The sequence below is a fragment of the Bos mutus genome, chromosome 16, assembly GCF_027580195.1.
Source record: "Bos mutus isolate GX-2022 chromosome 16, NWIPB_WYAK_1.1, whole genome shotgun sequence".
Taxonomy (NCBI): domain Eukaryota; kingdom Metazoa; phylum Chordata; class Mammalia; order Artiodactyla; family Bovidae; genus Bos; species Bos mutus.
The window spans coordinates 11,320,488-11,464,666 of NC_091632.1; positions in this window are offsets into that span (position 1 = coordinate 11,320,488).

The following is a 144,179-nucleotide window of genomic DNA, read 5'->3' on the forward strand; positions in this document are numbered from 1 at the left end:
GTTACGCTTTAGCTGACTGAACGCAGAACTAGATTCTTAGCTATAAATTGTTGGGTTTTAATACATTCAAGATTAAATGTACTATGACTATTTCCAAGAAAATCTCTTATTACTCTAAAGATTATACTACTAGTGACCAAATCTTTCCATAAATTCTCCTCTAATTCTCTGCTAATCTGCCCAGAAATTCTGAAGAGAAACCCCTTTGGCCCTCAGAGCCTGCAGACCCATTAGTGCTTGATGTATCCTATGGCACTCCCGCCCTGTATCACGCCCCCATGTTCCCGCTTGGTATAACCACTGTAAATGCCCCCCTCTCCCCACCCCCAGTAAATATTTTATCTTTCACAAGCAGCTGGAAGGAGAGAGGTGCTCTAGCAGCAGGCTCGGTCAATCCTGTTTAAATATTGATCACAAACATCGTTAAAATAAAAGTCTATCGACTCAGCTGGTGACTTTGCAGCTTCAACACTTTGCAGAAGGCAATTTTCCATGTGCGGTGACTCCAAGCAACTTGCTTGAGTTATGATGTTAATAAGCGAGGCACCTCCTTTGGGGGAGCTCTGGTATCCCGAGGCAGCTGCAGAGAGGAACCAGTCCTTTGCTTTGCGGTGATTCCAAAGTCCTTCCTCTAGCACTGTTAGCCCTATGGGCCTGCGTTCCCAATTCTAGCATCTCACCTTTGGAGGCCAAGCCGAGCTGGCATGCTTCCAGGAGTTGGGAGTGTGTGCCTTTGATGGCCTTGAAAATGTTTAAGGGTAAAGTGGTGGGAAGGGGGATGGTACAGCTTCTGGCAAAGGGGTTAAGTTCATTCCTCTGTAGCAGTTTTCGAAGTTTAGCATCTGTCAGAATCAGGAGGGACTGAAGTGTCCCCTCCCCACCCTCAGGGCTTCTGATTCAGTCAGTCTGGGACCTGGTTCAGGAATTTGCAATTCTATCAAGTTTCCAGGTGACCAGAGCTACTGGCTCAGGGGCCCCACTTTGAGAACATTCCCATTACCTATACCCGTACTTCCCTAGTAGCTCAGTTGGTAAAGAAGCTGCCTGCAGTGCAGGAGACCTGGGTTCAATTCCTGGGTCGGGAAGCACCCTGGGGAAGGAAATGGCAACCCACTCCAGTACTCTTGCCTGGAGAATCCCACGGACAGAGGAGCCTGGTGGGCTACAGTCCATGGCGTCCCAAAGAGTCAGACACGACTGAGCGGCTAAATTTCCTTCTTTCTATCCATACTAAGAGAGCAGCTGTTTTGAAATCAGTTTGTCCTCCGCGTGCCCTCAGGTGCTGCCTCCTCACATTGCAGCTTAGCCCTTATCTAGCCCAGCGGTTTTCAAACTCTTAATGAAACTCCTTAGAGATATTCACAAAGTCCCAGTGGAAGTCCACGGTTAAGGGTGATAGCTCACCCTGGCTAAAGTGAGAGCGGAAGGCCACGGGCTCCCCGGCAGAGCCTGTGGCTCCGAGGATTTGCTCCAAAAGCCCTTCTTTTACAAATGAGACAACAGACAGCCCAGATGAAGACATGACTCACCCGTGGAAAGCCAGGATTAGAGCCCAAATTTCCCCTTTTCCCAGAACAGCTACTATGTCTAAGTTAATGGATAATTGATCACTCCTAGTTGAAAGGTGATGGTGGATGAACATATCTTGAGGGAAAATTCATCCAACCATCACTCTTGTGAGTGAATCTGTGTCTCCCACACCTGGGTGGAAGAAAGGGCGTTCAGGACCTGAGTTACTGAAAGCTCTTCTGAGTAGTCTGAATGTAGTAATTCAGTCTGCTTCAAGAGTGTGTTCAGATGGCCTACGTCTCTGCCTCTCTATATAAACAGAGATAATGGCAAAAGGGGGTACCAGGATAGAAGAGAAAAGAAGCATTAGTAAGAAGGAGGTGTAGCCCAGGGAGTGTGTTGCTCAAGTATCGGAGAGCCGTAATTCATAGAAATTTGACAATGGGGAGATTCTAACAAAAAGAAAATTATGAGTTGGTCAGCTTTACAAAATTTCTGTGTGGACATGTAAGTCACTGCACTGATTGGCTGGGGGTGGCAATAAGGGATAAATACAGAACCAGAGCAATTCACCAGAAGCCAGCCAAGAGGTGAGATCCGTTCCTCTGTCTCCTTTTCTCTCTGGTCTGATCCCCCTTCCTGCTATCACTCAGAGCCATGGCAGACGCAGGGACTCTGAGTCAGCACATCCAGCATTGCCTCTGGGTTCCCCAAAGAAAAACTAAATAGAATCTCATACATGCGACTGTTTTCCCTCTAAAATGGAACATGAAGAAAATAGGAGGGTCCCCGTTAACTAACTTAGCATAAAACAGTTACAAAGATGCTATTTTCATTCCTCTGCTGCCAAATGGCACTAAGCTGGTGACTCAGGCAGCAGACAAAAGCAAGGGGAGCTCCAACTCCATTTTCTCTGGGAAGCAGACGTGGCTGTTTATGAAGCTCTCAACCCCATACGCAGAGAGGATTGGGGCTGTGCAAGCAGATTTCATTGTCTGGTTTGGATAGGCGTCTACAGAGAAAGACAATTATAAAGCAAGTACATGTCTTTCCCCCCCACATCCAGCAAAACCTATCCATTTTGTTCCCTTCCAACTCTCAGTTCTCCAGCCAACTCTCTCTCCACTGGTGATTTTTCAGGAGTCCTGCAGGGTGCGGATGAAGCACTCTGTGGCTCCTTCTACCCCAGCATTTATAGGACCAAGCACTTCATCCCACTTTACTCTGAAGATAAACAGGGAGTCCTGAGATCTCAGGCAGGCTGATTGGAATAACCAATCCCAAATGCTCTTTCAGAGTTCAGGAAGCCTTATTTGAAACAGCTGATGTTCTGAACTCAGCCAGCTTTGACTGGAAATTTCACTCCACTTGAATGCAAAGTTTATATGGTTGCTGTATTACCCACAGTGAGTGAATAAACAATAATTAAAAGATTGCACCTCTGTTAGGAAGACAGAAAATGGTGGAAAGGATCCTGAGAACAATTTAATCTGAACAGGGGGAGGTCTGAGTTGTGTTGTTTTTCAAATATGCCAAGTATATTCTTAGCTCAGGGCCTTTGCACTGATTTTCATGATGGAATTGCAATCCAAATATACCCGGAAATCCATATCTATCTATCTATCTATCTATATATACCCTTTCCTTCATTAAAATGTCTCTTCAAATGGCAATGCCTCCGAAATCCCCTCCCTAACCATCCTTTCTAAACGGCGCCTCTATAGTGTCAGCATTATTATCCTGTTTTATTTTCCTCGCAGCACCTCGAATTCTATCGTGTTTTAAATTCTTCCTGGACCGTCTCTCAGGGTACATAAGTTCCACGAAGATGAATGATGCTCAGCACCTTCTATACTGTATCCCGAGGCTCTTCTGCACACGGTGGGGCTCAGTGAGGGTTGGTTTGTTAAGTGATGCATTCTGGCCTGTCACTGCCAAGCCCAGTCATGTTGCCTCTGGGGGTGGAGAAATGTGCCTCTTTTGTAAACTGTAAACTGCCACGTAGGTGTATAACAGTTTTAACGTATCAGTCTTTCTTCTAAACCCTCTCTATGGAAAAGTATTTTCCTCTCACTTAATGTCTTCCACGGCAAATTAAATAATTGAGGGAAATCAAGAGTGGCTTTTAGCTGCCATTTTGAAAGAAAACAAAAATGCGTTCTGATTTTGTTACAAGAGTTGGCGTATTTGGTAGCCCGAACCTCAGCATAGAGGGCGAGAGAAGAGAGTCCTATTTGCCTGTCTTAGAATCACCAGTCGTGGAAACAGTCTAGTCCCACTGGGTCTAATTGCCATTGAGACCCAGTGTGTCCCGTCTTCCACTGTGCTCTGCTTCCATTCATGTGTTAACAAGGAATCCTATTTTCTCAGAATTTTCTAGGGAGCATTTATTTCACCTAAGCTTCTCAACCACCCCAAGAGTGAGACTGTCATAGTCCTTATTTACTGGAGGACAAAACAGATTCCAAAGGCTGAAGTGAGATCCCCGATGTCAGAGCACCTTGGAAACAAATCCGTTACTGGAAAGAAGTAGCCTTCAAACTCAGATATTCAGGCCTCAAGCCCAATATTCTTTCTTCCTAACCAGACTGTATCTTCAGGATATGTGATTTCCAGGGAAGGTAGAGTCAGCTTGGTGTTTCCCACCTGGGCCTTCATCTAATAAATTCCTACGCCTTTTTCTAGCTGCCCTTGAGGTGAGGAATCATGTACACATTTTGTCTGCTCATACCAGCCTCTGCAGCTGAGTTCCAACAGTCCAGAAGGGAAAACGCATCCAGAAATCAATCAGAGAGCATTAACAGACTGCGCTTGTTAATAATCTACCAACAAACAGTAAATCCTCCTTTTAGCCTAGACTCTCCATGCTGGAGCAGCAGGGTTGTCTCCTGGGGGGACAAGAGGAAGCAGAAAATAGTGTTCCTGAGAATAAAGCCAGGCACAGACTCAGAGAACCCAACAGCAATAAGGATGCTCCCCACCAAAAGTACCCTTCTAGCCTGGTGTGCTTCCTGCAGGAAGAGTAGTAATTAACCAGATGAGAAGCGGAGGCTCTATCCCAGCTCTACTGGGGACGAAGCTGCTGTGCTGCTAATAACCTGTCTCAGGGCTTGCGGCCACGGAGGAGGTCAGGTGCCCCAGGCCCTCTTTAGCTGAAAAGCACAGTTATCACAGGCAGCCGCTGCTTTCCTGGTGGGTGATATTCCTCTTAGGAAAAGGTTTATCTGGTGATACCCCAAACAGTCAGCGTGGGGCTATTATTCTGCTCCTGATCACCAGTATGAATCACACAGGTGGATCTGGGTGATGGCTCAAACCCTAGAACCCACTCCAGTATTCTTGCCTGGAGAATTCCATAGACAGAGGAGCCTGGTGGGCTAAGGTCCATGGGGTAGCAAAGAGTCGGACTCGATTGAGCATCTGAGCAACCGAAAGGGGGGAGGCTAATTTATGGAGGAGATCATGGTCTTCTGAATATATAGAATTAACTAAGTGGAAAGGAAGTGAGCACCAAGCCTTCTGAATGAGAATCAGGAAGCTAAGTCCTTCTGAAGACCTGTCGTGTGTCCAGGAGAATGGGCTACCATGGTGGGAAATGCCAGTAAGGATGTAAGGTGGTTCTTGCCCTCAGGAAGGTTGAAGACTTACTAGGTGGAGAGAGAAATGAAAACATGTACCACATGTGAACAAAACAGGATGGAGCTAAGTGCGAAGTAGGAATTAGTAATAAGTGTCAAGGTAACATTTGATAAGTAGGCATGCGGCACATTTAATAAGTGCGAGAAGGTTTCCATGAGTGACCAAGGAAGAAATGTTTGCCGGAGCAAGGTCCTGACCTGTGTAGCTGGAATCGTGGCTGAAGTCTGACTAGAAGCTGGGAGGTGGAGGACACTCAGAGCATGAAAAGACAAGCCAAGACAAACAGAAAGCAAGCCAACGATGACGTTAATAAACATGTCTATGGCTCTGCATCGTTTGCAGTCTATTTTTATATATTTAGCTCTCATAGGTAAACTTGAGACAGGCTGGTTTGATCAGATGAGAAGTCTAAGACTCAGAATATTTAGCAAAAACACCTACTATTACTCAGTCGTTAAGTATCAGAGCTGGAACAAAAACCCAGCTCCATGTGCTTTCCTTTCTAAGCCACAGGATTTTGAAATCTTTTTGACTCTAACTTATACCAAGAAATAAATTTTACATTATCAACTGGTACACTCATGATATAATATAATATATTATATTATATAGAATATAATAGGTGATATATATATAGAATATAATAGAATATATAGAATTGTATAGGTGAGCTCTATAATATAGCACTCTCCTTTGCTGAGTGGCATGTTTCCTAATCTATCCTATTCTAGCCTATTTCTTTACCAGATAGTTTTGGTTGTATCGTGGACCCAAAACTGAGTGGCTTAAAACACCAACAGTGTCATTTGCTCATAATTTTGTTGGGTGTTTTTTTCCTAGGCCAGTAGATCTCAACTGGGAGTGATTTTGCCTTTTGGGGGGCACATGGTTGTGTCAAGGTTTTTTTATTTTTATCACTGTGGTGGTGGATGCTGCTGGCATTTAGTGGGTGAAGGCCAGAAATGCTGCTAAACATCCTATACTGTGCAGAACATCCCCCAAACAAAGAATTATCTGGCCTCATATGTCAGTAATGCTGAGGTTGAAAAGCCCTCTTCTGCACTGGGCAAAGCTCAGCTGATCTCAGCCAGGCCTGCTCATGGATCTGTGGTCAGCTGGTGGGTTGGCTAGGTGAGGGGAGAGGCTGCTTGGTTCTGGGTGGGCTTTGCTCACACATCAGGTTTGCAGTCTGGGGAACAGGCAACTGAGGCATGTATTTTGGTTCTTGCACAGGCTGATCATCTCAGAGTTCCCAATGGCAGCAGGAGAGGGCAAGTTCCAAAGCTTAAACAATTTTAAAGTCACTGTTTACGTCATGCTTGCTACTGTTCCACTGGCCAATGAGTCACATCAGATCAGATCAGTCACTCAGTCGTGTCCGACTCTTTGCCACCCCATGAATTGCAGCATGCCAGGCCTCCATGTCCATCACCAACTCCCAGAGTTCACTGAGACTCACGTCCATTGAGTCAGTGATGCCATCCAGCCATCTCATCCTCAGTCGTCCCCTTCTCCTCCTGCCCCCAATCCCTCCCAGCATCAGAGCCTTTTCCAATGAGTCAACTCTTCGCATGAGGTGGCCAAAGTACTGGAGTTTCAGCTTTAGCATCATTCCTTCCAAAGGAATCCCAGGGCTGATCTCCTTCAGAATGGACTGGTTGGATCTCCTTGCAGTCCAAGGGACTCTCAAGAGTCTTCTCCAACACCACAGTTCAAAAGCATCAATTCTTCGGCGCTCAGCCTTCTTCACAGTCCAACTCTCACATCCATACATGACCACAGGAAAAACCATAGCCTTGACTAGATGAACCTTTGTTGGCAAAGTAATGTCTCTGCTTTTGAATGAGTCACATAGAGGCAGGAATACCATTATTTCATTAAAAGAAGATTCTGTTCACAGCCTATAAATGTATTTCATGATCTACAAATTGATCAGTACTTGTAGACTGAAAGATGCTACTTTGTATCAGACTCTGCAAGCTATTCAATAGGATTTATCTCTTTTTTTCCCCTTTTATTTCCGGAATATTGGACAATGTCATATGTGTAGTAGGGGCTCAGTATACATTTTATGAATGGACGTGAGACATTGGAGATGCCCATAAAGAAACTTGCCTGACTTAGGATGGATACTTGGTGAGAAAAGTTGGCTGGTTGAAGCTGAGCCGGAGCATGGCACTCTGAAACTGCCAAAGAAGGCAATATTTTTATTTATTTATGTTTTTTTTGACTGTACCACCCATCATGTGGGATCTTAGTTCCCTGACCAGGGATCAAACCTGTGGCCCCTGCAGTGGAAGTTCAGAGCCTTAAGCCTTGGACTGCCAGGGGAGTCCCAGGGAAACATTTTTAAATCGCCTATCTGGATGAAGACTGAAGTACCAGATTCCTAGTCAGGCCTACTTCTCTGGATTTGTAGGGTCTCTCATACCTACCTTTCTCCTCTCATTGCGTCATCCATCATTAACTAAGTTAAAACGTCTCGGCCTTCGGTACCTAATCAGAACATATGACAAAAAGAAGATTGTACCTAATAGTCCTTACAGAGAGTTGGTGGGTGGGTGGAACTTAAGGGAATTCAAGAACTTGTGAGCCTGTTAATTTTCTCAAAGGAAAGTTTTGCTTCTTTGGGAGAAAACAGGAAACCACGTGGGCATACAATCAGAGAATGCTTTTTGTTACAAGTCCAGAAAACCTAGTTTGAGGAATTAAGCAAGCTGTACTTTGTTTGCCATTGAGAATTCAAGAGATTCTTGGAAGGTGAGAGATGGGGCAATACGTCTGCTTCTATTCTAAGACCTGCTGTGTGTTGTTGGACGGGCCTCTGTCCCTCTCTGGGCCTTGGTTTCCTCTTCTGTAGAATGAAGTGATGAGACTGCATGAGCACAGAGATCCCTTCTAGCACGCAGGTTCTGATAGCCTGTGTGTCTCCGAGTTTCTTGTGGCTGGAGGAAATCCTGACCCCATCTCCCTGCCTTGCTCATTCTTTCAGATGCCATCCTGCCTTGCGAGGACAGTGAGCTCTTGATGTCAATCACGGGGTAACAGAATGAGAGTCTTCCTGTCTGTCCCCTGTGGGGAAATTGCAGGCAGACAATCAATCCAGCTCTTTACATCAGAGCCCCCTCCACACAGCATGTGATGGGGAAGGCCTCTCACTTCCCTTCTGGCTCCCACATGTCACCGAACCTGTTGCCACATGATTCAGTTCTCCATTGCCATTAAAGTTAACCATCCCCGGGAAAATGAATGCGCAGTTAACAAAGTGATAAGTTGATGCTTAAACTTTAAGTAGATTGCTTCCAGCTAATCTCAGTTAAGTGGCAGACAGAATCACAGGCACTCTAAACTCTGCATAAGCCCCAGCACCCAAGAAAATGAGTGGGCTCCCAAGGGGAAATCCTCGCTATGCTTCTCCTTCCAGAAGCTGAAATGGAGTGGGCATGCGATGGAGGCCAGGGAGAAGGAAAACGGGAAGAGATGTCCTGCTACCCTGAGGACCAAGTTAGTGGGTTAGCCTTAGGAGCACCGCTTAACTACTCTGAAAGTCCATTTCCCTATTCAGTAAAATGGGTGCAGTGATATCTCTGAGGATATAACTCTTGGTAAGAAGTAGAGGATATGTGAGTAAAGTGATTTATCCAGCCCTGGTACATCGGAGGCTCCTGATAACAAGAGGTGGGGGGTGAGCACTGGGAGCTCCCTGGGAAGTCAATATCGCCAGCCTTAGGAGGAGACCCTTCCCTTCCAACCTCCCTTCCCCCCAACTGCTTCTGAAGATCTCTTTGCATGGATATTAACACAAAAAGGAGGCAGAGACTTGCTTACACTTTGGGAGAAGAGGAGAGATGGCCGAATTTTGTACTTGTCCAAAGATACCTTTTAAATACAGGAATTCTCTTCTTTTTGTGCCCCCAAAGAAAGAAAAGCTCCTCCCTCCTATCCCCTTCAGATTCCCAGAATAGCACTTTTTTTCTCAGTCTCTGGTATGAGAGTACTAAGAGCCATAAAGGTCTGCAGTGGGCATGGCAACCCACTCCAGTATTATTCTTGCTGGAGAATTCCATGGACAGAAGAGCCTGGTGGGTTACAGTCCTTGGGGTGGCAGAGAGTTGGACACGACTGAAGTGACTTAGCATGCACTGGTATGAGAGTACTAAGAGCCAGAAAGGAGAGAGAAGGGAATATTAAGAAAGAGAAAAAGGAGAGAAAGAAAAAAAAAATAGCCTTCAGATGAATGAGGAATAAAGTCAACTCACAGCAACATAGTCAGTTGCTTTCCTTTGTCTCAGCTTCAGTTGTATGAATCTCGACATTTCTGGTGAATGAGGAACTCCTAAAATTAATTGAGCAGCTACTATATTCCAGGACCCGTGTCAGGCCACTGAGGACCCAGTGGAGGGAAGGATGGGTGTAGTGTCTGCCCTCAAAGAGCTCATAGGCTGGAGAGGAAGACATCATACAATAGTCACAAAGAAGCGATCCCAGACGCTTAGTCTAGGACATCAGGGAAGGCTTCCCAACGACAGGGACAGGTGGGGGATGAAAGAATAAGCAGGGATTTCTTAGGTAAACAGAGGGGGGAATGGGGACAAATTTTTAGGTAGGAGGCGGAGCATGGGGAAAGGCTTAGAGAGGGAAGTTGAGGATGAGTTTGGAACAGAGAGAAGCTGAAGATGACAGGAGTAGAGAGTCAGGGAGATGAAGGCGGTGAGCAGTGTGGGGAGGGCGGCCTGCCTGCCTGACTCCACTGGGCAGGATCTACATCACCATTTTGAGGATTTCCACAAAAGCACGGTAGAAAAACCCTGCTTTTTCTGTGTCCCATGAGTGGTATTAAGATATAGAACTTAATATAGCTTTTACATGGTGATTTAATATAGCTTTTATTTGGTAACAATACAGCTTTTATTTGGTAACAAGATAGTTTTAGATTTTTGTAAAGCGTTTTGGAAAGTCTTATCTTCATTGAAGGAGGGAGCTCTGGGTGAGAGAGGTGGTTGTATTAAGAGCACAGAGCTAGTCAGGGGTGAAACAGCTGTGTGGCTTCCTTCCATGCCCTTTTGTCTACAACTACCCAGAGGAGAAGGGATAAGTGTTAAGGTAGAGAACGTGACCTATATAGATGTTTGTAAAAGCTGCCAAGGCATCCCAGAATATGGCCCCAAACTCACTCACTGAATGTTTTAAATTTTTGAGGAAATGCAATGAAAGTCAGCGTGGTCAGACCCTAGGCAAGCTATCAGGTCCAGGTTGCTTATGCTCCAGCATTCGACAGTACTGCATTTCTTCTGATGGCATCACATTTTCTTTTTTTGGGGGGGCGTTTTTATTGCAGTGAAATGCACATAAAATATACTCTTTTAACCATTTTTAAGTGTACGGTTCAATAGAATTAAGTACAGCCATGTTTTTGTGCAAGTTCAGTTCGGTTCGGTTTGGTTCAGTTGCTCAGTTGTGTCCGACTTTTTGTGACCCCATGAACCGCAGCACGCCAGGCCTCCCTGTCCATCCCCAACTCCTAGAGTCCACCCAAACCCAAGTCCATTGAGTCGGTGATGCCATCCAACCATCTCCTCCTCTGTCGTCCCCTTCTCCTCCTGCCCTCAATCTTTCCCAGCATCAGGGTCTTTTCCAATGAGTCAGTTCTTCACATCAGGTGGCCAAAGTATTGGAGTTTCAGCTTTAGCATCAGTCCTTCCCATGAACACCCAGGGCTGATCTCCTTTAGGATGGACTGTTTGGATCTCCTTGCAGTCCAAGATTTTGTGCAAAATGCCCACTATCCATCTTGAGAACTTGTTCATCATCCCAAACTGAACTCTGTACCACTAAACATCAGTTCCCCGTTCTCCCCTCCCTTCAGCTCCTGGCAGCCACCACTCTACTGTCTGTCTCTGTGAATCTGAGGACTGCTGGTACATCATGGGGCTTCCCTTGTGGCTAGCTGGTAAGTGGAATCACGCAAGCTGTTCTTTTGTTCCTGGTTTATTTCACTTACAACAATGTCTTCAGGTTCATCCATTTGCAGTGTGCATTGGCATTTCTTTCTGGGGTCAATAATATTCTCTCTCTCTGTCTCTCTCTATATATATTATACACACACACACATATGTATATACACCACATTTTCTTGACTCATTTGTCAATGATACTTAGGCTGTTTCTACCTTTTGGCTGTTGTGAATAATGCTGCTTTGAACCATTGATATATATATTTCTGTTCAAATCCCTGCTTTCAATTCTTTCAAGCAGACACCCCAAAGCAGAATCACTGGATCACGTGGCAGTAATTCTGGGTTTCGTTTTTTTGAGCAACCACCACGTTGGTTTCCACAGCAGCTGCCCCACTTTACATTCCCATCAGCAAGGCGCCATCGTATCTTTGTGAAGTTGTGTTTATGGCAGCCGTTATGATAAAAGGTAAGTATTATGTTAAGATCGATGCAGATCAAGAGGCAAGAGTGGTGATATTTGATCTGATTCCAAGGTTTGAGAATTCTGCACAGGTCTCCTTTGCAAGTGACTGCAGTTATCTAAGAATAAAGTGCAAATAATTTTTTCTTTCAATTAATGTGCATTATTTTTCAAATGGCTACTATGTTTTTAGGACATTAAATATCATTAAGTATTTAACCTAACTTTAGTTAGGTATGTATTTAATCTAACTGCTTGATAAATGGAACAGTTAGCTATTTCCTCTGGCTTAGGGATGCTATGAAAGCAATTACTGAGACACTAAGAAGGCCATAAACTGAGTCTGGAAACCTCTGGCCTAGAGGGTGAGCATGAAGGAAAGAGACCTAGGAAAGCTGGTGCTTCCCCCTCTCTTTTCTCTGTGGTTTATAACAAGGTGCTCTTTCCAGAATCATCCAAAACACAAACAATTTCTTGTTTCTTTCCTGTTTCTTTCACTTTTCCCCAAATGATACAGAGTTGAGTGAAGCCAGCAAAGCACTGAGCTTCCTCAATTTTGCATCTAGTAATTTGGTTATATGAGTTAATAGTTATGATGAAATGTAGTTAATAATGCAGGCAAATGCATCTTAAAAAATATATAATCGTCAGACTCCTTCTGGGTTGGTAGCACTAGCTTCAAATCTCCTAATGGTTCTGAAATAACTTGATCAGACATTACATTTGTCTCCCCCAAATCAGGCTCAGATTAAGCTGATAAGAATATATTTCAGAAGTCACTTCCTTCTGACACTGTTCCATAGTTTCCCAGCAGAGATGTTGTTCATTTCACTTGGTCCCATGGCTTTTGCTTATACTTCTTTCAATTAAGACATTTTCCCAACTGGATTTTGTTTATTTGTCTATGTTTATTTATTTGTTTTTCCTCTAGAAAGTCAGTTCCTGAGGACAGCAACTTTAATTCATTTAACTCTGATCCCTTATTTCCAGCAAGTATTAGTCTAGTTATGTGAGGGGAAAATGGAGAAGGCAATGGCACCCCACTCCAGTACTCTTGCCTGGAAAATCCCATGGATGGAGGAGCCTGGTGGGCTGCAGTCGGTGGGGTCGCACAGAGTCGGACACGACTGAGCGACTTCACTTTCACTTTCACTTTCCTGCATTGGAGAAGGAAATGGCAACCCACTCCAGTGTTCCTGCCTGGAGAATCCCGGGGATTGGGGAGCCTGGTGGGCTGCCGCCTATGGGGTCACACAGAGTCGGACACGACTGAAGCCACTTAGCAGCAGCATGAGGGGAAAACAGTAAAATAATAGTACTTTAGACCTAGGAATTCCACTTGTGTGATTTAAGAGAATTTGTTTCACTTGTGTAATTGTACCACAAGGATACAGGAGTAAATATGTAAAACCTTTATGGACAAAGATGTTCTTAGTCGCATCATTTCCAATCCAAACAAATAGTACAGGACTTTAAGCATTCAACAACAGGAAAAAGTTTAATTACATTATCATATATCCATTTAATGATCAGGTGGCTATTAAAAATAACACTTACAAATAGTTTATAATAAGAAGAAAATGCTTATGATAGTACACAAGTTAAAGAAAAGTAGGATTCAATATTGTGCATATGGTCTAATCTCAGTTTTGAAAAATAACACGAAAACTTGGCATTTAAAAGAAAAAAAAAACTGGGAGAAAATAGATTAAGACTATTTAGCACTTACTGTCTCTGAATAATTAATAGCTTTCTACTTAGTACTCTTGTTACGTTTTGCAAGATTTGCCTGAGCATGAGCCTTAGTTTATGCTATGTCCCCTTCTGAGAATACCTTTCCTTTTCCTTTGTATGTTGGAACCGATTTGCTCAGACCAACTTAAATACTAGCTCTTCCACGATGCAGTTTTCCATCTACTTCTCTGGCTTCCTGTAGCTCTCATACAGTACAACTTTGAGCTAAAGACGATGTTATGTTTTAAGATTTCCCTGTAATATCTTATAGTCCATAGAAGTGGAAAGTAGTCTGAATCGGGAGGCAGACTGCCCACATTTGAATCTTATTCCTACGCTTATTCCCTGAGTGACCTTGTACAAGTTATTTATTCTTTCAATGTCTCATTTTCTTTATCTGTAGAATAGAGTTATATCTTATATCTAGATATAAACTTCTCTGAGGCATAGAGACCTTCTCTTTACAGCCAGTGATTTACTCTAAAGCTTTGCTGTATAGAAAGTGAAAACCTATTTTAGTTAATTGCATGCAGTTTACATAGGGAACCCCATGGTGTTAGTAGTAGGCATATTCATGGGCACATATTACTTTGCAATAAAATAGATCAGTAGTAAGTAGATCACTTGTACCAGGTATGGCCTTATATTTTAAAGGCTATTGATGGACATGAGTTTGAACAAGCTCTGGGAGCTGTTGATAGACAGGGAAGCCTGGCGTGCTACAGTCCATGGGGTCACAAAGAGTGGGACATGACTGAGTGACTGAACTGAACTGACCTTTTTATTTAGCTATTATATCTCATATAATTCCAGGAAGGTTCTCATTTGTTCGTTTCCTGGGAAAACTTTCTACTGAATTCACATTATGTGATATCACTGTTCTGGATTCTGGGGATAGAAGTGATGCAAAATCGTTCTTGCTTTCAAGGCAAGGAACTTAAAATTTAGTGTGTTCATGGTGATGGTTAAGTAGAGATAAGGTAACATACAGTTACATACATGTAGGAGCTCTAGTAGGAGCATGTAAAAGATACATTGGAGGCACACAGGCCAGAAGCTACAGCTCCTAAAGAGAAACAAGAAATAGCAAAAACTTTTGTAGAGGAAGAGATGCTTGCACTGAGTCTCAGAGAACAAAGAAGAATTATCTAGGTGAACTGGGTTTGAAAATGCTGTTCAAGGAAAAGAAATCAGCAAGTCCAAAGGCCTGAAGTTAATTTTTCTTCTGACCCTTGATTTTGTGGAGACACTGTTGTTTCTGGTTGAGCCAGCTGTTGAGATAGTTAACAGTAGTAATACTGACCCTGAAGAGGGAGGCTCAGAGATTTTGTATATTTGAGATAGAGTCTCATTGTGAACTTGGAGGTGATTCAAAAATATCTGGGACATAAATTATAAGTCTAAAATGAAGTGAAACTGAGCCAGCAGAGGTGTGAATGTGTGCAGCCTGAAGCTGGAGAGGTGAGCCTGAGTCCCGTGCTAAGAGACCTGATGCTATGGAGGTGAGCATGTGACTCACCTGGAGGTCCTGAGGCCGAGGAGGTGAGCCTGGGTACCATACTAAGCTGGAGAGGTGACCTTGTGTGCCACGCTAAAGGAGCCTAAGTCCATCCTCACAAAGAGAACAAGCCCGGAAGAATTCTTAATAGTGAGTGACATTATTTAATTTTTTAAAGAATAAACTTAATGGAAGGGAAACGTATTAGGAAGCAATATGGTGACCCAGGGAGTCCTGAATAAAGATAGATGCAGCCCAGAAACTGATGTGAGAAACAGTCAGATTCAACAGGACAGTAATGGAGTGAGTGTGGGTAGTTAAAAAGAGGGAAATGACTGAAACTGGTGATGACGATCACCAAGACAGAAAAGCGGAATGTGCGCTCTGTTTTAGAAGGAAAAATAAAAGCATGAGTTTGAATGTAGTCTTGAGCTTCTGTGAGATATCCAGACTGGACAGATATATGTCCTAAAAAGCTGGATATTTGCTATTTGGAGCTCAGTAAAGAGATTGAAGACTAACTTCAGAGAGCTAATGATAAAATAGGACATTAAAATAGAAGTGGAAAATAAAAATCATGCTGCTAATGAAAAAATGAGGCATTTAACATTGAAGTAGAAAATAAAAATCATGAACTCAAACAAAAGTAGAGGAAGCAAAAAATTAAATTGTTGATATTGAACATTTAATTTAGCTTGGAGCTTCCTAGAAGTCTGGACAAAACAGAAGCTGCTCTTCTGTCCATAGTATTTCTTCACTTTCCAGAGTTTACAAATAAAGTGTTTTCTCAATATAGTACATCAGAAAATGTGGGGAAATGGCAGAGTGTTAACGACACTCCCTAAAAGTAAAAGCCAGCAAATACAATTTAAAGACGGCATTTACGCTATTGGCACAGAAAACATTCCCATTAGAGGGAAAATATTTGACCCTGTTAGAACTCATAGAGAAATGTATCAACATGTTTAAATATTTGCAAGGATCGGTATCTTAGGAAAAAGCAATTTCTTAAAAATGTCTTGTCAAATAGCACTTTGACTAACCCTTTTAATTCTTAGAAAACGGATTGGTTAAAATTAATTGAAGTTTTATATAAAACTCAGTGATAAGCTACTCAGGCTCAGACTACCATGGTTTCCTCTTTCTTTTCAGACATGCATTCCGTGCCAGATACTGGCCACCACCGTTGCATTTTACGTCTCGACCCCACAGAGCAGTCCTGCTGGGCAAACACCTGGCCCTCTTCTCTGCCACGGCTCGGTCCGGTATTTCTTGACGAGATCTGACTGTCTCCACTATTGCTAATGCACACCATCCCATTTACCCTCCTCTGAATGAGTACAAGTATTTCCCAAAGAAGACAGCTCATTTTTGAGTTTCTTAGTTTTCCAAACATGGTTTACTTTGAGCTCAAGAGGGAAAATAAAAGCCTCAGGAATTTCAGCAGATCTTATTGTAATTTTATTAAACAGAGCCCAGCTTGAACATCATCTGTATTCTGAGTTCCAGCTCTTTGTCAGGCCCTTGTAAATGTTGACGCAGGGTTGGCAGGTTCTTTAGAGGAGGTGTGGGGTATTTGTTTCCTAAAGAAGCCATGTCAAAGTGCAACAAACTGGGTGTCTTAAACAACAGAAATGCATTGTCTCACAGCTCTGGAGGCCAGAAGTCCCAGATTACGGTGTCAGTGGGGTTGGTTGCTCCTGAAGTTTGCGAGGGAGTCCCGTGCCTCCTCCCTGGCTTCCGGTGGTTTGCTGGTGATCTTTGGCTTGTATTTCCATCACCCAGATCTCTGTCTTCATCTTTCCGTGGCACGTTACTGTTTGCTTATCTCCTGATGCCTGCTTCTGTGTTTAAATTTCCCCCTTTGCATAAGGATGACTGCCGTTTTGGATTAGGGCCCCTCCTCAGGACTCCATTTTAACTTGATTACCTCTGCCAAGCCCTGTATGTTGAAACATGGTCACATGTAGAGTACCAGCAGTTAGACACTCAACATTCCTTTTGGGGCACAATTCCACCCAGAACGTGTGGTCTGTACTTCCTAAGAAAGCGAGGGGTTCTCGAACTTTGAAAAGTGTTAGACACACTCAAGGAGCATCAAGTCCTCAGGCCCCTTTCTCTCTCTGCCAGGGCAGCCTGACCCCTCGCCTCTGCACAGTCCCGTCACTGATGCGACAGCCAAGGAGAGAGGGAACATTCCTGATATCTCTACAGGGAAACATTTCCCAAACTCGCTCTGCAACGTCAGTCATGCGAGACACTCAGTAGTAAAAGATCCCAGGCAGTTTAGTTCTGGAAAGACCTTCCCAAACCTCACAATTAAAACAGGAGCCCTTTAGCTTGATGGCTGTCTTTTGTTTGTTTTGCTTTGTGCATTGAGGATCTTACTACTCTCCCATGGAATTAATGTTCGATAGGGAACGTTATGGGAAAGGCTGGTTTAATGTTTGCTGTTTACAAAACGTATTCACAGTTATCTCATTTGGTTCTCAGAATGGGTTCTGGTGGACGCAGAGTGGTTATTATGGGTTTGTGGTGGAGAAACCACAGTTTACAGAGGTCCCTCATTGGCCAGGGTGAGGTGGCCAAAAGTAACGGTGATGGAACTTGCGTCTATGCCTCCTGATCACACGTCCAGTACTTTCCTCCTCCTTCGGCACGGAGTTTCTCAAGATTGGAAGGCTGGTACATAATCTCTCTCTCCCTTTTTCTTTGCTACCATAATTGCAATCAGGACAATTCCTTAACCTTTTCTGAGAAGCAACAGCATCCTTTCTGGGTGAGGATGAGAAGGACAAAGCGGAGGGTAGGGAGCAACTCCACACCCAGGATGCTCTGCCTTGGGCTGCCTGCCTCTTCCTCTCCCCAACTTTTCATGCTTATTTAGCAGTTGGTCTGCTCTTTTTCTCATTTACATCTGCCCTTTTGGGAGAAACTCTACCGGCTTTATAAATAACCTGGCTTCAAACTCACTACACATTCTCTCCATTCCAATATCATCTCTCCCTCCCTGTCCCCCATCTTCAAGCGTTCCTGAAATGCTTGTGGCATTCAGAACACAACTGTCATCTCTCGGATGCTATCTGTTGCCATAGACGCTTGTCTGCAGGGAGTCTGGGTTCCAGACTTGCGGGGATCACCAAAACTCTCAGACCCTGTTGGGGCTCATGAGTCCCTGTCCCATTGTCCTCTGACTCATGAACACGAAAACCCTCCATCATTCCATCACTTCACCCACTGCCCAGGGTGGGCTGTTGCTCAAAGGCAGGGCCAGGGACAGACGTTCCTTGTCTCAGGAGGAAAGCTGATTTAACTTAAAGAACATTTTGGGGTTGTTTCTTTACTTAAGGTGAAAAAGGGAAGTTTCTCAAGCCTTTGGGGAGTGGAAAAGGAGTTTACATAGCAGAAATTGTTGTAATAGATTCTGTTCTACTGGACTGTGGGATTGCTCTGTGAAGTTGGCCTTTACATTCTTTCCGAGGTAGAGCTCTGATCTGACTATGGTGTGCAAGGCGTGGCTGACCTTCTGACCTCCTTGGTGACAGCCTCCCAGCATCGTCTGTGGACTGATGGTGCACTGATTCGGACTCAGCTGTAGCCATCCCAGGGAAGGACGAGGAGCTGGCACTGAGCCTGACTTCAGGCGCGAGACACGCAGCTGTCAGTCGCTCCTGTGAGAAGTGAAGCTACAGCATTTAGTACCTTCAGGGGTCTGTGAATTCCAGCACGTGCGGAGCCATGCTGGTCTGAAGCGTGTCCCAGGAGGTAAGGTCTGGAGGGCAGTGGGAAGGCAGACTGGGAGCAAGACCAGAGGTCAGGGTTGTAGCTCCTGGTGGCCCATCTAATGGAAGCCCTCCAGGCACTGCCTGGGACCACTGGGACAAGGACGGGGTGTGGAGGGAAAGGAAAGGGATGGGGTGATCAGGGAAGGCAGACCCCACACTAAGGAGGCACTTTGCCCTACGGTGCACGTCCCTTCCTGTTTTCCCTGCTCTGCTCTGTGTTTGGCATTTGGTGCCGTCTTTTCATTCCAGGTCTCTCAGCCAGAATGATGTCACTGTTTACAGCTTGGGCTGGATATTTCTTTGCTGCAGGAATTATCCTGGGCCATGTGAGCTGTTCGGTGGTATCCTTGACCTTGGCCAACTAGATACCAGGAGCACCCCACAAATTGTAACCATGAAAAAAGTGTCTCCGGACATTGTTCAGTGTTACCTAGGGGTGAAAAATTACGTTTGCTCCCTTGACTGAGAACCACTGCTCTAGAGAAAAGAACTTCAAGGGTGTCGGGAAGCTAGGCCCTGAACAAATAGTGTGAACTATTTGCTAAGGGCTGAACTTCAGTCCTGCCTGGGAGATAGACCATCTGAGAGAAGCTGGGGTTCTTACAGCTTCGTTATATAAATACAAGCCACGCAGTAGGGATTTCTGGGACACTGGGACAGGCACAGCTTGCACAAGGGGCTCGGTCCCATGGAGCACGTTATGTGTGGAACACACAGCCTCAAGACCATCTCCAGACGAAACCTGCTGGCAGGATAGCGCGTCCGTGAACTTGGTCAGTCCTGGTGGAAACTGTTCACAAACTGAAGATGCAGGTAGGTCTCCAGCAACTGAAGCAGAATAGATGTGGGAAAAGTGACAGGGAAAACCGTGGTGGCAATGACGATGATGAAGACAAACATTTTTATGACTTACCACGTGTGACACTAGTCTAAAACTTCGCTCTATTTTTTTTTTTTTCCTATATGGATATAAATCTGGCTTGATTCCTGACTGCCTTAAGGTCACTGTGTAACTTTTAATGTATCTGAGATGCTTTTGCTGGACATCTTACGAAAAACAGCAAGCACTTCCTCATCACTCGCAATCCCTTTTGCCCTGTGTTATGTAATCCCAAGGGCTTCCCTGGTGGCTCAGAGGGTAAAGCATCTGCCTGCAATGCGGGAGACCTGGGTTCGATCCCTGGGTCAGGAAGATCCCCTGGAGAAGGAAATGGCAACCCACTCCAGTACTCTTGCCTGGAAAATCCCATGGACTGAGAAGCCTGGTAGGCTACAGTCAATGGGGTTGCAAAGAGTAAGACATGATGGTGCTACTGGAAGAACCCACCTGTGCAGGAGACAGAAGAGATGCCGGTTCGATCCCTGGGTGGGGAACATTCCTGGGAGAAGGAAATGGCAATCCACTCCAGTATTCTTGCCTGGAGAATCCCAGTGGCAGAGGAGCCAGGAGGGCTACAGTCCCTGGGGTTGCAAAGAGTCGGACGTGAGTTGGCGACTAGACTACAACGTTCTTCATACTTCCTTTTTGATCACCTATCTTCTTGCTCATGATAGTAAGCTCTATAAGAATGGAAACTTTTTTTCCCCACTTTTATACACTGCCAATTATTTAATTTAAGGGCTTGTTATGGGCTGAGTTGTGTCCCCTCAAAAAGCCTATTACCCTTAGAACCTCAGAATGTGACTGTATTTGAAGGTAGGACCTTTAAAGAGGTGATTCCATTAAAACAAGGTCATTGGGGAGGAGCCCTAATCCACTCTGACTGGTATCCTTGTAAGAAAAGGAAATTTAGATACAGAAAGAGACTCTCACCTCCTGCTGTGTGGCCTGGTTCCTAACATGGACCAGGACCAGTCCATAGCCTGAGGGTTGGGGACCCCTGCATGGTCCATGGCCCAGAAGTTAGGGACCCCTGCTTTAGAGCTCAGATCTTAAAGCTCAGGGTGTGCTCAGGCTGATCCAAGTCCTACCCGTTGGCTTGTATCTGTTACACTCGTTCCAGCATTGGGAATCTCACTGAACGTGGGGTGAAGGACCCAGCCCCACCTCCTTGTCTGTTTTGTCTTATATTCCTCACTTCCCTTTCCCAAATACAGTGGGGGGACATTAGACTGGATTCTTTCCTATGTCCTTTCCAGTCCTAATTTTCTACATGTCCATTCCCTTTCTAAAAAAACTCCCCTGTCTTCCTGCTGTAGGCCCCGATGGTACGTGCGACTGGCTTGGTTTTTTCTGCCTCAGTTTTGTGTTGGCCAAAGAACGCTTCTGGTTCTGGTAGCATTTCACCCTGATCTGGCCCATAAAACAAACAGATGGGCTCGTTCTCCTCTTGGGATGTAGCTGATGGGTTTGCCTCTGGAATTACTAGCCTTCCCCTTGCTGACTGCCTTCACTCTGAAAGGTCATTAACGACTTTGTCCTCAGTTCAGAAGACCTGTTTCCAATTTTCTTCCCAATCTCCCTGCCAGTCCACCCCTCGCTGACTCCATCTCTCAGTGTTGGTAATTCTACATAAGCACCATCCCCTTGGGGCCCTGATCCCCCCAATCCCACGGGTCCCTCCTCTGAATTTGACAAAGGAGATGCTAAGGGGTGGATACCCCAAGAGTGAGGCTGGGTTGAAGACTTTATCTGCTCCTTGCAGCTGCATCTTTTGTGAGTTGCATTCTCTGGCTCGTCAATACCATTTCCCATTAAATTAAATAGCTTATTGACTACTGTGCCACATGGCAATGGGGTTGATGGGATTCACAGAGACTCCTTGCTCCTCCCGCCCTCCCCCCAACAATCACAGGTCACTGCTCAGTAAATCAGCTGGTAATGGAGTTTGAACTCCCAGAATCAGCTCCGTGTACCCTTTTTATTTGTTTTTAATTTGTATCAATGGTAATTCTGTCTGTTTCAATTTACGTGAAGGTACAGGCTGCAGAGCTAAGGAAGTGCCCTTTTTTACCCCATTAACCGCAGACAGGGATGACCACCTTTTCTGGCTTCTCTACGGTGCCCTGTCCAGTGGCTGAGGAGCATCCCCTTTCAAGGAAGGGCCCCCTTTGTCAGGACACACCAAAGTGCCTCCTGATCTCCACCAGACCCAGGATGGAGCACTGGATTTGTTGTCCCAGGTCGTCTTTCCCGGTACCTCTTTCTTCAGACGAACTGTAAAATGAGCCCAGGATGGAAGTGTCTGGAGGGAGGAGCTTGCACCTCGTGACCTCCCGGACTGCGCGGCCGGCAACTCCTCTCTCCCACGCTGGTTCTTAAGCACGCTGCATATCCCTCCTGCCAGAATCGGTCTGCTGCCTTAGTCTCTCTCCGCCAGGGTATTCATCCGCAGGTGAACGCTATTTACAATTTATCAGTGTTCGACCTTGATTGTAAAGTAGAGATAGTTTCCTGCTGCTGCTGCTGCTGCTAAGTCGCTTCAGTCTGTCCTACTCTGTGCGACCCCATAGACGGCAGCCCACCAGGCTCCGCGGTCCCTGGGATTCTCCAGGCAACAACACTGGAGTCGGTTGCCAGTGCCTTCTCCATAGCTTCCTGCAGTGCTCTTTAACTTCCTCTCAGCGTCCTCTTTTCTCACCTCTGGCCTTGTGAAAAAAAAAGAAAATAAAATAGAAATGGAGATACAGAATGGAAATAAAAAGCATATAAGAATGGTTGGATGTAAATCCACTTGGGATTCCCCAAGATAGGCATGGCCAAGGTTGAGAACAGTCTGGGGCTACAGAAGTCATCCCTGAAGAGAAGCAGACAGGTCTATGTCCCATAAGATGAACCTCGTACTGATTCTAAGAAAGAAGGGCATGAGGGGGTCAGCAGTGAGATAAAGTTGCACAGAGGGTAAGAGCCCCTCTAAACTGTAATCCCACGTCCACCCCCTCTATGATTCAATATACTGTCAAAGAAGGGTTAAAAAAAAAAAAAAAAAAAAAGTGGAGAGGATAACACTGAGCTCCAAGCAAGAGACAAAACCTGAGAAGCTGCTCAGAATGCGGAGGGCCAGGTGGAATTCAATCTTGGGTGTGGAGGATTCCAGACATAATTCACTAAAGCTTTAAGGAGACTATGAACCCAGCGGGCATTGGCATCACTTTGCCAGCTTACAGAGAGTGTGTTTCTGCTCCCTCGAGAGCCCCTGTGGCCTCTGGTCTTACGAGGACCTCTGCTAAGCCCTGCAGGCTCACCACCGCTGTGTCCTCGTTGGGTTTCTTCATTTGCTCCTATCACGGGGTCTTCACTCTCTGTCTGTCTCACCTCCCAAGTCCTGGAAGCTGGTTAAAAACAACCCATGCTGTGCAGGGCCCAGAGGGTATATGAGAACTCTCTGTACCTTGCTGTCAATTTTCCTGTGAACTGCTCTAAAAAGAATAAAGTCTTCAGAAGAAAGTCTGTGTTGTCCCAGCTGAGGACAAACTGTCAATTTTGTTATTTAATTTTTTAAACTTTTTTATTTTGTGTTAGAGTATAGTTGATGAACAATGTTGTGATGATTTCAGATGGACAGCAAAGGGATTCAGCTGTACATATACATGTATCCATTCTCCCCCAAACGTTATATATTGCTATATTTAAAATGGATAACAAATAAGAACCTACTGTATAGCATAGGGACCTCTGTTCATTGTTATATGGCAACTGCTGAAGTTTAAAATTCAAACTCTCTCCTAACCTCTCAAATTTCTGGACTTCTTACTATCTTCTTGTGTAAGCGGCACCTCTTGTAAAATTCACTTGCCAGTTTGTATTTAAATGAAACCCCATTAATCCTGAAATTTAATTATTTAGTTAGATCGAGTTCTTTGACTCCCAAGTCACTGGTTCCTCCCATTTCTGGTCAGTTCCTCCCATAAAACTGGACTTGGGGGGGCCAGACTCCTACAACAGACCCATTTCATGGATCAAATACCAATCAGACTGATGATCTGATGATGGGCTTTAGAGATTAAGTTTGGGGGAGTTGGAGAAATGATTTTGGACAGAGGAAACTTCCCACTGAAATATCTCAGTTAATGAAAAGAAATATGTGGAGAGTGCTTACTAAATGCTAGGCTTTTCACAGGCATTATTTTGTGTACTCCTCCTATAATCCTATGAGGCTAGCTTGATGAAAATAACCCCTCTCCTCACCTGAAAATTGGGATAATAATAGTTTACCTTACTGGGTGCTTTTGAAGATCAAATAAAATACAGTATATGTGATAAGAGTTTGTCAACGTCATGCATTTTGCAAATGTTAGTTGATGCTGTTACTATGCCTCAAATCAAACCTCACGGGCAAGGTAATTTCAGGTGTAATTTCAGGTCTCTGTGTAGTTGCTGCCTCCCTCAGATCTAAAGTACTCAGCTCTGTAGCTGGAGTTGTGAATTTGATTACATCTCATTGCTTTGCTCTTAGGCACCCATTTTTTATTTTTTCTGCATTAAAGAAGAGTTGTAATAAGGCAGGAGTTCCTTTCTTAGCTCAGGGCCTGGCGTCTAAGTTAGCTTCAGAGGGAACTGTTTCACAATCCCTTAGCCAGCTGGCCGGATGACCTGCAGGTAGGGCTGATAAGGTTGGCCGTGCTGGAAGTGGCTCAGGTTTGTCCACTGGATGCTCTTGCATCTGACTCCTGGAAGCCTCTAGCTGCTTAATGGCTTAATTTAAGTGATAATATGAGCCGATCGTATGTCAGGTTGTTAAAATGGTGATAACATATTGCACTAAGAGAGCATTATCTATGGTAACTGCATTATAATGGCGAGGGAATGTCGACAGAACTACATATGATATTCCCATAAACACCAAATGAATTCAGAGCGACAAGGCTATTCATTCCAAGTGTGGCCAAGGCAGGAAGAGGTAACAATTCATTTTCCAGGACCTCATTTCCAAACATCGCAAAAGGAGACTCATGCAGGCAGGTGTTGACCCATCAAAGTCAAACAGACCCACATGCTTCTCTGATTCATAATCGCTCTGGACACCCACTTACCCATTCTCAAAGCAGCGTGCAAGGACACAGAACTTTCTCCAGAGCCATAAGTACCGTATGTCCAAGCTTCACTTCAGTCTCCTACGGAATTATGGAGGCAGGGCTGCACAGGAAAGCATCCAGGCAGTCTAGTCCCCACCTCCCTACTCCCTACACCCTCTGAGACCACCTCCAAAACAATAAAGTCAGAAAATCTCACTTTGTCACCTCCAGCCCCCAGGTTTCAATCCCCTTGGCAATTTGAGAAGAACTCCTCAATATTCAACCTTAATGCCTTCTGCTCTGAAGTGCCAGTCTTAAAGTATTGTCCCGCCCAGGGTATTTACATCTTAAAAGAAGAATCTAAAAGAGAAGAGGGCTTCTTTAGAAAATGTAGATGTAACCTTAAGATGGCAATCATAATAGTTACCTTCTGTGTAATGCTTAATACAAGCCAAAACAATGTATTTCCTTTATCTGGAAATCTCAGAATCTTCTCCAAGGCCGGGTTTACAATTCCTATTTTAGAGATGAAATAACTGTTAAGTCATAAGCAAGAAGGGATAGAACTAGCATTTAAATACAGTTCTGCAAAGCCTTTGTTTTGGATTGTCTTGCCCAGTAAATTGCCTGACACCTTTGAGTCTGTTTTCCTATTCACTAAGTTCTACCTCAAGTTCTAAAACTGTGTCCCTGCCTTAAAGGCTATTATGAAGGTGACTTAGACTATATATATGTATGCCCTTGTGAAACTACAAACCACAGAACATGTGTCTGTAAGCTCTCGTGGGAAGCCCTGGGTCTAGAGTTACAAAAGCTGAGTTCACGTGCCTTATTGAGTGGGGTTCTTCAGTCCACCACTATCTATCCTTGCGGGATTAAGCCCTGCCTTCTTCCTGTAAAACAGGGCACGGGTGGTGAACACAGGCGCTCTTCGTTGCCTGCCTACCAGTATCCTCCACGTGCTGGCCTAGAAGCTTCTGCTCTAGTAGCTGATAGTCTAAAGGGGCGAATAGATTGTGTAAACAAATAGCAAGAATAAAAGTTCCTAAGTGCTGTAATAGAGGTAAGTGTAAAGTGTTTTGGGAGCACCAATGAGGCAAAGCGCCTGGTCCTCAACAACCTCATTACGAGGAAACAGATGGATGGTGCTCTATCAAAACTAATAGAATGAAAGATATTGCTAAGGCAACGTGCGCCCAAGTGCTTGGGAAACTAAAGCGTGACGTACAAGAAGGAGAGTTTATGATTCGCCCCAAGGAAAGAATTGCTATCTGAGGGATTCCCATGCCGGTGGGGAAATATTTTTAGGGGACTATGTTCCTGGTGGTTCCTTCATGACACATTCGGGAGGTTTTCTGCCCCCTCGGCTCTGCTATAAGCCTGGTCTCTCAGCGCCAGCCTGAGTCTCCCTTTACTCTAATCTCTGTCTGTTTCAAAAGGTGAAGGATTGTGACCTGAAAGCTTGTAGGCCTGAGGCTTCCCCATCTCCGGGAGCACCGAGCCCCAGGGACCCCCCAGGGCCAGAAGAAATGGCCTTTATGCTTTCGGAAAGTGATGAGACTCTGAAGCCCCGATTCCCTGGCCCCCGGGGAGCCCTGAGGCTGGGGGGGGGGTTTCTGACAGCCCCTCTAACCCTGCAATTCTCTCAGCTCACCTGGCTGTGATTTGGGGTCAGGGCTGTTGTTTCACTGCTTAATAAGGGAGGTGCCAGCAACAGAGCAGTGCATTCCTGTTAAAATATTTTGTCGTCAAAATCCACATAGGGTACAACTGCATCTATGTGAAGTGTCCAGAGTAGCCAAATCCAGAAAGAAAGAAGGCACATTAGTCGTTGCCTAGCACTGGGCAGTGAGAAGGGTGGGGGCTGGGAAAGGATGGGGAGTGGCTGCTGGTGGGCACAGGGGTCCTTTCTGGGGCAATGAAAATGTCCTAGAGTTGATGGGGGCGATGGTTGCAAACTCCATAAATATGCTAAAAACATTGAACTGTATAATTTAAATTGGTGAAATGTATTTTATGTGAATTATATCTCAATAGAGCTGTTAAAATATAAAACATAGACATGCCAAATGTTCGTCTCAGAGGCACTATAAGAAGTCTTCTGGTGGAAAGAGAAAGCTGTCCCAGCAGCTGGGCTCTGACCCTCCAAGTTCCAGTTCCTCCTGGGGTTCTGTTGCTCTCTCCACCTGCCGTGATGCACAGCCCCAGCGAAGGCTGGTGTTCACCGGGGACAGAGGTCTGGCTGGGTCCCCTCTCCTCTGCAGAGTGCCTAATGTGCCTTAACTCAAGGCAGATCTTTTTTTCTAAGCAATAAACTCTGTTACATCCAAGTGAAAAATACTATTAGAGAGTATGGAGGGGCAAATGGGGAGTAATTTTTTAATGAGTAGAGTTTCCATTTTGCAGGATGAAAAGAGTTCTGGAGATGGAGGGTGGTGATGGTTGCATAACAGTGAATGTACTTAACACTTCTCAACTATACAATTAAAAAAATGGCTAAAATGATAAATTTTATGTTGTGTATATTTTAACACAATTGAAAAAAAGAAAACTATTGTCATATAATTGAGGAGGTCTCCAAAACATCATTAGAATGAGTAAGAGTAATGAGGGACTTCTGTGGTGGCTCAGTGGTAAAGAATCCACCTGCCAAACAGTTTCATCCCTGGGTGGGGGAGATCCCCTGGAGAAGGAAATGGGCACCCACTCCAGTACTCTTGCCTGGGAAATCCCATGGACAGAGGAGCCAGGTGGGCTACAGTCCATGGGGTCGCAAAAGAGTCAGAAACAACTTAGTGACCAAACAACAATAACAACAAAAGAGTATTGAAAAGGGGAATGCCCTATAGGAAATTAAGCAACTGATCAGAAATTAGTCAGCATGATAATGCTGCCTATGCAGGGAACCTTGGAACTGTATCCCTACGAATGAAAAGGGTATTTCTGCTTTTCCAATGTCCTTGATCCTGGAGAAGAGCTCTGTGTGACACTGTACTGTCTATTAGAGAGTTGAGAGAACCCTAACCCATGCTAGCTGCTTTCAAAAGACATTATTAGATATCAATCACAGAGCTATGGTTTTTCCGGTAGTCATGTATGGATGTGAGAGTTGGACTTAAAGAAAGCTGAGCACCGAAGAATTGATGCTTTTGAACTGTGGTGTTGGAGAAGACTCTTGAGAGTCCCTTGGACTGCAAGATCAAACCAGTCCATTCTAAAGGAAATCAGTCCTGAATATTCATTGGAAGGACTGATGCTGAAGCCGGAACTCCAAACCTTTGGCCACCTGATGCAAAGAACTGATTCACTGGAAAAGACCCTGATGCTGGGAAAGATTAAAGGCGTGAGGAGAAGGGGACGACAGAGGATAAAATGGTCAGATGGCATCACTGACTCAACAGACATGGGTTTGAGTAAACTCTGGGAGTTGGTGATGGACAGGGAGGACTGGCGTGCTGCAGTCCATGGGGTCGCAGAGTCGGACACGACTGAGCGACTGAACTGAAGTGAACTGAATCACAGAGCAGAAGGAATTTGACTTTGCAGTGCTATGCCTTACTCATCCCACTTTCATGACCTGACACATCGCTCTCACCTGGCCAAGGTACTTTTTATTTCTCAAATTAAAATTATGCTCACCCTGTGCCCTAAACTCCTCTAGTATTCCCAAGTTCATCCATCCAATTGCTCAAGCTAGAAACCTCAGAGGGGTCTTTGGCATCTCCATTGCCTCCCAATCAATCCTTAAAAGCTTCTTAATTCTAAGTCCAAATTACCTCCTGAGTATGTCTGCTCACTTCAAACCACACTTCCTCCACCCAAGTCTAAGCTGCTAGTCTCACTAGCCTACACTCCTACAGTAGCTTGTTAAGTGATCCCTCTCTTCAGTCCCGGTTTCCCTACCCCCATCCCCAATCTCACTCTTCAGGTAACAGCCAGAGTGATCCTTTTAAAGTTTAAATCAGATTAAGTTACTCCTGGGCCAAAGTTTCACAGGCTAGCCACCCCAACCAGAAGAACCCTCCCGTGGCCTGCGGTGCTCTGCAGGGTCCACCACCTGCTGACCTCTGTTCTTCACATCACCTTCTTCCCTGTTCACAGGGTTTGGTAGCCTTTCCCATCACTTTAAAGGCCCCAAGCTCTTTTCCTGGCTAAATCTTATTCCTCCTTCAGTTCTTGGTTTAAATATCACTTATGCGGAGAAGCCATTAATTAATTCATTTACTACTTATTCATTTGTTCGATAAACATAGTACTTAACAGAACTTGTCATTATGAATTGATTATTTACTCTTTAAAAATGTCTTTCTTTAATGCAGGAAGGTCTTTAGGAGTGGAGACTATTTAATTCACCAATGTATTACTTTCACAAACAATAGCTGTTCAATAAATATTTGCTGAATGAATGAATGAATCTTTAAATGGAGGTTGTATTTCTTTCTGATAGCATGTGGCATATGGAAGGTTTATTGCTTTTTTCTCTTCCTGACTTCTTCCACATCATAAAATAACAGCACATGAGGCTGAGGGCAATGGAAAATACGCTCGCCAGTTTCCTAATGGAAATCAGCATTGGTTAATAAATGATAATAATAATGACTAGCATTTGTGTGGTGTTTTACAATTTGCAAAACATTTTCCACATGCATTATCTTCTGCAATTTAATAAACACAATCTAGCCCTTGGCTGCTCTATAAAAACTGAATTAAAAAAGAAAAATCTTGATGACAAAAGATATGAGGCTGTTATAATATTTAAAGTTCACAATTAAACATGGGTGAGTTAGAAAAAGAGGGTTGCTCCTTTCAAATCCTGGGGGCACCCTGTGGGTTTTGCAAAAACAAAGGTACATCTTTCAAGTCCTTTGATACCTGTGTGCTGTCAGACCTCCGGGCTTCTCACCATTTGGTTTAGATCCCAAGACGTGGTGTGTATAACCTGATGGATTCTACCCCAGTTTCCCATCAGCAGGAAGAGTCCTCCCTAAAGTTCAAGGACAAGCAGCATCTCTGCAAATAGTATCTGGAGTCCAGGATCCACGGGCTGTTACTTGTAAGGTGAGGGAGCTTTCCCTGTATTGAAGTTCCATCCCTACAAAAGCAGCCACGCTTGGGGGTTTCTTAAGTTGAACTATCCCTCCTCTTTCTCTCCCTTCCTCCCTATTTTCTTCTAAAAGTCTTTTCTTTTTACCTGTATGTGTATAGTAATAGAAGGAGACTTTCAGAGCACAAGGACCCACAATACTCATTAGAAGCAGATTTAAGACGTTGACTAGAGTATCTGCACAAATGGTAATTCACAGGCTTAAGTGGAAGATACCCGGGAATACATATCCGCTTACAGTTTTGCAACTGTCTTACTCTACAGAGTAAAAGTCCAAAGGCCTTTAATCTGGGCAGTAAAATCCTGATCAGTTTACCTTCACCAAAGGGGCGTGGCATCTTCAAGGATTTTGCCTGGCACTTTCAATCTTTTTCTCCTCTTGGTATTGATTCTCTGGTGTCATGCTCAGCAAAAGGCCAGCCTGAGGGGTTAGATGCCCTGAGAGGCAGAGGACTGTGAAGTGACAGAAAGGATAGATCTATCACCTTGAACACAGTCAGTCATGGAGCTGGTCAGGGTCAGGCCTGTATAATGCTTGAATGGGAGACCAGCTTGGAACAGAATATCAGGTGCTACAGGCTGGGAGACCAGATGCTACAGGGAAGTGGCCACTGGAATGCCTCTGCCAGCTGGAGCCCTGAGTTTCAGCAAGTCATTCTCCCCTCCCCTCCAAACTGAGTGATTTTTGTCTGATGGTCTCTAGGGTCCTATTTGCTACAACATTCTGTTGTTGTTTAGTCACTAAGTCATGTCCAACTCTTTTGCAACCCCATGGACAGTAGCCAGCCAGGCTCCTCTGTTAATGGGATTTTTCAGGTAAGAATACTGGAGTGGGTTGCCATTTCCTTCATCTTCCTGAACCAAGGATCAAACCCATGTTTCCGGCATTAGCAGACGGATTCTTTACTAAGCCACCAGGAAGTCACAACATTCTAACATTATGGTTTTAAATTTCCTTTACAAGCTGAGCCACCAGGGAAGCCCTTACTCATTCTACAATCCCTAAAAAAAAAAAAAAAAAAAGGATGTCATCAAAGTTGTCAAAGACTGATGAGAGGAAAAAATAAAAAATGAAACGTGTCTACTGATTTTGGCACTTGGTGAATGGGAGGGCATTTCTTTTCCATGGGGATGGTCTTGATCCCTGTCTCCTGTACAATGTCACGAACCTCAGTTCATAGTTCATCAGGCACTCTATCTATCAGATCTAGGCCCTTAAATCTATTTCTCACTTCCACTGTATAATCATAAGGGATTTGATTTAGGTCATACCTGAATGGTCTGGTGGTTTTCCCTACTTTCTTCAATTTAAGTCTGAATTTGGTAATAAGGAGTTCATGATCTGAGCCACAGTCAGCTCCTGGTCTTGTTTTTGCTGACTGTATAGAGCTTCTCCATCTTTGGCTGCAAAGAATATAATCAATCTGATTTTGGTGTTGACCATCTGGTGATGTCCATGTGTAGAGTCTTCTCTTGTATTGTTGGAAGAGGGTGTTTGCTATGACCAGTGCATTTTCTTGGCAAAACTCTATTAGTCTTTGCCCTGCTTCATTCCGTATTCCAAGGCCAAATTTGCCTGTTACTCCAGGTGTTTCTTGACTTCCTACTTTTGCATTCCAGTCCCCTATAATGAAAAGGACATCTTTTTTGGGTGTTAGTTCTAAAAGTTCTTGTAGGTCTTCATAGAACTGTTCAACTTCAGCTTTTTCAGTGTTACTGGTTGGGGCATAGGCTTGGATTACTGTGATATTAAATGGTTTGCCTTGGAAATGAACAGAGATCATTCTGTCATGTTTGAGATTGCATCCAAGTACTGAATTTCGGACTCTTTGGTTGACCATAATGGCTACTCCATTTCTTCTGAGGGATGCAGATATGCAGATGACACCACCCTTATGGCAGAAAGTGAAGAGGAACTAAAAAGCCTCTTGATGAAAGTGAAAGAGGAGAGTGAAAAGTTGGCTTAAGCCTCAACATTCAGCAAACGAAGATCATGGTATCTGGTCCCATCACTTCATGGGAAATAGATGGGAAAACAGTGGAAACAGTGTCAGACTTTATTTTTTGGGCTCCAAAATCACTGCAGATGGTGACCGCAGCCATGAAATTAAAAGACGCTTACTCCTTGGAAGAAAAGTTATGACCAACCTAGATAGCATATTCAAAAGCAGAGACATTACTTTGCCAACAAAGGTCCGTCTGGTCAAGGCTATGGTTTTTCCTGTGGTCATGTATGGATGTGAGAGTTGGACTGTGAAGAAGGCTGAGTGCTGAAGAATTGATGCTTTTGAACTGTGGTGTCGGAGGAGACTCTTGAGAATCCCTTGGACTACAAGGAGATCCAACCAGTCCATTCTGAAGGAGACCAGCCCTGGGATTTCTTTGGAGGGAATGATGCTAAAGCTGAAACTCTAGTACTTTGGCCACCTCATACAAATAGTTGACTCATTGGATAAGACCCTGATGCTGGGAGGGATTGGGGGCAGGAGGAGAAGGGGACGACAGAAGATGGGATGGCTGGATGGCATCACCGACTCGATGGACGTGAGTCTGAGTGAACTCCGGGAGTTGGTGATGGACAGGGAGGCCTGGTGTGCTGCGATTCATTGGGTCACAAAGAGTCGGACACACTGAGAGACTGAACTGAACTGAAGTGAACTGAACTGAATGGGATGGCTGGGGTGGAAGAACATGCTGAATTGAAGAATGAAGAGACAGTAAGTGGAAATAGATTGCCAAGGAGAAAAAGGCACAGAGGATTAGCCAGAGCTAAGATGAGTCTGATGAAAGTAGGGGAAAGAAACAATACAAATATGAAACACCTCATTAGAAGATTTGTGAAAAAACAGTCAAAGTGATTCTATACTATTCAGCTTGTAGGAGACTTTCCAGTTTTTAGAAAAATATCCACCAATGTGGAGTGAAAATGGGATTCCTGAGTGCCTCACTTTTTGTTTTAGGAAGATGGTGAGAAGAAGATAATGCTCTGGAAATGGGAGCAAGATCAATTGTGCTCAACAGAAAGATGAGAGGCTCCTCTTATTCCATGAAGTCTTAGAATTCAAGAAATGGAAAGTTCCTGGACATTTGGACATCGCACATGTGGAGATACAGGGGAAAGAACGTGGCTTTAGAGTGTGGCAGACCTGAGTCCACCCAGTCTGATGGACAGTCTTCTGGGCATCCAGGCAGGCTTGTGACTTGACCTTTTTTCAATCTAGTATCTTAAAATCATGTGTTCAACACTTATTTAGGGAGAAAGGTGATGAAGGGGAAGGCAAATTGCTGGTGGCCATGGCCCAGCTCCATCCCCACAAGCAGCCAGGTGCAGACATGTACTCAAATTTATCTCCATAGAAAGCAGTTTAGCAAGTCCTTCAGAGTCTTACTTCCTATCTCAAAGGATTTTTAAAAGTCTTCTGTTCTAGTAGTCTCCCTGAGATTAAATATGTGTATATATAAATATATGTGTGCATTTATATGTCTGTACATGTGTGCATATATGTCTGTACACCTATAATTTTACCTGAAAGTGAAAAAAAAAAAAGTACAGTTGATTGTCTTCATTCACAGTAGTTATTTTCTATAAAGTTGCCATAAACTGTGAGTTAGTGAATACTGAACATTGCTCTTAGGGGCAATATAGGGTTAGGTTCCTATGAGCTTCTGGTCGTGACATTTTCATCAACTGATGAAGATGTAACCTTTATTATGTGCATTTCTATTGAAAGACACTGTATTTACTACATGTTATTAATTCAGTAACATTGAACTCACAGCCAACAGAACCATAACTCACACCTGAGAAAAGCTTATCTAATATACATATCCTCTCTATAGGCACATCACAGACTTTTTGTGCTTAGGGAGAGTAGACAGAACATCAGCCCTGTGCTTGGGGCAACTGTAAACAATGAATGCATCAACAAAAAGTAGAAACAAGTAAAAAAAAAAAAAGAAGCACTAAATAGACCATAAAAAGAACATCTGTTTATAACATCAGAGCTGAAAGGCAGAGGTCACGTCATTTGACCTCATCTGAAGATGTACATGTTAGGTGACTGAATTTTCTCTCTCTCTTTTTTTTTTTAAATCATTCTGTGCATGTTTTCAAATGACCTTGAAAACACCATGAGTATTGATTTGAGATTACAAATAAATTTAAGCTCATAGGTGAAGTCACAAATACAGAATCCATGAATACTCTGCAAGTATGTATCTATTAATATTGGGCAGGTTCTCTGATCTCTTTAAGCTTGACTGTAAAATAAGATTCATGATGCCTCCTTATTGCACTATGTGAGGATTAAATGAAATAATCACGTAAAGCATTTGCGGAATACCCAGCACACTTCCTGAGACACTGAGGAGGGAAGCCACCACTCCATCCTATTCACTCGTCTTTCCCTTCATTTGGCAGCCTCATTTTTCCACCAGACCATCCAGGATAAAGAGCTCTAACTTTTAATCTGGCTAGAACATTTTCCCCTTGTATTAAAATTGTCTTGGAAAACCATTAGGCTGATTTTTAATCATCACAGCTCATACGTCTCCTGTTGCAAATGCCAAGTACTCAGTGCGTGCTTCAGTTTCTCAGATCTTCTTTCTCACATTTTGTACTTGAAGGTAAATCCATGCCTAATAAAAGAGCCCTTTTGTATCCAAGCCAGATGCATCTGAGACTTGAATGCCTTTGCTCTCTCTCCTGTTTTTATTTTTTGTTTTGTTTCTCTTCTCTGCCTGATCAATACCTTCCCATCTGAAGAAGCAAAACAGTCTCTCTGTTCTCTTCCCCTTGCTGCTGATTCTGACTCAAGGGGATAGGGGCGGGCGTGGGGGAAAGACAGACAGAGTCTATATATAACCACAGAGATAATTCCTTCTCCTTGACACGTCCGGCAACTCCAGAGAGAATTTGACATTTGAAGGAACTGAGTAGCAAAAGTAATTCTTATTTATCTGGCTATTGGCACAGAAGGGATGGGGTGCAGCAAGGGAACTGCAGGGGTGAGAATGAGTCAGGGATTTCAAGGAGGGAATATATTGCAGGTAAAGGAGAAATGATTTACCAACAGCAGTGAAAGGACAGAGAGCAAGATGCCGGAACCAGCTTTCTGAAGTCCACGACCCTGCCTCTAGGAGGATTGTAGCGCTTTGGATTGTGACACGTGGTACAGATGGGGAAATGATGGTGGTCCCAGTTGCTTACATACTCTGCATTCTAGATCAGCACTTCTCAAACTCCGATGTGCACAGAAATCAGCTCTCTCTAAGTGTGTGTTCAGTCTCTCAGTGGTGTCTGCCTCTTTGGGACCTTATGGTCTGTAGCCCACCAAGCTCCTCTGTTCATGGGATTTTCTAGACAAGAATGCTAGAGTGGGTTGCCATTTCCTCTTCCAGGGGATCTTCCCAACCTGGAGATCCTACCTGTCTCTTGCGTCTCCTGCATGGGTAGGCAGATTACCACTTAGCCACACAATCAACTCTAGGTCTTGTTAAAATGCAGTTTATATTCAGTAGATCTGGGGTAGACCCCAAGATTTTGTATTTCTAGCAAGTTTCCAAATGAAGCTGTATCATACTCTGAGAAACAAGATTCTAGTAAAGTGCTTTTGGGAGAACCTAGGCAAAGAAGATGAAGGGAAGGTTGTTGGAGAACCACTTCTTCTCTCCCCCTGCCTATCTGTAGCCCTCTGTTTCCAAAACCTCATTTTGTATTTATCTTCTTACTCATCCTTCCTACTCTACAGTCCCTTGGAGAGCAGGGACTGAGTGTTGTTGATCCTTGCATATAGGGCTTTGCCCAGAGGAGGCATTTCATAAATATTAAAATTGTAGTTAAAAACATCCCTCTTCCTCCATGAAGTTTTGCCAGATCATTACACTTCTATAGTACTTATTATTTGTATCATTCATTTGGCAATTAATCTTAAAAAGCCTTACGACAGTTTTTGTATTGTTGTACAGGACTGTTATATATCTTTCGAATTGCTATGTATTTTTTAGCCCTTTTGCGTATTGACTCTGCAGCTAGACTGCAAATAAAGCTTTTGAGTTGAGGAACTGTATTTTCATTTATTCATCCATCATTTAGTCTGTACCTACCTTGTACAAGGTGATGACGTAGGATCTTGATACACGAGATAAATAAGTTGGGATCACTGAAGGGCAGTACAGTGAGAAAGGCTCAGCTCTCCATATCAGAGAGAACTAGACTTGGATCCTAGACCTGCCACTTTTCAGCTGTGTGACCACAGACAAAGACTTAGCACATCCAACCTTGGCCTGTCCAGCTGTAAAACGGGTTGAGGCATCAACTTAGTAGAACTGTGGTAAGTTTGGTTGAAATGATACATAGACTGTCCTGGTGATGAGCACCTGGTGAACATTCAGAAAAAAGTAATTCCTTATTCTTTGGAAAGGTATCACCGAATAGTTTAGAAAAAACAGTGAGTTACACAAATAGCCAAAGCACCAGAGAGACTATATTAGTGGAGTCATCCTTTGTAATTGCCCCAGTCTAGCAGGTAAGGGCTTAATAAATGCTTATTGTTGATTGGAGGCCTCAGTAGTACCTCTACCACAAAGCTGTTTAAGTGAGTTCAGTGGATTCAATCCACTTCATTTATTTTTATTTTTTTAACTTTTGAAGCATAGTTGACTCAATAAGTAAGTCAGCTAGTTTCAGGTATACAACATTTTTATAGATGACACACTGTACGAAGTTATTGTAGTAGTATTGATTATCTTCCCTGCGCTCCATATTACCCACTTATTAATGTCAATGCAACTTACTTGTACTGACTCTTCATATCTATATATATCTATATCTATATCTATCTATCTCTATATATATATATTATTAAAGGATGTATGACACGTGCCAGAACTGGAAGTAGAAATTAAAGCTTAGGAGAACAAAGTTGAGTTATTTCAAATCCTAAAAGATGATGCTGTGAAAGTGCTGCACTCAATATGCTAGCAAATTTGGAAAACTCAGCAGTGGCCACAGGACTGGAAAAGGTCAGTTTTCATTCCAATCCCAAAGAAAGGCAATGCCAAAGAATGCTCAAACTACTGCACAATGGCACTCATCTCACACGCTAGTAAAATAATGCTTAAAATTCTCCAAGCGAGGCTTCAGCAGTACGTGAACTGTGAACTTCCAGATGTTCAAGCTGGTTTTAGAAAAGGCAGAGGAACCAGAGATCAAATTGCCAACATCTGCTGGATCATGGAAAAAGCAAGAGAGTTCCAGAAAAAAAAACATCTATTTCTGCTTAATTGACTATGCTAAACCCTTGACTGTGTGGATCACAATAAATTGTGGAAAATTCTGAAAGAGATGGGAATACCAGATCACCTGACCTGCCTCTTGAGAAGCCTGTATGCAGGTCAGGAAGCAACAATTAGAACTGGACATGGAACAACAGACTGGTTCCAAATAGGAAAAGGAGTACGTCAAGGCTGTATATTTAACTTATATGCAGAGTACAGCATGAGAAATGCTGGGCTGGAAGAAACACAAGCTGGAACTAAGATTGCCAGGAGAAATAACAATAATCTCAGATACGCAGATGACACCACCCTTATGGCAGAAAGTGAAGAAGAACTAAAGAGCCTCTTGATGAAAATGAAAGAAGAGAGTGAAAAAGTTGGCTTAAAGCTCAACATTCAGAAAAGTAAGATCATGGCATCTGGTCCCATCACTGCATGGCAAATAGATGGGGAAATAGTGGAAACAGGGGCTGACTTTATTTTTGGAGGCTCCAAAATGACTGCAGATGGTGATTGCAGCCACGAAATTAAAAGATGCTTACTCCTTGGAAAGAAAGTTATGACTAACCTAGACAGCATATTAAAAAGCAGAGACGTTACTTTGCCGACAAAGGTCCATCTAGTCAAGGCTATGTTTTTTCCAGTGGTCATATATGGATGTGAGAGTTGGACTATAAAGAAAGCTGAGTGCTGAAGAATTGATGCTTTTGAACTGTGGTGTTGGAGAAGACTCTTGAGAGTCCCTTGGACTGCAAGGAGATCCAACCAGTCCATCCTAAAGGAGATCGGTCCTGGGTGTTCATTGGAAGGAATGATGCTGAAGCTGAAACTCCAATACTTTGGCCACCTGATGCAAAGAGCTGACTCATTGGAAAAGACCCTGATGCTGGGAAAGATTGAGGGCAGGAGGAGAAGGGGACGACAGAGAATGAGATGGTTGTATGGGGTCACCCACTCGATGGACATGAGTTTGGGTAAATTCCGGGAGTTGGTAATGGACAGGGAGGCCTCGCATGCTGCGGTTCACGGGGTCGCCAAGAGTCGGACATGACTAAGCGACTGAGCTGAACTGAACAAAGAACTATCCATTCTGCTGATGGCGGTATCAAGGAGGAGGCCGAGTGAGCGTCAGTGCAAAAAAGGGAGAGGACCTGTTAGGAAGCTCGGGCAGAAGATTTGACAGAAGACAGCCCACAGGTAGTCCTGTTGTCATGACAGCCAAAAAGATCCCCACACTGCCAGAGGGCCCGCCTCACAGGGGCCTCGTTTACTCAGACACCTTCACTATGAAGGATCATCTCTCATTTAGTCCAAGTGAGGATCCGGAAGCAGCATCCAGAGAATGGTGGCCCCACAGAGACAAGCCATGTGAATGTCCTGTATCTTGCCTGCCAGCCTGGAGATAGGGTTGGGTCCACAGCCTCCTCCACGTTGAAATAACTAAAAGGTAGAAGATGAGGACAAAAGAGCATTCAGTTCCTTCCAGCTTATGGGTCAGATGGTTTCCCTTCATTGTCTACCTGGACCAGAGCCAAATATTCCTTCCACCCTGGTCTTCATGTCTTTCTGGGAAAGCAATGAAAACCTGAATTGACTGTGGCCTCTGCTTGCATGCTTAGTCACTTCAGTCGTGTCTGACTCTTTGCCACCCATGGACTATAGCCCACCAGGCTCCTCTGTCCACGGGATTCTCCAGGCAAGAATACTGAGGTGGGTTGTCATGCCCTCCTCTAGGGGATCTTCCCGACCCAGGGATCAAACCCATGTCATTTGGAGTCTCCTGCATTGCAGGTGGATTCTTTACCCATTGAGCCACCTGGGAAGCCTGGTTATGGCCTCTAGTTTTGGCCAATCCAGGAATTTCTGGTAGTGGCTGCCACAAGGAGGTAATGACCCAGTGATGTTAAAAATGTGTCTGACCCCATTATGGTGCTCAATTGTTAGGCTCTAACTGAACTCCACTGCTTTAACACTGCCTTGGGAATCCATTAAAATAAACTTGGACCTGACATATGGTCAGATTCCTGCCACAATGCATAAGGATGTCACCCAGAAGTGACTCTTGACATTTCCTGGTGCCAGCTTATATGAGCTCCACACTTAATGGTGCTTCCTGTCTTGGAGAAGCTTTGCAGAATATTCTTCAATCCCGAAAGGTCATTCAGAGGGAGTTTGCTTGATCTAACCCGAATGAGAAACACTTTCTTGAGCTCTGCAGGTTTCTCCAAATACTCCTAGAAGCTAATAGATTTCACGCTCACTTCTGTCACCCAAGCAAACAAGCATATGCCACCAAACCATAAATCAGCAGTTAACAGATTTTCATTTATGTGCTTTGACCTTGGATATAGTTTTTAATTTGCTTTTAATTTGTATTGATTTCCACTTTGCTTCTTTAGCCTTCCAGCACCTTCAGGTTAGAGGATGCTGCCATGACATCATGATCCTAGGTGATCTAGATGGAGGAAGGATGCAACTGGATGGCAGAGTCCAGGAAGAGGAAAAAGTGTTTGTATTTAGACCTGGGGGAGAGGGACTGGCAGACTGAGGGCAGCCTGTGTCTCCTGAAAACTCAGCCTAGGAGATGTCTGGCCTGTAGTTCATATGCAGTTCTTCTTCTACAGAAGAAGAATGGGTGAGTGGTGAAACACACACATTAGAGCTGTGGAAGCCTTCTGATTAAAATGGGCAGCCAGGTGATCTGAACACGGCATCAGCTGAAAAAATTCATCTCCAGCACCAGGCCTATTAAAGACCAAGGGTGGAAATTAACCTCGCTTAGCACAGTGATTAAGCTGCTGTCAATTGAGCCCTTTTCCTTTAGTGCTAAAAACTTACTGGTTTTTCTTTTCTTTAATTGGATTAAAATGAAGGAAACTCAAGACCTCAGGGGGAAAGAAAGCTGAGCAGAAACCACACTCAAGGGGCACCAGACTCTGGCAACTGTGCTGCTCCTATTGTGAGAGTGCTTTTTGCCCTTTTGATGCCCGGACTCAGCAAGCTAGATATCTGACTTTCATTACTGGAAAGAAGCTGCTAGGATGGGACCTGAAATGGACTTACTTCAGATGCCATTGACCACTAGAGCTGGAAAGAAAAGTTAAGGGTGGCCTTCTCTTGATCTCTTAGGCCATTAGGAAGGAAGGATGGAAGGGAGGAAGTGAAGTCACTCAGTCGTGTCTGACTCTTTGTGACCCCATGGATTGTAGCCTACCAGGCTTCTCCATCCATGGGATTTTCCAGGCAAGAGTACTGGAGTGGGTTGCCATTTCCTTCTCCAGAGGACATTAGGAACCTCTGGCTAATGAAAGGCACCTGACTACATTTGTCTTCCCACCAAATTCAAGGCCTTGTGATATGTCTCTCTTATTTCTGCTAAAACATAAAACGTCTGTGTCTTTCATTAGCCGGAGGTGAGTAACAAGGATAACCAAACACTGAATGCTTTGGGTGATGGTCCTGAAGAGGACTGCCAGGGCTAATACAAGCCTGTATATATATGTCTGGATGAATCAGGAAAAGGTGACCTTCTGGAAGGACATAGATACTCATCCTTACTGCTCAGTGACCAAGTAGAACATGTGTGCAAAGAAAAGAGCGGTCCTTCATAAGAGAAGGTGAGGAATGAGGACTCAGACACGGCTCTGATGGCACACAGCTTAATCAGCAGAACGCAGGCTGACTTTCAGCCATCCCTCTCGGCTTCAGTTAGGCGCACAGGGGGAGGGTACAACCTGCAGAACCGTAAGTGGTGGCCCCGTGTAACGATCTGGCAAGCAAGGAAGAAGCACGGACACTTTAAGGTGAAAGTGAAAGTCGCTCAGTCGTGTACAACTCTTTGTGAGCCCATAGTCCATGGAATTCTCCAGGCTAAAACACTGGAGTGGGAAGCTTTTCCCTTCTCCAGAGGATCTTCCCAACCCAGGGATTGAACCCAGGTCTCCTGCATTGTGGGAGGATTCTTTACCAGCTGAGCCACAAGGGAAGCCCAAGAATACTGGAGTGGGCAGCCTATCCCTTCTCTAGCAGATCTTCCCGACCCAGGAACCGAACCAGGGTCTCCTGCATTGCAGGCGGATTCTTTACCAATTGAGCCATCAGGGAAGCCTCATACTTTGAGGTACTGGCTGTATAAGCAGAGGAGGAGAGACCCTTTACCTACTTTCTTTCTTTCTTAGTAGAGTCTATTGGACTCTGACTGGCTGGCTCTGGGCTCCACTAAACAAAGATGGGTTAATTATGAATGAAGGGCTCTTAGACTATCTAAAGTGAAGCTGAAGCCACAGACCCGGAAGGGGTGCTGAGGGAAAGACATATTGTCTGCTTTCCCAGATATATGCCATGATCAGCATGGATTCATCTCTCTCTGTGGTCTCCCACCTCATCCAGATTTTCCCACAGTCCCTGGTACTGTATATTCAGAGAGACAGTTACAAACTCCCTCCCACCTTTGCCACAGACGGCATCAGGGCACACTCTTACACACTGATTAGAGAGCACATCCAGGTCCGTGCGGCACACACTGCCTTCCTGCGAGGCTGTGCACCTCTTTTATGTCTCAGTTCCCAGCCACTGTGGACTCAGCAGGGCTTTGAGAGGAAGATGTGGGAAGAAAAATGATTTTGACCAATGACGTGAGCTGAGAGGAATTTCAGAGCCAGATAGTGATCGTGGCGCAAGAAAAAAGATGTTGGGGTGATCAGAAAGCGACTAGCCATCTACATCTCTGCTTGTCTAGATATAATACATACGTAGCTTTCTGCCCTCCTCTCTATCTCTCAAATGATAGTTCTGTTTCAGGAATAGAAACTGTTTTCTTCTTCCTAAGTATGGTTGCCTCCTGAATCCTGCCTCTCTTTAATACCCTAAAAAAGCATTACCATGTGAATAGGTTTCAGCCAGCACAATCAGGAGCCTTTTCTGGGGTTTGCCAGATGCTTACAAAAAACCCTATACTCAGGAGCCCCACTTAAAAATGTAACGCTGTTGTTCATCCTCTCCACCCCCATCCATCTGCATGCCTCCTTTCTTCTGTGAGAACACAAGTTTTATCATGGGATCCAGATTCTGTGAGTCCCTCCTGAATCTTTCTCAGTGCCTTTTTGAGCAGAGCCAGCCTATATCAGGGCTTCCCAGGTGGCTCAGTTGTAAAGAATCCACCTGCCAAAGCAGGAGACACCAGTTCAATCCCTGGCTCAGGAAGATCCCCTGGAGAAGGAAACAGCAGCTCACTCCAGCATTCTTGTCTGGAGAATCCCATGGACAGAGAAGCTTGTTGGGCTACAGTCCACAGGGTCTCAGAAGAGTCAGACACGACTGAGCAACTAAACAGCTGCAGCAGCACTCTGCATCATCAGCTGGAATGGGTTTGCTTTGCATTCTTCCATCCCTGTATATTTGAGGACATGGGCTTAGGGCTCTGTTCAACTCTGTCAATATCCCTTTAGCTAATGTGGGGTCTGGGAGACTACAGCCCGTGGGTCAAACCTGGCTGGCTGCCTGTTTCTTATGACCAGTGAGTTAAGAATGGTTTTACTTTTTAAAATGGTTGAATAGAAACCAAAAGAAAAGTACTATTTCATGACACACGAACGTGATATGAAATTCAAATCTGGCAGAGTGGAGTAGTTGCAAAAGAGTTGGTATGATCAACAAAATCCAGATTATTTATGCTCTGACCCATCACAAAAAAATGATTGTCCACCCTGGACTAGCTAACTGAGCTCTAGGTCATGGGTGCAGGCTTGTTTTCTAGGCTAGGTGAGCCCATGGAAGTCAATGAAGCATACATAGGCAAAAACCAGAAACCAGAAGACTAGAGCTGGGAATTTGGACTGAAATGAGCATGAGATTTCTACACATATGCTTTTAGAAAAGCATTGTTTATATGCACAGAATATGTGTGATTTTCCCCTACAAAAGATTCAGGGTGTTCTTTTCATTGGACTGTGATTGCATTAGATGTCTTTTTGTCCTTAGGTCAGGTTGTCAAAGGGGGCTTAGACATGCCAATGACAACCTGTCTGGATAGATGGCTCTGTTATTGATTAACTCATTCCTGATAACTGTGAAATATTCAAGAACTGCTGCTGCTGCTGCTGCTGCTGCTAAGTAGTTTCAGTCCTGTCCGACTCTGTGTGACCCCATAGATGGCAGCCCACCAGGCTTCCCCGTCCCTGGGATTCTCCAAGCAAGAACACTGGAGTGGGTTGCCATTTCCTTCTCCAATGCATGAAAGTAAAGAGTGAAAGTGAAGTCACTCAGTTGTGTCTGACTCTTAGTGACCCCATGGACTGCAACCTACCAGGCTCCTCTGTCCATGGGATTTTCCAGGCAAGAGTACTGGAGTGGAGTGCCATTGCCTTCTCTGATTCAAGAACTACTTGCTTTTAAAAGTGAAATGAAATCCACAAGGGAAGTAATTAGTAATTGCTATCTGATGCTGATGCCTCTAAGCTGAAAGAGGCAGCCTCTCTTATATCTGCTGCATCTCTATCTAACTTCAAACACCGTCTCTTCTCTGGCTGGACATGAGAGGAAATGAGCTCTGGATAGCTGGGTGTGTTCAGTGCCCATCTCCTGAGTGTCTTAATTCTGACCATATAACACTTTTGTTTCGAGAACTCAAAATAATCAGATGCCTAGTTCTTACTGAAGAGATTCTGGATAAATGAAAGTGGTTGAAAGGCACAAACTTCCAGTTATAAGATAAGTAAGTACTAGGGATGCGATGCACAACATGATAAATATAACTGACACTGCTGTACGTTACATACGAAATTAATTAAGTGTGTATCCTAAGAGGTCTCATCACAAGGAAAATATATGCATATTTTTTCTTGTATTTTATGTCTATATGAGACGATGTTTGTTCACTAAACTCAGTGATAATCAAGTCATGATATGTGTAAGTCAAATCACTGTATCCTGTATACCTTAGACTTATACAATAGCTGTACATCAATTATATCTCAATAAAACTGGAAGAAAATAAAGACAGTGCTGATTCTGTGGGCCCCCGTGGAGACAGGTCATTTGAATTTTAAAAGCTTCCCAAGTGATGCTGATAAACACCAAGGACAGAGCCATCTTCCTCAGTAATGTTTATACCTCAAAAAGCTTCAAAGGAAATTCTCCTGTCCCTCTCCTTCCTCTGGTATCCTTCAATTCTACTGGGTTGATTCTTTTGAGTGTGTATAGAGAGTTTACCGTAAGCCAGGCACTGTGCTAGGGCATGTGGGTACCAAGGTGAACAAGACCCTTTGCCCACCTCCAGAAGCCCAGGGCCAGAGTGGGAGTGAGTATGGGCAGAGCGCACCAGTGTACCTACCTCCACCCTGTGAGTGTTCTTGTGGGTCCTACTGACGACACAGTGGGATGCTGGATCAGGTGGCTGGACTGCTTCGGAAAACTCGCAGAAGAGGCCGTTTTAACCCCCGTTCACCCGATTGGGATCTTGACTCCCACGTAGCTGGGCCGCCAGCCTGCCCCTCTGCCAGGACCATCTGGTGTCTTCCGGCCAGGCTCATAGGGCACCTGCAATTCCAGGGGAGAGAGGAGCTGTGGGAGGCTCTCCCGTTCTTCTCTGAACTGGGAGAATCTTCCTTCCCTTGCTTGGCTCCACATCCCATGGGGCTAGGGGGAACAGTGGCGTTTACATTCAGCTAATGAGGCAGGGGGCTGGGAACAGGGCACCAGGGCAGTCTTCCACAGACGGTTTTATTGGCCCCACGGCACTCAGCGTGGAGATAATAAAATCTTTCTTCTTTTCTCTTCTCTTTTTGTCATCAGTAAATGAAGCAGATCCACTGCTGGGGTGACACCGAGTGGGACGAGATGTGCACTGACAAGGCGCCTGAATATATATTTTTCTGAACTATGATGAATTTACTTTTTGTCAACCGAGTCACTGTTCTGACCAGTGTCCCACGTTGACACTTTTATTATCTATAGCTCAATTTCATGGAGCAAATTTGGTTTTCTTTTCCAATCGTAAGATTCTTTTCAAAACAAATCAGCCTCACTCTCTGGTGTGCCTTGTTTTGTCCTTCTTCCTAGGAAGACATTTCTTGAGGATTAAATTCATGTAGCTCTGTGTAGAATAAAATCACTCATTTTTCTCCAAGAAGCCTCTCGTTTCACCCCACTTGTTTCCAAAGAAACGGACCTTCTTTTTTGTGATGAGAATAGTACAAAAAAAGAATATATTTATTGAGTGCTAACAAGTAGAGAATTGGAGAAGGGAATGGCAGTCCACTCCAGTATTCCTGCCTGGAGAATTCCATGGACAGAGGAGCCTGGCAGGCTACAGTCCGTGGGGTTGCAAAGAGTCGGACGGGACTGAGCAACTAACACACACAATGGTAGAGAATATCTTCCATTGGGCCCTGTATTTATAATTACTTTTATTCCTCATGGTAGCCTTATGAGGTAAATTTTCATATTATCCTCAGATTATAGAGAAAGAGATGCAAACACAAAGAGCTAGAGGATGCAATGTGCCTCAGATCATTAGTTTACAAGCTGCAGAGTCGGGATATGAACTCAAAGTCTTCGGGCTATAGACTCTGGGTTAAAAATCAGTGTGCAGCATCAATGTTTTGGACATGACTTCAGTTCTTACATTCCACTTAAGGTAAGATTCCTCAGTTTCCTGGACACTGAAGAGGGCAGAAGGGAAGCTGTTCCTATGGCCTGCTTATCTCTTCACTTTCCTCAGAGTTAGTGCTGAAGGAGATTGTGGTTGAACATGGGGATGAATGCATACCACACAGCTGAGGATCAAGGCTCTGATGCTCACTCCCCAAAGACCCATGGATCCCTCCCTTCTTCTCACTGCTTGGGTTTTTTTAGGGGAGGGGAAGGTATGTTACAGTTATAACCTCACTGCCTGCAGCCCATCTAGTTAAGATGAAGACATGAATTTGATAAACTTGTTAAGTGGTTCCATTGACTCTACATTCTTGGTGATGGCTTATCAAGAGAAAGAAGCTTTTATCAACACAACTCAACTTCATCAAATCTGTGTCTGTGATCAGTCCATTGTGAGCTTTCACCTGGAATTAAAAACTGTGAGTTATCAAGGCAAGGGCTCGAATGAAGATACAGGATAGCACCTCTGAGATTCCACTAAATATCCAAGAATATTTCATCAGTTTCTTCAGGGAGAACTTTCCCTTCCCTCACTTGCCCCTCTTAGCTTTGCTTACTCACATTCTATCAAGTAGTAGTCTGGAAATAGCTTTCCTGTCTCTGTTACATAAACTTATTACAGGTGATGCTAAGCTGCCTGGGACCAGTTACCCCATAATCTGCTGAAGAGTTTGGTCAATGGTTAATTATAGAACTGAGGAAAAGAAGAGGTTCAAACCTAACTACATTCTCTTCACGGCTTGGCAACAACCTTTAAGAGGCAGAAACTCAATACTTTCAAATGCTCATTTTATTCCAGTATCTGGCAGCACAGTGCTTCAGGAGTCCTTCCCCAGGTCCTGGAGGTGAATGCTGATTTAAGTCCATTCCATTTCCCATTGCCATTGGTCAGTCAAGGCTGGGCAAGTGATACTCTCCTGACCAATGGAGGGAAGTCTACTGAGGCTTCTGGAAAGGTTTGTCTCACTTGTAAGAAAAAAAGAAAAGAAAAAAATCAGATAGAGACATGCCTCTTTTCACCTTTGAACTTTGTGTGAGGTAGCGATGCTTAGAGCTTCTGGAACCATCTTTCATATACAAGAAAGGAGGCCATGAAAATTACAGAGAAGCTGATACAGAGCCCTGACATCGGTGAGCTGCTAAATATGCCTACCTGGATCCACTTACTCAAAAGGGGGGATAATGCATGATCTTATTATTAAACTTTTTTATGTGTTGTTACTTACAGCCTATAGAACCCACTTGATGGAGCAGGTGTGAGAAATCACTGCATATACTCTCCACTCCTAACTGCTTTTACTCTTACACTTCCTGCTCCCATAGATGCCTGCCTACTGACTCCATCTGTTAAAGTCCTACACACTCTATGAGATCCACTTCAAATGCCACCTTCCTTTACTCAAACCAGTATGACTTCCATCCCATATGACTTCTTGCCTATTTTAGAAGGCAGTGATAATGTTCTTCTTCACATCATGATTATTTCTGTGTTTATCTGATTTCTACTACCAGACTGAACATCCCTTATGGATGAATATTATGTCTTATACTTCTTTGTGACTTTGAAGTGCTTCCCTGGTGTCTGACCTTAGTGGGTACCCAGTAAATGCTTGATGAATTGAATGGAATGGACTGAGGGCCTGGGGAGACACGAGATATAATCAAAGGAGAAGCAACAAACTAGTGAAATATGAAGTTAAAGGGAGACCCAGCTCGATGGAGAAAGCCTAAGGCCTGGGAACCTCTCATATCAGGACATGGGGAATTGCCAACTCCGAAAATATATATTAGGGCTGATAGGTCCATGCTGGGTAAGAGTTGACAGTTAAAGATGAGGGTCTCAGAAGCTAAAAACTAGTAAGCACAGAGATAAATGTATACCTATAAACTCACAATTCATCTCAAATAATGTCTTTGCAACTTAGTAATGTAGGAAGGAGAGCCCAACTTGGAAATCAGGCATGGTCACTGTGACATGTACCTAACAGGTGAGATCGCTGAGTAATAGATGGATTGCTTATTGTCGAGTTGCTCTCAGCCAAGTCTTGGGAGCCATGATGCCACCGCACAACAGTTTCCTGGACCTCAGAGAGGCCCCTTCCTCGTTGATGCTTGAGTGGCTTTGGAAATCCAAGAATGTGTGGGAGTTGCAAAGAAAGTGGTAAAATATATTTGCAACTGAGCAAATTTCAGAGCTTCGTGTGACATTCAAGGCTGCAGGGGACGTGGGCTAGACATGCCACAAGGGGAAGTGTGGAAGACGCTGCTTCTAAGATTTGAGCTGAAAGTGAAAAGATAAAGAAGTGAGAAGATTGAGTTTTATTTGGGGTAGAGAAATGAGAAAGCAAAACTTCTTATTCTAGGGGTTGAAATGTAGGAGATTCCAGGGTGTTCTACTGAGAAACTTTCATCTAGTTGACTGGATTGGATCCTGTTTGTTTGTAAGACCAGTGAGTTCATTTACATTCTCCTTCTTCTGCCATTTTCCCCTCCAATTTTCTTCTTTATTTCTCCTCTTTCTCTTGTCTTCCTCCTGAGAAGCATGGCTCCTATACCTGTGCAGTAACTTCCAAATAATGAATTAGTGGCCCAGTCAATTCATGTCTGTATCCATTGATAAGAAAGTAGCAACTCAGTTTGTGTGTGAAGCCAGCTTGGAATTGTGGAAGTGGGCTAGAAGTGTCCATTACTAAGGGGAAAACTCAAATTTGACCTCTCACATTACTGATCACTTAGAATGGCCCTTTCCATGGTGTGTTTGGCTGTTTATGGCGTATTTTTATATCTGATGGACATTCAGATAAACAGGACCCTATGGAAGACCATAGAAAGTATGGCTAAGTGAAATGTGTCACATGGATATTAATGACTTTGCACTCTTTAAAAAGAATTGGGTGATAGCCCTCCCCATTAAAAAAAAAAAAAAAGACTACAGAACTTGAACTCAAGACAGTCAAGCTCTAGTCTAACTGCTCATATGTAGTCCAATACTGACCATGCTCCTTCTCCTTCCTCGACTTCATCTTCTCGACCTTTAGAGTGAAAGCATTGGACTGAATGATCCTAAAATCACCTTTAAACATTTCACTGTGTGTTTCTGCAGCTCCTGACTGGGCACTTCTAGGCTTGCAAAGTAAGATGGGTGCAGGCAACATTAAAGCCCTCCCAGCCACGCATGTTTCCTCCAGAGATCCTGGGTACGTGGTGATGCAGGAAGAGCCCACAGGTTCCAGATACTCTGATCACAGAGAAGGGCTCCGCTGCCCCTTGACTGGGTTGAGGTCAAAGTACAGGTTTTCATAAAAATGAAAGTTTCATCTGACAGGCACGTATCGAATGCTGAGTAGTTCTAATGGTGTGCTGGTTCCCTGTAGCCACTTGGAAAGACTATGAGTCAAATATGAGTCACATATCAAAACATTTCTTAAGATGCAAATCCTTAAGATGCACATTTTCATGCCATGTTGAGAAAATCAGCCCTTAACCCTCCAAACACTTCCTCCCATCTGTTACTTTCGCCTCAGTAACTGCCCAGAGGATGCCCGTTTCATGGTTCCACTCAAGCTCTTCTCCCTTTCCACAGCAAGCCCACCCCTCTCTTTTACTCAAATCTTCAGCCTACCAAGTTCCATGGAAATGAACCTAAAAGGACTGCTGCTCATTCAGCTCACTCCAGTTCTCATGAGACCTGCTGTCTGGTTTCATAATGTTCTCGATTTGTGAACCAGTCCTGTTTTATAACTATAGCTTGTTTACATTTCTTTAAACTTTTTTCTGAATGAACAAAAAATTAAATCCTATAGTGCTTTGCAAGTTTTCAAAAGTTTCACACACATGACTTCATATAATCCCATAATAAGACTTCTAAATATTTCCTACCCCATCTTGCCCTTTCCCCTCTCCCTCTCCCCACTGGTAACCAATAGTTTGTTCTCCGTATCTGTGAGTCTGCTTCTTTTTTTGTTTTTATTCACTAGTCATATTCTTAAATCCCACATATAAGTGGTCTCACACAGTATTTCTCTATCAGCCCAACATTTCGCTAGCTTAATGTGCTCCAAGTCCATCGTGTTGTTGCAAATGGCCAAATGCCCTTCGTTTCTGTGGCTGAGTAATATTCCATTGCGTGTGTATACACACACACACACACTGCAGCTTTATCCATCCGTCTGTTGGTGGATACTTAGGCTGCTTCCATACCCTGACAACTGTAAATATCAGCAATAGCTTTTTGTATTCATCTCCCTAAAACAAAGGAAACAAAATCGGAAATAAGCAAATGGCACCGTTTGAGTGTGATATGGAGCCCACATGCACATACGCACATACATAAGCATACACATCAGGCCATTCACATTATCCTTAAGTACCAATGCACAGCCACAACTCAAAACCTACAGTTGCCTTAAGCCTGAACCACGCCTACTAACCCACTTCCACAGAGTGTTCAGGAAGGGGTCCGCCTCTGCCTTCATTCTCTGGGACAGTCCTCTCCCTTCAGTGTTCAGAGCCCAGAAGCCCCTGAGTACCCACGGCCATCCTGGCATGGGAAGGGAGAACACTTATCTAGGCCTACTTATCAGAACACAAAATGCACCAGACCTAGCTGCAATATTTGTCTAAGGGCTGAGAAAAGCAAAGAGGAACAAATTAGCACTGTGCCTGCTGCGTGCATATAGCACTCTGTGAGTCTAACACTTGCAAAGCACTTACACGTGGGTTGTCTTTGGGAAACATTACTTCCACCCTGTGTGGATATACATACTATCTCTATTGTGGGCTGAATAAACAGAGCCCCAGAGTATAACTTATTTTTCCAAGCTTTTGTAGTTACTGAATGGTCAATTCAGAATTTAAGCCTGTAATTGCCTCCTACAGAGTCTATGGAATTTCTGTGGCATGAATATGATGTCCATTGAGAAATGTGGGCTTTAGGAGAGACTGATAAATATTTTCACTGGATTTATTAAACTAAATAATAGTATTCCTTAGAGTCTGTGATTCTAAGAAGTCTATTATGGTTGATAACTGCAGGCCACAGCATCTACTTTTCTAACCATTCATTCAACAAATATTTTAAAAATTTCTTGAGTTCAAGGTCTCATGCCAGTTGTTGCCATTGTTTTGCATGTACACACACACACACACACACACTTGCATACTCCAACACATTTGTGTGTGCAACCAGCCACTTGCCATTGTTCATTCTCCATTCCCAATGAGCCTATGCCATGGCCAACACCCTTGAACACTGGTATTCTTAAAACCATTCCAGGTTAGTACCAAGACATACCAGGAAGTGGCTTGAGGAACTTTCAAGACCCCTGAAAAGTGAAAGTGAAAGTGTTAGTCGCTCAGTCACGTCTGACTATAGCCCAGCCAGGCTCCTCTGTCCATGGGATTCTCCAAGCAAGAATACAGAATGGGTTGCCAATCACTTCTCCGGGGGATCTTCCTGATCCAGGGATCGAACCCAGTTCTCCCGCATTGGAGGCCGATTCTCTACCCTCTAAGTCACCATGAAAGCCTTAAGAACCCTGAGTAAAGTCAATTCAAAGGAGACCTGGAGAGCCAGTGGTGCCCCCAGCTTCCTAGCATCCCCTAGCTTTGCTCCTGGCCTCTCCCTGGAACCACTGCTCTTAGCTTACATTATCTACAAACAAGGGTGATTTATTTCCTCCTCAAACTGTTCCAAAAATTCAAAGCTGCTCTATGAGGCTGCAATAGTAGCTGGTAGATTAAAACTCCAATCTAGACTGTCAAACTGCTAGTCAGCACTGGGCCTCAGGAGGAAGGGAGAAAAGACAGCAGGTAGCCAGGGAGCAGGGATGTTAGGGAGGAGGCGGGTGGGGGCGGGGGAACTTCACTGTCCTCTCCTGCTGTGTGCGTCAGGAAAGGTAGCCAACGAGGCCATTGTGTTTGCTCAGTGGCTTTGCTTTGGCTTTGTCTTCTTCCCAAGTGTCTGACAGCACGTGGGCAAGGGGCACGCTTCATTGTTTGGGTTCTCTCTTCTCTCTGTGTTGTCAACAGCACCCATCTACAAAGAGACATACAAGGAATAGTTTGTTTGTTAAAAAAAAAGAAGAAGAAGATTCTTTTGTTTCCTGTCTGGCTCTCTGCAGCTAGGAAACAGTCCTCACAGAGAAGAAATTTTTAAAGAAATGCTACCTAATTCAAAGGTAGGTCAATCTATCTCTGGCCTCATCAGCTTTATGATCTAGATTTCTTTCCAGTGCAACCTGCCCCCCGCCAAGGAGAGCCACCTAAAACACGGGTTCTAGAAAAATCATAGGTAGACCCCTCATAAGATGGGCTGCTGCCTGGCACCACCATAATTCACTTATTGATTACAGTGGGTAGAGACTTGGATTGTTTACAGCAAAGTTTTCTGAGCTTTTATTGATGCTGCTGCTAAGTCTTGGCAGCCAGAAGGGAGAGTTGGCAGGTTCTGTAATCCAAAGAGAGGCGCTCTGAAGACCTAGCCTCAGAATAGCACCAAAGAAGCAAATGATTTGTGATACCCAGATGCAGTCGTGAATATTCAACTAGTTGAGAGTTTAGGTTGAGGTTATTTCACAAACAAATCATTACAGAAGAAAAGCGCAAAGAGAGAGAGGATGGGGAATAAAAAAAGGTGGTGCTGAGCAGTGTTTACCCCAGGCCCTAGGTCTGGCTGAGTGTATGCAATCCTGAGAAAGCATAATGGGTGATCTTAGATGAGTGTAGGTCAAAACGTTGGCTTAAAACTCAACATTCAGAAAGCTAAGGTCATGACATCCAGTCCCATCATCTCATGGCAAATAGATGGAGGAAAGCGGAAACAGTGACAGACTTTATTTTCTTGGGCTCGAAAATCACTGCAGATGGTGACTGCAGCCACAACATTAAAAAGACGCTTACTCCTTGGAAGAAAAGCTATGACAAAGCAAGACAGCATATTAAAAAGCACAGACATCACTTTGCTGACAAAAATTCGTATAGTTCAAGCTACACTTTTTCCAGCAGTCATGTACAGATGTGAGAGCTGGACCATAAAGAAAGTTAAGTGCCAAAGAATTGAAGCTTTTGAATTGTGGTGCTGGAGAAGACTGTTGAGAGTCCCTTGGACAGCAAGGAGATCCAAACAGTCAATCCAAAAGAAAACCAACCCTGAATATTCACTGGAGGGACTGATGCTGAAGCTGAAGCTCCAAACCTTGGGCCACCTGATGCTAAGAGCCGACTGTTGGAAAAAACCCCTGAAGCTGGGAAAGATTGAGGGCAAGAGGAGAATGGGGCAGAAGAGGATGAGATGGTTGGATGGCATCACTGACTCAATGGACAGGAGTTTGAACAAACTCAGGGAGATGGTGGAGGACAGGGAATCCTGGTGTGCTGTAGTCCATGGGGTCACAAAGTATCAAGCAATACTGAGTGAATGAACAGCAATAGGTCAATTAAAGCAGAGGAAATTTGCAATTTGGAAGTCACATCAGATTGACCAGACACTGTACATTTGCTGTCACTCACTAAATGGCATTTTAAACTTAAAAAATTAGGAAATAACTTATTGACATAGAATCTGATATACTGTTAGTAGCACCATCCGAGCTGGCCTGGTGGTGGTTGCAGCTCTCAGGTGTTGAACTATAAACTGCCGGTGAAGTCTGGGACCACATCTCATCACAAAACATCATTCTATCATGTAGTTAATATGTTCCTTCAAGATTTATTAAACAACTATTATGTACCAGTGTTATTCTAGGCACTGGGGATATAATGATAAACAACATTTTGGAGAGGAAATTTTTAGAAGAAAGATAATGAAATGAACGAGTATGTTTATTTCAGACAGTAGTAAGTTCTCTGAAAATAACAGAACTTGGTAATGTACTGGAAAAACCTGTTGGGTTAAGTGTAAAGCTTCTTATCTCGGGCAGTTAGAAAAAGCCTGACACTTGAACTGAGACCAGAATGAGGAAAGATGGACCGTACAGGCACCTCTAAGAACAATGTTTCAAGTCCGAAGGCCCATCGAGGGGGATTCATATTACATAATTAAGAAACAGGAAGGAGGTTGGCAAAACTGAAAAGCAGAGATCCTGGGTAGACTGGTATAAGACGAGGTCAAATCAGGATAGGTTTAGATTTTAAGTGTCCTGGGACCCCATTAGATGATTTGAAGAAAATAGTAAGATACTATTTCAGGCGATCACTCAGGTTATTATATGGAACACACAAGCCAGGGAGACCAGCCAGGAGGCTGAGAAACTGTCCAGGCAGAGATGAAGGTGGAAGATGTGGAGGTGGAAGAAGTCACATTTGAGAGGGTAAGAGGATTGTTTTAAGGATTTCTAAATATAGAATTGCAACAATTGTTATTGCTTTAATACACTTGATTAGGAAATCAGCACTCAAACTAAGTATTTTACTAATAGTGAATATTTAGCATTAGACTCAACCATCTCATGAACATTCCCCAGACCCATCCCAACTGTTCTAACAGGTAGGTATGTTTTAACAATAGCATAGTGATTAAGAGTTTAAACTCAAAAATCAAATGGGCCTGTTTTCAAATTCTGCTTATGTCCTGAGATGTTTGGCAAATCATTAAACTTCCAGATCTTCAATTTTATTAATTGAACCTTAGATAATAAAATTACCAGCCTCACAATTGTTGTGGGCCTGAGATAATGTATGCACATAACCCAGTTGCAGACTCATGACAAGTTTTCAAGGCATATTAACTAATATTCTTAATACTTCTAAGTGGGGTAGATACCTTATTCTTCTGGTCCAAACTGCAAGACACATCAACGTCTTGCCTGACTGATATTCACAGAGCAATCTTGAACGTCTCAAAAATGTAGCTTCTAATTTTCTTCTCACTTAAATTGAGGTATAACTGACATATAATACATTGTAATGTTTAATTTTTTGACAATAGTTTTGATGTAAGCATACGGTTATGAAACCATCATCACAATCAAGACCATGAGTAAATCTACTGTCTCCAAAACCTCCCTCTTTTTCCCTTATGCCACCTCCCTGCCCCTTCCTGCACCCTACCCCAGTCTCTGGGAAACCACTGATCTCCTTCTGTTACTATAGATTGGTTTGCATTCTCTAGAATTTGATATAGTAAGTGGACTCATACATTCTATATTTTTGTTGCTCTGGTTCCTTTCACTCAACACAATTATCTTGAAATTCAAGCATGATGTTGTATGTATCAATAGTTCGCTCCTTTTCATCGCTAAGGTGTATCCTTTGTATCCATAGCTGCCGCTGAAAATTCCGGTTGTTTCTAGATTTGTCTGTTTACAAATAAAGCTGTCGTGAGCATTTTTGTTCGTGTCTTTGTTTAGCTGTATGGCTTCACTCCTCTTGGATGAACACGCCAAAGTGGGATGGCTGGATTTTATGGTCCGTATGTGATTAACTTTTACAAGTAACTGCAAAACTGTTTCCCAAAGTGTTTACATCATCTTGCGCCAGTGTTTGAAAGAAGCTCCAGTGGTTCCAGCACTGGGTATTGGTGAATCCTCCAGATTTTAACCATTCGAACACGTGAGTTATGGTTTCTCGTTGTGATTCTAACTTGCAGCTTTGTAATGACTAATATTTTAATTCAGATAGCCCTTTGTGTGCTTACCTCCTCTTTCTCTGAAATCTTGAGATGACTATTTGCATGTAAGAATTCATTAGGTTTTCAATAAATAAATAAATAAGATAGATGACAGATAGGTAGAGAGAAAACAAAACAGATCTAAGTGCTTATCATGTTCCAGGCATAATTTTCCATACTAAGAACAGAGCAGTCGAATAAGAAACGCGCTACCCTTGTGGAGTTTCCAGTCAGTGAGACAGGCAACAAACAATGTCCTGCACTGTTAGGTGTGCACAGGCAGTAGGAAGGAAGGTGAGACAGCATACGGTGCCATAGTGAGGGGGCGGGGCCACAGCGGAGCTAACTGTGAGGCGGGACCACAACGGAGCTAACAGTGAGGGGGCAGGACCACCGCGGAGCTAACAGTGAGGGGGCGGAGCTAACAGTGAGGGGGCGGAGCTAACACTGAGGGGACGGGACCACCGCGGAGCTAACGGTGAGGGGGCGGAGCTAACACTGAGGGGGCGGGACCACAGCAGAGCTAACAGTGAGGGGGCGGGACCACAGCGGAGCTAACAGTGAGGGGGCAGGACCACAGCGGAGCTACATTTTAAGGGGACCTCAGGCTGTCACATGTACTACCGCCACGACATTGCAAGGTCCTGAGGGCCCTTTAAGCACTTCCCCTCTGGAGGATTTTGCACCATGGCTTGTGCTTAACGCCTATTTGTTAAGTATTCTTATTCTCATGATCCGTTCCACAAGGCTGAGGGTCCTTCCATTTGTCTGTCTTGTTCACTGATGGATTTCCCAGACAAAACTCAGGGCCAAGAACACAGTTGGCATGCAACTGTGCATAATTCTCAATCAGACAGGTGAATGGAGGAAGGGAAGAATGGGTGCTCTAAAGGAAGGCTCTGATGTCCAGAGAGAACTCAGCGCCAAGACTGAGGCAGGAATCCTGGTCTACGGCCGCAGCCAGCCGGGACCTCTCCTGATGGCTCCCTTCTCTTGGCCAACTCCTGTGCCCAGTGCGTCTGGACTTCTGTTTCCACCCCGTTTGGTTCTGATGGGAGCTGAGTGGTCTCCAAGCTATTCTTACCTCCACCATAGAATGACCTGGTTCCAGGTAAAATCGGTGGCTTCTTGTGGCCTTACTATGTCATATAACATGCAATTAGTGATGGCAGAGTCTTCCTCCTTCTCCAGACTGAGAACTTCTGTTGGAAGAAACCAGCCTTGTCACCTCTGTGACCTTCCCACCCCATTTCAGAATTAGGTACACGGGAACTCAGCAAATATTTATTATATGAAATTGAATCCTCAGTCCCTCTAAATGATTCAAGATGTCACTGAAATATCCTTCATCTCTTCCAGAAGGTAGAACAAGAGGAAATAGCCCATGTTCCTAAAGTGTGAGTGATTAAGGTTAGACCTAGGACAGCTTAGTTTTGGTCATCTAAGTTGTTCAAATAAGTCCACACATGTAATTTTACACTTTGTAGTTTTTGAAAACAGGAGTTTTCAGTCTGCACTGGTTTTGAATTGGTCTAAAGAAGAGACAGTGGCATGGATGAGATGACCTTTTAAAGTTTTTGAAATGTGTTCAAATGTGTCACTTAGCCTTATCTGTAGGCAACATCCTCTAGGAGCTCAAGTTCCAACCCCACAGACTTGCTCAGGCCACTACAGTCCTCTGAGGCTCCCCCTGAGAACTGCAGGCATTGCCTCCTGGTCCCAAAGTTTATAGTTTCTGCAGAGCTCAGGAAGGGAGGCCCCTTACCTGGCAGGGAGAACAAGCAGAGCTGCAAACCGCAGTTCCCTTGAGAATCCCAAGTAAATGCACCATCCAAGGCATGTCGCTGCCACCACAACCTGTGCAGTGCAGTGTGGAGGAGGTTTACGGCGGCCTTGCCCTGGGCTGTAAAGTTTATTTCTGCACATTAACCCATCCATTGTCCCTTCCCCTGCTGCCTCTTTCATCTTCTTTGGTAGACCTGTCAGGATCCCCTTTCAAACGCAGACCCCGCTGGGTGGCCTGGCAGAGCTGGGGGAAGGAGCTGCTCTCTCAGCACCTTAATAAAGGCCCGGATGTGACACCCACTGCACCCAGGCAGCCTTATATCGCTTAGCATCTGCTGCACTAGGAGATCCTAAATAATCTCGGTGTCCTCATCTATGCGCTGGCTCTGAGGCTTCTATAAACCAACAATAAGCAAGACAATTGTAGACAAAAGGAAGCATCTTTGCATTGGAAGATAAGTTGAGGGAAAGGGGGATTGTGTCTGGGTTCAGTTTTACTTCTAGGAGGACCTGTGTTCCTTCCCAGGTCATGATTCCTGACTCCATGGGGGAAATATTTACAGACAGAATGGGAATATGGTGGCAATATTTTCATCCATGAGGTGGGGATAATAATACCATCTTCTTCATCTTTTTTTGAAGGTTGTAAGAGAAAATGCACATAAAGAGTTCAACACAGAGACTGGTACTTAGAAAGCGAACCGTAAATGTTACATCAAATTATTCGCTGCTGTAACTGTTAGAGCCAACTTTCTGGGAAGTCAGTTGGGCATGTCAGAGGGAGAGGGGGATAAAAAGGTGGAAGTCAAAATAAGACAAGTGGGCGCTTCGTTCTTGCTGAGAGTCAGTGAACAGCAGCAAAGGAAGTGCCCACGCTGAGGGCCAGACAAGCCTGGTTTGTCATGGGAATGAAAGGTACGTCTGGAGTCCCCCACAGAGGGGATGCACAATGCACGTTGGCTCTCTTTTCTTTCTTCCTTCTTTTTACCTCACGGACTTGTTTCTCAACAGGAAATTCTTTCTGTCCAAAAGCACTTCGCGGTTCATTCATAACTAGGCTCAAATTCCCTTAGAAATTCTTGTTTTAAATCATGACTGCCCTGGTTTCCAGCCTCAGGTGTGCTGTTTTTAAGCATATGGCCTTGGGTATGTGTGACTTAACCAAACGGAGGCTTAGACTGCTCTTCTAATGAAGAGGAGATGTTAACGTCCATAGCAAAGGATGCTTAGGATGCTTGTCTGAGCTAACACAGAAGGACGTTCAGCATACAGTGGCACTCAGCAAGTAGTTTCTCATAAACATAGGTGCTCATACACACAGCTGGATTGCAGGAGTGGCTGCAAAAACAACTATATGGGTTCGAATTTCTTCAATTTTTAGTAACAAAGAGAAAACTATATTGCTCCTTCCAAAATGTTGACGCGTGAGCTACAGAGGAAAGAAGTGCCCTCCCCCAAGGAGGAGTCCTGGGGCGGGACACATTCAACTGCTCTGTCTCCATTCCTGAAAATCGTTTGTTGCCTCTTTTGATGAAATGAAAAACATCCCAAGTAAAAGACAATACAATGCTACCCTCCTCACTGGCCTGCCTGTTGCTTCTTACTGAATTCTTGGCTTATTCAGCTCTTTTCTCATCAGTACCAGCCACACACAGGAGTGGCTTATGGCAGGCATGGACTTCTTCTGAGATGTGCTGACCTCAGGCCCTGTCTGACCGGTGCTTACTGCAATGCCTCTATTTTATAGATTGAAAACCCTGAAACCCGCAGAACAGGAATGAGTCGGTCAAAGCTCTAATAGGGAAATAATAGGAAGACAGTGAATTTCAGTCTATTTTCAAACTGCAGAGGACTTGTATTTTTTCCAAGTTATGAAAGCGGTTTGTGTTTGTCGTTCTAAGATACGTGACAGGGTTCAGTAGAGGGGAAGCTGGAGAGGCCAGCCCTGGTGCGGAAAGCACGTGCCACCCACAACACCCACAGAAGTGGTCTTACCTTGAAGATTCGATATAACCGCAGAAATTATCTTTACTGTGTTCCTGCTGAATGCAAGGTTTTAATTACCATCTAAGTAAAATTTGCACAATACTCTGGTTTTCATAGGTGCAGACCCAAAAGGCTTCTTAAAACATCAACAGAAGGCAAACGGTTCTGTCTAGGATCAGTTGTTAAACCCAGTTTGCTCTTACAGAACCCCAGGTGCCGACCTGCCCTCTGCTTGGCTCCAATTTCTCCACTTAAACCTCGTTGTTTCTTTGTTGTCTTTGCTTTTGCCCACATCCCTGCCAGCTGTCTGCCCACCTGGACTACTGCTCTGGATTCCACACCTTATCTGCTTCCTCTTGGCTGACTTCACATTACTAAAGTTGAACTCGGTTTCCTCCTCTGGTTTCAGGGCAGCTGTGTGCCCTTTCTGTTTTACTGACTGCTCTCCTGATTCTGGGGCTTCCCCAGTGGCTCAGTGGTAAAGAATGCTCCTGCAATGCAGCAGGCGAGGAGACCTGGGTTTGATCCCTGGGTCGGGAAGATCCCCTGGAAGAGGAAACGGCAACCCGTTCCAATATTCTTGTCTGGAGAATCCCATGGACAGAGGAGCCTGGCGGGCTACAGCCCATGGAGTCACAAAGGGTCAGACATGACTGAGCACACATGTGACACTCCCAGTTCGGCCCTCATCTGTGCCCAGGCCCGCCCTGCTGCTCCGGCTCTGGTCTCTGGCCCCCCCTGAGTGGCCCTGCTCTCCTGTGACAGCCCAGTGCTACCTGTGTTGGATTCCTTACACTCCCATCGGAGCAGCTCAAAGGTTTTGTTATCTTTCATGCCCTGAAATTACCCAGAAGAAGTGACTACAAGGAGGCAAGAAAACATGACAAGAGCATCATCTCCATTTTGCAAAGCGCTGGATTAAATTCCAAAGTGATGAGGCAGCTAGGCCAATCAAGTCAAGACCCACTTCAAGACAGTGTTCACGCTCCCTGACGCTCGTTCTGCTCTCCTGCCTGCCAGCATTCTCAAGATGTGAGAGAGTGATCTTTCTATAACACAGGAGGTGAGAGGCCAAGCAGAGAAAGCCACCTGCCAACTTTCTGCCCATCGTGGGCCCTCTGATATGGCCTCAAAGGAAAAGAGACAGATCTGCTCCTAAGTAACCAAGGCCAATAAGGGGACACTCACCGTGTTACATTGCCTAGGGCCAACGATAATAAAGCGCCACAAACTAAGGAGCTTAGAAACAACTGAAAGGTACTGTCTCTCAATTCTAGCGGCTTAAAGTCTGAAATCAAGGTGTCAGAAGGATCATACTCCCTCAGAAACTTGGAGGAAAATCCTTCCGTGCCCCTTCCTAGCTTCTGGTATTACCTGTAATGTTTGATGATTACTGACTTACAGATACATCAGTCCAATTCACATGGTATTCTTTCCATGTCTCTGTCTGCAAAAACACCAGTTGAGATGGGTTAGGACCTATCCTACTCCAATATGGCCTCATCTTAAATAATTACATCTGCAATTTCTCTGTTTCCAAATAAAGCAGCATTTTGAGTTATGAGGATGTAGGACTTAAATACATTTCTCTTTTTGGGGGGAAGAGGGAGAGGAGCAAAAGATGGATAAAATTCACCATGTGAAAATCAGTTGAATGATTTCATGTTAAAATAAGTTGAATTCCCTAGCAGGAGGAGGAGAGATGACAAAAGGCATGGTGAAAACGGAACATGGAAAGATAAACTCTAAATCAGTCTATGATATTTGCATCAAATCTTCTGGGCCTTCTCCTCACACAGAGCAGAGGACCACTGGCATCATCTTCCTCCTGGGGTCCTGGTAGGAAGACTCTGCCGACAGTGACGTCTCCCCACCGAATAGCACAGAGTGGGATGTGCAGCATTTCATTTGTTCTTTTCAGTTCAGTTGAGTTGCTCGGTCATGTCTGACTCTTTGTGACCCCATGGACTGCAGCACGACAGGCCTCCCTGTCCATCACCAACTTCTGGAGCTTACTCAAACTCATGTTCATTGAGTCGGTGATGCCATCCAACTATATCATCCTCTGTCATCCCCTTCTCCCCCTGCCTTCAATCTTTCCCAGCATCAGGATCTTTTCAAATGAGTCAGTTCTCATCAGGTGGCCAAAGTATTGTAGTTTCGACTTCAGCATCAGTCTTTTCAATGAATACTCAGGACTGATTTCCTTTTGGATGTACTGGTTGGATCTCCTTGCTGTTCAAGGGACTCTCAAGAGTCTTCTCCACCACCACAGTTCAAACGCATCAATTTTTCTGCACTCAGCTTTCTTTATGGTCCAATTCTCACATCCATACATGACTACTGGAAAAGCCATAGCTTTGACTAGATGGACCTTTGTTGACAAAGTAATGTCTCTGCTTTTTAATATGCTATCTAGGTTGGTCATAGCTTCTCTTCCAAGGAGCAAGCGTCTTTTAATTTCATGGCTGCAGTCACCATCTGCAGTGATTTTGGAGCCCCTCCAAAATAAAGTCTGCCACTGTTTCCACTGTTTCCCCATCTATCTATTCTTTTGCTTTGGGGCAAAACCCTAGATTCAAGTTTCTCCTGATGCCTAACTCATTCCTGCGCTCAAAATTTCCAAGGGCTGGAGACCAAGGCTTGAGTTCAATTCTTGGGCCTCCAACTACTTCAGAATATAACTTGATATGTTCAGCATGCCAACAACTCATAGAACCTGAAAGCTGAAAAGGAACTTGAGGTAATGTCATCTTTTTTCTTCCTCAGGACAAGAAATACTTTTGCTGCATTCCTGACAGTGGTCTTCTAACTACTATTTGATCTCTTCAAAGATAGAGTGAGTGCTACATCACAGAGTATCCCAAGTCCTGGTAGGTCAGCTTTAATTACAGGAGAATGCTTTTCGATGCTGAGTCAAATTCTAACCTCTGATTTCAGCTTCACTCTGGTTAACCTTAGCTCTTGCCTCCAGGGGATGTTTTCCAAACTGTTCTCTTCAGTTCTAGAGTGTCTGGGGAGCCCCTCACAGATGTCTGTGACAGGTCAGAGAGGTCAAACATTCCTGCTTCAGTCTGAGCATCACTCTCTGTTTTTCCTGCTCAATTTCTGTTAGATTTTTGTTGGAATTTCCTGAAGAAAGAAAAAAATAACATATAAGAACTATTTCGTTTACTTAAAACATGGTTCTTCAAGTTATCAAAAGTAGCCATTGTTTCCATTTCTCAACCCTTTATTCTCCAGAATAAATTCCCTTGACTCCTTCAATTTGGACTGTATCTTGATTTCCAGTCCTTCATATTTTTCCAGTCTGCATAAACATCCTCATCTGGACGTCTGTTCTCAGCATAATAAATATGATGACCCTTGAACATGAAGGTAGCATCAAGTACATAACTGATGTTCTCATTTGCTTGTGTTTCTGAAATGGAGGTTGTGACATCTTCAGGCCATTTTTTTGCCTAAAAAAAGTTCTATGATGTTGAATCCCAATCATCTAAGAAGCAATTACAGGAAAGTATTTCCTGGTTATGAAGGTTTTCCTTAATTTGATCCTTATCTCATTTCATGTATCATAGGGTTGCCAGGAGCAATCTTTTTCATTGATCTCTAATGTGCTTCTTTCCTCCTGTCAACCTGCCCCAGAAATGCATTGTGCTCATTCTTTTTTTTTTTTTAATGGCATTTTATTTGGGAGGGGGGTATAGTTACTTTACAATGTTGTGTTCATTTCTGCTGTGCAATGAAGTGAATTGGGACCCACAAGGCTCCTCTGTCCATGGGATTTCTCAGGCAGGAATACTGGAGTGGGTTGCCATGCCCTCCTCCGGAGGATCTTCCTGATCCAGGGATTGAACTCGTGTCTCTCAGGTCACCTGCATTGGCAGGCAGGCTCTTTACCACTAGCACCACCTGGGAAACCCTCCATGAATATAACACACCTCATTCCTCAACTAGTCCTACTGTAACGGGCACTGCAGGAAAGGACTCTATCACCACATGCCCTAGCACAAGAGCCCAGGGACTGGGGCTCTGGCTGCAACAGACCTGGGAGGCAGGTCTTGTGAGTCGCCCCCATAGAGCCACTGGGCAGACAACCCACAAACTGGAGAACAATTAAATCAAAGAGGTTCTTGCACTGCTGCAAAAGTTCTAGACCCCACAACAGATTTCCCAACCTGGGGATCTGGAAAAGGGACTGAGAACCCCCAGGAACTTGACTTTGAAGGCCAGTGGGATTTGATTACAGAACTTCCCTGGGACTTTGGAAACAATTTCATGGAGGGCACAAACAAAACCTTTTGCACACAAGGACCCAGGAAAAAGAAGCAGTGACCCTACAACAGACTAATCCAGACTTGCCTGTGACTGGGAGGCCTCTGCAGAGGTATGGGTCAACAGAGGACTGCCTTGGGGTCAGAGGCACTGAGCACACGAGTTCTGGCATAAGTCCTTTGGTGGGAGGTCCCCATTACTGCCATTGTTACCATTGTTTGGCCTCAAGCCAAAACACAGGGAGGGAACACAGCCCCACCCATCAACAGAAAATTGGATTAAAGATTTACTGAGCATGGCCCTGCCCATCAGAGCAAGACCCAGATTCCCCCACAAGTCCCTCCCATCAGGAAGCTTCCACAAGCCTCTTATCCTTCTCCATTAGAGGGCAGACAGAATGGAAACCACAGATCAGATCACAATTACAGAAAACTAACCAAACTGATCACATGGAACACAGCTTTGTCTAACTCAATGAAACTATGAGTCATGCAGTGTAGGACCACCAAAAACGGATGGGTCATGGTGGAGAGTTCTACAAAATGTGGTCCACTGGAGAAGGGAATGGCAAACCACTCAGTATTTCTTTCCTTGAAAACTCCATGAATGGTATGAAAAGGCAAAAAGACAGGACACTGAAAGATGAACTCCCCAGGTCAGTAGGTGCCCAATATGCTACTAGAGAAGAGTGGAGAAATAACTCCAGAAAGAGTGAAGAGACAGAGCCAAAGCAAAAACAGCATCCAGCTGTGGATGTCACTGGTGATGGAAGTAAAGTCCGATGCTATAAAGAGCAATATTGCATAGGAACCTGGAATGTTAGGTCCACGAATCAAGGCAAAGTGGAAGTGGTCAAACAGGAGATGGCAAGAGTGAACATCAACATTTTAGGAATCAGTGAACTAACATGGACTGAAATGGGTGAATTTAATTCAGAAGACCATTATATCTACTCCTGTAAGAATCTCTTAGAAGAAATGGACTAGCCCTCATAGTCAACAAAAGAGTTTGAAATGCAGTACTTGGGTGAAATCTCAAAAGCAACAGGATGATCTCTGTTCATTTCCAAGGTAAACCATTCAATATCACAGTAATCCAAGTCTATGTCCCAGCCACTAATGCCTAAGAAGCTGAAATTGAACAGTTCCGTGAAGATCTACAAGACTTTCTAGAACTAATACCAAAAAACAACCCCTTTTTCATCACAGGGGACTGGAATGCAAAAGTAGGAAATCAAGAGACACCTGGAGTAAATGAAGCAGGGAAAAGGCTAACAGAGTTTTGCCAAGAGAATGCACTGGTCATAGCAAACTCCCTCTTCCAACAACACAAGAGAAGACTCTACACATGGACATCACCAGATGGTCAATACTGAAATCAGATTGATTATATTCTTTGCAGCCTGAGATGGAGAAGCTCTATACAGTCAGCAAAAACAAGACCAGAAGCTGACTGTGAACTCCTTATTGCAAAACTCAGAATTAAATTGAAGAAAGTAGGGAAAACCACTAGACCATTCCACTAGATCACAAACCACTAAATCAAATCCCTTACTATTATACAGTGGAAGTGAGATTCAAGGGATTAGATCTGATAGATAGAGTGCCTAAAGAACTATGAACAGAGGTTTGTGACATTGTACAGGAGGCAGTGATCAAAACCATCTCCAAGAAGAAGAAATGCAAAAAGGCAAAATGGTTGTCGGAGGGCTCCTTACAAATAGCTGAGGAAAGAAGAGAAGAGAAAGGCAAAGGAGAAAAGGAAAGATATATCCATCTGAATACAGAGTTCCAAAGAATATCAAGGAGAGATAAGAAAGCCTTCCTCAGTGATTAATGCAAAGAAATATAGGAAAACAATAGAATGGGAAAGACTCTTCCAGAAAATTAGAGATATCAAGGGAACATTTCATGCAAAGAATGGACCCAATAAAGGACAGAAATGCTATGGACCTAACAGAAGCAGAATATATTAAGAAGAGGTGGCAAGAATACACAGAAGAACTGTACAAAAAAGATCTCCATGACCCAGATAACACGATGGCATGATCATTCACCTAGAGCCAGACACCTTGTAGTACGAAGTCAAGTGGGCCTTAGGAAGCATCACTATGCACAAAGCTAGTTGAGGTGATAGAATTCCAGTTGAGCTATTTTGAATCCTAAAAGATGATGCTGTTAAAGTGGTACACTCAGTATGCCAGCAAATTTGGAAAGCTCACCAATGACCACAGGACTGGAAAAAGTCAGTTTTCATTCCAATCCCAAAGAAAGGCAATGCCAAAGACTGTTCAGACTACCGCACAGTTGGACTCATCTCAGTTCAGTTCAGTTTAGTCGCTCAGTCGTGTCCGACTCTTTGGGACCCCATGAGTTGCAGCATGCCAGGCCTCCCTCACACACTAGCAAAGTAATGCTCAAATTTGTCCAAGTGAGGCTTCAACAGTACACGAACCCAGAACTTCCAGATGTTCAAGCTGGATTTAGAAAAGGCAGAGGAAGCAGAGATCAAATTGCCAACATCTGTTGGATCATAGAAAAAGCAAGAGAGTTCCGGAAAAACATTTATTTCTGCTTCATTGACTACGTTAAACCTTTGACTGTGTGGAACACAACAAACTGTGGAAAATTCTGAAAGAAATGGGAATGCCAGACCACCTGCCTGCCTCCTGAGAAACCTGCATGCAGATCAAGAAGCAGCAGTTACAGCCAGACGTTGAACAGTGGACTGGTTCCAAATGGGGAAAGGAGTACCTCAAGGCTGTATATTGTCATCCTGCTTCTTTAACTTACATGCAGAGTATATTACGCGAAATGCCAAATGGGATGAATCATAAACTGGAATCAAGATTTCAGGGAGAAATGTCAATAACCTCAGATATGCAGATGACACCACCCTTATGGCAGAAAGCAAAGAGAAATTAAAGAGCCTCTTGATGAAAGTGAAAGACGAGAGTGAAAAAACTGGCTTAAAATGCAACATTTGAAAACCTAAGATCATGTCATCCATTCCTATCACTTCATGGCAAATCGATTGGGAAACAATAGAAACAGGGAGTGACTTTATTTTCTTGGGCTCCAAAATCACTACAGATGCTGACTACAGTCATGAAATTAAAAGATGCTTGCTCCTTGGAAGAAAAGCTAGGACAAACCTAGATACATATTAAAAAGCAGAGACATTACTTTACTAACAAAGGTCCATATAGTCAAAGCTATGGTTTTTCCAGTAATTACATATGGATGTGAGAGTTGGACCATAAAGAAAGCTGAGCACTGAACAATGGATGCTTTTGAACTGTGTTGTTGGAGAAGACTCTTGAGAGTCCCTTGGACAGCAAGGAGATCCAACCAGTCCATCCTAAAGGAAATCGGTCCTGAATATTCATTGGAAGGACTAATGCTGAAGCTAAAGCTCCAATACTTTGGCCACCTGATGAGCAGAACTGACCCATTGGAATAGACCCTGATGCTGGGAAAGATTGAAGGTAGGAGGAGAAGGAGATGACAGAGGATGAGATGGTTGGATGGCATCACCGACTCAATGCACATGAGTTTGAACAAGCTCTGGGAGTTGGTGATGGACAGGGTGGCCTGGCGTGCTGCAGTCCGTGGGGTCGCAAAGAGTCGGGTATGACCGAGCTGAACTGGACTGAGCACAATGCTAACCTCTATGGTACGTAGTCTAAGATGTGGTTGGATCAGTGAAGGATACATTTTCCTACTTTGTTTCATTTGTTCTATTCTTGGCTTCTTCTCTATCTCACCCTTCCAAATCGGACCATAAGCAACCTGGAGTGAGATCTGAGGCTTTCCATGAGGCTGAAATAGCAGAGCTCTTTGGGAATCCTGAGCCCTGAAGAGTAACAGAAAAGAAGTTGATTGATGATCAAAGAGTGAATCCTGCATCCATCTCATCGACGTGTTCTTTTTTTTCTACTCATTTTTTAAATTAAGTTTTTGACTCACTGTGATACCTTGATCCAGCTTCCTCTAGCTCAGTCCCTCAGTCCACGCTCAGGTCATGGAAATCCTTCACATAGTTTTGACAGCATGCACATCCTTGATGAGCTCGGTGAGTTGGGTTGCACCTTGAAATTGCAAAAGTGAAGGTTTGCCTAATGATTTTTAATTAATTTTAATTACTTACATTTTGAATGGTAGTTTAGCATTCTGATTCCCAGCCCCTCAGATCACTCTGGGATGCCTGCCAATTTCCTTTTTACACATTTGCTCCCCTGTTTGGTAATCAAAGGCTTTAAAGAAAACCCCCCAAAGATTCAATATGTAATGGGGAGCCCCTGGGAGACAGGAGTGGATTACAGTGTGGGGTATGGATAATATAAGATCATTGTACTTGAATTTACGAAAAGATATTTTCACCTAGGGAGCATCTTACTCTTAGCAATGAAGGAGAATCACTCCCCTTTTAAATCTTACCCATACACATAAGTGTTCTAACCCCAATGCAACCTTAATCAATTCCTATAACTTTGCAAAGATAGAAGCAATGGTCCCAAAGGAATTAGATGATATTTCCCCAAAAGGTTGAGATGTCACTTAATTTGTAAAGATGCATTAGAGATAAATCAGAGGAGAATAAGAAATGGGAGGTATTCACAGTGTAACAGGAAGGATTTAGACAAGACACAAGGAAGCACTTTTTGGTTTTAGATGGTAAGACACACTTCACACAGGCTTTCAACCACAGTTGAGAACTCTCTTGGGGAAGAGGTCGCAGCATTTTGGAAAGCATGTGGATATTGACACAAGAATAGTCAGATTCCAAACACTAACTTTTTAAGCTTTGGAATCAGGGGAAATCATTCGATTCCAGAAATTCAGTTTCCATTTCTACAGTCATTCCTGTTTCACTGGTCAGTTGAATATTTTATATAGTATTTGGTGCACATCGGGTGCTCAGAAATATTAATCTGCTCTGTCTTAATCTCTCAGGGCTATAAGAAAGCTACTATATACTGGATGTTTATAAGTGACAGAAATGTATTCCTTGTAACTCAGGAGGCTGGGAAGTTCAAGATCACGGCCAGCACATTCAGTGACTGATGAGAGCCTGCTTCTTAGTCCACAGGTGGCTGTCTTCTTGCTGGGTCCTCACACAGCAGAGGGGTGAATGAACTCTCTGGGGTCTCTGTATCTGAGGCAGCAGTCCCATTCATGAGGGCTCCACCTTCATGGCCTAACCACTTCCTTCAGGCACCACCCCCAAATACCATCACATTGGGGAAAGGTCATACTTTCATACTTGCAAACATATGTACTTGCATACATATGCAAAATCAAAATTTTGTTGATTTTGCATATCTTTCACAGTGAATTTTTAAAATTGAAGTATAGTTGATTTGGGCTCCCCTTGGGAGAAAGAAATGGCAACCCACTCCAGTATTCTTGTCTGGAGAATCCTGTGGACAGAGGAGCCTGGAGGGCTGCTGTCCATAGAGTTGCACAGAGTCGGACACGATTGAAGCGACTGAGCACGTATGCATGTGGCTCAGTGATGAAGAATCCACCTGCCAATGCAGGAGATGTGAGTTTGATCCCTGGATCCAGAAGATCCCCTGGAGAAGGAAATGACAACCCACTCCAGTGTCTTTGCCTGGGAAATCCCATGGACAGAGGAGCCTGGTGGGCTATAGCCCATGGCGTCACAAAGGAGTCAGACATGACTTGGCAACCACACAAAAACAATGATAAAGTAACAGGCACTGTTTCTGTCCCCACTCTGACACTGGTTACATAGAAAAGCAACAGAGGGAAACGTTCTATCTTCTGGAAACAGTGTAACAAACTCAGTCCCATAGATGATAACCTGAAGTCCTGGATCCTGAGAACATGAATAAAACATGTTCAGAGTGCTGGTGCCGTGACTAGCCTGAACTGGCTACTTAGTCTTGGACTCATCAGGCTTGTGCAAGATGGAGCAGATTCAGGACTGTATGTAACTTCCAGTTGCTGTGGAGATACTCAGCTTCATGTCAGATGTGAAATGAGAGAGGGGGCCAGATTACAGCATCCTGTGGAAGACACAGCTCACAGAGAAGTGGTGTATGTCTGAGATAGAGCCGCTCATGTTTATTCAAGGAGTTTAGTAACACTATCTTTGAGGCAGCACCTGAATTTTACTTCGAATCCAGCTGTTTATCAAAGATATTTATTGGTCATCGGGTATGACATTTCCATTTCTCTCTCTTTCTCTGCCCACGTTTTCTTAAATGGCCACTTTCCCCTTGTTTCCCTACTTTACCCCCTTGGTTAACAACTGGATTTTGCAACCTGAAGTCCTGATCAAAAGTTTTGAAGGGGAAATTAGTTTGCTGCTGCTACTGCTAAGTCGCTTCAGTTGTGTCCGACTCTGTGCGACCCCATAGATGGCAGCCCACCAGGCTTCCCCGTCCCTGGGATTCTCCAGGCAAGAACTCTGGAGTGGGTTGCCATTTCCTTCTCCGGAAATTAGTTTAGGTGACTTAAAATTAGTATCAAGGAAAAGAAATTTTTAAGAATTTTATGAGTTCACCAAAGTCAAGGATGTTTGATCTTTGCAGTCCTCTTTTCCTGGACCAACTCTTTTTTAATAGATTCAAGTAGATGCGATGGAGGCTGCCCCCCAGGGACCTTGGAGATTAAGGCGAAATTGGCAGAGGGGAATCAAGTGGAAAGTTGCCGATCTCTTCTGTCCACAGTCTCTGTACAATTCATACCACAAAGATTATACACAATGTCTTATTCATGAACTTTGAGACAGATTGGTTATTCCCATTGGCCCATCGTATGGAGATGACTCCCTTTAGGTTCTTCCGTCTCTCTCCCAGGATAAAGGCCAAAATGAGAGGCACAGACAGTCTCTCAGATCCTTAAAAGAAAGTCATCAATTTCTTAAATGTCCTTAATTTTGAACCCTTGCTAAGCTGTTGCTGTGTCCACTTGGAAACCCTGCCACCCTTTTTTTTGATCCCAGAATAGATTCTACTGTCAGCAGATATTAAGGCCACGTCTCACTCCTGGAGTATGAGGGCTGAAGGAGGAAGGTGTGGAGAGAGGGAGAAACCACATACTGGCAAGTTGAGAAGGATACAATTGAAGGAGTGAGTCTATTTTCTCCCGAAACAACAACAAAACTGGGTTGGGTTGCCTGGTGAGGAGGGCGGAGATTGGTTTCCACACTAAGTTTCAATTCTCTTCCTTCCTCTCAATTGCCTTTCTACTGCGTCCCATCCGTGTCAGAAGATCGCCCGAGTGTCTAGAATCTTTGAGAAGAATCATGATTGGTATTTGAAGTGAGGGCTTAGAGTACCACTGAGTGCTTTTGTGTTTCCAGGCAGCCAGAATGAGAGAGGAGTTGCAGACGGGAGTGTTAGTCAGAAAAGTGGGGAGCCAGCTTGGTGGGGTGTGGGGGGACTTCCACCTGAGAGCTGGGGGTGGTGTCATCCACGGTTCCGTGCAGTGTTGTCGGAACAGCCCTGGCCCTGCTGAAAAAGTTGAGGAAGTCGGCACAATCGGTGGTAGCCTGGATCAAATATAGTCTCTTGTTATCCTGCGCAGAATCCCAGCCCTGATGGAGTTTTTTGCGTCCAAGGCTTTGAAGGAAAAGCGAAAAAGATGCAGTTCCTGCCATTCCAGTTTAGCAAAATTTTATGGGCGCTTTATCTCTGACAGCCATTTCATGCTTTTCTTCCTAGAGCTTGGGAGGCAGCCGAAGCCAGTTCTCAACACCTTTGAAAGGAGAACTGCGCTTCTCTGAAACGGGAAGCTTTTTTTCTTTACAGCTGCCGCGGCTCCTGTTCCTTCCTCCGCGTCGGGATGCGAGGCGCTGCTTTCTGTCTGCACTTTGTCAGCGCCTGGGAGTCGTCGATGCTTTGGCAACGTCGTTCTCCAACCCAAGGGACGCTCTTTTGTTTCTTCATCTACTAAGTTTGTTCCCTCTTCTTTTTTTCTTTCACTTAAAAAAAAGTATAGGTAGCAAAAGGCATTTTAAATGAGTGAGGCAGGAAGGTGCCAGAGTGTGGTTTCTATACCTCAGTGAGTAATGATGAGATAAAAAAAAAAAAAAAACATGTGTTCCATCCAGGTAGCTACCCAGGCACCTCACCAGGGGAGAAAGCAATAGAAACTGGAGACCACAGGGGAAGACGGTGCGGAGGCCTGTTCGTAAAATCTCCATTACACTTCTTTCTTCCCTTCGTATTCAGTTCCCCAGGGACTGAAGGAGCTGGTATGAAAGAGCCTTTCATGGAATGAAAATCCAAGAAAGCTACACAATTGCAAGCGTCTTGGAGACGACTGCAAAAGGAGTGTGGCGCTCAGCTAATTAAGTGATGAAGGCAGCAGAGCCATTCCTGACTTTGTGGCCCTGGCATCTTGGCAAGCAGGGTTGGAGTTCAAGCTCTCCTCATCCCGACAATTTTGCCATCAGTCCCCGCTGCAGAGCTGCCGGTCGGCCCTTCCAGGGAGTATCCGGACTCTGCCTTGAGACAGTGAAGAAGAATCACCGCCGGTTCACCCACCTCAAAAGTAGAAATTCTCATTCAAGGTTCTTCCCTTACCCTGTGGTGAAGGGTGGTGTGTAGAAATAGCCCTGAAATTCGAGTCAGGAGTCCCAGATACTAGTCCTGGCTCAACTTATTTCCAGTTGTTGCAAGTTTTTCCCTCCATGAGATGAATTAACAGTAATTCTTACTCTTACTGACTCTTGAAGGGAACAAATGACATAAATCTATGTGTTATATGAACTGTACTAGGTCCCATCATTCCACTGTAACTATTCCTAACCGGGCTGTAAACTTTCAGAAGACGTCAGATTAAAACTGTTGAGAAAGAGAGATCCAAATGTAAGGGAGTGAATTGACAATAACAAAATGAAGTCTTTTTTTTTTTTTTTTCTTACTTGTAATATGATCCAGCCACAAGTCAGTGATAACATCTTAAAAGTAAATCATTTTTCTTTCTTGTCTCATCACCCTTTCTGTTTACATTCTTTTCTTCTAATATTACCCTACTCAGCTTGCTAGAGTAATTAAATCACAAGAGAAGAATCACTGAACAGTGATGTTGAACAGCAGTGGGCGTTCAGATGTGCGTGGGTTAACCAGAAAATCTAGTGGGCAAAGGAAACTCTATTGGCTGATTCCCCAGGCATTCTCCTCCCTACCGATGCCCTGTTTATCCTTGCCTGAGAGGTGGCCTGCCCCTCAGGGACTCTTGAGTGTCTCCTATGACCCCTGGCTTTACTGGCTGTAGCTTGGCAAAGGGACTTTCCCAGTTGAGTCGTTGGATTTGTCCTAACAATCTGAGTTCAGTCTCTCCGAGTCCTTACTCATAGAGGTTGTATTTGCTTCTCCCCATAACCTCAAGCCTACTGCTCATCTCAACATGTCTACCCTGGGCTAATATATCCATCCTTCCTCCTGATTGTTCTCGACTTTATTTGGTGGTATTGACACCATTAACCTTGTCAGAGCTGTTCAGCAGGAAAGTCTCAAATTTCTTTCCTTGACAGACTCTGAAAGTCTTTATTTATTTCTCTCCCCAGGTGTGAACTTTCTCACAGCTTCAGAGTTGTCCTGTTATTTACAAAATAATCCAAAAAAAAATCCATCCAAGGCTAATGTGGAAGTAAGGCATCAGGGTTTCCAGTCCTACTCAAATATCTGATGATCCTTATGAAGAAAGGATGGATGGCAAGGGGAAGAGCTGATACTCTACCTGGGTTGTACCTGAATCTTGAAGAGGTAGGAGAGGTATACTAATTTAAATAGCATTCTTCAGTGGGAGCTCAACCCTGGCTCAAACTAAACATATGAACTGAATATTGGGGTTATTTCTTAAATATGGAACTGGAGTCACCATTTCATGGCTTCCATCATCAGTTCTGGAAACACAGTTATGCTGTATCTTATGGTTATAACTTGACTTCACCTTGGTTCCCAAAACCAGAGCACAAACTTGTGCCCTTGGTCTAGTACCATGTTCTGCAGAGCATGAGTAGTTTTGGGGTTCAGCTCTACTGGGTTGAATAATGTCTCTCTTCACACCCCTCCTCCCCATTCCCAAATTCATGTCTACCCAGAACCTCAGATTTGACTTAAGACAGTAGGGTCTTTGCAGATGTAGTAAGTTAAATTAAATGAAGTTGTACTGGATTGGGGTGGACCCTCATCCGATGACTTGTGTCTGTATAAGAAGAGAAAACAGAGACACAGAGATACACAGGGAGAGCACCATGTGATGACAGAGGCAGTTCAGTTCAGTTCAGTTCAGTTCAGTCGCTCAGTCGTGTCCGACTCTTTGCGACCCCATGGACTGCAGCACACCAGGCCTCCCTGTCCATCACCACCTCCTGGAGTTCACTCAAACTCATGTCCATTGAGTCGGTGATGCCATCCCACCATCTCATCCTCTATCGTCCCCTTCTCCTGCCCTAAATCTTTCCCAACATCAGGGAAATTGATGTCCCGAAGAATTGATGCTTTTGAACTGTGGTGTTGGAGAAGACTCTTGAGAATCCCTTGGACTGCAAGGAGATCCAACCAGTCCATTCTAAAGGAGATCAGTCCTGGGTGTTCACTGGAAGGAATGATGCTAAAGCTGAAACTCCAGTACTTTGGCCACTTCATGTGAAGAGTTGACTCATTGGAAAAGACTCTGATGCTGGGAAGGATTGGGGGCAGGAGGAGAAGGGGACGACAGAGGATGAGATGGCTGGATGGCATCACTGACTCGATGGATGTAAGTTTGAGTGAACTCCGGGAGCTGGTGATGGATGGGGAGGCCTGGCATGCTGCACTTCATGGGGTCTCAAAGAGTCAGACAGGACTGAGTGACTGAACTGGACTGAATTGAACTCTCCGCTCTGTGTTATTTATGCGCCCCTCCCCCCTGTGTTATTTACATGCTCCCTCCCTGCGTTATTCACTAGGCAGTAAGCAGGGCCCCAGGATCTGCTTGGCACTTGGCACCATTTAGTTTCTTAAATGTGCTGGCAGAAGATTCTGTCTTTCTATGGGGAGCTTCTTTTGTTCTTTCATCCTTTGACTTTCTTCTTTCTTCCCTTTTCTCTCTTCTAAGACAAAAACAGAGGAATTTCAAATGAGCCAATTCATGGTTTACAAAAATGGTCTTATCCATATCTTGGTGAGTAATTAGTAGCATCAGACATCCTGCCTGAGTACATTTTTTGCCTCTCATCTAACCCCTTAACCCTGACATCCAAAAAGCTGTAATCTTCAAAATCAGAGTAGGAAGGGACTTCAGCTCATTTTCAATGCACAGAAAATAAGAGGGAGAGGAGAGAGAGTGAGGAAGATGGAAAGAGAGAGGGACACACACACACACACACACACACAAGCTAATCAATCATAGTTAGGAGAAAAATGCAACACAGGCAGCTACAAGAAGCTAGTCTAGTGAGCACCATATATATCTGCAAAATATAGACACAGGAAACAAAGATACACTATCTGTAACACCGTTTTAGTGAGGCAGGAAAATACTTACCATTGGGGATGTATGACTATGGAGAATGTGGCTTAGAATTGATGGAGTGTTCATCTTACATTCAGTTCAGTTCAGTTCAGTCATGTCTGACTCTTTGAGACCCCATGAATTGCAGCACCCCAGGCCTCCCCATCCATCACCAACTGCTGGAGTTCACCCAACTCACGTCCATCGAGTTGATGATGCCATCCAGCCATCTCATCCTCTGTCATCCCCTTCTCCTCCTGCTCCCAATCCCTCCCAGCATCAGAGTCTTTTCCAATGAGTCAACTCTGTGCATGAGGTGGCCAAAGTACTGGAGTTTCAGCTTTAGCATCATTTTTCCAAAGAACACCCAGGACTGATCTTCTTTAGAATGGACTGGTTGGATCTCCTTGCAGTCCAAGGGACTCTCAAGAGTCTTCTCCAACACCACAGTTCAAAAGCATCAATTCTTTGGTGCTCAGCTTTCTTCACAGTCCAACTCTCACATCCATACATGACTACTGGAAAAACCATAACCTTGACTAGACGGACCTTTGTTGGCAAAATAATGTCTCTGCTTTTTAATATGCAATCTAGGTTGGTCATAACTTTCCTTCCAAGGAGTAAGTGTCTTAATTTCATGGCTGCAGTCACCATTTGCAGTGATTTTGGAGTCTCCAAAAATAAAGTCTAACACTGTTTCCACTGTTTCCCCATCTATTCCCCATGAAGTGATGGGACCAGATGCCATGATCTTCGTTTTCTGAATTTTGAGCTTTAACCCAACTTTTTCACTCTCCTCTTTCACTTTCATCAACAGGCTTTTTAGTTCCCCTTCACTTTCTGCCATAAGGGTGGTGTCATCTGCATATCTGAGGTTATTTATATGTCTCCCAGCAATCTTGATTCCAGCTTGTGCTTCTTCCAGGCCAGTGTTTCTCATGATGTACTCTGCATAGAAGTTAAATAATCAGGGTGACAATATGCAGCCTTGACGAACTCCTTTTCCTATTTGGAACCAGTCTGTTGTTCCATGTCCAGTTCTAACTGTTGCTTCCTGACCTGCATACAGGTTTCTCAAGAGGCAGGTCAGGTGGTCTGGTATTCCCATCTCTTGAAGAATTTTCCACAGTTTATTGTGATCCACACAGTCAAAAGCTTTGGCATAGTCAATAAAGCAGAAATGTTTTTCTGGAACTCTCTTTCTTTTTTGATGATCCAGCAGATGTTGGCAATTTGATCTCTGGTTCCTCTGCCTTTTCTAAAACCAGCTTGAACATCTGGAAGTTCACGGTTCACGTATTGCTGAAGCCTGGCTTGGAGAATTTTGGACATTACTAGCATGTGAGATGAGTGCAATTGTGTGGTAGTTTGAGCATTCTTTGGCATTGCCTTCTTTTGGATTGGAATGAAGACTGACCTTTTCCAGTCCTGTGGCCACTGCTGAGTTTTCCAAATTTGCTGGCATATTGAGTGCAGCACTTTCACGGCATCATCTTTCAGGATTTGAAATAGCTCAACTGGAATTCCATCACGTCCACTAGCTTTGTTCGTAGTGATGCTTTCCAAGGCCCACTTGACTTCACATTCCAGGATGTCTGGCTCTAGGTGAGCCATCGTGATTATCTTGGTCGTGAAGATCTTTTTTGTACAGTTCTTCTGTGTATTCTTGCCACCTCGTCTTAATATCTTCTGCTTCTATTAGGTCCATACCACTTCTGTCCTTTATAGAGCCCATCTTTGCATGAAATGTTCCCTTGGTATCTCTAATTTTCTTGAAGAGATCTCTAGTCTTTCCATTCTGTTGTTTTCCTCTATTTCTTTGCATAGATCACTGAGGAAGGCTTTCTTATCTCTTCTTGCTATTCTTTGGAACTCTGCATTCAGATGCTTGTATCTTTCCTTTTCTCCTTTGCTTTTTGCTTCTCTTCTTTTCACAGCTATTTGTAAGGCCTCCCCAGACAGCCATTTTGTGGGAGCGCATAAATAACGCGGGGTGATGGGGGGCATGTAAATAACACAGAGGGAGGAGGGAGCGCGAGGCAGGCAGTTCTTTCTGAGTGAGGAAGGGACCGGGCTTCAGAGAATTCACTCCCAGACTGTCTTGCCTCATCTGGTAGCCCAGGTAGTCACAAAAGCTTATCTAAGTCATGAATCTGAGTCATGAATTCCATTCGTAAAGTTGCTTATTGATCGACATCAATAGGTGGGTTTTAAAATTTTCTGACCGTGTGCGTCCCTCACTAACTGGACTCCAGGGTCCCTAATGCCATGTTGCGTTTGCAGAGTCTGCCCTGGTTCCACTGTCTGGTGTGCCATGGATGGATGCCTCATTTCCTCCTTTGCTTTCTTTGTCTTTCCAGATAATATTTACTTATACATTGTAGATAATAAAGAGAGATTTTACTGATATCAGGATTGAGAGAAACCATGCTAAGCTATTTTCATGATTTAGCAGGTAACGTAAAGTGCTTCCTGTATCCCCTTGGATTCCTTTGCCATTTATCAATTTTGTGCAAACAATTTTGAGTACGTTTCCATTGGCAAAATCAGTCCCTGAATTACCATCAAAGGGCTGCCCTAGGGCTCCTGAATCTCCTTTAATTCTGTGTACAGAGAATCAGAAGTGCTTGAGAATTTACATCTCTGGGGGGACAGCCCTTAATGACAAATGGGCTTGAGGCTATAAATAACCCAGCAACCCTGGTCCCATTTGGGGCAAAATCTATGTTTGTAACTTACTCTCCCTGCAGTGCTCCCCTGTGGGACTGAGCTACAGTTACTCTAGAGGAACTCTGCTTAATATCACAGCCACACTTGACTACCTGCCTTTCCTAGGTCCCGTTTCCCCATTCCCCTACTGGTTTTGCCTGGGGCACGGTGTAATAAAGTGCTTTCACACAAATTATCATCTCAGGGTCTGTTTCTAAGGTCTAGATCTAAAACACATGTGCTGTCTTATTTAATGCTTCCAACAAGCCCATGAGATAATTTTTCACAGACAAGAAAAAAACTCCAGAGTGATAGAGCCATTTCCAGTCCAGTTTCGCTGGTCCAGCGCTCGTAGCCCCTACACTCTACTGGGGTTAGCCCTCCAGTTCTCTCGCTTCCCCGGCTTAGGCCGTGTGTGTGGCCAGTCTTGCCAAGACACCCTTCTGCCTGGGAATCTGGGGCCAAGATCCCTTGTCCAGCTTTTTGGCAGATAATCCCAGCATGTCTACTGGGGCTGCAGTCTCCACTCTGGCACCAGGGGCAGGTTTCATGGACAATTTTTCCATGGAGCTGGGCTAGGGGGATGGTTCAAACACATTGCATTTGTTATGCACTTTATTTCTGTTGTTATGTTGTGATATATAATGAAATAATCAAGCAGGTCACCATAATGCAGAATCAGATCATCAGGCATTAGATTCTCATAAGAAGTGCACAACCCAGGTCCCACACATGTGGAGTTCACGGTAGCGTTCCAGCTCCTATGGAATCTGACGCTGCCACTGATCTCACAGCAGGTGCAATAATGCGAGCAATAGGGAGCAGCTGCAATACAGATGAAGCTTTGCTCCCCCACTGCCCAGTTCCTATTAGGCCATCGACTGGTACCGGCTGGGCACCCCTGCACTAGGGAGCCTACTCTGTTTTTGCCAGTTCTTTGTAGCTCCTTTCCTGAGTCTGCATTCTTCCTAAAATCCCCCACAACATCACCCATCATGAGTACTGATGGATGATTTGGACTCCAAAATGGATGTAGATAACCCATGTGTGAAGTCGTTCAGTTGTGTCTGACTCTTTGCAACCCCATGGACTGTAGCCTACAAGGTTCCTCCATCCATGGGATTTTCCAGGCAAGAATATTGGAGTGCCTTGCCATTTCCTTCTCCAGGAGATCTTCCTGACCCAAAGGGTCTCCCGCGTTGTAGGCAGACACTTTACCGTCTGAGCCACCAGGGAAGATAACCCATGTTATCTACAGATCTTGAACTCACACATGCATGGACCCTAAAGTTAGATCCTCATGCCCTGGGGGCTCAATGAGTGGCCCACGGACCAGTGGTACTGGCATCACTTGATCCTGTGTTAGGATTTCAGAATCTCAGGCCGCACCCTCACCTAGTAATATAGAATCTGCATTTTAACAGTATCCCTTGGGAAATCCTTAGGCCTTAGACATTGAGGCCACACTCCCAGGAACTCAGCAGTCTGGCTTCTAGACTGGTCCGTCAGCCCACCACCCTTCCTGACACAAGCCCCCAGCATTCCATTTGGCCAGAGCCATGCTGTTTGTGTCCTTTTATTTGATTTGTTAATTTATTTCATAGCTAAGAAATTCTGTCTCTCTTCTTACATCAATCTCCTTCTGAATCAGTTTAAAGTGATTATTTCTAGACAGCATGGATTCTCACCTTGGGTCGGAACACAATGGCAATTTGCCTGAAAGATGGATAAACTACCTGTACTGTTAATAACCAGTCCATTCTGAAGGAGATCGGTCCTGGGTGTTCTTTGGAAGGAATGATGCTAAAGCTGAAACTCCAGTACTTTGGCCACCTCATTCGAAGAGTTGACTCATTGGAAAAGACTCTGATGCTGGGAGGTATTGGGGGCAGGACGAGAAGGGGACGACAGAGGATGAGATGGCTGGATGGCATCACTGACTCAATGGACGTGAGTCTGAGTGAACTCTGGGAGTTGGTGATGGTCAGGGAGGCCTGGCATGCTCCAATTCATGGGGTTGCAAAGAGTCGAATACGACTGAACTGAACTGTTAATACAGAGGATACAGTCTGCAGACTAAAGTGGAAGGCTTATGATGAGTCCTGACTTCCAGCTTGAGTGAAAAATACCTGCTGCCTTGACTTAGAGGGGTATATTCTGAGGAAGAAGCTAAAACCTTAAGTACTTCAATGTCCCATCATTGGTGAAATGTGGCTTCTTGAAGTTCTGCTACAGACTGCATTCAGCTGTTCTCTAGTAGAGCTCTAAAGAGGCACCTGCTTGGAAAAACAAACCTTCTCTGTAGGAAAGGGCGAGGACTTTGTGGAAAAACAGAAGGAAGTAGTGAAGAGATTGCTCCAAAGGTTTATTTTGTGATCTTTACAGATACTTGTATTAAAACGCCTTCCAGCCATAATAGGACTGGAGTGATATTTGTCAAGTAAGGATACAATTTGGTAGATGGCTATTTCACAGTGCAGGGTCTGAGCTATTGCAGCTATCAGGAGGTCTGAAGGTATGGGGCTTACTCCAGGTTTTTCTAATGGGAAAATATCAATGGGCATAGCTTCTTTCCGTAGTCAGCAGCTCCTTTTAACACCACGAGAAATTTAGCAAGGCTGTGACTATCTGTGTTTCCTTCCTACTCATTCACTTTTCCTCAGTTCATAAGATGTTCTTTGTGACTCTTTCTCATCTGTCCCAAAGCTGGCAACAGGGAGAGATTTCTATGTAAACCAAAGAAAAGATTTTTGAAAAGCTAGAAAAATTACTGAGTAGGAAGTCTGACTAATTTCCACTGTACATTGTCTACTTTTTGAGGCTGTTGTCTAGAGCAAGACTCAGCAGAGCCTTACAAAGATCCAGAAACTGAATAGCTTAGATTTTGTGGACCACACAGTCTTTGTCATAACTCCTCATCTCACCCCAAAATAGCCTTGGGTGATAATAAAATGAGTGAGGGTCTTTGTGTTCCAATAATCCTTTCTTTTTGAAGACATGTGTGTGTGTGGGGGGAATTTTACCCCAGCCTTAGTCCAATGAGACGCTGTGATCCTGCCCATCAGCACGTCCACCCTGGTCCAGGGCACCTTTATCCCTTGGGAACCTGAGAGTAATTTTCTAATTAGTCTCCTTTCTCTTCCCTTCTTGCCACCCTAGAATCCATTCTCTCCACAACAGAGTGAAACTTTAAACCAAAAGGCAGGACTCGTCTCTTGCCTGTTAAAATCCTTCGGTAGGTTTCCACACCACAGAGCTCGGGTATTCTGCTATTGCCTCAGACCCGCCTGCCGTTCCCTGTCCTCATCTCGTGGCCACAGTCCACGTCCGTCACGTTGCCTTTCTTTTGGTCCCTCAAACACCCGCTTCTTTCCTACCTCAGGGTTTTTGCTCTGTGGTGTTCTGCGTGAAACGCTGTTCTCACCCTGTCTGGACAGCCCTGCTCCTCCTTTAGGTTCTAGAGTTGATGTCGTGTCCCCAGACTAACTCCAGCCTTAAGTATGTACCCTGTTATTCTCTCTCATGGCAGTCTTCTTTTCCCCCAATATCCTTTGTGCACTTTTTAATCAGTACACTTGAATTTCCTTGTTTCCTGTCTGTCTCGTGGGCAAGCGTGAACTCTGGGATAGCAGAGCCTGTGTGGTCACTGTGGTCCTGGTGCCTAGAACAGGTCTACACAGAACAGGCACAGACATTAGATTTGTGGCAGATGAATAAATGGGTGAATGTGTACATTGAAGGATCGTCTGTGGTGATCAAGAGGTTTTTTGGGTTGGAACAGAGTAGTGTACAAAGACAACACCAGAACAACCCTGGGTGTTTTTGTTTTTTTGCCTTTTTTTTTTTAAAAGAATGGACCAGCAGGAAGAAACAAGCAAAAGAGTGAGATAAGACCCAGGTGAGAACAAAGGAATTAGCAAACAGCAAGTGTAACTGAGGAATGAATGGAAGACCCTTCAAGTCAGAAACTAGATTTCTCTGTCTATTTTTGTATCAGTCCAAGATGGGATACTTTACAAGTCCCAATATCAATTCATCAAATGAAAAGGTGGTTGATGAAAGAGCAGAAGGTTATAGAGGGCTTTGAGGGTTCCTGTACAGGTTTAAGATTCAAAGACTCAAATTAAGTCAGAGGACATCCTACTTGGTTAAACACTAAGAAGACTGGAAAATCAGAGGGGAAAAAGAATATAGCTGATACCTCAGTGTGCAGGATAATAGAGAGAAGGTTTTGGTTGGCAGGAGTGTGGGAGACAATGGTGTGGAAGAGAGAGCTAATTGTTTCCCTACATCCCTTTTCCTTTTTTTTGCTTTTAATGACAGAATCCCAGTTTTACTTGGGCATATGGATTTCCTGTTAAACCTACATTTTCCTGCTTCCCTTGCAGCTAGATAGGTCCATGTTACTAAGTTCTGACTGATATAATGCAAGTGGAAATGATGTGCATAGCAACTGATCAAGGATTTTATAATGTAACAGTGTTTCCTGCATTCATGGACCTGAACACAGAAGCCCCACATTAAGAATGGAAGTACTGAGTAGCCAGCCTGGGTCTCTGCATGACTTCATGGAGCAGAGTTTCTTGTTCACCCTGGACCTGTTCTTTACTTGATCCCGTGTATTTTAAAATTTAGAGTAGATTATCCTATTATATAATTAAAGTAGCATGGTAGAACCAGAAAAAAAGAAGCATACTTTTCAGGAACCAAGTAATGAAAAATCCTGGGCTGGGAAGGATTGCATTGGTGGTACTAAGTCTGTGAAGTCTTTACACAGTTATACGTATATCTATCAAACTAGACAATGTAGTTTTGCTTTAGGAATGTGAATAGCAGATGTAAAGCAGACCTCTGGAGAGTAGTTTCCTGTACTCTAAATATCTAACTAAAATTGATTCACCTAATGGATGGTTCGATCCTTAGATGGATGTGAAAGTGTTGGGAGTCCTGGATATGGAAGGACTGGGCTGACAATGCGGAAAGATAGCAAAGAGATAGTTTCTGCAGTGACTGTGGCCATGAACTGCCTGATATTTGTAGATTACCTTGTAGTGTGTGTGTCACCTGTTCATCTAAATGATGACTTTCTTGAGGGAATATTAATTAGGTCATGTCTATCTTTATGTCTTTCATGCATGGAAATCCAGTGTTCTGCACATGATAAGCTTTCAGCCAAACATTGATCAAATGATTAGCCTCAAGTTATTTACTTCTGTTGTGCCTTGTCTGCCCTTGTTCCCTGGGTTAACCCCACCTGTGTTCTAGCCAAGCTGTCCTTACATGGTAACCTCCCAAATACCAAAGGCAGACAGGCAGCTCTGGAATTTCCCTGCAAGCTAAGAGCCAAACTATTGGTTTGTCCGAAATGTTCGTTCAGATTTTTCCATACGAAAGCCCAAACAAACTTTTTGGCCAACCCAATAGACTGCAGGTATGCATCTGAAAACTGAGAACCTCCAAGCTTTCAGACATAGAAAGGGATGGCATTCACCTCAGTCTCTTTCCTCCTTAGTCTTCTTTGGAGAGGGAGGAAAGGATGTCAGAGCAGGTGAGTGAGACCCACAGGTCAAGACACATGCAGAGACGTAGAGGCGGGCAAAGCAGCAGCACAGTCCAGTTCCCTGAGCTGTCAGTCTTCTACCTCTCACCCCACACCAGATTCTTCCCAATTTTCCCTCTTAAATTGCAATCCAAAACACACTGCAGATGTGATATCATTTTCCCCGATACTGGACCCTCCGAGTTAATGACTTTCCTTCCTTCTAGCGGGGAAACAATTTCATTTTGCTTAATGTAATAATCTATTATAGTCCTTTCTGTTCACCACTCTGACCCGAGGCCCAGTTTCAGAGGAGCTCAGCCTCTCCCGCCCAGCTGCACGGGGAGCATTATTGTTGGTGTTATTCTGCTTTGTGAATTGTGGAGTGACGGTCTACCCCAGCCTACCTGATGATCTCCCAAGGACATAGTTTTAATACCAAGGGACTGCCAGGAGACAAAGCTAGACAGTGCGGAAGAAAGAGATGCATGACTGACGGGGAAATAGAAGAGCTGCACCATGTTCAAATGCAGCCTGCCCGGAAGTTCCCTAGACTAGGGGCAGGGTCTGGGAAATGTGAGTACTTGGTTCTGGCTGTTACCTTTACCTGAGTCGCACGTGCGCTCTGGGATCCTCTTTTCCTTCAATCAACCCAGAGGAAATTTAAGCACTTGTGGACTAGCAGTGATGGGCCCTGACTGCCTTGCAACAATGTGAACAGACTCCTAAGTGGGAAGAGCATTTCTGGGAAAGGCAGGTGGGGCGCCTCTGAAAGAAATTTCCTGAAACCAGAAGCAGCCTTCGGCTCCCCCCGCTGCTGACTCAGACGGGGGCTTGGTGCCTTCACCAGCACAGTTGACAAATGGGAGCGAGGCTAATTTGGTGTCGTTTGTTTCCCATTTCCAAGCCCTCATTAAAATAATCTGCTCTGATTGTCTGGGGAAGTTATTTTTTGCACTTCCTTTCACTTTGCTGTATCGGTACAATTTCAGACACAGCAGATTTCTGCGTGGAGGGGTCCAGACAGCTCTGTGGAGAGATGCAGGGTTGGAGGTAGGGGTGGGAGGGGGCTTCAGGAATCACTGGGAGCAGAGCCACGTCTCTTGGCGGCCAGGGAGGTGGGAATCCTGGACCCTCCACCATCCCCTGGATTGGGTCTCTGAAGAGCATCCCGATTCTGGTGTTGAGGGAGTCTGGAAAATTCCTGTGATCAGAGAGTGGGAATGAAGGGAAATCTTCATTCTGGATAGTATCATTGGGAAAGGATTCTCCAGGAAGGGAATGAAGAAGCCCAAAATAGACTTCAGGATTTTGATTCTGTTAGTCACTCATATACGAGACGGTTTAGCCCACAGAAATAATGATGAAAAAGACAGCTGTTCATTTAATTGACTTTTGCTAAGAACCTACTATGTGACAGACAGTGCATAATGTGATGGGGACACAAAAATGAGTGGATTATGGGTTCCAGCTCCTTTTCTGTGTCTGTTTTCTCTCTCATCTGTTTTCAGGATGAGAGAAAACTCAGGAAGCTTGTCTCTGCAGGCAGGCAGCTATCGCTATCTGAGGTGTTTTACACTGTCTTGGTTGGACTTAAATGTTTGCCCGTAGAATCTGTCTTCATGCGTGTCTCTGGTCCTCCTCATCCCCTAGGGTCTTGGACAGAAATTTGTTAGCTTAGATTTTGCTCTTCTGAATCCAGTCTCTGATGTCTGCCTGGTGGCTAGTGCCCAGTCAGGCCAGCCTCACCCCCAGCCCACTTGAGTGGGACCCTTGAATACCAGTCCTAGAAAGGATTAGATTTGGGTGGGGAAATAGAGCATCCACATGTGCATGGATCAGTGAGGCTGGCAGGACAGCACGAGACAGAAGTCCAGCGTGGATCTCACTGCTGTCCTGGGTTCACTCCTCACCACCCAAACCTAGCCCCAGAAGGCAGAGACAATGTGGTGATCCTGCCCCAGCCAGAATCCCCAGGACCATAGCAGCAGTCTCCTTCACTGGCTTTCATCTAAGCCCTGCAACATGGTTTGTCTCTGACTTCTGTAATAGAACAAGACTATTTCATATTTTTTCCTATTGCTGCAGTCCGTGGGGTTGCAAAGAATCAGACACGAATTGGCAACTGAACAACAAACATTATGATGATGATGATAGTTAAACTATTTTTCATTACTATACATTGCCACCTACTGTGTGCCAAGCAGTGTTCTAAGCAGTACAAATATAAAAGCCATCAAGATACAGCCACAGCCTTTGGAAGGAATCTACCAAAAAAAAATATGATGAATAGCTCCTTGAGTTTCTGACTACACTGGAGGAGAGCTTTACATACAGGGTAGAGATTAATCAAATGTCTTCCTCTCCCAACATCCTTTATCTTCATCCTGGTGTCTGCCCCACACCGATGTGCCCTTTTCTTTTCCTCATTCTCTGTTCCTGCCAACTCCCTCCTGTCCCAAAGCAGAGATGCCTCACGCATTCAAGTCTATCTGTAAGGTCTTCAGGCACTTCATGTTTTCACAATCAACAAATTTTAAAATCTTGGAAAGGGTTTTTAATTGGCTAAAATGCTGATTGCCATAACAACTGGCTAATGAACCATCTGGTGGCACATGTAATATTTATTTATGAATTAAACTGTCATGCACTATGGAGTCTAGCTTTCTCTCAAGGACAGTTTGGTGGCCATCTTTGGTGAATGCAAATTCCCTGCAGGGGGCGGCGCTTAATGGATCTCCAAAAGGACAAGAGAGAAGTCAAAGTGGGAAACGACGCTCCACTTCGGAGTAGCTGTGAATTTGTGTCAAGTGGAGAAAAAAGCGATCATAGGCAATGGAGAGGGAAATCCAGCCAAGAGAGGATGGAACAGGTTCAAGGTCTGGGCACTGATGCTCCCTATACTCTGCAATTTAATAAACTAAACAGAACTCTTGATGATAATTTACAGACCACAGGAATGTGTTCTTCTTGAATTTAAGTAGACTTTCCAGGTTCTTGTGATTATCAGAACAGAATTTGAAGACACTGAAATTATGGGGAGGCAGTAATAGTGACTTAGGGTAGGAATCTATCATCAGATCTTGAAGTTTTTATTTCCAAGTTGGTATCAGTCACTGACTTTCCAATCCAGGGGCTAACGTTAGATGATCAGACACCCTCTGAGTATCCGACTAGAGCTATACATCTTTCCTAGAAAAAAAAATATGCATATTCACACAAAATTTAATTACTCATATGCCTTTGCCTGTATCCCAATTCTGGCTTTTGAAAATTCCAGGTTCAGACTCCTGAGTCATCCTGATGAGTGTTTTTCATATCCACAGTCAACTGAATGATAAGATCAGCACCTTTTTCCATAACCACTATGTGCCGTATCCCAGGATGGAGCCAGCAGATGTGAGTCTAGCACCGTGACTGGGTCAGAGGAGGTTCTCAGCTCATTGACGGCTGAGGGGCTACATAGGGATAACGCTTTTTTCTTCACCTGATTTTTCAACCAAGTAAAGGGCAGATTAAAGACAGGTAAATGGAGACCAAAATGTCAGCTTTATTATTTATTATAGAATTGTTAGAAAATGTGACTTAGCCTCTCTAATATAGAACCTCAGAATTAAATCACTTATTTTCTTAGACATAGACTATTCTTAAGAGAAATTGGTCTTCCCTACAGGGGAGGGCTCTGTAATGAACAATTTACAGGCAGGTAGATCCCGAAGAGCTAGATGGAGAAGGAAGCCAAGGAGCGATATGCTAATGGATATCACTCCAAGTGGAGAGGAACGTTGGAAGGGAAAGCAGGTATCGTCTCCTTGTAGGCAACTTCTTTTCTCTAGCTTCCCTTTCAGGAAAATCAAAAGCAGTTTCTTTTTGCAGAAAGATCAGGAACTTCTCCTTTAAACATACTCGAGATCTAGAATCTGGGAAGCCATGGGTTCATTGGGAGGAGACTGGACTTTGGAGGCAGACAGACCTGAATGCAGACTTCTGCTTCTTACTAGCACTGTGACCTTGAATAATTGACTTCTTTCAGCCTTGGCAGCCTTGAGAAAAATCTTATGCAGACAAAATCTTTGAATATTTCCGCGTATGGCAGGAACGAGGACGGCTACTTCTATCCCCATTCAAGATGAGTTTGTGTGCGTGTGGTAGTGATGGGGGTGGGGAGGGGTTAAAAGCAAAGCATCTGAAGGGAGGAAAGACCATCTTAAAGAGTAGAGGCCACGTCAGGAGGAACCAAAACCCATAACAGGATCAGGGCATGAGGCAAATGCTGCAGCAAGAGATTTGGAAGCTGACCGGAGGTTCTCAGCACAAAAACCTTAGGAAAATGACTGAGTTTTGAAACAAGAGAAGGAAAAAAAGCATGCACATATACAAAAACACAACACACCAGAAATCAGCGCGCTGAGAGATGGCAGCAAACCAGATGGGCCATCGGGACCTCTTCCTTTCGTGCTGAGGTGGTTTTTGACTGTGTGTGGGTTTGAGAGTTTGTTGGTTCATTGGTTTCTAGTTTTGTTTGCTCTAGGCAACACTTGAAAAGGATATAAACAAAAAAGGTGGGGGAAAAGTCCCTCTGCTTGCTGACTGCCTTCAGATTATCCTGTAGGCCTCCACCAAACTGACAGGAAGGGCTGCGCCTTTCCTTAGACTCTCCTTTCTCTCTCCCCATCAGTCCCTCCCTTTCTTCTGGCTTTCTCTCATTCTCTCTGTCCCTAAACACACACACACACACACACACACACCCTAGCAAAAACGAAAAAGAAGAAACAGGCAGATAAGATGTCCTCTCTCTATCTCAGGGGGCAGGCTCTTGCCTTGGTTATCTCACTCTTTGCTGCCATCAAAAGTTGTCCTCAGCCTCTGGAGAATCCCCGCCTCCTCTGCCAGCTTGCGGCAGAGGCAATAAAGATGTGCAGTTTCTTATAGAGAGTCCTGGACATTTGTATGCACCAGTCGGCAGAGAGAACCCCTCCACGAATTGAAGGGGACGTGGCTTCAGTTGGATGGGAATCAGACATATTTTTAGTTTGCGGTGGGGGGAGGGTACAGAAAAGGGTAACCAGAGGAGAATGGAGAAAGCCCAACCCCATTTCATTAAATCCCCATGAATATGCAAAAGAGGGCTAATTGCCCTCTTCAAAAACTAATCATTCTAAATTTTACAAGCTGAATTATAAAACCTGACACACTTATGTTTTCCTTTTATTATATTTGTAAGCATCACTCCTTCTGCAAAGAAAATCAGATGCTATTTTATCAGTTGCCGCCATCTCCCCTTCTTTTGCTCCCGACCCTGTTTTCCCCTCCCCTTTTGCTGAACACTGCAGCATTGCCATGTGTATTAATTGCCCTGTGAAATGCACTTGAAGTCATTAGAATTCCCCACTCAAAACTATTATCTTGTGCCATTATGCCTTTGCATTATATTTATTTAAATGTGCCTCTTCTGAATTAGCTCATTTATAACAGCTAGCCATGCCTGAAATATTATTCCCATCCAAGCTGCTCTCATATCATTTTTCTCTCCTTTATGGAAGAAATGTCTGCACTCCAGCCTCCCATCCTGACAGGGGCAGCTTTGTAAGAAGGCAGAGGCTGATTTTCTGTAACAGGCTTCCTTAAGAGGGGATCCCAGGCATAGGCTGCTTTTGCAAAGAGGGAATCCTAGGGTCTGGATGGGGAAAGTCTCCAGCAGCAGGTTGCCTGCTACTTGTTGTACCTGCTCTTCATCTGTTCTAGGGCATTGACTGAAGAAAGAAAGAGATCAAACCCCAGTTTCTAGTGTCTTCTTTGCCTTTTTCTCGGAAAGTTCAACAGTGATGCCAGTTGTCACTGGCAGCTACCCAGGAGCTACCTGATGCCCAGGTGGCCATCCTGACCTGGGGCAGAGGAATGAATCAGACAGCCACTCAAGTCCTCTTCCAGACCTGAATTTCTTGAAGTGGCTAAGGAATTTCTGATATCACCTGACACTGAAATTTCTCTTTCTCTACTAAAACTAAACTGATGCTCATGTCCCTACTTTTGAGATGGCCCTTTCAATTACCTACTAGAGACGTGGCTTCCATTCTTATCTTGTTTCCATTCATAGCAAATATATAACTATATTTAACATGTATATTTATCTCAGTGGGGCTTCCCAGGTGGCTCAGTGGTAAATAATCCACCTGTCAATGCAGGAGAATGCAGGTTTGATCCCTGGTCCGAGGAAGATACCCTAGAGAAGGAAATGGTAACCCACTCCAGTATTCTTACCTGAAAAAACCCTATGGACAAAGGAGCCTGGTGGGCTACAGTCCATGGGGTTGCAAAGGTCAGACGTGACTTAGTGACTGAACAACAACAACAACAACAAATTTATCTCAATAGCAGAGCTTAGAATGTATTACTCCCATAAATTCATTCTCCTAGATCTCTTTTGCTGCTAAGCTCTCTATGCCACAATTGCAGGAAACACAATACCATAACCTAGCACTTCCCTAAGTATGGTATCATAGATGTCTTATTCTTATTGTGCCCTTTTGAGGTAGGAGATATACAGGCCCCAGGCTAAGCAGCCACGGCTGGTCTCCTGCTGACACTTGGCGATGGGATACCAGTGGGAGCATTAACACTGGGCACATTCTTGTGGATTTCCTGGCCAGACACACATGCAGAGAAGACCCTTAGTCTAGAAGAAGGGCAAAAGGGAAGAGAAGATGTCAGCTGGAATCCACCTTATCTGAGAGGTGTACCCACACCAGGACCAAATATGAAGATGATTGGCCAGAGACAACCCAGAAAACTGCCCCTAAATGAGCAACCTAACCTGGCCCTCCTTGGAAGGAAAGTTATGACCAACCTAGACAGCATATTCGAAAGCAGAGATGTTACTTTGCCAACAAATGTCCGTCTAGTCAAAGCTATGGTTTTTCCAGTAGTCATGTATGGATGTGAGAGTTGGACTATAAAGAAAGCTGAGCGCCGAAGAACTGATGCTTTTGAACTGTGGTGTTGGAGAAGACTCTTGAGAGTCCCTTTGGACTGCAAGGTGATCCAACCAGTCCATCCTAAATGGAATCGGTTCTGAATATTCATTGGAAGGACTGATGCTGAAGCTGAAAGTCCAATACTTTGGCCACCTGATGCAAAGAACTGACTCATTGGAAAAGACCTTGATGCTGGGAAAGATTGAAGGCAGGAGGAGAAGGGGATGACAGAAGATGAGATGGTTGGATGGCATCACTGACTTAATGGACATGAGTTTGAGCAAACTCCGATAGTTGGTGATGGACAGGGAGGCCTGGCGTGCTGCAGTCCATGGGGTTGCAAAGAGTCAGACAGGACTGAGTGGCTGAACTGAACCTGCCCCTATTGTGGGCAATTCACTCTGAGCTCGCCTGTGTGCTCTTCCATGCGTATTCTGGTTTTTTCCACATGTCCTCTGCTTCTAATAAACGTTTGTAACTTTTCCATGATCCTGATATCTTTACTTAATTCTTTCTTCAAAGACAAGACCGAGGTCCTTCTTCCAGATTTTCACTGCCCTAATCAATTTTACTTATGAGTCAAGTGGAATAGAGATTTGACTAAGGCTACCCAACTAGTGAGTGGTGGAGAGTGGACTCGAGCTTAGGTTTCTTCTGGATCTTTTGTTTTTCCAACAACACCAAGTTGCCTACAGTGTAAATAAGATCAAAGTGTTGGCATAAATATTGACAGAGACAACCAAGAAAGACATTATGAACTAGACTGGCCAGAAATTTGACCTGGGCATGAGGAGAACTGCCGATGATAAGAGGGACAGAACAAATAAGCCCTTCGTCAGTAAAAACAAGAAATTCAGATGTCGGACTCTTGCAAAGCTTCAGTAAGCAAATGGGCAAAAGTCTTCGTGGACTATAATGAAAGCTTCATGACCACAGGGATGTTTACTCTTTTGTTGCCTGATAAATAAATTCTGAGTATTCAGAAAGATGCCAGACACATAATAAATTCTTTAAACTTTTTAAGACATCTTGGGTTGATTGAATGTGTGGCATTAATTGTTAATGGTCTTCGAGGTGCCCTAGGTTCTATTGTGATTAGCAAAGCGCTGGACACATGAGCTGAGGCAAGGGAGTGTCTCAAATCTGAGAGTCTAGTCTATCCACCAACATTGTTGTCTGTGAGATGATCCTGGACACCCCTGCCCGAAGAGCAACGGAGAGATTATTTAGCAGAGGAAAGGGCTCTGAAGTCACTCTGGGGTATCTAAGACTAAGGAAGAGGCAAGACCCATACAACAAAGAGATGAAGAAATCTTTGCATCTTTATTAACCCCTAAGAGCTCCTGTTTCATTCTATTTGCCTAGACCATGGAGATCTATACCAGACTTCCTGAATTCTGAGAAGCAGGGAAAGTGACTGTGACATAGGCAAGGAATTGACTGAAATTCTCTCATGAGGAAAAAGCTAAACATATATATGAGTTTTGACACGCAGGCTCCGGATTAGTGAGTAGGCTCCAGAGGAGGCTCTCTGCCTGCCCTGATGGGATCAGAAGCAGCTGAGATGTAGAAATTGGGGTTGAGGGCAAGCTGCATGTTACAGCCAGTTTCCTCATAACCCCAACATTAACAAACACTACATATCTAGCTTAGTTCTACCCCCGGCTTGGATGTCTTTGCTTTTGCTACAGGATGACACAGAAGGGCAGGCAGACCCTTCAGAGGTTATATTCAGTTTAATTTCCTCTTAGGGATGCCTCTGATACTAGCAGCGGCCTTTTCCTTGAGGGAAGGGAAGGGCCCTTCCCAAGCTTCAGGTGGGAAGCCCATGGGTGCCCACTGCAAGGTCTTCAAAGAAGAGCAGCCTTGCTGATGCCTCGAGGTTTGCAATCTTCTCTGGCTTGAATCTCAGAAAGCTTCGTGTCTGCCTCGATCCCTTAGGAACAGGAGATGATTTTTTCCCTCCTAAGTATATTTTTCTCTAACAAGTAACGGCCAGGAAAAGCAAACACATCCCTAGCTGGCTATTGCAGCCCACAAGTCAAGACCTCCATTAACAATGCCTCCTTTCTCAAACAACCAAGCCGCACAAGATTGCTTGTCTTTCAGAGAATGGGCTGTGACGGCACAGGCTGCTAAGAGCTCCTGTTCTTGAATGCCCAGGTATCAGGAGACATAACGGGGTGGGATAAAAATGTCATGGGGCTAGGGTGATAGGAGATGGGGGTGGTAGGTAAGCCTAGACATATTCCCCTGTGAGAGGCTGAGCAAGCAGATGGGATAGAGTACTTTTTTTTTTTTTTCTTTTACTTTTCAAACACTGTTTTTTTCATCCTCCTGTCAGATGACCCTATTCATTAAATCATTTTCTCCCTATTGAATATTTAAACCCTGGACCTGAGATGTACCCAGCGATTCCATAGTGAGGTTATATCCGGCTTAATTTCCTCTTACAAGACTCTTCTGACACAGCCAGCAGCCTCTTCTGCATTCTAGGACGGCTCCATCGGTCACTGCCACAGGGACACCATGGCCCCTTCTCTGGCACCCCTGGCCCGTGTCAATTCTGCCTCGTTCCTGTTGGCCAAGACTGTTTGATTTGTTTATTTCTTGAGGGAAAATTTGGAGATGAATTTGCAGGTGGTAGAAACTCTCTTAACTCCAGCATTTTAATGGAAGATTGGTTCCAAATACTGACACAATCAGCACTGTGCAAGGGCTGGAGTGTAAGACTGGGGATGAACACGTCTCTTTTAAGTCTTCAAGTCCCCATAGGTTTTCCTGGCGCTTGCTAAATGGGTGATTCCAAGTGGGAAGTTCTGTGCAAAAAGCCTGGGATCAAGTTCCTCATTAATTTCTCACTCCTTGAATACTCTTGAGAAACTTAAATTAAGACTGATCATCTCATCTTTAAAATAGAGATAATGATTATATCAAAATTCACAGGGCTGATGTGAGAATTAAACGTGATAATATTTGTAAAAGTGTCTTATACAACATTATACGGGTAAGACGTAGTATCCGTGCTGCCGGGAGGCAGATGTCGCGATAGGAAATCTCTGGAGGTTGCTCCCAACATAAACATACTGATTCTGCCGTTAGTTGAGTCGGGAGCTGAGACAAATGGCTGCGGCCGTGGTGCTTAGCGACCAGCCTCTTTTGCTGCCGCTGCTGATCCTCACAGAGGCCACTAGGTGGCACCTCTTTTTAAAATCTCTCCACTTTCCCAGATGAATCTGGATCCTTTCAGAAGGACAAGTCATGAGAGCTGGCTTTAGTCAACACCAGGGGAGTCTGGAGTACTGCCTCCTCCGTGGTGACAAAGCCCTTTGTGAGGACTGAAAGGGCTCTTGAATTAAGAAAATGCATAACTTAAATGCACACCACCCTTTCTTGCTTGTTCCTAGTTTCCTCTCCGCCATAAGAACAGGAGTGCATTTTCATCCCTGTCCATTGCGATCTGTCCAGAAAACCTGGTTGAACCTTTCTGAGAGGGTCTGCGAGGGAAAGCCAGCAGCTGTTTTCTGAACTCCTTAGGAAACCGAGCAAAGCCCCCCTTTTTTTCACCTACAACTGAAAATGTGTCTAATCTCACGGTCAGCACCCTCTGTATCGGAAAGCTCCTTCTCAGATTTCCTCACGTCGTGCGGCTAGCCTGAGCCCAGAACAAACGATTTCCTAAAAAGACCAACTGAGCCGTGGACATTTTCCCTCGGACAAAAGGAGAACTTCAGGAGGCTGCAGAAGCACCGAGTGGACAGTGGGGCTGCTGAGGCTGTAGCGCAGGCCGTCTGTACACCAGCTGTGTGATCTTGGCTAAAACCACCTGCCCTCTCTACATCGTTTTCTTACCTATCAAATAAAGATTGAATTAAGGAGATAGTTGATATTCCCATCAGAGGTCCGCACTGTCTGAAGTCATGTAGTTATGTGGGAAGGTTATGCATCCGATACCTATCATTAACATGAGTCTGCTTGTTCCCTTGTCAGAGATTTGACAAGGACTTCTGTCAATAATTTAAGAAGCGTGCATCCATTTATTTCGTAAAGTATGCTCTTCCCGAGATGTTCACATACAGCTACCAATGTTCTCCTCTGGGACCCCTGAGAATGGTTCAGTGGCTTTTCTGGACAGATGACAATGGACAGTGCTGAAAATCCACTCAGCTTCATAGTATTACTGCAAGGAATTAGAAACAAGCAAAAAGTGGTGGTGTGTTTAATTTAGGCATGTTTCTAAAATCTAGGGGACCTCCACTTCCCTGACAGTCCAGTGGTTAAGACGCCACACTTCCAATGTAGGAGACACAAGTTCAAACCCTGGTTGGGGAAGTAAGATCCCGCAGGCCATGTGGCACAGCTAAAACTAAAGAAATACATCCAGGCGACCTCTGTGCATGTTAGTCTTTTCACACACATGCAAACTCCTTGAAGGCAGACGAAACAACTTCAATCTGCCCTTCCATCTTTCTTTGCATCCATACAGACACCTACACATGGCCTGTGCTCTGTGGTTAGTTAATAGTAAATATAGCTGACTGACAGACAGCAATTAGGAGGAAAAAAAAAAGACTTCATCTAGATAAAAGTTCTGGTATACTCACATTTAGCATAACATTAAAAACAATAAATAAAAAGAGCAGTTAAGCTTTATTAAGCATTAGGAGGTAAACAAGATAAGGACAGAGATTTTTGTCTGCTCACCAAATGTTATATCCCAGAGCCTAAAATTAATGTTTGGGACATAGAAGGCACTCAATAAATATTTGTTTTATAAATGAATGAAAGAATACTCACCCTGGGCTCTGTTTTACAGACTGTCTAAAGTGTTACTATTATTTTCATCCATGTTAGGCTTGAGAGAGTGAAAGCTAAGAAAACATAAATGACTTGCCAAGTTTTCACAACTAGCATGGGGAATACTGAACTTCATGCTAGCTTGTCTGGTTCCAAAATCCCCCTAAGTGTAAAGCTAAGTAGTCACTGAAAACACTTCATTATTTCCTTTGATTACTAATCTGAGGCAAGAATATGTACTGTTATTTATCATCCATTAGTAGATTTTTTTATTTTCTATAAAGAGAAAAGAGCAGGGAAGGATGCTCCTCCAGGTCCATCGGATACGCTTAGCGAAGAGGTCAAACCTATTTCTCAGTACAAGTCAGTTTGCAAGTGTGTACACTAGGTGGCGAAAACCAGGTTAGCATATGTTTCATTAAGGATGTGTACTAGGATTAAGCATGGATTAAATGCTTAGTAGGTGTGGATTGAAGGGTGGTGAAGGGCCTGCTGGAGACACATAAGAGAAAGGATTTTGACCCAAGAGAAGAGGACTGGAATGAGACCATGTATGGGAGGACCCTCAGATGACTCGTTTTCTCTCCACAATTCCTATATTTGCTTCCAGGGCCTTTTGTAGAACATCTACTTTGTGTTATCCACTATTCTCAGAGCTGATGATACAGCAGTGAACAAGACAATATCCTGACCTTATTATGGAATTTTGGTGCTGCCAGGGCACCATGGATCTGAGCAAATGCACCTATTTTTCTCTCAGCCCTGCTGACAAAGGTTGAGGGCAGCCTACTTAAGGGTTTACTGGGATCTACCCAAACCTGAAAATGAAAAAGGCATGAATTGGGTTCTGCACCTTTTATTTCCAGCACTTTAAAATAATTCCAAGAAATTATATGCACTCTGATTTTCTTCTACCTTTTTACTTTTCTCATCTTTCAGAGGATGGAGAAAACAGGCCCAGTGAAGCACACAGGCTCAAACCAAGTCACATATGCTTAGGCTCTTTCATTAGAGTTCACTTGCACAAAAGGAGAGTCATTTGTGCTCATTGCCAACACTCATCCAAAACTGTAAACCTGATGTTGAAAGAGACCTTAGAGATGATGGATTTTAACTTTCCTATTTTACAAATGAGTCTCCTGAAGCCTAGAGAAGAAAGAGGAGTACTTAATCAAGGTCACAGAGACAGTTTGAGTAATAGCCGCAGATCTTTGGTCTCCTATTACCTAATCCACGATGACACAATTGCAAGACTCCCGGTGGAGACACAAAGACCAGGAAGAAACTTTACGGGAAGAAATCAAGGTAAATGTTCTCAAGGACACTCAGTGCTAACTGTATGATTTCTACGGCTTGAACCGATCTTGCCATGAAAATAGTCAGCAGGTTCATGGACTCCCTTTGCAGAGATCTCTGCTTCACACCCTGCAGCACTGCAGACCCCAGATATATCGGTAGGTACATTCTGTCTTCATGATGTGCCTGGGCCTTTAGCATCATCTCCAGGAGGGTCTTAAGCCTCCAGCTTTGCCATACTTGGAATAAATTAATCCCCAAAGCCCACCGTCTAGCCATTCCCCTCTTTATACCGATAAAGTCATTGTTTTGTGTCTCAGATTAAACCCAGTCTTTAGATTCTGACATCAAACAACTGGCTCAGGGCTTCCCTGGTGGCTCAGTGGTAAAGAATCTGTCTTCCATGGCAGGAGACGTGGGTTTGACCCCTATCATGGAAGATCCCACGTGCCTCGGAGCAACTAATAGCAACTCAGAGCTATTGAGCCTGTGCTCTAGAGCCTGGGAGCCACACTGAAGCCTTCATGTCCTGGAGCTGGTGTTCCACGAAAAGAGAAGCCACTGCAATGAGAAGCCCCTTGCACCAGAACTAGAGAATAGCCCCTGGTCTCTGCAACTGGAGAAATCCAGAGCATCAGCAAAGATCCAGCACAGCCAAAAATCAATCGATCGATCAATAGTTTCTTTTAAAAAGTACTGGCTCAGTGTGAGAAGCCATCATTTACTCACTTGCTGTCAGGCACCAGACAGTCTCCTTCATATTACACAGATACTTCTAATTTGCCCCGGAGTCCTATGAGGTCACTGTAGAAGCTAATGGTGCTAAAGACCTTAGAGATGATGGAGTTTACATTTTTGCAAAGTGTTTCCAATTCTTTTCCTGTTGTATCCAATTCTTCTCCATCTGAACACAGTGTAAGATTGTATTTTCCTGAACCCCTTGAAGTAAAGCATGCCTAATTTGAGAGGAAGAACAAGCACAGAGTCACAGGACACCCCAGGATAGGCATGAAGCAGAAGAGGAAAATAGACCTTTTCCAAGAGATTCAAGGGATTGTTTATTATTGCAGCATTACCTAGCCTAAACTGATCCATCTGCTTTTCTTAACCTCGTTTTATACAGCAGGACACTGAGCTCAGAAAGGTACTATAATTTGCACAAGTTTTTACATATGATAATTAATAGAGCAAGGAGTTTAATCTTGCTGTCCAACCCTGAATATTCATTGGAAGAACTGACGCTGAAGCTGAAGCTTCAATGCTTTGGCCACATGATTGGAAAAGACACTGATGCTGGGAAAGATTGAGGGCAGGAGGAGAAGGGGGTAACAGAGGATGAGATGCTTGGATGGCATCATCGACTCAATGGACATGAGGTTGAGCAAACTGCAGGAGATGGTGAAAGACAGGGAAGCCTGGAGTGCTGCAGTCCATGGAGTCACAAGAGTCAGACATGACTTAGCAACTGAACAATAACTCAACTTCAGTCCCTGGGGTCTGACTTGATATCTTGTGATCTTTCTGCTGCAAAGTGATGTCTACCCATCTGGCCTGGGCTTCACAAGGGACGCTTCTGCCTTCAGTCCCTTATGTCTTCCAATATTCTTTACTGAAATGTTTATTGTTTGTCTTTCCTTAGTATTACTGTGACCATGTTTTTTACTGACTCAAAGTCTCTCTATTGCCTCTAGAATTAGTGAAAGGAACAATAGGAAGTATTAAACGAGGTCCTTTCTCTCAAACAATGGCTTATTGCTTCTACTGCCAGGACTCTCGGAGAAGGCAATGGCACTCCACTCCAATACTCTTGCCTGGAAACTCCCATGGACGGAGGAGCCTGGTGGGCTGCAGTCCATGGGATCACTACAAGTTGGACATGACTGAGGGACTTCACTTTCACTTTTCACTTTCATGCATTAGAGGAGGAAATGGCAGCCCACTCCAGTGTTCTTGCCTGGAGAATCCCAGGGATGGGGGAGCCTGGTGGGCTGCCGTCTATGGGGTCGCACAGAGTCGGACATGACTGAAGCGACTTAGCAGCAGCAGCAGCCAGGACTCTAACATCATATATACGGTGCTCTGATCAGGATGAGCCAAAAAAGGGAGAGGACAGAAGTGTAGATTTTCCCTTGTCCTCTGGCTCCAGGGAGTCTGTGGATGAAACAGATCTTTAGGAGTCACTTTTATCTTCTGTACCCAAACTCAGTCTCAGAGTGTATCAGGAGAAGCCATTTCCACCTCATTGTAAAGGAGATAATTCTAGAACTTTCTCGAACACCTATAAGTGTCTCCTTTCTATTTCCCAGGGGCCCAGCAATCACCTGCAAAGGCGTTCCAAAAAGGCAGACCAAATCCACTTGGCAATATTCCACTGCTTACCTCAGGTTAGGTTCTGATTTCCCATGGCGCCCATGTGCTCCCTCGAAATATTTCTTGGCATTGATATTTACAGAAAAATAATAAACAAAATCCACATTGGCACACACATTGATCCCCAGATTTCACTGACATTTACGAATAAATGATGGATTGCCTTTTTTGAGAGGCTGGCTGAGCTGACCTGCGTGGCCCGTACATAATTTACTTTTGATTAAAGGAGTGCTTCAACATCAAGATTCTGTTTGGGAGCACTGGGTAGGATCGATACGTTTATGACACAAACTTTCAAACAATGTAGTCTGAGCAAGAAGTCTCTGCAGTCAATTCCTCTCAGATTTGGTGGGGGTCGGGGGTGAGGGGAGAGGAAAGGCCTAGAATTTCTGAGAGTTTGGCACGGAGCACGGTTAGCGTCTGAACACAGAGTGCCTCTGCTTTTCGTAGCTTTGGACCTGTGCCATTATCAAGGGAAGCTGTTGTCAGAAATTTTGAGGGCTCAAGATGTCTCACAAACACCCCTAGAGGAAGGGAAAGAGAGAGTGACAACAGTTGATTAGAAAAAGAAGCCTTCTGGGAGAAAAGGGGATTTTTTTAAAGCCAATTTTTGCCTATTTTTACCCATCCTGCAGAGGCAGAATGTATCCTGCAGACTGTAGCATTTGTTTTCAAACACGTGAAGTTGAACGCTTTTAGATGTCTTCTGTAGTATGTCACATTCTGCACCACCCCTTATTGCTTCAGATCTGGTCTATTTTAGGAACTTTTGCTCCTGCCTCTTCCCTGGAGGCATTTCATGTTACCGTGCTTGCTGAAGTTACACTGCTTTGGTGATGCTGTTCCTGAATGCCTAGTCCAAAAGGATGTCTCCATTCTCCTCATGGTTATATCACTGATTAGCTGGAGAATGAGACTGATAATAATGCCCCAAATATATGAAATGCATAGCTTATTCAGGCTGCTAGAGAAAAATGCCGTAGACTGAGTGGCTTATCAACAACAGACGTGTATTTCTCATAGTTCTGGACGCTGGGATGTCCAAGATCACGGCACCAGCAGATCTGGTGTCTGCTGGTTCCTGAACTGGCCTCTCTACAAAGAGGGCAAGGCGAAACCAAAGGAAGAGGCAGACCACCCTAGACTGGTAGGTGGCAGTTTTAACTAGCAGGGAAACTTACATACAAGGCTTATCTTGGGCATCTGCCAAACAAGTAGATCTCTACACCTGCCCATCAGAATCTTATGGTTTATATAGAAGCCTTAACTAGACTCAATCACTTAACACCAACCAAAGAGGCCCGACAACACTCTAGTCTCTCAAGGCTTTGTCTTTGGGACAGCTCCCATTGTGGGAACAGTGGACAGAACATATATTCCAAGGGCAGGGGAGGGTGCAAGCAGCTTCTGGTTGCCAGGATCCACGTCGCAGGTGGTCACGTCCTCTCAAGTACCTCCTCCTCTGTGTCTGGGCAAGGCCTCCTGCAAGGCCACAGGTGCTGACTTCCTTGTGTCCTCACTTGGTAGAAGGAGCTAGAGAACCCTGTGGGATCTCTTTATAAGTGCACTAGTCCAGTTCATTCATGAAGATTACACCTTTATGATCTAAGCACATTTCAAATGCCATGTCTTCCAATACCAATCACAATGGGCATTGGATTTCAACATATAAAATGGGAGAGGGATGCAAATATTTAGGCTATAGATATTTCTGCATTCCATGTAACATTTACAGCGAACCTCTGTGGGAGGTAATGGCATAATCCCGATTATCCAGATGAGAGAATGGAGGCTTAGAAAGGCGCGATGACTTGCTCAAAGCAGCATAGCTGGTGATTGATGGGTGCTGTGTTCAAAGGCAGTGTATCCCACTCATTCAGACCACTGTAACAAAATGCCCTGGACTGAGTGGCTTATAAACACACAATTATCTCCTTTTTATTCTCTTTTTGCTCAACCACTTTGCCTGTTGCCACTTCCTTAGGAATAGAATTAATTCCATGAGGGCAGGGATCATGTTTTACCCACCACCATAGCCCCAGAACTTACACACTGTAAACACACTGCCGATAAATGTGTGCTGTTGTAACTGAAGTTAGGGGAGCCCTAGTCCACCAAGCATAACTGCATTAGATTATATCGTATCTGGTGGAGGGGGTAGTAGGAGGAAGAGGTGTGAGAAGGCTAAAACCCAGTTCACAGTCCACTCGCCAGATAGAGCCCCTAGCCTGTGGCTGTATCCATGTGTAAGAAGAGGCACCTTTTACGAATGTGTACAAAGATGTCATACAGGCTAATGATGGCCTTGATGGAACTTCAGGTGATTCAGACACTTGGAAATCCCAGAGTGAACACAGTGACAGTAATTAGAGGCATCAAGGCCCCAGCTTGCCGTGGCAGGATGGATTGAGGGGAATGCTGAAGACAAGCAATAATGACTTAGTTCTAAAGAAATAAAGAGCTTCCCTGATGGTTCAGCGGTAAAGAAGCCACCTGCCATTCAGGGGTAGCAAGAGACATGGGTTCAATCCCTCAGTCCAGAAGAGCCATCTATCCTGGAGAAGGAAATGGCAACCCACTCCAGGATTCTTGCCTGGGAAATCCCATGGACAGAGGAGCCTGGTGGGCTACAGTCCATTTCCTGTATGTAGTTCCCCATATCATCTGATTTTTCTCTTTATGATCTACATGGTAGAACTCATACTTAAATCATCTATCTCCTCTTGAATCTTTCTTCCATCATTTCTACTGTCAACAGATGTCTATCAGATCTCTGTTATGCACCAGGCATTATAATAACACGAGGCGCACACACACACAAAGACTGAAAAGATAGACCTGGTCCCTGCCTTTGAGGAGCTTGCAATCTAATTGTTGGGGAGGGGCATGAATTATATAATTAATTGTAATCAGATATGCTTTTCAAAATAATAACAACTACTGATGGTTACCATTTATTGAGGGATTACCCTACACAAGGAATTTTGGTGAGTATCTTTAATGAATCTTCTCATTAGCCTTGACAAAACACAATGAATTATGCATTATCTCCTTTCTTTAAGTACTTTGGTCCAGAAATCTCATGAGAGGTAGTTCAGACTTCTTTTCTTCCCACTCACAGTCAGTTGGAAATTTCATACATTTCTTTATATCTGCTTGAATTTTAATGCCAACATATTTCCTTACTTCTTTTCTATCTCCAAAGAGGAGCCTGATAAACTTCAGCTTCCAAGACACTTTAATTTCCAAAAGTCACAGATTTTAGATTCCATGGCTCTGTCCTGCTTCTCCCAGCTTTCTCCCTTTGGTGCTGCAGGCACTGCTGATCCTTCTCAGTGCTGAGCTCCAGCCCCACACCACTCTTCACTGTGAGACTCATGTAGGACCTAGGAAGTAACCACAGCCCCTGCTCTCTAAAACAGCCAGCCTTCCTTGGCATTCTGTAATTAATGGTGCAGATACAGCTGTCATTAAAGTAGAATATCGACTTTCATTAGCATGGTTGATGACTTTATATCTTGTAACTTCCATATGGAAATATCATTCCTTTGGGCTAAAGAAGAGAATGGAGACTAGCAGAAGCTGTATTCAAATATAACATGTGAACATAAAGCATAAACCATTGTTATTTACACGTTGTTGTCACTCTGATAATCCATTGTCCATCTTAAGGGAAGAACCGGCATAGGTTACCCTTGTATATGAGAGGGTAGGAAGAGTCTCACCTGAACGAGGTCCTGAGGGAGGTAGCAGAAGAATTAGAGAAGGAGTACTACCAAATTGTGTAACACATGTAGATCCTGTGTTAAGGACTTTATACATGCTTTATTATTTATTTCTTAGCAAAAACACTTGAGAGATATTTTAGTTGCTATTTTTAAAGTTTGAAAACTGAATCCCAGGGAGGTCAAGCACTTTGTCCTAGCTTATTTGGATAACTAGGGAAAGAGGAAGAATTCACACCAGGCCTAAAAGGCAGTGAGGCTCTCCCATCTCAGAGCACTTACCCTCCCCTACATTCTGCACTGATGTATAGAAGACACCAGGAGAGGGTGGAGCTGGTGGCCTACGACTCTCAACACGTGGGAGACTAGTCCATTACCTTGCTATAAATGTACATTCTTGAGACCCATCCCACACTACCTGAAGCAGAAACTCCAGGGAGTGGAGCCTAGCAATCCAATGTTTTATCAAGTCCTCCAGGTAGGCTAAAGTTTGATTAATTAATTAATTTACTTTTCATGTTATATTGGCATATAGTTGATTAACAAAGTTGTGATCATTTCAGGTGTGCAGCAAAGTGATTCAGTTACACATACAGCAGTGTGTACATGTCAGTTTTTAAATATAGCAGTGTGTACATATGAGTCCCAGACTCCCTGACTATCCCTCCCACCTACCATCCCTCCCCAGGAACCATAAATTTGCTCTGCAAGTCTGGGTCTGCATCTGTTTTGTAAATATTTTCATTTGTTTAGTTTTTGAGAGTCTGTACATAAGTGATACCGTACCATATCTCTCCGTCTCTGTCTGACTGACTTCACTCAGCATGACAATCTCTACGTCCATCCATGTTGTTGCAAATGGCACTATTTCATTACTTTTAATGGCTGAATAGTATTCCATTGTATATACGGACCACATCATCTTTCTTTTGTCCATTCCCCTGTTGGTGAACGTTTAGGTTGCTTCCATGTCTTGGCTATTGTAAATAGTGCTGAAATGAACATTCGGTACATGTATCCTTTCATACCACGTTTTTCTCCAGATATGTGTCCAGAAGTGGAATTGAAGGATCATATGGTAGCTCTATTTCTAGTTTTTTAAGGAACCTCCATGCTTTTCTCCACAGTGGCTGTCCTAATTTACATTCACATGAATAGTGCAGGTGGGTTCCCTTCTCTACTAACCCTTTTCAGCATTTGTTGTTTGTGGATTTTTTGATGATATTTGTTCTGACTGGTGTGAGGTGATATCTCACTGTAGTTTTGATTTGCATTTATCTAACAACACAAGAGAAGACTCTACACAGGGACATCACCAGATGGTCAACACCGAAATCAGATTGATTATGTTCTTTGCAGCCAAAGATGAGAAGCTCTATATAGTCAACAAAAACAAAACAAGACCAGGAGCTGACTGTGGCTCAGACCATGAACTCCTTATTACCAAATTCAGACTTAAGTTGAAGAAAGTAGGTAAAATCACTAGACCATTCAGGTATGACCTAAATCAAATCCCTTATGATTATACAGTGGAAGTGAGAAATAGATTTAAGGGCCTAGATCTGATAGATAGAGTGCCTGATGAACTATGGACTGAGGTTCGTGACATTGTACAGGAGACAGGGATCAAGACCATCCCCATGGAAAAGAAAACAAATGCAGAAAAGCAAAATGGCTGTCTGGGAAAAGGAGAAAAGGAAAAATATAAGCATCTGAATGCAAAGTTCCAAAGAATAGCAAGAAGAGATAAGAAAGCCTTCTTCAGCGATCAATGCAAAGAAATAGAGGAAAACAACAGAATGGGAAAGACTAGCAATTTCTTCAAGAAAATTAGAGAGACCAAGGGAACATTTCATGCAAAGATGGGCTTGATAAAGGACAGAAATGGTATATACGTGAACTGTGAACTTCCTGATGTTCAAACTGGTTTTAGAAAAAGCAGAGGAACCAGAGATCAAATTGCCAACATCCACTGGATCATCAAAAAAGCAAGAGAGTTCCAGAAAAACATCTATTTCTGCTTTATTGACTATGCCAAAGCCTTTGACTGTGTGGATCACAATCAACTGTGGAAAATTCTGAAAGAGATGGGAATACCAGACCACCTGATCTGCCTCTTGAGAAACCTATATGCAGGTCAGGAAGCAACAGTTAGAACTGGACATGCAACAACAGACTGGTTCCAAATAGGAAAAGGAGTCCATCAAGGCTGTATATTGTCACCCTGTTTATTTAACTTATATGCAGAGTACATCATGAGAAATGCTGGACTGGAAGAAAAACAAGCTGGAATCAAGATTGCCGGGAGAAATATCAATAACCTCAGATATGCAGATGACACCACCCTTATGGCAGAAAGTGAAGAGGAACTAAAGAGCCTCTTGATGAAAGTGAAAGTGGAGAGTGAAAAAGTTGGCTTAAAGCTCAACATTCAGAAAACAAAGATCATGGCATCCGGTTCCATCACTTCATGGGAAACAGATGGGAAAACAGTGGAAACAGTGTCAGACTTTATTTTTGGGGGGTGCAAAATCACTGCAGATGGTGACTGCAGGCATGAAATTAAAGACACTTACTCCTTGGAAGGAAAGTTATGACCAACCTAGATAGCATATTCAAAAGCAGAGACATTACTTTGCCAACAAAGGTCCATCTAGTCAAGGCTATGGTTTTCCTGTGGTCATGTATGGATGTGAGAGTTGGACTGTGAAGAAGGCTGAGTGCCGAAGAATTGATGCTTTTGAACTGTGGTATTGGAGAAGACTCTTGAGAGTCCCTTGGACTGCAAAGAGTTCCAACCAGTCCATTCTGAAGGAGATCAGCCCTGGGATTTCTTTGGAAGGAATGATGCTAAAGCTGAAACCCCAGTACTTTGGCCACCTCATGCGAAGAGTTGACTCATTGGAAAAGACTCTGATGCTGGGGGCAGGAGGAGAAGGGGATGACAGAGGATGAGATGGCTGGATGGCATCACTGACTCGATGGATGTGAGTCTGAGTGAACTCCGGGAGTTGGTGATGGACAGGGAGGCCTGGTGTGCTGCGATTCATGGGGTCGCAAAGAGTCGGACACGACTGAGCAACTGAACTGAACTAAATAATATAGAATGTCTTTTCATGTGCTTCTTGGCCATCTGTATATCTTAAGAGAAGTGTCTATTTACATCTTCTACCCACTTTTGATTGGGTTGTTTGTTTTGGTGATATTAAGCCACATGAGTTGTTTGTAAATTTTGAAAACTAATTCCTTGTTGGGATTTGCATCATTTGCAAATATTTTCTTCCATTCCGTGGGTCGTCTTTTCATTTTGTTTATGATTTCCTTTGCTGTGCAAAAACTTTGGAGTTTAATTAGGTCCCATTTGTTTATTTTTGTTTTTATTTCATTTACTCTAGGAGACAGATTGAAAAAGATATTGCTGCAATTTTTGTCAAAGAGTGTTCTGCCTATGTTGTCCTCTAAGAGTTTCATAATGTCTGGTCTCACATTTAGGTCTTTAACCTAATTCAAGTTTATTTTTGTGTATGGTGTCAAAGAGTGTCCTAATTTCATTCTTTTACATGTAGCTGTCCAGTTTTCCCAGCACCATTTATTGAAGAGACTATCATTCATCCATTGTATAGTCTTGCCTCCTTTGTCATAATTTAACTGACCGTAGGTCTATGGGTTTTTTCAAAATGAATAAAATACCTAGGAATAAACTTACCTAAGGAGACAAATAGATTCAAGGGATTAGATCTGATAGTTAGAGTGCCTGAAGAACTATGGATGGAGGTTTGCAACATGTACAGGAGGCTGTAATCAAAACCATCCTCAAGAAGAAGAAATGCAAAAAGGCAAAATGGTTGTCTGAGGAGGACTTACAAATAGCTGAGAAAATAAGAGAAGAGAAAGGCAAAGGAGAAAAGGAAATCTATATCCACCTGCATGCAGAGTTCCAAATAACAAGGAGAGATAGGAAAGCCTTCCTCAGTGATCAGTGCAAAGAAAGAGAGCAAAACCATAGAATGGGAAAGACTAGAGATCTTGTCAAGAAAATTAGAGTTACCAAGGGAACATATCATGCAAAGATGGGCAGAACAAGGACAGAAACAGTATGGACCTATCAGAAGCAGAAGATAATAAAAAGAGGTGGCAAGAATACACGGAAGAACTATACAAAAAAGATCTTAATGACTCAGATAACCACGATGGTGTGATCACTCACCTAGAGCCAGACATCCTGGAATGTGAAGTCAGGTGGGCCTTAGGAAGCAACACTATTAACAAAGCTAGTGGAGGTGATGGAATTCCAGTTGAGCTATTTCAAATCTTAAAAGATGATGCGGTGAAAGTTCTGCCCTCAATATGCCAGCAAATCTGGAAAGCTCAGCAGTGGCCACAGGACTGAAAAAGATCAGTTTTCATTCCAACCCCAAAGAAAAGCAATGCCAAAGAATGTTCAAACTATGGCATAGTTCAGCTTAGTTCAGTCGTTCAGTCACGTCCAACTCTTTGCGACCCTATGAACTGCAGCATGCCAGGCCTCCTTGTTCATCACCAACTCCCTGAGTTTGCCCAAACTCATGTCCATTGAGTCGGTGATGCCATCCAACCGTCTCATCCTCTGTCATCCCCTTCTCCTCCTGCCCTCAATCTTTCCCAGCATCAGGGTCTTTTCAAATAAATCATCTCTTCTCATTAGGTCGCCAAAGTATTGGAGTTTCAGTTTCAATATCAGTCCTTCCAATGAATACCCAGGACTGATTTCCTTTAGGATGTACTGGTTAGATCTCCTTGCAGTCCAAGGAACTCTCAAGAGTCTTCTCCAACACCACATTTCAAAGGCGTCAATTCTTCAGCATTCAGCTTTCTTCATGGTCCAACTCTCACATCCATATATGACTACTGGAAAAACCATAGCCTTGACTAGATGGACCTTTGTTGGCAAAGTAATGTCTCTGCTTTTTAATATGTTGTCTAAGTACGGCACAGTTGAACTCATCTCACACACTAGCAAACTAATGCTCAAAATTCTCCAAGTGAGGCTTCAACAGTACATGAACCCAGAACTTCCAGATGTTTAAGGTGGATTTAGAAAAGGCAGAGGAATCAGAGATCAAATTGCCAACATCCACTGGTTCATAGAAAAAGCGATAGAGTTCCAGATAAACATCTACTTCTGCTCTATTGACTATGCTAAAGCCTTTAATTGTGTAGATCACAAAAAATCTATGGAAAATTCTTAAAGAAATTGAATACCAGACAACCTTACCTGCCTACTGAGAAGTGTGTATGTAGGTCAAGAAGTAAGAGTTAGAACCAGACATGAAAGAACAGACTGGTTCCAAATTGGAAAAGGAGTATGTCAAGGTTGTATATTGTCATCCTGCTTATTTGACTTGTGAGCATATCATGCAATATGCCAGGCTGGATGAAGCACAAGCTGGAATCAAGATTACCAGGAGAAATATCAATAACCTCAGATATGCAGGTGACACCACCCTTACAGCAGAAAGCAAAGAGGAACTGAAGAGCCTCTTGATGAAAGTGAAAGAGAGTGAAAAAGCTGACTTATCTCAACATTCAGAAAACTAAGATCATGGCATCAGGTCCCATCACTTCAGGGCAAATAAATGGAGGTACAGTGGAAACAGTGACAGACTATTTTGGGGGGCTCCAAAATCACTGCAGATGGTGATTGCAGCCACAAAATTAAAAGACACTTGCCATCTTTTCTATTCACAATGCAGTAAGATTAGATGTCAACTACAGGAGAAAAACTATTAAAAAATACAAACATATGGAGGCTAAATAACATGCTTCTGAATAACCAACAAATCACAGAAGAAATCAAAAAGGAAATCGAAATATGCATAGAAGCAAAGACAATGAAAACACAACTCAAAACCTATGGGATTCAGTAAAAGTGCTAAGGGGAAGGTTCATAGCATTACAAGCTTACCTTAAGAAACAAGAGGAAAATCAAATAAATAACCTAACTTTATACCTCAAGCAACTAGAAAAAGAAGAAATGAAGAACCCCAGGGTTAGTAGAAGAAAAGAAATCATAAAAATTAAGGCAGAAATAAATTAAAAAGAAAGGAGACTATAGCAAAAATCAACAAAACTAAAAGCTGGATCTTTGAGAAGATAAATAAAATTGACAAACCATTAGCCAGACTCATCAAGAAACAAAGGGAGAAGAATCAAATCAATAAAATTAGAAATGAAAATGGAGAAAACACAACAGATAACACTGAAATACAAAGGATCATAAGAGACTACTATCAGCAACTATATGCCAATAAAATGGGCAACTTGGAAGAAATGGATGAATTCTTAGAAAAGTATAACCTTCCAAAACTGAACCAGGAAGAAATAGAAAATCTTAACAGACCCATCACAGGCACAGAAATCAAAACTGTAATCAAAACTCTTCCAACAAACAAAAGCCCAGGACCAGATGGCTTCACAGGTGAATTCTACCAAAAAATTAGAGAAGAGCTAACACCTATCCTACTCAAACTCTTCCAGAAAATTGCAGAGGAAGGTAAACTCCCAAACTCATTCTAAGAGGCCACCATCACCCTAATACCAAAACCAGAAAAAGATGCCACAAAAAAAGAAAACTACAGGCCAATATCACTGATGAACATAGATGCAAAAATCCTCAACAAAATTTTAGCAAACAGAATTCAACAACATATTAAAAAGATCATACATCATGACCAAGTGGGCTTTATCCCCAGGATGCAAGGATTCTTCAATATTTGCAAATCAATCAATGTGATACACCACATTAACAAACTGAAAGATAAAAAAACATATAATTATCTCAATAGATGTACAGAAAGCCTTTGACAAAATTCAACATCTATTTATGATAAAAACTCTCCAGAAAGCAGGCATAGAAAGAACATAACTAAATATACTAAAAGCCATATATGATAAACCCACAGCAAACATTATCCTCAATGGCGAAAAATTGAAAACATTTCCCCTAAAGTCAGGAACAAGACAAGGGTACCCACTCTCACCACTACTATTCAACATAGTTTTGGAAGTTTTAGCCACAGCAATCAGAGAAGAAAAAGAAATAAAAGGAATCCAGATTGGAAAAGAAGAAGTAAAACTCTCACTGTTTGCAGATGATATGATCCTCTGCATAGAAACCCTAAAGACACTACCAGAATATTATTAGAGCTAATCAATGACTATAGTAAAGTTGCAAGATATAAAATTAATGCAGAGAAACCCTATACATTAACATTCCTATACATTAACAATGAGAAAACAGAAAGAGAAATTAAGGAGCAATCCCATTCACCATTGTGATGAAAAGAATAAAATACTTAGGAAAAAATCTACCTAAAGAAACAAAAGACCTATATATAGAAAACTATAAAACACTGATGAAATAAATCAAAGGTGACACAAATAGATGGAGAAATATACCGTGTTCATGGATTGGAAGAATCAATATAGTGAAAATGTGTGTACTACCCAAAGCAATCTATAGATTCAATGCAATCCCTGTCAAGTTACCAGTGGATATTATTCACAGAACTAGAGCAAAAAATTTCACAGTTTGTATGGAAATACAAAAAAATCTCAAATAGCAATCTTGAGAAAGAAGAATGGAACTGGAGGAATCATCCTGCCTGACTTCAAAGCTATAGTCATCAGGACAGTATGGTACTGGCACAAAGACAGGAATATAGATAAATGGAACAAAATAAAAAACCCAGAGATAAATCCACACACCTATGGACACCTTATTTTTGACAAAGGAGGCAAGAATATACAAAGGAGAAAAGACAATTCTTTAATAAGTGGTTCTGGAAAAACTGGTCAGCCACCTGTAAAAGAATGAAACTAGAACACTTTCTAACACCATACACAAAAATAAACTCAAAATGGATTAAAGATCTAAATGTAAGACCAGAAACTATAAAAATTATAAAACTATTTATAATTTTATAAATTATAAAACTGTAAAACTAGAGAATAACGCAGGCAAAACACTCTCTGACATAAAACACAGCAAGATCCTTTATGACACATCACCCAGAGTAATGGAAATAAAGGCAAAAATAAATGGGGCCTAATTAAACTTAAAAGCTTTTGCACAATGAAGGAAACTATAAGCAAGGTGAAAAGACAGCCTTCAGAGTGGGAGAAAATAATAACAAAATGAAGCAATGGACAAAGAATTAACCTCAAAAATATACAAACAGCCCATGCAGCTAAATACCAGAAAAATAAACTACCCAATCAAAAAATGGGTCAAATAACTAATCAGACATTTCTCCAAAGAAGACATACAGATGGCTAATAAACACATGAAAAGATGCTCAACATCACTTATTATCAGAGAAATGCAAATCAAAACCACAATGAGGTATCATCTCACACTGGTCAGAATGGCTGCTATCAGAAAGTCTATAAACAATAAATGCTGGAGAGGGTGTGGAGAAAAAGGAACCCTTTTACACTGTTGGTGGGAATGCAAACTAGTACAGCCATTATGGAGAACAGTGTGGAGATTCCTTAAAGAACTAGAAATAGAACTGCCATACAACCCAGCAATCCCACCGCTGGGCACACACGCTGAGGAAACCAGAATTGAAAAAAACACATGTACCCCAATGCTCATCGCAGCACTGTTTACAATAGCCAGGACATGGAAGCAACCTAGATGTCCATTGGCAGACAAATGGATAAGAAAGCTGTGGTACATATACACAGTGGAATATTACTCAGCTATTAAGAAGAACACATGTGAATCAGTTCTAATGAGATGGATGAAACTGGAGCCTATTATACAGAGTGAAGTAAGTCAGGGAAAAAACACACCAATACAGTATATTAATGCATATATATGGAATTTAGAAAGATGGTAATGATGACCCTATATGCAAGACAGCAAAAGAGACACAGATATAAAGAACAGACTTTTGGACTCTGTGGGAGAAGGTGAGGGTGGAGTGATTTGAGAGAATAGCATTGAGACATGTATATTATCATATGTGAAATAGATCACCAGTCCACGTTTGATGCATGAAACAGGGCACTCAAAGCCAGTGCACTGAGACAGCCCAGAGGGATGGGATGGGGAGGGAGGTGGGAGGTGGGTTCAGGATGGGGGACACATGCACACCCTTGGCTGATTCATGGCAATGTATGGCAAAAAACACCACAATATTGTAAGATAATTAGCCTCCAATTAAAATTAAAAAAAAAAAGAAAGATGCTTGCTCCTTGGGAGAAAAGTTATGACAAACCTAGACAGCATATTAAAAAGCAGAGACATTACTTTGCAACAATGGTCTATCTAGTCAAAGCTATGGTTTTTCCAGTACTCATGAATGAATGTGAGAGTTGGACTATAAAGAAAGCTGAGCACCAAAGAATTGCTTTTGAACTGTGGTGTTGGAGAAGACTCTTGAGAGTTCCTTGGACAGCAAGGGGATCCAACCAGTCAATCCTAAAGGAAATCAGTCCTGAATATTCATTGGAAGGACTGAGGCTGAAGCTGAAACTCCACTACTTTGGCCATTTGATGTGAAAAACTGACTCATTTGAAAAGACCCTGATGCTGGGAAATATTGAAGGTAGGAGGAGAAGGGGATGATAGAGGATGAGATGGTTGGATGGCATCACTGACTCCATGGACATGAGTTTGAGCAAGCTCTGGGAGTTGGTGATGGACAGGGAAGCCTGGCATGCTGCAGTCAATGGGGTTGCAAATAGTCAGACATGACTGAATGACTGAACTGAACTGAAGGAAACAAAACACCTATACTCTGAAAATTTAAAGATGCTGATGAAAGAAATTGAAGATGACACAAATAAATGGAAAGAAATATCACGTTCTTAGATTGGAAGAATCAACATTGTCAAAGCAACTGTATTACCCAAGACAATCCACGTGTGTGTTTAGTCACTCAGTCATGTCTGACTCTTTGCAACCCCATGGACTATAGGCTGCCAGGCTCCTCTGTCCATGGGGATTCTCCAGGCAAGAATACTGGAGTGGGTTGTCATGCTCTCCTCTAGGGGATGTTTCCAATCCAGGGATCAAACCTGAGTCTCCTGCATTTGCAGGCAGATTCTTTATATGACTCAGAAATTCTACTTCTGCGCATATACCCTGAGAAAACCATAATTCAAAAAGATACACCTAATTCCAAAGTTCACTGCAGCTCTATCTATAATAGCCAGGATACAGAATCAACACAGACATCCACAGGCAAGAATAATGGAGTGAGCCGCCATTTCCTGCTCCAGGGGATCTTCTTGACCCAGGGACTCAACCTGTGTCTCCTGCACTGGCAGGTGGCTTCTTTACCATGAGCCACCTAGGAATCCCAAAAAGTTTGCACCTATCACCATTCACTTTAAATATTAAACATCTCACTCCGTTCATGCATTCTTCTGAATTTATTGACTATCTTAACGATCATTACCTTGAACTTTATCAGGTAGATTGCTGATCTCCATTTTGTTTAGTTCTTCTAGGAAGAACTATGATGGAGGTAATGAAGAAAATGGCGATCTCCTTCAAAAGGTCCCACGCATGCACTGCTGCACTCAGTGCCCCCAACCCTGCAGCAGGCCACCGCTGACCCACACCTCCACCAGAGACTCCTGGACACTCACAGTCTTCAGGTCTTTGACAGGATTTCAGCGGTCCTGACTTTACCTTGTCTTTAAAGAACAAGACTCCAGTGACTTCTCTGGTGGTCCAGGAGTTAAGAATTCGCCTGCAATGCAGGGGACGCTGGTTCAATCCCTGGTTGGGGAATCAAGATCCTACATGTCGAGGAGCAACTAAACCAGCACACTGCAGCTACATGCCACGATTAGAGGATTTCTTGCGCCACAAAGAAAATATCCACATGACTCAACAAAGATCACATGTGCCACAGCTAAGACCTTATGCAACCAAAAATGAAAAACAAACAAACAAAAACAGGTCTTCAGGAAAACAGACAGATGGCGAGATCAGCATCAGGCTAGAACAAGAGGAGAATTTCCAGATTATGGGGGTGTAGTGAGATATTCCTTTTGGACTCGAAGATCCTTATAGAATTTTCAGTATGTAGTGGAGAAGGCAATGGCACCCCACTCCAGTACTCTTGCCTGGAGAATTCCATGGGCGGAGGAGCCTGGTAGGCTGCAGTCCATGGGGTTGCTAAGAGTCGGACACAACTGAGCGACTTCACTTCACTTTCACTTTCACTTCTTCTAGGATATTATCTTGTTATTTCATATGGAACATATTACTCTGCTCCCACCTTTTCCTAATTCCTGTATTTACTTTTTATGTATTAGGTAGGTTGGTTATGTTCCTGATCTGGAAAAGTCATCTTATGTTGGGGACATCCTATGGGGTCCCACAGCACATTCCTCTTTGGTCACCAGAGCTATATGCTAGGCTGGCTGCATGGACCCATCTGTTGCAATGCAGTGGTCCCTATGATGGATGTGTTGATAGATGAGCCTGGCACCCAGCCTGGTTGGCTACCAGTTCCTGCCTTGTGTAGAGGCTACCAGACCACTGTTGGCCAAGGCTGTGTCCAGCACAGCTGGCGGCACAGACCATGGAGTCTGGGGCTGGTGCCAGCCCTCTGGTGAGTGGGTAAGCTATGGTTCTTGACATTTAGTCTGATAAAAGAGACTGAAGTAGACGGTAACTGTGGAGTGAAGGATTACTGACTCCCATATTACAAGTCAGGAGATTCAGAGAGGAGGGAGCCTAATAAAAATTAGAAAATTAAGATTCTTAGACTCAGAAAAAATTATTATGATTCATTGCCCAATTGTTTTCCTTTAAATTATCTTTTTTTAAAATTTTATTTTTTAATTTATTTATTTTAATTAGAGGATAATTACTTTACAATATTGTGTTGGTTTTGCCATACATCAACATGAATCCACCACGGGTGTACACGTGTTCCCCATCCTGAACCCCCCTCCCACCTCCCTTCCCATACCATCCCTCTGGGTCATGCCAGTGCACCAGCCCCAAGCATCCTGTATCCTGCATCAAACCTGGATTGGCGATTCGTTTCTTATATGATATCATACATGTTTCAATGCCATTCTCCCAAATCATCGCCCCCTCCCTCTCCCACAGGGTCCAAAAGACTGTTCTATACATCTGTGTCTCTTTTGCTGTCTCGCATACAGGGTTATCGTTACCATCTTTCTAAATTCCATATATATGCGTTAGTATACTGAATTGGTGTTTTTCTTTCTGGCTTACTTCACTCTGTATAATCGGCTCCAGTTTCAACCACCTCATTAGAACTGATTCAAATGTATTTTTTTTTAATGGCTGAGTTTTAAATTATCTTTTAAATGCTAGCTTTATCTTTCCCCTAAAGAGATTCAAGGGAAAAATAGTTGCCTACCTTTGGGCTAGGTGTTGACGATAAGGTTAAGATTCCTGAGGTCCTTGCTGGAGGGTGTTGGGCTGAATAAGAAGGAAAACCCCTAAAGATTCTGCTTCTTTTAACACAGAGCCTCTTCTCACTAGTGTTTCTCTTTTCAAATTGTGTTTTTGTGATGAATGTGTGTGTGTGTGTGTTATTTTGCATGATTAACTCATGGAAGTGTTTGTTTTATTTTCACAATAGACTCTATTCTTTAGAAGTTAATCTGAGATTAGGAAAATTAATCTGGATTATTGATGAAACAAGGATAAAGACCCAGGCAAGGCAAATTTAAAGAGTTTGGGAACCTGGTTTACTTTATACACATCCACGTGAGCAGCTCCACCTCATACTTAACGAGCAAACGTATTAAAATCATACCAAATGCAGCCTTGAATTCAGAAATACACACACACACACAGACACACACACAGAGTTACCTCCTTCTTCCTGTAATACTTTCCCAGAGAGACACATAGATATAGGGAAATGTGTCATATCTTAGAGGATTGGGCAGCCTGCCCCTGAGCTGTCCTCTGGAGACTTTGTACCAGATAATCTTTCTAAAGATACAGTTGAAATTTTATCAATTATTCCTCAGAAATCTTTAATGGTCCCACTACCTGCAGAAAAAGTTTTAAATATTCAATATGACACACAGCTGCACACCCTGAATGACCTGCTTCTGATACTACCCTCTGCTGAAGCTGCACAGGAGGCCTGCCCGGCCATCTCCCAGCAAGCCCAGGCTTGCCCACACTGTGCTCAGCCTGCGTCTTCTGCTTGTCTTTCCTCTTCTTTCGGCTGAAATGCTTTTCAAATGTCAGGGCCTGTCTGAAATACCATTTCTGTTCCTTGGCTAATCTCTTCGGTAGAGTGAATGGCTCTACCAATCCATTCCCACTAGTTTTGTTTTATTTAACTCCAGCTTCCCCTTTTAGGTGGGCAGGTCATTAAATCTGCCTGATACTCAAGTTTGCTCATTTGTATTATTCCTACTTCAGAGTATTGTGCAGATTGAGACAATTTATGTCAGGAACCTAACACTGTACCTAAACTTTCCTTTGCCCCCACCTTTCTGTCCCTCTATCATACTTTTCCACGCTAGCCATTAGTTTGATTAACTCTTGGCCCGGCTATCATCTCTTCACAACTGAGGGCTCCTGACTGGCCGAGATCATCTTATTCATCATTATTCCCCAAAACGCATTGCGCAGGACCTAGGATTTGGACTAGTATTAGAGAGATGCTTGCTGAATTTGTATTTATGTGAACTCTAAATCAACCTTCACACCCATTAATGGTGACTTTCTTTGCTCACTTGCAGAGTTACTACATTGCCTCAGAAGAGTTTCCCCAGCAACGACAAAGTAGAGTCAGGTATCACCCTGTGGTTGACTGCAGTGTTCGTACTTTCTGCTCTTTCCCCGTGAGTGTATATTACACATCCCCATCTTTACTATGACTCCCTATTTTCTTGATAGACTCAGTTTTGTTTTGGATAGTGGATAGAGAGTGGATATAAAACACGCATTCCTAAGCAGAAGTGGCAAATGCTCCTGAGTCATTGGTCTCAGGGTCTTTCGCCATGACATTGAGTGGTCTCTCCTTCAGCCTGGCTTCAACCTGAATGAGCAGACAGGTGAAGCTGAGCCCAGCCAACTCATAGCCATGCACAGCCTGCATGGAACATGAAAATGGAAGAAATCTCGCTGCTATCAGCCTCTTCAAAGCTGGGATTTTTGCTGCAGCAAATGCTAACTAGTTCACACCCCCAAATTCCCATCTGCAGGGTTGGCTTTGGTCCCAGCCATTCAGACTTGCTAGGCCCTTGCCCCTGAATTCTCTTCTCTCTGCGGTTTGCTTTTATAAAGCTCTACACCTAAATGGCAGCATGTACTGTAACTAAATGTGACCATAAAGAGGGAAAAGTTATAATGTTGTTTCAGAAAATTGTTGTTCTCATTACCTACCTTATTGCCATATGTTCTAATCTAAAGCACTACGATATGGGAAATCATGATGACACAAAGATGAAGTGGTGTTCTAGCTAACGATACCCCCAAATATTTATTCTTGTTCCTTTCCCAGTGGTACCCACATGCATAATTGATGCCAGCTTCCTCAATTAGAAGTCCAGGGCATAAAGAAAATGAGAACGAGGCTGTTTGCATTTCTGAAGCCTGACAAGGAAAGATGAAAATCTTTTATGAGTTCTCCCCCATCATCCGTGGGATGTGGCACTCCCATATTTCATTTCTGAGGAAAAATATTGTTTGCATTATTTGGAGAAAATCATTACGAATGCAACGAGTCAGCAGCCGTGGAGGGCCCTGTTACATTACCATTTCTGAGTTATGTTTTGCACTTGGCTTTCTCTGCATACTCTTTCTTTTTTTTTTTTTTTTGGAGTTTGTACAGAAGGGAAGGGATAAGATGCAGCTGCTCTAGCACTGTGTGTGCAACAGACCTGGTGGCTTGGAGACGCATGTCTTTCAAAGTGGAGATGACTGGTAAATGTAGCCTGGGGCCTCCTGGAGTGAAAGCACAGCCATCAATATGTTCACGAAACTGAAGTCGAATCCCCTTATCCTCTTTCCCCAGATTTCCCCCTCACTCCTAATCTGAGAAAACTCTCAGGGCAATGAAATTAAACCCAAATTGGCCTTTCACACGGTCTGGTCCTATGATACGAAGGGAAAAAAATGCCTTTTAGTGACATCTGTATCATGGTACTCGGAAACAAGGATTAAGCCTGTTATCAAAGAGAAGACATGGTGCGAATGCGTGACGAGCCACACAGAACTGGCTTCAATCCCCGTTCTTCCACTACTGGCTGAGTAACTGGGAGAAACCTGTGTACAGTTTCCATACCTCAGTTACTGCATAAAACGGAGCAACAGCTGAAAGAGGAAAAAAAAAGAGGAACGAAAACCACAACTACTTGTGAATATTAATGAATGTATGTAACTTACTAGGAATAAGAAACATCCAGTAAATGTCATTCTGAGTTACTTTACAATATTACCTTGTAATAGAGGAATTCTTGTTTTGTTGTTGTTGTTAAATGAGGAAAACCACTCTATAATCCCAGAGTACTTTGGGCTAACTTCACTCTTGGCACTGATCCCATAATAATATAAGTATAAGCCTACTGCTACTGCTAAGTCACTTCAGTTGTGTCTGACTCTGTGCGACCCCATAGACGGCAGCCGACCAAGCGCCCCCGTCCCTAGGATTCCCCAGGCAAGAACACTGGAGTGGGTTGCCATTTCCTTCTCCAATGCATGAAAGTGAAAAGTGAAAGTGAAGTCGCTCAGTCGTGTCCAACTCTTTGCGACCCCACGGACTGTAGCCTACCAGGCTTCTCAGTCCATGGGATTTTCCAGGCAAGATTACTGGAGTGGGTTGCCATTTCCTTCTCCAGAAGTATAAGCCTACTTGCCCCTTATTTCAATGGTGATTTCCCAGAAGGCAGAAACAGTATCATTTATACCACTGTAGCTTTAGGGCCCACTTAGCAGTGTCTGGAACGTAGCAGTCCCTCAGTAAATGATTGGTGAATGAATGAATGGGTTGTCCCAGGTACAATCCAAAGTAGTGTTGGGGGTGAAGTGGGCCTGATGACAAATTCCGTGTTCTGTCAGATACAGCTCCTTGTTTCTGTCTTTCATTGCCCAAAGCTCTTGTGTGAAGGAGGAACCACGTGATATGTCCAGAAGGCATTGGGTCTATTTCCTGCTTCAAGTGGTTAACCCTGCTATCCTCAAAGATCACCAAGAACTCAAGCGTGTCACCAATTTTGAGCTGGCTAGTTCTTGCTTCATCAGTTCTTGAGCACCCACGAGGCAACCCTATAGACATTATCTTTAGTTTCCTCCTTTTAAATCTAAGTTCTTTTAGTCCAAGTGGGATTCAGAGATGTTCTGTTTTCCCCAGATCATGTATAAGCTGTGATTCAAATTCAAAGGAACTCTCTAAATTTTGTACTCTTTTTATCACACTGTGGGGAGACTATTAGGTAGAGACCACTTTGTATAGGCAGGAAGTCACGAAGAATTTGGAACATAACTCATAGCTCATCTGACTAAACCCTTTCATTTTGCAGACTCGGAAATAATATATGCCCAGGAAGGGAAAGTTGTCCAACTTGTCAAAGCTATGACTCTCAGTATAGGGAGCTTTCTGCTATTTATGAACTCATTTCCTGACCTGGTGTCCTGAGCATCTTCCTCCTCAAATTCAAGATGGCTTTTTACTTTGTTCCTTACTGAAATCAACAGCCTCTAGCATCTTCTGTAGAAGACGAATAGGTAACCCTTCTTTACCTACTGACAATCCTTAGCATTTAAATAAGTCTATAAAGTTTGCATACCTGGATTCAACAAAATCAATCCTACACTTAGCCACAGACAAAAGGCAAATATTTATCACTTCCTCATCATGTTTTGCAAATAAGAACAAAGAGAACTTGATATAATGTCTCCTTGTGCTTTGAAATCAGACCTGCATACCTGCACGCTCCTTAGACTTCACTCTTGGCTATCTGTCTGTGTTTCCCGCTCTCCCTTCTTGCCAGGAGCTCAGCTTCTTTCCTGGGCTCAAGCTTCAGCTCCTAGCTCAGTGACTGGCTGTTTATAACAAAATCTCAACAGATATTGTTGTCAGTGAATGAATGGATGGATGGAGGATTCTTATGTTCCACTTGTGTATCCCGGAAGCCCTGTATCAGGTTGGATCCTTTCGCTCTTCAGTGTCACCAAAGTCATTGAAGGTGTTGCAGTCAGGCTTTTGCTGCTAATTTGGATTTTAGTGCAGGACCCTGTGGAACTTCCAGGTTATCTATTCTAAGACCAGTGCAGAGCCTGCTGAGTGCAAACTTGCTTTGTTCCAGGGGAGGTCGGCATCTGAAACTGCTGAAAGAATAAAGCCTTAATGGGGTGGAAAAGCCATCCATTTGTAGACCTGTGATAGATGTTTTAAATATTCTAAGCATGTGAGTTTCAGTAGTTCTAACTTAGAGAAAGTATAACCCAGAGTTGCTGCAGTGTCTCCTGGCCAGACCCGAGTCACCCTGGATATAATTTATACCCACACACCGGGCTGCCTGTGCCAAGCATTGGCATGTCTGGTTTATGTGCTCCAGTTGTGAGAACCTCAATACATTTTTAATTAAAAAACAATTGATAGCACTGAAGCTATAAATTTCTTTTTGCTGAAGGAAAAACTTACTGAGAGTTTCAATGTTGTAGATGAGATGTAGAAAGCATTCTTGGCTGACGAGCAATTATTTTCTTATTCATCTTTCTCTATATAACTGTTCCTAGGCTTTATGGTTGTTTTCTCTAAAGGTGATGTTGATAACTTACTGCCAAGTTTGGCCCTATGTGATTCGACATCAAACAGCTTCTTCAACTGGGTAGTTTTCTTACTATGTTGAAGAATTGCTTAGAACATGATGGAAGGGGAGAAAACCTATGTGGAAATCTGAAGACTGGAATCCGAGGATAAACTGAGTCTCTGAAATCACTCATGCCCTCTCTTTATGAGAATTTCATAACCACATCTTGGGTCATGTGACTTGGAAAGAATTTCCACTAGAATGAACGGAGACTATTTTGTATAGCCATTGATTTTGGAGCTTAACCCATGTAACTGGATTCAGCTGATGGAATTGGGCAGAAATTAAGTGTTTCGGTTCTGGGATGAAGTCTCAGGAAGCGTAACTTTATGTGCTTGCCCTCCCTGCCCCACGCCACCTCACATACATGTGCTCCATTCTAAGAATAGCATCCCTCTAACAGTTACTGATGCAAGGGTGAGAGCCGTGTGGAAAAGACCTGGACCCTTCCAGAAGCTTGGAGCCAAGCCCAGCAGAACTCGGCCTGAATCAGCCTGGTCACAACTGACCTGCAGGCTTGTAAGCAAAAAAGACACTTTTTTCAAGCAACTGAGTTCTGCAGCGGATTGTCACACAGCAGAAACTGACTAACAGACCTTATCCCAATCTTTCCCTCCTCCAGGGGATCTTTCCAACCAGGGATGGAACCCAGGTCTCCTGCATTGCAGGCAGATTCTTCACCAGCTGAGCCACAAGGGAAGCCCCATCCCAATCTTACCAATAGCCAATTTATCCCAGCTAAGTCACTTCTGCCCTAGACCTCAGCTTTCTGCTGTGTAAAATGTGAAAGTTAAGCCAGATGACTTCTGAAGTCTCTTAAAGCTTTCTTCAAATTCTAGAACTTGGTGTGTACAATGGATGATGTGAATTCCTTGCGTAAGTGGATGTTGTTATTTAATAACAAGAATGGAAACAGAGAATGTTTTTGTTCATTGTTGTCTTTTGTTCTTCCTCTAAGAGCAGGTTAAATTAAATGTGAAAATACAAATGCTACAATTTATAACATGAAAATTAATGTGTATTTCACTGTCACAATCTGAATGAATGTATCTTCCAGGCTGGCTGTTAATTCTTCCTTAGTGAATTGCTATACTTAAAAGAAACATTGCTTTCTACAAGTAGAAATTTATAAACTATAAAGTGCTTATGCTTAAAAGAATTCATCAAGTTTGACCAAAATGAAAAAAAAACAAAACAATCATTCCTGCTTATGAAAACAATAGTAATTCCCATTTTGAGCTTTTATTCAGAATGAGAAAATGTTCTAAACAATTATATGTATAATATTATTTAATTCCTGAATAATTTTTTAAAGACAGTATCCTTTTCATAGATGAGATAACTGATGCTCCCAAAGTTTAAATGTCTTGCCTCAAATTACCATGTTGTAAAAATTAGATGCAGAGATTTGAGGTCTGACTTTAGACCTGAAGCCTAGGATTCAGGTAGTATTGCAGCCTGCTTCAGAAATCTCAGCCCAGGTAAGGTGCTAGACAGTGACCTATCTCAGGTAACCTGTCAACCACGTGTAACTAACTTGTGCCCACACATTACCTTTGAGGCGTCTGAACATCTCTTCAAATATCTGTAATGGGTAAAAATTTCATGTCACAAACTCAAGTGTGAAAAAATAAGATGTTCTTTCTTTGCGCTGATCCTAATTTACACATCAAGTCTCATTTCCACCTAAATTGAAAAAAAAAAAAAAAGTCTGGACATTTTGGTATGATCTCACAAAACTAGAACAAAACATTTTGGAGACAAACTCAGACACATTAAGAATTCATTCTCCTATCTCCCATTCTACTCAGATACCTTCTAATATTTGCTAAAAAAAAAAAAAAAAAAAGCAGGGCTTAGGGGCACGCTTATGCCATCAAAGGATGAAGAAGTAAGGATGAGGGAGAGCACCAGATTTGCCCCTCACTGCCTTCTACTCTCTGCGGGTGCCTGATGCCACTTGGTCTCTGGCCTTTAGCTTTGCTTCCCAGTGCATTGTGCATCTGCGGCCACTGCCCATGGTCCTGCTGCTGCTGTGCATGGTCCAGCGGTGACCTCTCATTATAGAGCTCACAGTCCCTTCTCCATCTGAATCCTGATTATCAGGCCCCTTTAAGTCCACCAGGTATCCTTCAAGCATTTCCACTCTTCCTGGGAATTCAGAAAATTCTGTAAGTTTCATTTTGCTACTTCTAATGAAACTTCGAAGGCTATTTCAGATCCAGCTTTGACAGGCATGCCACACCCCCTTTCTGCTTTAGGACTGTGGCTGTGAGCTGGCAGGAGGTGGTTCTCCCCCAGCTTCGTGGCTTTCACCAGCCTGAAGAAGTTTCACTCTCCTCTGGTTCAGAGACCCCCTGGTCTTTCAGGGCACAGCCCAGTGAGGAGCTGCATGAACACTGGGCCGTTGTCAGCTATCATCTAGCATCTTGTCCTCCTTCCTCCCTGCCTGCATCCGCCCCTCCTTTTCCTTCCCACACTGTCCTACCCTCACCCCCGCTGGCCGACAACTTTTATCTTTATTTTGTCCCCATAATGGGACAAAATGATTCTTCTTCTATTCTTTTTCCACACACTTTATGGCATAATTCCTTCAGGGCTTTAGCTCTGATACTCAAAAGGGCCTGCATATAATTTAAAAAATCCATTTAGAAACTCAAAATGTCCAAAACTTTTTGTTCCTTTTTTTCTCTTTGTATTACCGCTCCAATAATCTTAATCTTCCCTAGGGCAAACAATGCCGCTGGTGTGATAGACGGAGAGCCCCAGAGTGCTTTTTGAGGTGAGGGGTGTGCAGGAGGTGGGGAGACTAAGTAATATCTCAAAAGAGTCCTAGACTATAAAGGGAGGCAGATGATAGGGAAAGCCATAAGCACTCAATTTCTTTCTTTTTAAATTTTATTATTATTTTTTTTACTTTATAATATTGTATTGGTTTTGCCATACATCAACATGCATCCGCCATGGGTGTACATGTGTTCCCCATCCTAAACCCCACTCCCACCTCCCTCCCCATACCATCCCTCTGGGTCATCCCAGTGCACCAGCCCCAAGCTTCCTGTATCCTGCATTGAACCTGGACTGGCGATTAATTTCTTATATGATATTATATATGTTTTAATGCCATTCTCCCAAATCATCCCCCCCGCCCACAGAGTCCAAAAGACTGTTCTATACATCTGTGTTTCTTTTGCTGTCTTGCATACAGGGTTGTCGTTACTATCTTCCTAAATTCCATATATATGTGTTAGTATACTGTATTGGTGTTTTTCTTTCTGGCTTACTTCACTCTGTATAATAGGCTCCAGTTTCATCCACCTCATTAGAACTGATTCAAATGTATTCTTTTTGATGGCTGAGTAATACTCCATTGTGTATATGTACCACAGCTTTCTGATCCATTCATCGGCTGATGGACATCTAGGTTGCTTCCATGTCCTGGCTATTATAAACAGTGTTGTGATGAACATTGGGGTACACGTGTCTCTTTCAATTCTGGTTTCCTCAGTGTGTATGCCCAGCAGTGGGATTGCTGGGTCATATGGCAGTTCTATTTCCAGTTTTTTAAGGAATCTCCACACTGTTCTCCATAATGGCTGTACTAGTTTGCATTCCCACCAACAGTGTAAAAGGGTTCCTTTTTCTCCACATCCTCTCCAGCATTTATTGCTTGTAGACTTTTGGATCACAGCCATTCTGACTGGCATGAAATGGTACCTCATTGTGGTTTTGATTTGCATTTCTCTGATAATGAGTGATGTTGAGCATCTTTTCATGTGTTTGTTAGCCATCTGTATGTCTTCTTTTGAGAACTGTCTATTTAGTTCTTTGGTCCATTTTTTGATTGGGTAGTTTATTTTTCTGGAATTGAGCTGCAGGAGTTGCTTGTATATTTTTGAGATTAGTTGTTTGTCAGTTGCTTCATTTGCTATTATTTTCTCCCATTCTGAAGGCTGTCTTTTCACCTTGCTTATAGTTTCTTTTGTTGTGGAGAAGCTTTTAATTTTAATTAGATCCCATTTGTTTATTTTTGCTTTTATTTCCAATATTCTGGGAGGTGGGTCATAGAGGATCCTGCTGTGATGTATGTTGGAGAGTGTTTTGCCTATGTTCTCCTCTAAGAGTTTTACAGTCTCTGGTCTTATGTTTATATCTGTAATCCATTTTGAGTTTATTTTTGTGTATGGTGTTAGAAAGTGTTCTAGTTTCATTCTTTTACAAGTGGTTGACCAGTTTTCCCAGCACCACTTGTTAAAGAGATTGTCTTTTCTCCATTGTATATTCTTGCCTCCTTTGTCAAAGATAAGATGTCCATATGTGCGTGGATTTATCTCTGGGCTTTCTATTTTGTTCCATTGATCTATATTTCTGTCTTTGTGCCAGTACCATACTGTCTTGATGACTGTGGCTTTGTAGTAGAGCCTGAAGTCAGGTAGGTTGATTCCTCCAGTTCCATTCTTCTTTCTCAAGATTGCTTTGGCTATTCAAGGTTTTTTGTATTTCCATACAAATTTATGAATTTATTTTTGTGAAATTTATTTGTGAAATTATTTGTTCTAGCTCTGTGAAAAATACCGTTGGTAGCTTGATAGGGATTGCATTGAATCTATAGATTGCTTTGGGTAGTATACTCATTTTCACTATATTGATTCTTCTGATCCATGAACATGGTATATTTCTCCATCTATTAGTGTCCTCTTTGATTTCTTTCATCGGTGTTTTATAGTTTTCTATATATAGGTCTTTAGTTTCTTTAGGTAGATATATTCCTAAGTATTTTATTCTTTTTGTTGCAATGGTGAATGAAATTGTTTCCTTAATTTCTCTTTCTATTTTCTCATTATTAGTGTATAGGAATGCAAGGGATTTCTGTGTATTGATTTTATATCTTGCAACTTTACTATATTCATTGATTAGCTCTAGTAATTTTCTGGTGGAGTCTTTAGGGTTTTCTATGTACAGGATCATGTCATGTGCAAACAGTGAGAGTTTTACTTCTTCTTTTCCAATTTGGATTCCTTTTATTTCTTTTTCTGCTCTGATTGCAGTGGCCAAAACTTCCAAAACTATGTTGAATAGTAGTGGTGAGAGTGGGCACCCTTGTCTTGTTCCTGACTTTAGGGGAAATGCTTTCAACTTTTTACCACTGAGGATAATGTTTGCTGTGGGTTTGTCATATATAGCTTTTATTATGTTGAGGTATGTTCTTTGTATTCCTGATTTCTGGAGAGTTTTTATCATAAATGGATGTTGAATTTTATCAAAGGCTTTCTCTGCATCTATTGAAATAATCATATGGCTTTTATTTTTCAATTTGTTAATGTGGTGTATCGGAGAAGGCAATGGCACCCCACTCCAGTACTCTTGCCTGGAAAATCCCATGGATGGGGGAGCCTGGTGGGCTGCAGTCCATGGGGTTGCAAAGAGTTGGACACGACTGAAGCAACTTAGCAGCAGCAGCAGCAGCAATGTGGTGTATTACATTGATTGATTTGCAGATATTGAAGAATGCTTGCATCCCTGGGATAAAGCCCACTTGGTCATGGTGTATGATCTTTTTAATGTGTTGTTGAATTCTGATTTCTAGAATTTTATTAAGGATTTTTGCATCTATGTTCATCAGATATTGGCCTGTAGTTTTCTTTTTTTGTGGTATCTTTGTCAGGTTTTGGTATTAGGCTGATGGTGGCCTCATAAAATGAGTTTGGAAGTTTACCTTCCTCTGCAATTTTCTGGAAGATTTTGAGTAGAATAGGTGTCAGCTCTTCTCTAAATTTTTGGTAGAATTCAGCTGTGAAGCCATCTGGACCTGGGCTTTTATTTGCTGGAAGATTTCTGATTACAGTTTCAATTTCGGTGCTTGTGATGGATATGTTAAGATTTTCTATTTCTTCCTGGTTCAGTTTAGGAAAGTTGTACTTTTCTAAGAATTTGTCCATTTCTTCCACGTTGTCCATTTTATTGGCATATAATTGCTGATAGTAGTCTCTTATGATCCTTTGTATTTGTGTGTTGTCTGTTGTGATCTCTCCATTTTCATTTCTAATTTTATTGATTTGATTTTTCTCCCTTTGTTTCTTGATGAGTCTGGCTAATGGTTTGTCAATTTTATTTATCCTTTCAAAGAACCAGCTTTTGGCTTTGTTGATTTTTGCTATGGTCTCCTTTGTTTCTTTTGCATTTATTTCTGCCCTAATTTTCAAGATTTCTTTCCTTCTGCTAACCCTGGGGTTCTTCATTTCTTCCTTTTCTAGTTGCTTTAGGTGTAGAGTTAGGTTATTTATTTGATTTTTTTCTTGTTTCTTGAGGTACGCCTGTATTGCTATGAACTTTCCCCCTAGCACTGCTTTTACAGTGTCCCATAGGTTTTGGGTTGTTGTGTTTTCATTTTCATTTGTTTCTATGCATATTTTGATTTCTTTTTTGATTTCTTCTGTGATTTGTTGGTTATTCAGCAGCGTGTTGTTTAGCCTCCATATGTTGGAATTTTTAATATTTTTTCTCCTGTACTTGAGATCTAATCTTACTGCATTGTGGTCAGAAAAGATGCTTGGGATGATTTCAATTTTTTTGAATTTACCAAGGCTAGATTTATGGCCCAGGATGTGATCTATCCTGGAGAAGGTTCCATGTGCGCTTGAGAAAAAGGTGAAATTCATTGTTTTTTTGGGTGAAATGTCCTATAGATATCAATTAGGTCTAACTGGTCTATTTTATCATTTAATGTTTGTGTTTCTTTGCTAATTTTCTGTTCAGTTGATCTATCCATAGGTGTGAGTGAAGTATTAAAGTCTCCCACTATTATTGTGTTATTGTTAATTTCCCCTTTCATACTTGTTAGCATTTGTCTTACATATTGTGGTGCGCCTATGTTGGGTGCATATATATTTATAATTGTCATATCTTCTTCTTGGATTGATCCTTTGATCATTATGTAGTGTCCTTCTTTGTCTCTTTTTTTACAGCCTTTGTTTTAAAGTCTATTTTTATCTGATATGAGTATTGCTACTCCTGCTTTCTTTTGATCTCTATTTTCATGGAGTATCTTTTTCCAGCCCTTCACTTTCAGTCTGTATGTGTCCCCTGTTTTGAAGTGGGTCTCTTGTAGACAACATATATAGGGGTCTTGTTTTTGTATCTATTCAGCCAGTCTTTGTCTTTTGGTTGGGGCATTCAACCCATTTATGTTTAAGGTAATTATTGAAAAGTATGATCCCGTTGCCATTTACTTTATTGCTTTGGGTTTGAGTTTATACACCGTTTTTGTGTCTCCTGTCTAGAGAATATCCTTTAGCATTTGTTGGAGAGCTCCTTTGGTGGTGCTGAATTCTCTCAGCTTTTGCTTGTCTGTAAAGCTTTTGATTTCTCCTTCATATTTGAATGAGATCCTTGCTGGGTACAGTAATCTGGGTTGTAGGTTTTTCTCTTTCATCACTTTAAGTATGTCCTGCCATTCCCTTCTGGCCTGAAGAGTTTCTATTGAAAGATCAGCTGTTATCCTTATGGGGATCCCCTTGTGTGTTATCTGTTGTTTTTCCCTTGCTGCTTTTAATATTTGTTCTTTGTGTTTGATCTTTGTTAATTTGATTAATATGTGTCTTGGGGTGTTTTGCCTTGGGTTTATCCTGTTTGGGACTCTCTGGGTTTCTTGGACTTGGGTGATTATTTCCTTCCCCATTTTAGGGAAGTTTTCAACTATTATCTCCTCAAGTATTTTTTCATGGTCTTTCTTATTGTCTTCTTCTTCTGGGACTCCTATGATTTGAATGTTGTGGCATTTAATATTGTCCTGGAGTTCTCTGAGATTGTCCTCATTTCTTTTAATTAGTTTTTTTTTTTTTTCCTCTCTGATTCATTTATTTCTACCATTCTATCTTCTAATTCACTAATCCTATCTTCTGCCTCTGTTATTCTACTATTTGTTGCCTCCAGAGTGTTTTTGATCTCATTTATTGCATTATTCATTATATATTGACTCTTTTTTATTTCTTCTAGGTCCTTGTTAAACCTTTCTTGCATTTTCTCAATCCTTGCCTCCAGGATATTTATCTGTGATTCCATTTTTATTTCAAGATTTTGGATCATTTTCACTATCATTATTCAGAATTCTTTATCAGGTAGACTCCCTATCTCTTCCTCTTTTGTTTGGTTTGGTGGGCATTTATCCTGTTCCTTTACCTGCTGGGTATTCCTCTGTCTCTTCATCTTGTTTATATTGCTGAATTTGGGGTGGCCTTTCTGTATTCTGGCAGCTTGTGGAGTTCTCTTCATTATGGAGTTTCCTCACTGTGGGTGGGATTGTATCGGTGGCTTGTCAAGGTTTCTTGGTTAGGGAAGCTTGTGTTGGTGTTCTGGTGGCTGGAGCTGGATTTCTTCTCTCTGGAGTGCAATGAAGTGTCTAGTAACGAGTTATGAGATGTCAGTGGATTTGGAGTAACTTTGGACAGCCTGTATATTGAAGCTCAGGGCTGTGTTCCTGTGTTGCTGGAGAATTTGCGTGGTATGTCTTGCTCTGGAACTTGTTGGCCTTGGGTGGTGCTTGGTTTTAGTGTAGGTATGGAGGCATTTGATGAGCTCCTATCGCTTAATGTTCCCTTGAGTCAGGTGTTCTATGATGTTCTCAGGATTTGGACTTAAGCCTCCTGCTTCTGGTTTTCAGTCTTATTTTTACAGTAGTCTCAAGACTTCTCCTTCTATACAGCATTGTTGATAGAACATCTAGGTCAAAGATGAAAAGTTTCTCCACAGTGAGGGACACCCAGAGAGGTTCACAGCGTTACATGGAGAAGAGAAAAGGGAGGAGGGAGTTAGAGGTGACCCGAATGAGATGAGTGAGCAAGCTAGCCAGTAATCTCTTCCTTATGTGAACTCCACAGTCTGGACTGCTCAGAGATGTTCATGGAATTATACAGAGAAGAGAAGAGGTAGGAAGGAGACAGAGGTGGCCAGGAGGATAAAAGGGGGGAATGAAAAGGAGAGAGACAGATTCAGTCAGTAATCAGTTCCCTAAGTGTCCTCCACTGTCTGGAATACACAGAGATTCAGAGAGTTGGGTAGAGAAGAGAAGGGGGAGGGAGGAGACAGAGGCGATCTAGTGGAGAGAAAGGAGAGTCCAAAGGTGGATAGAGCAGTCAAACCAGTAATCTTGCTCCCAAGTAAAAATAGGTACTGAAGATTGGGTTCTTAAAGGTACAAAATTGATAACAAATACCAAAAAACAAAGATTAAAATTCTAGAGTAGAGGTTGGATTTTCAAAAATACAATATTAAAGAAAAGAAGAAGAAGAAAAAAACAAAGTCACAAAAGTTATTTAAAAAATATATATATATATGAAGTTTGCTTTAAAAAAGTCTTTTTTGAAAATTAATAGGTTATAAAATGAAAATTAAAGGAGTAATAGAGGACTTAAAAATTAAAAGAAAGTTAAAAAAAGAAGAAAAAAAGAAAAAAGAAAAAAATGATCGTAAAAATAGTAAAAATATATCTAGGCCTTTCTCTGGTGGTGTTGTGGGCAATGTGCTGTCAGTTCATTTTCAGATAGTTTCTTGGTCTGGCTTATATTTCTCAAGATCTATAGGCCCCTCCTATGTAGTCGGTACTAACTACAGGGTTTTAATCTATTGCACCTGTCACTTCCAAGGCGGTTCCCTCGGTTTTAGCTTCTGTTTGCTGGTCTCTTCAGTGTCTGATTTCCGCCCTGACTTATACAAGGGGGCGGTGGTGGACACTTTTTTAGGCTCACTTGTTCAGTCGCAATGTGGGGCGGGAGGAACGCTGCAAACAAATAACACTGGCATGTGCTCGTAGTGTCTCAGCCACACTGGTCCTGACCCCGCTCACGGCTCGTGCACCCTCCCTGCCCACACATCTCAGGCTCCAGGTTGTTCTGCTGGGAACCGTCCGAGGCCGGCCTTGGACTGCATGCACCGCCCAGGTCTAAGCCGCTCAGGTTCAGGCACTCGGGTAGTCCTCAGAGACGCAGACTCCGTTGGGCCTGCGTTTTGTGCCCTTCTCAGCTCCGAGCAGCTCGGGTGATGAGGTGTTTGGCGAACGCAGTCACTGCGACTTATCGCCTCTCCTGTCCCTGCCACTCGGTTTTCTGGGTGTGCAACCGGCGCACCTTCTCAGGCGGATGACTCCTATCGAAGACAATGGGCTGCTTTTCTGGGTGTCTGATGTCCTCTGCCAGCATTCAGAAGTTGTTTTGTGGATTTTACTCAGCGTTTAAATGTTCTTTTGATGAGTTTGTGGGGGAGAAAGTGGTCTCCCCGTCCTCCCGCCATCTTCGGGGAAAACAGCACTCAATTTCTGAAGTGTTTCACTCATTGATTCAGTAAACATTTGTTAAACATTTACTACATGCTGTCCTCAGAACTGCACAAACAGCAATAAACAAGGCAGATAGGGTCACTGCTTGCATAAAAATTTTGCATTCTAGTTGCAGGAGACAATGAACAAGGGAAAAAGTGTATACAATGATAATTACCATATGAAAAGAACACATTGTTGAAATGTAGGGAGAAGGGCAAGAGGCAGGGCCGCTCCTTTGGATTGGTTGGGTAGAGAGGGTATCTCTTGGTGTTTTAGTATTTGAGTTGAAATCTGAATGATGACAAGGAGGCATCGGTGCAAAGGTCTGGAGTCAAACACTCGGGAGAAGGTGCAGCAAGTCCATAAGCCCATAGCTGGGGAAGAGTTTGGGCTAGGAAGAATGTCAGAAATGTGTCTGGGGCATTGTGAGTGAAAAGAAAGGTGGTGGTGGATAGGAGAGGGAGTCAGGGGCCCAACCAAAGTCTTGCTGGCCACAGTGAAGAGTTGGAACTGTATTCTAAGAATGAGTCATTTTAAGATTATAAACAAAGAGCATCACAGTCTGACTCACTTTTTAAAAATGCTCTGTCGACTGATCAGAGAATAAACTATACAAAGGCAGGAGTGGAAGCAGGATGACTGTACTAAGGATTGTTCACGATAAAGCCCACCTACATGACTAGCTCTCAAGGCTGGCAATGTTCTGTATTTCATCATATACGAAGTCTAACTCTCCTCCTCAAATAACCTTCCAACGAATGGTCCCTAGGGTGTAGATAACTGAACTTCAGCAGCTTTTCTTACTCCTCTTTTCTTTCCAACTGAAGCCCCTTGAAGGGAACCCAGGGAATGTGTTTTCTGCAGATACTGGTTGGAGACCACTGTAAATCTTAATGATTGTCTCTTATCTAAACTGGAGCTTTCCAAGGTTGCTGAGGGATGTGGGAACTCTTCTTTCCATGCCTCATTGTTCCCCTGACAGCTTTTATCCTAGTGCTAGGCACATACCAGGGCATCAAAAAACATTTGTTGATTGAGGGATTGATTGATTCTGAGGGACTTGAGTACATTTGTAAATATCCTTTGAGACTCTTGCATCCCCTTGGAATAAAAGAACTCATGTTTTATTCAGTTCTTTCCCAATATGCAAATGCGCAGGTGCCCTGATGGCATATAGATAACATCATTACACATACACACTCACACTTGCACACAAAAGAAATGACTGCTCACATAGAAGACACAGTTAGAGGAAGATTGTGTTTGAGAAATCTCTTAGAGTTTAATATAAGAATGACTGGATGTGCTCCTCAGAAGCTGGCGGCCTGCTTCTGCAGGGCAGACTTCCCTGCAGTCTCCATGAAACAAAATGTGTAAATGAGACAGCCTGATTCAGAACAATGACGACTCATCGAGGAACCAGGATGTTTTTGAGTTCTAGCTCTACAGTTCCCAGCCCTTCAGCAAGTCACTTAAGCAAATTTCAGCTCCTGATCCGTAAAAATGAAACAAATACTTGCCTTGAATAACCTCTACAATGAGAAGGAAACATCAAAATCATGCCAATAGAAGTGGCTCACAAGCTATAAATTGGAACGTGCGAGTGAGTTTCAAGCTGGTTTCACTGCAGTACCAGGCAAATTCTAAAAGCCCATCTCTGCAGAGCTGGGATAAAATGTGTCAGTGCTTTTAAAACTGTGGAATCAGATCACTGGGTCCATTTCAAATTGCCATAAAAAGCACATAATTAACTTGCAGTATTTTACATTTCTTGACTATTCAGCAACAGCTGTTTCCTTAGTTCTTCTGAGATATTTGCGTTTTCCTCCTATTTTATGCTTTTTTTTTTCAATAATTGGATGTCCCCATCTCCATCATCTAAGAATATGTTGATACTTTTTGATACTATTTATGAAGATATAAGAAGTCACTGATGTTCCTTATCACATTTTCCTATATTTTGTATATATTATTCAATCTTTTAAATTTATTTTATTCTTTTAAAATATCAAGATTATACATAGCTGCCCCAGACACAGATATCAATACATCTCTTTGTCATCTGTTTAGTTTAAAAATTAAAGACTTTAAACAAAAAACATATCTATCACCTATCACTGCCATATTATAAAAGTAAGACCCTTTGCAATAATCTGAACATTGAATAAATTTGGCTTTATTGAAAATTCCTTTTTTTTATGTTTAACTTTGTTTCAATTAATATTTTGAATTTTATTTTTATAAAATACTACATTTAACATGGTTTAACATTTAAAAGATAAAAAAAAAAGAGCACATAGGCAAAATTCTCACCACTTTTGTCCCTCAGCTATTTAGTTTGCATTCGCATAAGCAATTATTATCAGTTTCTTGTAAACATTTCTGGAGATTTTACATACACAAAAATACACTTGCATGCCTTTATGTATGTTAGCCTTATGGCATAAATGGTAGCAAAAGTTATATACTATCCTCTTTCACTTCACTTTTCTCACTTAACCAATTTTAGAGATTTCTCCACATCAGCCTATAAGAAGAGATGGTTATGTGGTATTCCATTGTATGGACACCCTATAATTTGTTTAACCAGTTTCCTACTGATAGACTTGTAAGATGTTACTACTTATTCACTATTCAAAAACAATCATCAATGAATTATCATGTGTAGTTCACTATTTTTCTCATGCACAAATATATATTTAGATTAAGTTTTCAGGAATGTCATTCTCTAGCATAAAAGTCTGCTCAATACTGTTCAAATGGCCTTCATAGATGTACCTCCAACTTGCACTTTGCCCCAAAGCATCCATTATTTTTTGAAATGTTGGGTATATTTGTTATTGATTTATATTAATTATTCATATATTAGGAGATTGGCCTTCTGTCTCTGATAAGATTTGAAAGTGGTTTTTCAAAGTTTAATCATAAAACTTTTGATTGCATGTGATGTTTTTGTCATAAATAAACTTTTTCCTAATTTACTGTAACAAAATATCAATCTTTCCTTTTAGTCCCGAGATTTGTGACATGGTTATAAAGGCCTTTTGCACTCTGAGATTATAAAATTACTTTTTCTTTGGTTTCTTTTAGAACTTCCACAGTTTTGTGTTTTATCCTTAAGTCTCATATCTATTTTCAATTTGTCCTGGTAAAATACTTAAAGTATGTGAAAGTTGCTCAGTCATGTCTTACTCTTTGTGACCCTATGGACTATACAGTCCATAGAATTCTCAAAGCCACAGTACTGGAGTGGGTAGCCTTTCCCTTCTCTAGGAGATCTTCCCAACCCAGGGATCGAACCCTGGTCTCCCACATTGCAGGTGGATTCTTTACCAGCTGAGCCACAAGGGAAGCCCAGAAATACTGGAATGGGTAGCCTTATGGGAAATAGATGGGGAAACAGTGAAAACAGTGTCAGACTTTATTTTTCTGGGCTCCAAAATCACTACAGATGGTGACTGCAGCCATGAAATTAAAAGACGCTTACTCCTTGGAAGGAAAGTTATGACCAACCTAGATAGCATATTCAAAAGCAGAGACATTACTTTGCCAACAAAGGTTCGTCTAGTCAAAGCTATGGTTTTTCCTGTGGTCATGTATGGATGTGAGAGTTGGACTGTGAAGAAGGCTGAGCGCCGAAGAATTGATGCTTTTGAACTGTGGTGTTGGAGAAGACTCTTGAGAGTCCCTTGGAATGCAAGGAGATCCAAGTCCATTCTGAAGGAGATCAGCCCTGGGATTTCTTTGGAAGGAATGATGCTAAAGCTGAAACTCCAGTACTTTGGCCACCTCATGTGAAGAGTTGACTCATTGGAAAAGACTCTGATGCTGGGAGGGATTGGGGGCAGGAGGAGAAGGGGACGACAGGGGGTGAGATGGCTGGATGGCATCAGTGACTCGATGGACGTGAATCTGAGTGAACTCCGGGAGTTGGTGCTGGACAGGGAGGCCTGGTGTGCTGCGATTCATGGGGTCGCAAAGAGTTGGACACGACTGAATGACTGATCTGATCTGATCCCTTCTCCAGCGGATCTTCCTGATCAAGGAATCGAACTGACGTCTCCTGCACTGCAGGTGGATTCTTTACCAACTGAGCTATCAGGGAAGCCCAAATACAACTTAAATTTTTTTCCAGATAGTGATGCAGCTTTCCAACAAAATTTATTGAATAATCCATCTTTTCCCCACTGATTTGAAATGGAAATTTATCATATATTAAAGTCATATAAATCTTTTGGTCTACTTCTAGATTTCCAATTTTGTCCTTTGACTGGCCATTTATTCATGTAGCTGAACTAAAAATTTAATTATTGCCACTTGGAAATATATTTTAATATCTGGTAATTCTAGTCTTTTTCCTTTTTGTAAATTTTTTTGCCAATTTTCTTCCTTTCTTTATTTTTCCATTTGCTTTCAGCTTCTCTGCTTCCAAAAACAAGACTTTAATGTTTTAACAAATGAAGCTATGTGAAATACATAAATTGGGCTGAAAAATAGTTGACAGTCTTACATTGTTGAGGCCTTCTGTCCAAACACATTGGTGTGTCTATCACTTTGTGTAAGTTGCCGTATATCCTCAGTAGGATATCTTATAGACATTCACATACTAACATTCATGTAATTTTTATTAACTTTATTACTAGGCATTTGTATTTTTTTAAATCAACTCTAAATGAGTTTGAACATGAAAATGTTAGTCACTCAGTCATGTCTGATCCTTTGAGATCCCATGGACTGTAGCCCCTTCCAGGCTCCTCTGTCCATGGAATTATCCAGACAAGAATACTGGAGTGGGTAGCCATTTCCTTTCTCCAGGGGATCTTCCTGGCCCAGGGATCGAATCTGGGACTCCTGAATTGAAAGGCAGATCATTTACTGTTTGAGCCACCAAAGAAGCCCTAGTAATGATAAATGAGTCTATTGGGATTTTAAAAATTGTTTTTACATAAAGGAATCTGTTGATTTTGTTCCTGTTCATCTCACTGAATTCTCTTGTTTGCAATAGGTCTTAGTTACATTATACGCAATTAACAATAACTTTACAAATTCCTTTCTAAGTTGTATGCCTCTTGTATGATGGTTTTTGCTAATACTTCTGGATAATGTTGAAAAGCAGTGGTGATGCAGACATTCTTATTTGTGACTCTGATGCTGTCTGTTAATGTTCCCAGTGTTTCCTTATTAAGCATTATCTTTGTAGCTGAGATATATTTCATTGCATTAAAGAAATTACACTTATTTTTATTTTATGAACTCTTACTTTCTTTCCTTTTCAAAAAGTAAATCTAGAATGTAAAGTGGCTTTTTTTTTTTCAGTATCTATGGAGAAGCCCATTCTTCTTTATTTCATAAAGATAGTGAGATATATTTTCCAAGAACCATTTTTCTCTTCCTAAAATAAACTTCATTCTGTTGGCGTGGCTTATATTCTTAACTTATTTAGGACTTTTGCATCTATATTTGTGCATGGGATTCATCTATAGTTTCATTTTCTGAACAATCTTCATCAGGTTTTGATGTAAAGTATCATAAAAAGATTATCCTCAGTGTTTGGAAGCCTTTTTCCTTGCCACCCCCTCAAACCTACCCGCACTCTGGAATGGTTTAAACACGTTAAACTCTGTTGTTTAAATTTTTACTAGAATTTCCGAAGCTGGATTTTATGCCTTTGGCATATGGGAGAGGAAAAATGATGACCAGTCTGTTTAATATTTCTAGCATATTTTCCATTCTAGTATTCTAGTACACTTTCCATGTTACTTACGTTCTCGAGTGTCTTTGTATAAAATTGACCTGAGTAATTTCTTTCAATTTCTTTATTTTTCCTAGCAGTTTTTAGCTACTGAAGTATATATTGTGTGAGTTTCAAGCGCATAGCATAGTGATTCAGGTACACGGACATGTCTATTCTTTTTCAGATTCTTTTCCATTATAGGTTATTATAAGATATTAAGTAGAGCTCCTCATGCTATACAGTATGTATTTGTTGTTTACCTATTTTATACATAATAGTGTGTATATATTAATCCAAAACTACGAATTAGGAGTAATTATTTTTCATTTCTTCTATGTGTTTATTGCTACTTTTGATCATTTCTTGTTTTGTGTATTTATAATTTCCCCCTTGTTTCCTTGTTTAAATTAGCCAACGGCTTAAATGTTTTATGTCATTGAATTTATTTACTTATTTCCGAGTTTCAGTTTCCTTGCTCTGATTGTTTTCCCCATCATTTTTATTCTGTTTATCTAGGCAGTGTTGCAACTCCTCCTATCACCCTGAGGTCTTATACTAATTTTTTGTTTGTTTCAGAGATGATTGCTTTAAGCTTATCTGTTCATTTTTTATTATTTGGGCAAAATATTTTACTGTAACTTCCAAATCCTCTAGCAATTCCTTTTGGATTATTCATTATTGAAAGAGATTTTTTTTCCCCAAACCGGCTGTATCTTGAAAGTTTATGTTGGGAGAAGTTAGGGCCATGTTCCATGCTAGCCAGAATTTGCCTTGTTACTCAGGCTTTATACGTGAATTCTTTATCTTCAATTTCTCCCCAGCCAAATGATAAACAAAGATGTGTCTGTGTCCCTAACTCAAAGGTGGATCTGCTACCAAACTGTTAGGAAGTAGTCGATTAGTGTTGTGGTTTCTTGAAACCTCATTGCCTCTCCTTGGGGCAGATCTATATCCTTTATTACCCCTTATTTGGTGTCTACACGAACACTTGGCATACAGTCCTTCAATATACAGGTACTGAGTTAACAAATGTGGGCTATAAGTAATAGTCAACTATAGCCTCAAACCCAGGACTGAACATTGGTGAAAACATGGCCTGCACACGTGTGATTTGGCCAGGATAGTGTTCGTCAGGCAGGTGTACACTCTGCGGTTTGCCCTAGCCTTTCCTTACACTCTGTTTCCTCTGCCTGGATGCTTTACACGCACACTTTATCTCCGTGACCTCTGAAGTCATTAGAAAATGGGACGTCTGCAAACATTTAACTACATGTGTCAAATCATATTATCTGGACATTCTTACTTCTTAAAAAGTGTTATAATACACACAATCTATAGGTTAGCAAAGTTAGAGCTGGTCTGCAGTAAAAATTGGAAGCAAGATTGAGAGGTTATTTAACCCATCCACACCTTCTGGGGAAGGCAGTGATTCATTAATTTGAGGCTTCTGCCTTCTGGACCAAATATTGCACTTTGAATAGAATCCAAGAGGAGCAAATAGTATCAAGTGGTGCCCAAAGGCTCAGCATCTAATTAGTTTCTCACCTTTCTGGGGACGATCCTGTACCATCTATCCAAGAGCACATTCAGAGGATGAAGGGCTCCATATGTCCCTGGAGGGACCCACGTTCCTAGTCAATGATCTGTATCTTACCTTTCTCCAGGAAGCTCAGCCCAATGGTCTGGGCTGCAGTGGAGGGTGTGATGTAGTGGTTTAGAAGTTTCCTTTGTAGTAGCACCCAGAGGAAAATTTCCTGAGCCAAAGAGAAACTTCCCTGCAGCCTGGACCAGTGAACTCAACATTTATCCTAGTGAGGTGACTGCATCCCAGAAACCAGCAGTGTAATCTTTGGAGAGGTGAGAGGCAGGAGGACTGCAGAGGATGATAACCTGAATTATACAGTCTGATTATGTTATCTGGATCTTTGCATCTTCTGAGACCAAGCTTCTAGAAGAGATCCACTAAGTTGAATTTCAATTTCCATTCCTTTGCTTCTGACCTTACGAGAATCTTTTTCTCTTCCCCTTCAGCAAGTATGAGGCAAAGATGGTCCAATGAGGCTGGAATAAAGAAACATTCTAGAAAAAACCTTCCTCAGGGCAATCGTGACGTCAGAGTCTGGCAGAAACCTCCACTAAAGGCAAGCTAGCAGGTGTTTTTAGCCATCAGTTTGGTGATTCAGACAGTAAGAATCTGCCTGCCATGCAGGAGAGCCAGGTTTGCTTCCTGGGTTGGGAAGATTCCTTGGAGATGGAAATGGCAACCCACTCCAGTGTTCTTGCCTGAAGAATCCCATGGACAGAGAAGCCTGGAGGGCTACATTCCAGGGGGTCACAAAGAGTCAGACAGGACTGAACGCCTAACATTTTTCACTTCTCTTATTTTTAGGAATTGCCCAGTCTTCCAGCCTCTGTGAAATTAAAAAAAAAGAAAGAAAATGAGAACTTTAGAACTCTAAAAGATCTGAAAAATCATCTATTCCAATCTCCACGTTTATGCCCAGATAATAAAACTCCAGCGAGGAAATGTTACCTGAGATCACTGATCAAGTGTTCCTCCCAAGCTACCACCCTGCCTAACTTTACCAATTCCACCAGCATTTATTGTACACATATTGTGTGCCACATATGATTAAGGGTTGTGATACACAGGCGAAGAAGACAAATTCCTGCTTTTGAGAACTTTAAGGGTAGTATAAAAGAGAAATAATTTTGATTCAATGTTTCTTTGTTTCAGTTGGCACAAAATCTTATTTTCTTTTTAGAATAGAGTGTATTCTTAATCTTTTGATCCCAAAGAGACAAAAAAAAAAATCATTCAAGGGGCTTCATTCTCATTGTCCTGCTCATTAAATACAATGACAAAAAATACACAGCCATGTTCTGTGGAGCCAACAGTCCCCAGTGGTGTGGACAATGATGCATCCCTGGGTCTGTGTGTTTTCCTAAAGCCCACAGCCTGGTTTCTGTAAGGACAACTGGGTGACTATTGCAACAGTGGGGTAGGGGAGGGTATGCTGCCTCCCGGGACACAGTGAGAGTCCATTGTAGTGTCAAATCACAAATAATTTTTGTTTTATTAGGGAAATACAGGACAAAGATTTCCCAGGTTGTGTATAGAAACTAATGGAAAAGAACAAAGAATTTCACACCATGGCCCTTTAAACAGGAATTTGTCAAGCATTCATTATTCTTAAATACAGAATCGTGACCTTTTTAGAAGTGCTCTCAAAATAGCCAATCAACTATTTGCTTCAAACCATTTGCTTCCCATAAGAAGAAAAACAGCCTTCACTTGCTGCTGAAAGAAAAATTTAATCCTTCTCGCTCTTGGAGATTTTCACAAATGGTCCTAAAACCAGACAGAAATGCACATAAGGAAGTGTCAGTATAAGTAGAATGCTGAACTCCACGAGAACCATCCAGGTGATTTCTGATCTGGACCCTACCAAGAGAAAGGCCCTGTGCCTTGAAGATGGGTAGAAAGGTAGATTTTCAGAGGAAAGAGCATGAGAAAAGAAAGACATCAAAGAGAGTGGTATGTGGGAGGCTAGAAATCAACAACCTCATTTCAAAGGTGTGAAAAGTGAGACATGAGACAATATTCGCAAAATGTCCGAGATCAGTGGCTAGTGATCTAGCAAGGTGGATGCAGAGCCCAGATGTTCTCACTTCCTGGCCTATCATGCTTCTTCTTACCACGTCTGCCTCTGAGCTCACAGCCTTCTAGGCTGAGGCCCTGGGCCTTGGGGAGATCTCCAAGAAACAAGGGGGACAGACACGCGTAAGGATGTACTTACAATAGTCTTCTATATTTTGCGATACTTTACTGGTGTCTAAAACAACCTTTTTACAGAAAGCAGACTTGTTTTGTTTTCTGAGTTTTTTTTTTTTTTTTTTTTGACAAGTTTGATTACAGCAAGAGAAAATGCTGAATTTCCAATATGCAAATGAGATTAAAGGCCACCCGGGGATGAAAGAGCCCTACAGAAACGTTTTATTGACTGCTGCAAATTTACCCAAATAACAACTGTTTTAAAAAAATATATTTGAATAAATTGAGTTGCAACCTCCTTTGTTCTTCCCCTTAGGAGTCACAAGTTTTTCACCTCTAATTTCATATTACTGTCACATGGTGCGTTGCATATTATTCATAGATGGAATATCAAATGAAGGTGGCTACTCTAACTAATCACAAAAGGTATGGATATTAGCCATTTACCTTTAAAGTGCTTATTTTTGGTTGGTGTAAACAGGGAGTAGAATTTCATTTTCTTGGCCAGTGTTAGCAGAAAATATCTAAAATATTCGATGTCCTTGCCACAGTTTATCCTGGAATGTTTGTGCAATTATTGCCTTTCTCCCCACAAGGAAATCTAAAATAATGAGGGCTTCTGGGACATACATTGGCATTACGGAGATTGTATTTTTAAAGGACAGGAAATTAGGTGGCTTAGAACTGTTTTTCTAGCATTGTGGTCCTAGCTTGACTAGATTAGAAATCTCTAAATAGGTAACAGACTTATTAAGTCCCCTTGCATGTTGTCTAAAATGGGCTGAAGTCATTTCCATGTAAATTTAAAATTTTAATCCAATTAAGATCTGATTAGCTCCAGTAGTGGTTGGTATCATGAATTCATGGGTCTCTCAGACCCCTTTTCTTGCTCAAAATGCAAGGTTGTGACATTCGATTGAGGAAACTGGCCTAGTCCATGAAGTTCAAAGATCAACAAGAGAGCAACCTCAGCATCCCAATGGGAGTTAAGGGAAAAAATAAGATGTCAAGGTCCTGATATCACTTCACATCCCCTTTCAGTCCCCACATATCCGTCCCTCTCCAGAAGCCCTGGGCAAACTCCCCAAGCCAAGGGTGTGTACAGGAAGCTGTCCCCATAGCTGTTGTGAATCTGAGCTTTGGAACCAAGCAAATGTGTGTCTGATACTTGGCTTGACCCTTGTGAGCCACAGGAAATAGTATAAGGAACTTGAAAATGTCTCAGTGTTTTCATCTGTAAAATAAAGAGAATATTGCCTACCTCCCAGTCTCCTTGAAAGGATTAAGTGATACTATAAAGTTTTGAACACATTGCAATTGTTCAATTATAGATGGTTTTCTTACAAAGCATGAGAATGCAAAATAAGTCAGGTTTTTGGAATGTTTCTATGTGCTATGGGCCATGCTTAAAAGTTTTAAATGACTTAAAAGTTTTAACACTGTGACCTCTAGACTGTATACTCAGTGCTGAAGCCAGGATTCAGACTGAAGGAGTCTGGCTTCTGAATGTGAGCACTTAACCACAAAACTCTGCAATGGACTCTCGACCAAGTAGATGACCAAGTACAATGACCCAGAAGATTCTGTGCCTCCACTTCCCCATTAACAAAAATGAGGACTTAAGAAAGGCCAGCTTGTCCCAAAGCTCCTGAGCTCCCCTTACACTTCTAGATAGAACTGCCATGGAAATAAGCTGGCTGACAATAGTCTTTCACACCTCCCCTTAGGGCCTGTTACCAACCTGCCAGATATTTGTGGAATTCTAATCAGCATCTTAAAAAAAAAAAAAAAAAAGATAAAACTTCAGACACTGTCTGTATCTGAACAATTTCTAAGCCAAACAGTAAGTGCTCATGACTAAACGAAATGCAGTAGCAGTTAATGCTATTCTTCCCTAATTCAAAGATAATGTGAAATCAGTTCAGTAAGACCAAAGTATAGATGTATAAGTGAATGAATTCATACAAATCACTACCATTGAGTTGATAGTCTCTGAAACTCATTTAAAGCTCTAGACGTCCCCTTCCGATTCTTCTGACTAAGGAGGGAGTTTAGGCTGACAACTCTTATTGTCGATCTTTAAGGCATGTCTTGAATCAGTTAATTTCTCAACAGAGATTTCAACAACTCTACTCTCTAAACTGGAGGTCAGCAAGTTCTCTCTGGAAAGGGCCAGATAGTCAATACTGTAGGCTCTGAAAGCATTACAGTCTATACAGCAGCATTCAACTCCGCCACTAGAACAAAAAGAGCCATGGGCAACATGTAGACAAATGAATGTGACCGTGCCTCAATAAAGCTTTATTTTCAATAAGTGAGTGATGGGCCAGATTTGGCCCACAGTTCATATCTGCCAACCCCTGGAGTAAACCACCATCAGCTTTCATCTCTTTCAGATACTGCACTTGTTTCTTCCCTCTGAGCCTTTTCCAATTCATTCTAAATAAGTATGCTGCTTCCTTGCTTAAAATACTCCAGTGCATCCTTACTGTACTTGGATCAGAAACTGAGTTTCTTGGCATGGCGTTCAAGGCCCACAGTTCGGGAGTGACCTCACCACTGAGTGTTGTCTCTTATCTCGCTCACTTCAGTTCACTGGCTTTGTTTCCGTTGCTTTTTAACGTGCCACCTCAGGGCCTTTGCACATGCTCTTCCCTTCTCTTCTGAGTTCTCTTCCCCATTCTGCTCCCCTGAGCTCCTAATCCAAACTACATCATTTCCCATATTTCTCATAGTAAATCTATACTCTTCTTTCAGAGCAGCTAATTAATTAATAATTAAATATAGATTTATGTGAAGATATGCTTAATAGCTATCTGCCTATCAGACTTAGGGCCACGAGGGAAGGGATCAGTCATATTTGTTTTCTTTATTACATTCTCCTGAGGTACAGTGGGTGCTCAAGATTTGCATGCCAACTGAATGAACACATTGTTTATTTCTTAGTGTTCAAAGAACTTTATGAAATTCGATTGTCTTTCCTCTTTGGAAGAATAAAAATAGTCTGAGGCAGTAGGATTGTGTTTCTCTATATTATTACAAATGGAGAAACAAGCCCAGCTGTGATCATGTAAGTCATCAGGAGGTGTTTGATTATGAGTCCAAGAATGCTTTCTCAGCTTGGTAATTTCCAAAGACACTTAGAAGTCCCACGAGTTCACGTTTGAGGAATGACCGTGTAATTTCAACCTTGCCCTTGCATGTGTCTTTGGAAACCATCCAGTAAATTTTCAAAGGCCACTACCCTTTGTACTGAGCTGATGCTTATTCTGGGAGCCCCTCTGATGCCATAATTACCTTCATCTGCAGTGTTGACCCAGTGCAAGACTCGGGCATTTGCTGTGTGCTAATTTTTAAAAGTTTACAGAGCTGGGCGCCTCTACAGATTTTCAAGAAGACATTTATGGTTCTAAGCACCTTCCCTAGAATCATTAGGCAACAAATTTGCTTGAAAATTTCTTTCATTGTGTCTCAGTGGAGATGAAATATGGTCACTTGCTGGGGAGAAAAACAACAATAAAAGGAGAGTGAAATCTCCCTAAGTGCTCCCTAAAAACAAGAAAATCTGAAATGCAGCCTGTGTGCTGATACAATTATGAGGCTTCTGGCTCTGAGCGGTAACAGATGGGAGTTTTTCTCTCTTTGGTGATAAGGTGAATGGTTTCCCCCAGGGATGTGTGGGGAAAGCTGCTGAGTTGGCAGTGTTGGCACCAAGCAGCTGGCTGCTGACAGGATTATAGGCTGAGATTGGCATTAGGGGAGAAGGGGTTCCTAATACGAGGATAAGGGGAGTAGAAAGCAAAAACTGCCCCCTCTCCTTTATCCATCCATAAAGCTGGGACTTGAAGCAGTTTATTCTGAGTAGTGAATGGAGCTTCTAAGAGATGCCAAATAAGAGTATCAGTTCATTCATTCATTTATCCATCCATTCATTCAACAGCCATTGATTGAGTACCTGATTTGTGGCAGCTATTGTGATGGCTGCCAAGATATGAAGACAAGGAGAAATTCATTGTTTCTACCCTCAGGAAGTTCTCAGCTAAGTGAGGGAGGAAAAACACTGAAGAAATAAGCTTGATGAAGTGTTATTGTGAGAAAGATTTCATAGCAGTGGTGACAAGACAAATATTTGGAAAATCAGTATTTCCTATGAGGATATAAGGACTGAAAAAAGAAAGCAAGTAGGATTTAGTTAGAGAAGGCAGCAAGGAGGCCCTCTCTAGTCTCTTTTCCCCTCCCCTGGACCCCTGCTGAAGTTGTACCCCTCTGCGTCACTGGCTCCTGTTTCCGGTCTTGGCACATGGTGCTCCTTCAGCCTGGATTTGCCTTCCTTCTCCCGTGAGTGCCTCTAAAATCCTGGAGGACTTTTTAGAGTGCATGGACCAGTTTGAACCTTACCTTGAAGGCCCTGGGAAACATTACTG